The sequence below is a fragment of the Pelobates fuscus genome, chromosome 4 (assembly GCF_036172605.1).
Source record: "Pelobates fuscus isolate aPelFus1 chromosome 4, aPelFus1.pri, whole genome shotgun sequence".
In the NCBI taxonomy this organism is placed as follows: Eukaryota; Metazoa; Chordata; class Amphibia; order Anura; family Pelobatidae; genus Pelobates; species Pelobates fuscus.
In genome coordinates, this window is record NC_086320.1 from 7249476 (window position 1) to 7393654 (window position 144179).

The following is a 144179-nucleotide window of genomic DNA, read 5'->3' on the forward strand; positions in this document are numbered from 1 at the left end:
CCACGGCGGCGATCAGCTCTCCTCCCGGTCCAGGGGGGTTGCCTGTCTGCCCGGGCAGTCTCCCCTCGGCAGATCAAGAACCCACGGCCACGTGATCACTCGATCACATGACCGCAATAGGGGTCCATGTGTCTGCCTGCAGGGGGACTGTCTGTGCTGACAGGCAGTCTCCCTGCAAGTGAAAAATCATAAACTAAAGTGAAATAAATTCAATCAGTGTAAAAAAAATAATAATATGTGTATATATATATATATATATGATATATATACATGTATTATATCTATATATACCTATATATAATATATGTATATATATCATATATATAATGTCATACTAAGTGTATTTTTATATTTATATATACGTATATTAATATAAAAATACACTTATATTTAAATTACACACGAATATATACAATATATATAATAACTATATATATGGTATATATATATTATTATAAAATACAAATAATATGTTAATAAAAATAAATAACAAAAAATAAAAATAATTTTTAATAATTAAAAAAAATTATATATATACATGCAATTTTATTCTAACAGTATTTTGATATTGATATATATATATTTATATCAAAATACACTTAGAATGTAATGATATATATATCTATGTATAAATAAATAAATAAAAATAATACGAAATATACATATGTCCACAGACATAATTACATAAATAATTTCATAAATATACACGTAGACGTCAAATATATAAATATGTATATATATTAAAATTCTACGTGCGTATTTATGCAATATTTTTACCTAATTACCGTATATACTCGAGTATAAGCCGACCCGAATATAAGCCGAGGCCCCTAATTTTACCCCAAAAAACTGGGAAAACTTATTGACTCGAGTATAAGACTAGGGTGGGAAATGCAGCAGCTGCTGGTAAATTTCTAAATAAAATTAGATCCTTAAAAAATTATATTAATTGAATATTTATTTACAGTGTGTGTATATAATGAATGCACTGTGTGTATGAGAATGCAGTGTGTGTGTATGATAATGCAGTGTGTGTATGATAATGCAGTGTGTGTGTATGATAATGCAGTGTGTGTGTGTATGAGAATGCAGTGTGTGTGTGTGTGTATGAGAATGCAGTGTGTGTATGAGAGCAGTGTGTGTATATGAATGCAGTGTGTGTGTATGAGAATGCTGTGTGTATGAGTGCAGTGTGTGTGTATGAGAATGCTGTGTATGAGTGCAGTGTGTGCGTATGAGTGCAGTGTGTGCGTATGAGTGCAGTGTGTGCGTATGAGTGCAGTGTGTGTGTATGAGTGCAGTGTGTGTGTATGAGTGCAGTGTGTGTGTATGAGTGCAGTGTGTGTGTATGAGTGCAGTGTGTGTGTATGAGTGCAGTGTGTGTGCATGAATGCAGTGTGTGTGCATGAATGCAGTGTGTGTGCATGAATGCAGTGTGTGTGTATGAGTGCAGTGTGTGTGTATGAGTGCAGTGTGTGTGTATGAGTGCAGTGTGTGTGTATGAGTGCAGTGTGTGTGTATGAGTGCAGTGTGTGTGTATGAATGCTGTGTGTGTGTATGAATGATGTGTGTATGAGTGCAGTGTGCGTGTATGAATGCAGTGTGTGTGTATGAATGCAGTGTGTGTGCATGAATGCAGTGTGTGTGCATGAATGCAGTGTGTGTGCATGAATGCAGTGTGTGTGTATGAGTGCAGTGTGTGTGTGTATGAATGCAGTGTGTGTATGTGTGTGTGTAATGCAGAGCCTTGGTGGGGGGTGGGCATTTTTAATTTTTTTATTATTATTTTAATATTTTTTTTGTTTCATTACATTTTTTTTATTATTATTTTTTTATTTTATTATTACATTTAATTTTATTATTATTATTATTTTTTTTTTTTTATTAACATATATACATTTTTTCGTCCCCCCTCCCTGCTTGCTAGCTGGCCAGGGAGGGGGGCTCTCCTTCCCTGGTGGTCCAGTGGATGGGCACTGTGTAGGAGGGGGCTGTGGGGGCTGCAGAGAGATGTTACTTACCTTTCCTGCAGCTCCTGTCAGCTCTCTCCTCCTCCGCCGGTCCGTTCAGCACCTCGGTCAGCTCCCAGTGTAAATCTCGCGAGAGCCGCGGCGGTGTGGTAGCCCAGGAATGAGAATTACCCCCATAATGGCATACCATTTGAAAAAGTAGACAAGCCAAGGTATTGAAAGTGGGGTATGTTTAGTCTTTTTTAGTAGCCACTTAGTCACAAACACTGGCCAAAGTTAGCGTTCATATTTGTTTTTGTGTGAAAAAAGCAAAAAACAAATATTTGGCCAGTGTTTGTGACTAAGTGGCTACTAAGAAAGACTGGACATACCCCACTTGCAATACCTCGGGTAGTCTACTTTTGCAAATGGTATGCCATCATGGGGGTAATTCTCATTCCTGGGCTACCATACGCTCTCAAAGGCAACATAACCAATCTGGCAAATTTCAATGTGAAAAAAATGAAATGCAAGCCTTATATGTGACTCTCTAACGTTCCAAAACACCATAAAACCTGTACATGGGGGGTACTGTTATTCTCGGGAGACTTCACTAAACACAAATATTAGTGTTTTAAAACAGTAAAACATATTACAACAATAATATAGACCATAAAAGTGCAGTTCGCTTGTAAAAAATGCAAAAAACGTCACTTTTACTTAAAATATCATCGTTGTAATACAATTTACCAGTTTGAAACACGAATATTTGAGTTCAGCGAAGTCTCCCGGGTAAAACAGTACCCCCTATGTACAGGTTTTATGGTGTCTTGGAGAGTTACAGGGTCAAATATAGTGCTTGCAAATTAAATTCTCTGCACTTTCTCCCTGTGTTGTCATGCATGTCAATCAAATTTTAATTAATCAAATCACATAATTACATTAAAAGATTATTTAAATATACATGTAGAATTTTAATATATATGCATTTATAGGTATTTAAATTCTACGTGTATACTGATGTAATCTTTTATGTAATTATATGTATTTATCTATATATATATATTTGCGGTTATTTGCATTTTATATATAGATAGATATATATAGAATGTCATTCTAAGTGTATTTTGTTACCGATATATATATATTAATAACAAAATACAGTTAGAATGAAATTACATATGCATATATAATTTATATTAAATTTTGTTTCAATATTTTATTTATTTATTTTATTATTTAATTTATTTATTATTTTAATTATACGTATTTATATATAATATATATATGTACATCTATTATATATATAATATATATACATATTATATATATGTAATGTCATTCTAAGTGTATTTTAATATTAATATATATACTTATATTAATATTAAAATACACTTTGTATGACGTTACATATATATAATATGTATATATATTATATATATATAATATATATACATATTATATATATATAAAAATGCATTTATTTTATTTTTACACATGTCTAATTATTTGTTTTAATTCTTCCCACCAGCAGGGGGACTGTCTGATATTTCAAACAGTCCCCCTGCTGGCATATCCACAGCCAGCTATAGGGGGCCATGTGATCGCTCTTTGAGAGCGATCACATGGCCCCCGGGGGCCTCATTTGCCGTGGGAGGGCTGCCTGGGCTGTGAGGCAGTCCTCCCGAAGCGGATCGCGGCGGAGGTAAGTATAACTTACCTCCTGGGGCTGCAAGCCGTTACGGCGTGCTATGCCGTCATAACGGCGTTAAAGCCCACTTAACCCGTGACGGCATAGCACGCCGTAACGGCGTTAAGGGGTTAAATACAATATATGACATGATACAAATAATGGTATGTAAAGAAAGCCCTTCTTGTCGTGAAAAAAACAATATATAACTTGTATGGGAACCGTTACAGCTAAACACAGCGGAAAATTACAGCTAAACACAAACACCACAAAAGTGTTAAAACTGCTCTGGTCCTTAACGTACAAACATCGCAAAGACAGGCCGGTCCTTAAGGGGTTAAAGGAACAAAAAATATTGCTAAATAAATAATGTATTATATTTATAAGACATTATCAAAAGAAAATCAGAGGTAAACCTAAGGTTCAATATAACAGATTAGTGGACAATGATAGGCATAGGCACGTGCGTATCAATCCAGAATATCAAGTTATGCATTGCAGAGAAGAATGACTCTTTGTATGTGATCATAGAGCCCTCAGCCGCTCACAGAGACCTCAGCCGATCACAGAGACTGCTCAAAATAGTAAGCTGCTCACTAAGCGAGATACTTCTTGGTGCTAGGTCCTCATTTCTCATCTCTAATAGAGGGTCTAATATGCTATGATAATATTTAGAACTATTTAAGGATTTAGTAACAAATTTGGTTCATAGATGTTCATTAACAGAACAGAAGGCATGTTAAGGGTTCCCACCAGAATTGATATCGTAGACTCATTAGTTGGGCAGGAGCATAGTATGGTATTGTATATTTGTGGGACTTGAAATGGCATCTGTGAAGGAATACCCCATCACTTGTATTATTCCCTTCCCCATTTGTATCTGTTCCCCACGGTTTGTTTCTCGAATTGATATTAGTGTTTCCCTTTTTATACTCCTGAGACCTTGGCTCATTAGCTTGAAAGAAGGTCGTTAACTCAAGTGCTCTCCTTGGGAGGCTGCAATTCGTATGACCGAACACACGTGCTCTTCAAAGATGGAGAACACAGTCAGTGGTACTTGGTCGTCGAGTGCATGGAACTATATTCGGATGCTACAACTCATGAATCCTGGCCATCTTGTATTGCCGCTTACTCCGCTTACAGACAAGCCAGGAGAGTGCTCTTTTGGGATAAGACTTGGTAACCTGCGATGAACATTCGCTACCTAAGAGCCAAGGGGAACATTTGGTAGTTTTTGCACAGGAGTGTCAGGATTACAAGTTGATCCAGGACACAGAACTGTGTCACACCTAGGACTAAGGATAACGTATAACCGGACCTTAGAATGGCCAGACTTAACATATCCAAGAATAGTCAAAATACTTGCCGAGGTCAGGAACACAGAATCCGACACAGCGATGAGGGAAAGTCAAAAGTCAAGGATACCAGAATTCAGGGAAGTCAAAACTAAGCCAAAGTCAAATACAAGAAAATCAAGATCAGGAACGCACTCTCTGATTACCATCGAGATGAAACCACGACAGGGCAATGAGCAAAAGGAGAATTGGGATTAAATACTCCTCCTGTGGATCCGATTGGCTGTAACCGGCCTTTGATCTCAAAAACAATTAACAGGTTTCCATGTGCATGATTGCTGCTCGGCACAACTTTTCCTGTCAGGACGGTAATGTTGCTCGGCACAACTTTTCCTGTCAGGACGGTAAATGTGCGGATGAATACGTGACAAGGAACTCCTGAACATTGACCGGCCATAACCACTTTTTCCATGGAAGTGTTTTGGGCTATGACCTCATGGCTGGCTGGCCGGTCAAAACTTTACCTCGGTGGTGATTCCACTACACCTAACGGAACTGAGCGCTATTTGGACAACTTGGGCACTCAGATTTAGGCTATCCGGGGATGTAACATATGTGGGGTTCCTGTGTGGGATTAATGGGTTTTTGGGGTGTTTTATTAATTTTTTTTTCCTGTAACTGGGAGATAATGAATTACCACCAGGCTTTGGACTCCATTATCTCCCAGACACAGAAAGTGCCTGGGAGGAGTTTATGTTATTCTGTATGGAGACCCCATGCTGTGGGGTATGTGTTTAGATACTGTATGCTTTGGCCAAATAAACAGATCTACTCCCAACATTACATCTCGACTAATGTATGGGGGGAAAGCTATACCAGCTTCCCTTATCACTGATTACAGCCAATCATTTCTGCGGTTGGATAGAGCTAATTCACACTGGGAAAGGGAGTCCACCAGAAAATAAACATATGCACAACTTGAGGTCTACTGTTGCCGGGTGACAGTGTGTGAATGCCACACGACAGACACGTTCAGATCCCTTGGGGGGGTCAGTACACAAGGAGAGCAGAAATATCTTGGAACATGTAATAAAGTGAAGCACCAACTGTTATCATGTAAATTTTAAAGACCAATCAGAAACAATGGTAATACGGATATCCTGCCCTAGGCAAACCCCTTAGATCTGTTTTTGTTTCCATGTCAATATTTGTCTGTTTTTTTTTTGTTTTGTTTTTTAACCCCTTAAGACCGCAGCCAAATGTACAAGTTGTGATCCAAAAAAACGTAAACAAAACCTGGCATTTGCGCTATATGTCTGTCCAACCATAATTCACCTCTTTCATATTAAATGCACCCCCCATTATTATATATCATTTTATTCAGGGGAAACAGGGCTTTCGTTTAACATCAAATATTTAGGTATGGAACATAATTTAATATGAAAAAAATATTTAAAAAATGGGAGAAAATAAGAATTTTTTTAAATTTTTTTAGTTCTACGTGACATTCTAACTGTGAATGTCATAATACTGTTTGCTTTTACTGCAATACAATACACATATTTGTATTCAGCGATGTCTCGCGTGTAAAACAGTACCCCCTATGTACAGGTTTTATGGTGTTTTGGGAAGTTACAGGGTCAAATATAGCGTGTTACATATTTCAGTTTTTTTACATTGAAATTCGCCAGATTGGTTACGTTGCCTTTGAGACCATATGGTAGCCCAGAAATAAGAATTACCCCCATGATGGCATACCATTTGCAAAAGTAGACAACCTAAGGTATTGCAAATTGAGTATGTCCAGTCTTTTTTAGTAGCCACTTGGTCACAAACACTGGCCAAAGTTAGTGTTAATATTTGAAAATGCAAAAAACTAATTTGAACGCAAATTTTGGCCAGTGTTTGTGACTAAGTGGCTACAAAAAAAACTGAACATACCCTATTTGCAATACCCTGGGTTGTCTACTATTGCAAATGGTATGCCATCATGGGGATAATTTTCATTCCTGGGCTACCATACGGTCTCAAAGGCAACCTGGCGAATTTTAATGTGAAAAAACTGAAACGCAAACCTTATATTTGACTCTGTAACTTTTGAAAACACCATAAAACCTGTACATGAGGGGTACTGTTATACTCAGGAGACTTCGCTGAACACAAATATTAGTGTTTCAAAACAGTAAAAAGTATCTCAGCAATGATATCGTCCGTGTAAGTGCCATTTGTGTGTGAAAAATGCAAAAAATGTCACTGTCACTGACGATATCGTCGTTGTAATATATTTTACTGTTTTGAAACACTAATATTTGTGTTCAGCGAAGTCTTCCGAGTAAAACAGTACCCCCCATGTACAGGTTTCATGGTGTCTTGGAAAGTTACAGAGTTAAATATAGTGCTAGACAATGTAATTCCCTGAACTTTTGGCCTGGGTTGGCAGGCAGGTCCTGCAAATTGTAATTAATAAAATGACCTAATTATGTAAAATTATTACATAAATATATGCGTAGAATTATTATATATATATGTGTGTATATATATATGTGTGTATATATATGTATATAATTTTTTTTTGTTATTTTTATTTATATATAGGTATATACATAGTGATATATACGTATATACTTATGTATATATGTGGCGAAACCAGCTTCGCCACTGTGAACTGGAGAGGCCTGGCTGCTAGCCTCCTGCCCTGCGACTACGGCCCATGGACATATTGCTCTATAAACACTATATTTGGGCATGTAATAATTTATATTGCTGCTACTGGCCCTTTAAAATCAGCGATGGACATATTGGGACTTTTGGGACTAATGTCCCTTTAAGACTTTGTAACATATCACAGTAATACTGTCTTAAATATTATGTAGGTATTTATGTGTTCAGTTAAACTGGGGATATGTAGAAATGTGTGTTTTATGTGTTAAATGTATAAGTATGTAATTTTATGTCTTTTACTGTCTTTTTGCAACCATGTGGTTAATGGAGTCTGACTCTAGTCCTAGATAATTGGATTACTTCTCCAATTATCTCCATGGCAGAAGGGAGGAAGCCGGGATGCATTGTGGGGGATGTTTTACTTCTGTTTGGGCCAGATTGTGCCATGCTGCAAGCCAGGGCCCAAAAGATACTTTTAGTAACTTTTAAACCCCTGGTCGGATTCATGCCATTTTTTAATATGTTGTTCCCCTGAATGGATTGATTGTGGATATGTATTTTTATGTGAATGTGATGTATGGTTTTAAACTTATGAAAGTTGTGTAAAAGTATATTTTACTCTGTATGCATAATGGGATTATGTGTCACACTAAGGGGAGGGGATGTGTGGGAGGTAACATCTATGTCATTGGTTCTTTTATGCCTCCCCCTGGGTGTGGCCTGTATGTGTGAGTTGGAAATAAAAGCCAGACTGGGTGTCCCAGTCGAGAGTTCTTGCTTAACCCTCAAAGCGATGTGTCGTCTCGGTCTTTGGGGGAATGGGATTGTATGCTGACTGCCAAGAGTGTAAGCCGATGTCTGCTTTTCTTGTTCAGCTGTTCCAGTGTTCGTGTGGTTCCAGTCGGGAGAATGGTGTTTGCAGTAGCTGCCTGTGCATCTGGAAAGGGGATTATCGCCTAAACTGGGTTTTATCCTCTTGTAAGTGAAACGGTCCGTTACAATTGGTGGCAAGCGGCGGGATCGTTCCTACAAACAGAGGGACAGCTACAGACAACACCATTTCTGGATTACAAATTGAGGGCAACGCTAGTATCCGTACAGCGACCCTATCTACAAAGGAAATCAGGAAAATGGAAGGAAACAGAGTCGCAGCTGCTGCAGCACCTCCGAGGGAGAAGGAGGAATCCGAGTTTGCCAGGGAATATAGGAGCAGGATGGCTCTATTCTCACCAGCCCGAGCGGAGCGGATGGCAGACCGGGTCTACAACGATGTACAGGCGTACCTCATGCTGCGAACGACGCAGAGGAACCAACAAGCTGCGGGATTGTTCCCACAGCCAGAAGGACAGCTACAGAACACCAATTCCTTGGAGTTACAAATTGAGGGCAACGTTAGCATTCGTGCAGCGCCCCTGGCAGCAGAGGTATCCAGCGACTTGGAGCAGACAAGTATGGAAGGCTCTGACGCTGAAGATGATTTTATGGCCAAGGTGAGGCAGCAAGTGGCCCAGTATGGGGGTTATATATCCATGGACACATTCCAGGGGATCTGAAACCAGGTCATGGCTGAGCAAAACTCAAAGATGGACGAAGAGTATGATGAGCAGGAAGAGTGGTACAGCAGCAGAGTAGAGGCTGCATCCGAGGAGGTTAGCCGCCCCCCCCCCCGAGGCGGCAGGAAGAACCCGAAGTAGGGGTCCTCATAGATTGGTCCTGTGAGGAACCACAACAGGCAGGTGGAGATGGGACCGAGGTCTCTCTACCGGCCCTACAGGGATGCTGGGCAGTCGGCCCAGATCCCCAGCGGCAGTGTGTAACCCAGGGAGCTGATGGTGTCGTCCATCCTCCCCAGCGGCAGAGTAAGTCCCAGGGAGCTAAAGGTGTCGTCCTTCCTCCCCAGCGGCAGATTGTATCTCAGGGAGCTGAAGGTGCCGTCCTTCCTCCCCAGCGGCAGTGTGTGTCCCAGGGAGATGAAGGTGTCGTCCTTCCTCCCCAGCGGCAGGCTGAGTTACAGGGGGCAGAGGTTGTTGTTCCTGCCCCCCAGCAGAAAAGTGATATGCCAGGAAGGCAGTGTGAAGTAAAGGGAGAGGAGAGCAGCGTCCTCCCTCCCCAGCGGCAGTGTGTGTCTCCGGGAGCTGATGGTGTCGTCCATCCTCCCCAGCGGCAGGCTGAGTTACAGGGGGCAGAGGTTGTTGTTCCTGCCCCCCAGCAACAAAGTGATGTGCCAGGAAGGCAGTGTGAGGTGAAGGGAGAGGAGAGCAGCGTCCTCCCTCCCCAGCGGCAGTGTGTACCTCAGGGAGCAGAAGGTGCAATCCTTCCTCCCCAGCGGCAGTGTGTACCCCAGGGAGCAGAAGGTGCCATCCTTTCTCCCCAGCGGCAGTTTGCCATCCAGAGAGAGGAACTTGTTACACCCTCTCTCCCACGGCAACCTAACCCACCAAGGGGAGATGTTAAGCCCCACAACTGTGCAGATGGGACCGTAGTCTCTGCACTTACAGCACAAGGGATAGGGACGGTCGGTCCTGTTCCCCAGCCTCAGTGTGATGGATCCAAAGGGGAGACAGTCGGTCTCCCCCTCCGGCAGTCGAGCTGTGCACCTAAAGGGGAGACAGCCAGTCTCCAGCAACCAGGCGCCCACCAGACTACTCCCGTGGTAGTGCTGGCAGCAGGACAGAGTACCGCTGGTCTCTGCCCCCTCAGCAACCCACCAAGGCAGCCTACCCGTCTCCCACCCAGCAGTGGTGAAACACCAGAACTTGGACAAAATCCTTCCTCACCCAGATGTAGTAACCGGTTAGTGGGGGTGGGCTGCTCTGTTATTTCTGTTTCGTGGGTGGGTTGCTGGACTAACCAGGGCACTGACCGGCAGAAAGTCAGGTACCCTGTCAGTCTAATTGGCAAAGGGGAGAAATGTGGTGAAACCAGCTTCGCCACTGTGAACTGGAGAGGCCTGGCTGCTAGCCTCCTGCCCTGCGACTACGGCCCATGGACATATTGCTCTATAAACACTATATTTGGGCATGTAATAATTTATATTGCTGCTACTGGCCCTTTAAAATCAGCGATGGACATATTGGGACTTTTGGGACTAATGTCCCTTTAAGACTTTGTAACATATCACAGTAATACTGTCTTAAATATTATGTAGGTATTTATGTGTTCAGTTAAACTGGGGATATGTAGAAATGTGTGTTTTTTACGTGTTAAATGTATCAGTATGTAATTTTATGTCTTTTACTGTCTTTTTGCAACCATGTGGTTAATGGAGTCTGACTCTAGTCCTAGATAATTGGATTACTTCTCCAATTATCTCCAGGGCAGAAGGGAGGAAGCCGGGATGCATTGTGGGGGATGTTTTACTTCTGTTTGGGCCAGATTGTGCCATGCTGCAAGCCAGGGCCCAAAAGATACTTTTAGTAACTTTTAAACCCCTGGTCGGATTCATGCCATTTTTTAATATGTTGTTCCCCTGAATGGATTGATTGTGGATATGTATTTTTATGTGAATGTGATGTATGGTTTTAAACTTATGAAAGTTGTGTAAAAGTATATTTTACTCTGTATGCATAATGGGATTATGTGTCACACTAAGGGGAGGGGATGTGTGGGAGGTAACATCTATGTCATTGGTTCTTTTATGCCTCCCCCTGGGTGTGGCCTGTATGTGTGAGTTGGAAATAAAAGCCAGACTGGGTGTCCCAGTCCAGAGTTCTTGCTTAACCCTCAAAGCGATGTGTCGTCTCGGTCTTTGGGGGAATGGGATTGTATGCTGACTGCCAAGAGTGTAAGCCGATGTCTGCTTTTCTTGTTCAGCTGTTCCAGTGTTCGTGTGGTTCCAGTCGGGAGAATGGTGTTTGCAGTAGCTGCCTGTGCATCTGGAAAGGGGATTATCGCCTAAACTGGGTTTTATCCTCTTGTATGCTGAAACGGTCCGTTACAACCACAACGTTCTAATTGGGGCCAAGAGGTTAACCAGCAGCACACTCCTCTCCTGGGTGGCCGTCTGTTCGGTAGTTTCAATCGGTATTCCGGAACCACACGAACAGGGGCATACGGACAGGAAATCCAACTAAATAAAGGCAAACAGACGAACCAGCATTACTAGTCTGTACAGATGGATCTGTCACACTTCCTATCTTACTCTATCCTACTACCTACCCTACCTTCCCACTTGACCCTCTGTCCTATTATCTATGCTACCTTCCTATCTGACTCTCTGTCCTAGTATCTACCCTACCTTTCTATCTTACTCTGTCCTACTACCTACTCTACCTTCCTATCTTACTCTTTCCTATCATCTACCCTACCTTCCTATCTTACTCTGTCCTACTATCTGCCTGACCTTCCTATCTTAGTCTGTCCTACTACCTACCCTACCTTCCTATCTTACTCTGTCCTACTACCTACTCTACCTTCCTATCTGACTCTCTGTCCTAGTATCTACCCTACCTTCCTATCTGACTCTCTGTCCTAGTATCTATGCTACCTTCCTATCTTACTCTGTCCTACTATCTGCCTGACCTTCCAAACAAAAACTGTAAAAATCTCCTCCTGAATGATGTGTTTTGTATTGAACCTGGAATACATTCAAGAAGTATAAGTGTAAATAAATCTGTCTTTATGTTTTTCTCCAACTAGTAATTAATATGTGGAAGATGATGATTTTGAATGTCTTATTTTGCCATGCCTAGTCTGTATAGTAACTGGCTGTTAGTTACGTTTATACCTGCTTACAGAATACAAAGAATATTTAAAGGGTCCGTGAAAGTATTCGGGTAATCTCCACAAGGAGCTGTGGATTTTGTGAAGAGAACAATTCCTAGATTTTGATTAATAGTTTCAATGTGTCACGGAAACCGCACCCACAGAGAAAGTAATTAACATGAAATATAACTTGTGATTACACACAGGCAATTATAACTCATTCAAGAATGATATCTGGCAGACCGCCATGATATTCGTAAGGAATATTGAACTCACGTAAAACAGAGGCTACATTTTAGCTCTGGGGTTAATTTCAGTAATATATTTCCCAGGTAGTATTGCTCCTATAAATGTATAATCATTTTTTAATCAATACATTTTGTGTTTCAAAGTGTATATATAAGAGAAAAATTAGTAATGCAACATTGTGTCATGGTTCTCCCTGTGCCATCCAGACAGCTAGGCATGGCCACCCCACAGGTGCCTGGGTCCTTCTGTATCCTAAGCCTGCTCTCCTATCTCTGAACCACCAGTTCTAGCTTGATTGTTCCCTATAGTGCATACTCTGGTTTGTTTTTTGGTATTTGACTTGGTTCTGGTTTTGACTATTCTTTGTTCTCCTTCCCTTTGATTCAGCTTGTTTATTCACTTACCTGTTTTCTGGCTCCCTTGACCTTGGATACAAACTCACACGGATCTGAGCCCTGATTCTGGCTCAGAATTAGCAGGAGGTGAACCCCAACTTATTAATTTTCATATGACATTTTTCTATAAGGGAGAAAATACAAAAGTCTAGTTTATAAACACAGTCTAAGTTTGTGATGTGTTTGTTTGTTTGTAACTCCATTTATTTCCTTTCATAATTTTGTTGTGGTTTCCAGATGATTTCTTCTGGTGGCCCATTTTTTTCCAGCTTTTGAGAAAAATTTGCTATAAGATGGTCTAACTACCTGATGTACGCTCATATTGCCAGGGACTGAGGATCAGGTGTTCCCCCTGCAAAACCAGCATTTACCTTTGTTTAGTCGATTGACAAAGCATTTTGTAGATAAGTTCATACCCCAACGTGTGGATAAGGAGCTGTAAGCTCTGCTTTTTGGATTGTGCATTATGTTCAAACCAGCCATGAATACAAATAGTGAAAATGATTTCAAATAATGAGGGCACCATTACTGGGAGGTGTGAGCGCGAAGTCATTTCTAATTATTCTGGGCATTCTAAATAAAATAACCCGTACAGTTTGCTGCGCCGGGTTAGAGTGCGCCAGTTTCTCTATTTTACTATGAAACTGTTTAAGAATATTCGATTCAATCTGCCTTTTCTTGGTGCCCCAGACTGAGCCCATCTCTACTACATTGATAGATAAATACAGAATTAAAACATTCCTATTGCATTATCTCATTCCGAACCAATCACAGCTCTCCAAGAGGGAAGAAAAAGGTAAACTAACGATGCAGAAATGTAACTTCCACATTATGAACACAGCCTAGGAGAGGCATGGTCTCCGGGCTCCTGTAACACAGTAATGAGGGGAGACACTTCACACTCCGACACGTAGTGGTTATGTTTCATACTGTATCCCTGGCCCTTTGCAGATAACTAAAAATGAATGAAATTATAAATGAAATAAAGCAGGAGTTTCTGGGGCATACAAATAATATGACCCAATCCTATCCCCACCCCCCCACCCTCCCCTCCCCCCAGGGCCGGATTAATATAGGGGCTGATGGAGCTGCAGCTCCAGGCCCATTTTTACACACACTACTCTTAGGTTTGCCATCTGACTGGTATTTTACTGGTTTGCCACCTGACTAGTATTTGTGGCTGCCTGGCCGTGCCAGTATTGCAGTAATACCGGCAATACAAATGCAGGTATTTTTCTCAGAATAAATGGAGATTACTCTGCAATACCAGCACTGTGTGTGGAGAGAGGCAGGGATAGGAAGTTACAGCACAGAGTCCAGACAGCAGCTCTACAACTCAGGTAAGAGAGGGATGGGGGGGAAGGCAGCAGGGACACATGGGGACACTGAAACACTAGGGGACACACGGGGACACTGAGACACTAGGGGACATATGGGACACTAGGGGACACAGACACTAGAGGACAAATGGGGACACAGACACTAATGGACACTGAGACACTAGGACACATGGGGACACAGACACTGGGAGACCTGGAAACACTGAGACACTTGGGGACACTGGAAAACATGGGGATGCTGAGACACATGGGGATGCTGAGACACATGGGGATGCTGTGAGACAAAGAGACATTGGGACACGGAGACACTATGTCCCCATTTCTCCCAGTGTCCCCATGTCCCCCATCCAGTGTCGCTAGTGTCTGTGTCCCCAAGTCTCCCAGTGTCTGTGTCCCATGTCTCTCAGTGTGCCTAGTGTCCCCATGTGCCCCAGTGTCCTTATATGTCCCAGTGTCCCCATGTCTATGTCCACAACTGTCCCCATGTCTCCCAGTGTCCCCAAGTGTCCGTCTCCCAGCCAGTGTCCCTAGTCTCCCAGTGTCTGTGTTCCCATGTCTCTGTGTCCCTAGTGTCTTAGTGTCCCCAAATGTTTCAGTCTCCCCATGTCTCCCAGTGTCTGTGTCCCTAGTGTCTCTGTGTCCCCATTTCTCCCAGTTTCCCTAAATGTTTCAGTGTCCCCATGTCTCCCTGTGTCCCCATGTCTCTGTGTCCCCATGTCTCTGTGTCCCCAGTATCCTAGTGACATGGGGACACACTGAGACATTGGGACACTGGGAGAAATGGGGACACTGAGACACTGGGAGACTAGGGGACTGGGCGACATGGGGACACTGACACTGTGATACATAGGGACACTGAGACACTGGGTGGCTTGCGAGACTGAGACACTGGGAGCAATCCATCTATACAGCAGAATCAAACTGTGAGTAGTTTGTTGGTGATTTTACAGAATTTTCTCTGATGTCACTCCTTGTGATTATGCAAATGATTAAGGCTGGTATTTTTTTCAAAGAAAAGTGGCAACCCTAACTACTCTTCACATACTCTTGCTTAAAGGAGCACTATAGGGTCAGGAACACAATCATGTATTTCTGACCCTATTATGTTAAAACCACCACTCTGGCCCCTTCTTGCCTCCCTAAGTATAGTAAAATATAACTTGTATTCAAGTCTGCAGCTGCTGGTTCTGCCTCTGAACTGACTGTCTGCTGACATCATCAGAAGTGGTGGTCTGAGCAAATTACAATACTTAACCATTGGATTGGCTGAGACTGTCAACTAGGCAGATCAGGGGCAGAGCCAGCACAAGTCCAACATAGCCCTGGCCAATCAGCATCTCCTCATTGGCCCGTGCCAATCAGCATCTCCTTCAAAGATAAATTGAATCAATGCATCTGTATGAGGAAAGTTCAGTGTCTGCATGCAGAGGGTGGAGACACTGAATGTCAGTGCTGCACACTAGGCAGTACTGCCCCAGGAAGCACCTCTATCAGCCATCTAAGGAGTGGCCAGTGGAGTTATTTTCTCTGAAAAGACAGTGTTTACTGCAAAAGGCCTGAATGGAATGATTCTACTTACCAGAACAAATACAATAAGCTGTAGTTGTTATGGTGACTATAGTGTCCCTTTAAGTTTGGAAGCTTAAGAGAGATGTATGGGAACAAAACTTGTGTGGACTGGCTGACAATGAAATTAGTTTAGGTAATGCAGACGTTGGTCTCTCTAACATTGTGGCATGTTCCCTTTCTTCTACACTCACTACATACACCTTTTCTCTGTCTCAGACTATATACCAGGAACTTCTGCCTGCTAGTAAGAAGGTAAGGAGACAAGTGGACCAGCGAGTGCTAGGGGACAGTCCTTAGAAAGCATGGAGTGAGCGCATCATTAGACGCATTTATGTCAAACTCTGGGTGCTGCCTGCATAGTATGCCCTTAGTTGGACAGCCTGCAGGATGGGCGGGCAGCCTGACATACATTCATGCCAGGCTGATCTTCCAATTCTTTGGACAAATATGCCCCCTTTTTGGGCATGTTCTCCACTTTTGGCAGGTCTGGTAACGTGATTCGCACCAGTGGCCCACCCTTTTACCCCACCCATTGACTTCCTGCTTCACTGGACACTGCTGTTAGGGGTTATGGATTTACTTGAAAGATGAAAGCATAAATTAGAGAGAGATTAGCATAGAGTATGGGTTTTCTTATATCCTCATCCTATGAGTTTCCCTCCAGCACCATCTCCATCAGATACATGACGCTTGGGAGGTATGACTGTTTTAGTGTTTTTGGTCAATAAGATTCCGTAATTAGGCCCATCATAATTGTCAGCACCAGGCCCAGTGTGCTCTTAATCCCCCCCCCCCCCCCATCCCTCCCCCATGTGCAGCAATTTCAGGGTTAAAACGGCTATTCCAAACAGAATTCTGTTAGTATGTATCCTGTAGGTGTACTCACTAAACTACAAATTGTGGAAAACGGAGATTTAAGACAATTTAAGCTAAATCACTCAATCTGTGTCTATAGCAGAGCTGGAGAATAGCCCCCAATTAAGAGGCAAGTCAGTATCACATTCTGATTAAAGATTCCCAAATGGCAATCAGATGGAAATGCTTTAATGTGACATTGTGTCAGGTTACGGGATTGTCTGCAGATATTTTGGGATGTTAGTAGATAGCAGGATTGTCCACTGTCCTTGCATGCCTCATTAGGTTCCTGTTTATAGAGATCGCCAGGTATCTGAGTCATTCGATCCTCTCTGCTCGAGTGATGAACACGGGCGTGACAATAAGTGACAGTATTTTCATTTTCTCCCATTTAATGGTGCTCGGAGATACACACATTGCTCTATCTGGAATGTTAACAAATTCCTCACATACTTTAAGATTCAGGTTCTACCACAAACGCATGAATGTTTTCTCCTCGGGAAATGCCCCTCCTAGCCCGCAGGTAACTCTGCCCTCCTACATGACAATGAGGGACAGGCGTGACCATTGGCCAGAGCAGCTAGACCCCCATGGGGGGATCACCAACAGATAATCTCATGGTGACCGATCCCCCCATCCTGCAGGCTGGAACGTAAAAATTCAAAGTCAATTTCAAATTTAAGTACAAAGTATCAAAGTGGTAACATCCTGGGAGTCAGCATTGTTGATGTTAAATTTGTAATTTACTTTGAATTCTCACGTTAATGAATAATCCTGCTAGCCGCTGTCACATTCCCCGGAATAAATGACTAACACAGGACACGTTTTGCGTAATACTTTTCTATTGATATTTCTCTATTGCGTGAGGGTGGAATGGAAATAAATCATGGCCCATTCTATCTCCTGTAAAACAAACAAATTACCAAGCACAGACCCCGCCCCTGGCACTAAATATGACAGAGCTCGCCTGCCTGTGTCATTACCCGGAACAGTCTGTGAGGGGGACACCAGCGGCTCGGTAATATTACTGGGGACATTGATATGCCAATTCGAACCTGGCCACACAGGGAGTATTTTATGGCGTATTATGGGGGAGTATTTTATGGCGTATTATGAGGACACTGAACCTGGCCACGCAGGGAGTATTTTATGGCGTATTACAGGGACACTGAACCTGGCCACACAGGGAGTATTTTATGGCATTTTATGGGGGCACTGAACCTGTCCACGCTGGGAGTATTTTACGGCGTATTACGGGAACACTGAACCTGGCCACACAGGGAGTATTTTATGGCGTATTACAGGGACACTGAACCTGGCCACACTGGGAGTATTTTATGGCGTATTACGGGGACACTGAACCTGGCCATGATGGGAGTATTTTATGGCATATTACGGGGACGCTGAATGTGGCCACGCAGGGAGTATTTTATGGCGTATTACGGGGACACTGAACCTGGCCATGCAGGGAGAATTTGATGGCGTATTACGGGGACACGAAACCTGGCCACACAGGGAGTATTTTATGGCGTATTACGGGGACACTGAACCTGGCCACACAGGGAGTATTTTATGGCGTATTACGGGGACACTGAACCTGGCCACACAGGGAGTATTTTATGGCGTATTACGGGGACACTGAACCTGGCCACACAGGGAGTATTTTATGGCGTATTACGGGGACACTGAACCTGGCCACGCTGGGAGTATTTTATGGCATATTACGGGGACACTGAATGTGGCCACGCAGGGAGTATTTTATGGTGTATTACAGGGACACTGAACCTGGCCACGCAGGGAGTATTTTATGGCGTATTACAGGGACACTGAACCTGGCCACTCGGAGTATTTTATGGCGTATTACGGGGACACTGAACCTGGCCACACTGGGAGTATTTTATGGCGTATTATGGGGGAGTATTTTATGGCGTATTACAGGGACACTGAACCTGGCCACGCTGGGAGTATTTTATGGCGTATTACGGGGACACTGAACCTGGCCACACAGGGAGTATTTTATGGCGTATTACAGGGACACTGAACCTGGCCACTCGGAGTATTTTATGGCGTATTACAGGGACACTGAACCTGGCCACACTGGGAGTATTTTATGGCGTATTACGGGGACACTGAACCTGGCCACACTGGGAGTATTTTATGGCGTATTACGGGGACACTGAACCTGGCCACGCTGGGAGTATTTTATGACATATTATGAGGACACTGAACCTGGCCACACAGGGAGTATTTTATGGCGTATTACATGGACACTGAACCTGGCCACACTGGGAGTATTTTATGGCGTATTATGGGGACACTGAACCTGGCCACGCTGGGAGTATTTTATGGCGTATTACGGGGACACTGAACCTGGCCACGCTGGGAGTATTTTATGGCATATTACGGGGACACTGAATGTGGCCACGCAGGGAGTATTTTATGGCGTATTACGGGGACACTGAACCTGGCCACGCAGGGAGAATTTTATGGCGTATTACGGGGACACTGAACCTGGCCACACAGGGAGTATTTTATGGTGTATTACAGGGACACTGAACCTGGCCACACAGGGAGTATTTTATGTCGTATTACGGGGACACTGAACCTGGCCACGCAGGGAGTATTTTATGGCGTATTACAGGGACACTGAACCTGGCCACACAGGGAGTATTTTATGGCGTATTATGGGGAGTATTTTATGGCGTATTACAGGGACACTGAACCTGGCCACGCTGGGAGTATTTTATGGCGTATTACGGGGACACTGAACCTGGCCACACAGGGAGTATTTTATGGCGTATTACAGGGACACTGAACCTGGCCACTCGGAGTATTTTATGGCGTATTACGGGGACACTGAACCTGGCCACTCGGAGTATTTTATGGCGTATTACAGGGACACTGAACCTGGCCACACTGGGAGTATTTTATGGCGTATTACGGGGACACTGAACCTGGCCACACTGGGAGTATTTTATGTCGTATTACGGGGACACTGAACCTGGCCACGCTGGGAGTATTTTATGGCATATTATGAGGACACTGAACCTGGCCACACAGGGAGTATTTTATGGCGTATTACATGGACACTGAACCTGGCCACACTGGGAGTATTTTATGGCGTATTACGGGGACACTGAACCTGGCCACGCTGGGAGTATTTTATGGCGTATTACGGGGACACTGAACCTGGCCACGCTGGGAGTATTTTATGGCATATTACGGGGACACTGAATGTGGCCACGCAGGGAGTATTTTATGGCGTATTACGGGGACACTGAACCTGGCCACGCAGGGAAAATTTTATGGCGTATTACGGGGACACTGAACCTGGCCACACAGGGAGTATTTTATGGTGTATTACAGGGACACTGAACCTGGCCACACAGGGAGTATTTTATGTCGTATTACGGGGACACTGAACCTGGCCACGCAGGGAGTATTTTATGGCGTATTACAGGGACACTGAACCTGGCCACGCAGGGAGTATTTTATGGCGTATTATGGGGGAGTATTTTATGGCGTATTACAGGGACACTGAACCTGGCCACGCTGGGAGTATTTTATGGCGTATTACAGGGACACTGAACCTGGCCACGCTGGGAGTATTTTATGGCGTATTACGGGGACACTGAACCTAGCCACTCGGAGTATTTTATGGCGTATTACAGGGACACTGAACCTGGCCACACTGGGAGTATTTTATGGCGTATTACGGGGACACTGAACCTGGCCACACTGGGAGTATTTTATGGCGTATTACGAGGACACTGAACCTGGCCACGCTGGGAGTATTTTATGGCATATTATGAGGACACTGAACCTGGCCACACAGGGAGTATTTTATGGCGTATTACATGGACACTGAACCTGGCCACACTGGGAGTATTTTATGGCGTATTACGGGGACACTGAACCTGGCCACGCTGGGAGTATTTTATGGCGTATTACGGGGACACTGAACCTGGCCACGCAGGGAGAATTTTATGGCGTATTACGGGGACACTGAACCTGGCCACATAGGGAGTATTTTATGGTGTATTACAGGGACACTGAACCTGGCCACACAGGGAGTATTTTATGTCGTATTACGGGGACACTGAACCTGGCCACGCAGGGAGTATTTTATGGCGTATTACAGGGACACTGAACCTGGCCACGCAGGGAGTATTTTATGGCGTATTACGGGGACACTGAACCTGGCAACACAGGGAGTATTTTATGGCATATTATGGGGGCACTGAACCTGTCCACGCTGGGAGTATTTTACGGCGTATTACGGGGACACTGAACCAGGCCACATAGGGAGTATTTTATGGCGTATTACGGGGACACTGAACCTGGCCACACTGGGAGTATTTTATGGCGTATTACGGGGACACTGAACCTGGCCACACAGGGAGTATTTTATGGCATGTTATGGGGACACTGAAGCTGGCCACGCTGGGAGTATTTTACGGCGTATTACGGGGACAATGAACCTGGCCACACAGGGAGTATTTTATGGCGTATTACGGGGACACTGAACCTGGCCACGCTGGGAGTATTTTATGGCATATTACGGGGACACTGAATGTGGCCACGCAGGGAGTATGTTATGGCATATTACGGGGACACTGAACCTGGCCACACAGGGAGTATTTTATGGAGTATTACGGGGAAACTGAATGTGGCCACACAGGGAGTATTTTATGGTGTATTACAGGGACACTGAACCTGGCCACGCAGGGAGTATTTTATGGCGTATTACATGGACACTGAATGTGGCCATGCAGGGAGTATTTTATGGCGTATTACGGGGACACTGAACCTGGCCACACAGGGAGTATTTTATGGCGTATTACAGGGACACAGAATCTGGCCACGCAGGGAGTTTTTTATGGCGTATTACAGGGACACTGAACCTGGCCACACAGGGAGTATTTTTGGCGTATTACGGGGACACTGAACCTGGCCACGCAGGGAGTATTTTATGGCATATTATGAGGACACTGAACCTGGCCACGCAGGGAGTATTTTATGGCGTATTACAGGGACACTGAACCTGGCCACACAGGGAGTATTTTATGGCATATTATGGGGGCACTGAACCTGGCCACACTGGGAGTATTTTATGGCGTATTACGGGGACACTGAACCTGGCCATGCTGGGAGTATTTTATGGCATATTACGGGGACACTGAATCTGGCCACGCTGGGAGTATTTTATGGCATATTACGGGGACACTGAATGTGGCCACGCAGGGAGTATGTTATGGCATATTACGGGGAAACTGAATGTGACCACACAGGGAGTATTTTATGGTGTATTACAGGGACACTGAACCTGGCCACGCTGGGAGTATTTTATGGCATATTACGGGGACACTGAATGTGGCCACGCAGGGAGTATTTTATGGTGTATTACAGGGACACTGAACCTGGCCACACAGGGAGTATTTTATGGCATATTACAGGGACACTGAACCTGGCCACGCAGGGAGTATTTTTTGGCATATTACAGGGACATTGAACCTGGCCACGCAGGGAGTATTTTATGGCATATTATGAGGACACTGAACCTGGCCACACAGGGAGTATTTTATGGCGTATTACGGGGACACTGAACCTGGCCACGCAGGGAGTATTTTATGGCGTATTACGGGTACACTGAACCTGGCCACGCAGGGAGTATTTTATGGCGTATTACGGGGACACTGAACCTGGCCACGCAGGGAGTATTTTATGGCGTATTACGGGTACACTGAACCTGGCCACGCAGGGAGTATTTTATGGCGTATTACGGGGACACTGAACCTGGCCTCAAAGGGAGTATTTTATGGCGTATTACAGGAACACAGAATCTGGCCACGCAGGGAGTTTTTTATGGCGTATTACAGGGACACTGAACCTGGCCACACAGGGAGTATTTTATGGCATATTATGAGGACACTGAACCTGGCCACGCAGGGAGTATTTTATGGCGTATTACAGGGACACTGAACCTGGCCACACAGGGAGTATTTTATGGCATATTATGGGGGCACTGAACCTGTCCACGCTGGGAGTATTTTACGGCGTATTACGGGGACACTGAACCTGGCCACACAGGGAGTATTTTATGGCGTATTACATGGACACTGAACCTGGCCACACTGGGAGTATTTTATGGCGTATTACGGGGACACTGAACCTGGCCATGCTGGGAGTATTTTATGGCATATTACGGGGACGCTGAATGTGGCCACGCAGGGAGTATTTTATGGCGTATTACGGGGACACTGAACCTGGCCATGCAGGGAGAATTTGATGGCGTATTACGGGGACACTGAACCTGGCCACACAGGGAGTATTTTATGGCGTATTACGGGGACACTGAACCTGGCCACGCTGGGAGTATTTTATGGCATATTACGGGGACACTGAATGTGGCCACGCAGGGAGTATTTTATGGTGTATTACAGGGACACTGAACCTGGCCACACAGGGAGTATTTTATGGCATATTACAGGGACACTGAACCTGGCCACGCAGGGAGTATTTTATGGCATATTACAGGGACACTGAACCTGGCCACACTGGGAGTATTTTATGGCATATTATGAGGACACGGAACCTGGCCACACAGGGAGTATTTTATGGCGTATTACGGGGACACTGAACCTGGCCACGCAGGGAGTATTTTATGGCGTATTACGGGTACACTGAACCTGGCCACGCAGGGAGTATTTTATGGCGTATTACGGGGACACTGAACCTGGCCACGCAGGGAGTATTTTATGGCGTATTACGGGGACACTGAACCTGGCCACGCAGGGAATATTTTATGGCATATTACAGGGACACTGAACCTGGCCACGCAGGGAGTATTTTATGGCATATTATGAGGACACTGAAACTGGCCACACAGGGAGTATTTTATGGCGTATTACGGGGACACTGAACCTGGCCACGCAGGGAGTATTTTATGGCGTATTACGGGTACACTGAACCTGGCCACGCAGGGAGTATTTTATGGCGTATTACGGGGACACTGAACCTGGCCACACAGGGAGTATTTTATGGCGTATTACAGGAACACAGAATCTGGCCACGCAGGGAGTTTTTTATGGCGTATTACAGGGACACTGAACCTGGCCACACAGGGAGTATTTTTGGCGTATTACGGGGACACTGAACCTGGCCACGCAGGGAGTATTTTATGGCATATTATGAGGACACTGAACCTGGCCACGCAGGGAGTATTTTATGGCGTATTACAGGGACACTGAACCTGGCCACACAGGGAGTATTTTATGGCATATTATGGGGGCACTGAACCTGTCCACGCTGGGAGTATTTTACGGCGTATTACGGGGACACTGAACCTGGCCACACAGGGAGTATTTTATGGCGTATTACATGGACACTGAACCTGGCCACACTGGGAGTATTTTATGGCGTATTACGGGGACACTGAACCTGGCCATGCTGGGAGTATTTTATGGCATATTACGGGGACGCTGAATGTGGCCACGCAGGGAGTATTTTATGGCGTATTACGGGGACACTGAACCTGGCCATGCAGGGAGAATTTGATGGCGTATTACGGGGACACTGAACCTGGCCACACAGGGAGTATTTTATGGCGTATTACGGGGACACTGAACCTGGCCACGCTGGGAGTATTTTATGGCATATTACGGGGACACTGAATGTGGCCACGCAGGGAGTATTTTATGGTGTATTACAGGGACACTGAACCTGGCCACACAGGGAGTATTTTATGGCATATTACAGGGACACTTAACCTGGCCACGCAGGGAGTATTTTATGGCATATTACAGGGACACTGAACCTGGCCACGCAGGGAGTATTTTATGGCATATTATGAGGACACTGAACCTGGCCACACAGGGAGTATTTTATGGCGTATTACGGGGACACTGAACCTGGCCACGCAGGGAGTATTTTATGGCGTATTACGGGTACACTGAACCTGGCCACGCAGGGAGTATTTTATGGCGTATTACGGGGACACTGAACCTGGCCACGCAGGGAGTATTTTATGGCGTATTATGGGGACACTGAACCTGGCCACACAGGGAGTATTTTATGGCGTATTACAGGGACACAGAATCTGGCCACGCAGGGAGTTTTTTATGGCGTATTACAGGGACACTGAACCTGGCCACACAGGGAGTATTTTTGGCGTATTACGGGGACACTGAACCTGGCCACGCAGGGAGTATTTTATGGCATATTATGAGGACACTGAACCTGGCCACGCAGGGAGTATTTTATGGCGTATTACAGGGACACTGAACCTGGCCACACAGGGAGTATTTTATGGCATATTATAGGTGCACTGAACCTGTCCACGCTGGGAGTATTTTACGGCGTATTACGGGGACACTGAACCTGGCCACACAGGGAGTATTTTATGGCGTATTACATGGACACTGAACCTGGCCACACTGGGAGTATTTTATGGCGTATTACGGGGACACTGAACCTGGCCATGCTGGGAGTATTTTATGGCATATTACGGGGACGCTGAATGTGGCCACGCAGGGAGTATTTTATGGCGTATTACGGGGACACTGAACCTGGCCACACAGGGAGTATTTTATGGCATATTACAGGGACACTGAACCTGGCCACGCAGGGAGTATTTTATGGCATATTACAGGGACACTGAACCTGGCCACGCAGGGAGTTTTTTATGGCATATTATGAGGACACTGAACCTGGCCACACAGGGAGTATTTTATGGCATATTATGGGGGCACTGAACCTGTCCACGCTGGGAGTATTTTATGGCGTATTACGGGGACACTGAACCTGGCCACGCAGGGAGTATTTTATGGCGTATTACGGGGACACTGAACCTGGCCACGCAGGGAGTATTTTATGGCATGTTATGGGGACACTGAAGCTGGCCACGCTGGGAGTATTTTACGGCGTATTACGGGGACACTGAACCTGGCCACACAGGGAGTATTTTATGGCGTATTACGGGGACACTGAACCTGGCCACGCTGGGAGTATTTTATGGCATATTACGGGGACACTGAATGTGGCCACGCAGGGAGTATGTTATGGCATATTACGGGGACACTGAACCTGGCCACACAGGGAGTATTTTATGGAGTATTACGGGGAAACTGAATGTGGCCACACAGGGAGTATTTTATGGTGTATTACAGGGACACTGAACCTGGCCACGCAGGGAGTATTTTATGGCGTATTACAGGGACACTGAATGTGGCCATGCAGGGAGTATTTTATGGCGTATTACGGGGACACTGAACCTGGCCACTCAGGGAGTATTTTATGGCGTATTACAGGGACACTGAACCTGGTCACACAGGGAGTATTTTATGGCGTATTACGGGGACACTGAAGCTGGCCACGCTGGGACAATTTTATAGCATATTATGAGGACACTGAACCTGGCCACGCTGGGAGTATTTTATGGCGTATTACGGGGACACTGAACCTGGCCACGCTAGGAGTATTTTATGGCGTATTACGGGGACACTGAAACTGGCCACACAGGGAGTATTTTATGGCGTATTACATGGACACTGAATGTGGCCACGCAGGGAGTATTTTATGGCGTATTACGGGGACACTGAACCTGGCCACACAAGGCGTATTTGATGGCGTATTACTGGGACACTGAACCTGGCCACGCAGGGAGTTTTTTTATGGCGTATTACATGGACACTGAACCTGGCCACGCAGGGAGTATTTTATGGCGTATTATGGGGACACTGAACCTGGCCACGCAGGGAGTTTTTTATGGCGTATTATGGGGACACTGAACCTGGCCACGCAGGGAGTATTTTATGGCGTATTACGGGGACACTGAACATGGACACACAGGGAGTATTTTATGGCATGTTACGGGGACACTGAACCTGGCCATGCAGGGAGTATTTTATGGCGTATTACATGGACACTGAATGTGGCCACACAGGGAGTATTTTATGGCGTATTACGGGGACACTGAACCTGGCCACACAGGGAGTATTTTATGGTGTATTACGGGGACACTGAACCTGGCCACGCTGGGAGTATTTTATGGCATATTACGGGGACACTGAATGTGGCCACGCAGGGAGTATTTTATGGCGTATTACGGGGACACTGAGCCTGGCCACACAAGGAGTATTTGATGGCGTATTACTGGGACACTGAACCTGGCCACGCAGGGAGTTTTTTTATGGCGTATTACATGGACACTGAACCTGGCCACGCAGGGAGTATTTTATGGCGTATTACGGGGACACTGAACCTGGCCACGCAGGGAGTATTTTATGGCGTATTATGGGGACACTGAACCTGGCCACGCAGGGAGTATTTTATGGCGTATTACGGGGACACTGAACATGGCCACACAGGGAGTATTTTATGGCATGTTACGGGGACACTGAACCTGGCCACGCAGGGAGTATTTTATGGCGTATTACGGGGACACTGAACCTGGCCACGCAGGGAGTATTGTATGGCGTATTACAGGGACACTGAACCTGGCCACACAGGGAGTATTTTATGGCATGTTACGGGGACACTGAAGCTGGCCACGCAGGGAGTATTTTATGGCGTATTACGGGGGCACTGAACCTGCCCACACAGAAAGTATTTTATGGCGTATTACGGGGAAACTGAACCTGGCCACGCTGGGAGTATTTTATGGCGTATTACGAGGACACTGAACCTGGCCATGCTGGGAGTATTTTATGGCATATTACGGGGACACTGAATCTGGCCACGCTGGGAGTATTTTATGGCATATTACGGGGGCACTGAACCTGGCCACACGGGGAGTATTTTAGGGCGTATTTACGGGGACACTGAACCTGGCCACACAGGGAGTATTTTATGGCGTATTTACGGGGACACTGAACCTGGCCACACTTTATTATTGATGGATTTGATTTAATATTCTAGGTTTTAACTCCCTCCAGCCCAAATCAGTGTATATGCATTTATTTGCCATGAGCACAGGGTGAAAGAATACTCGCTGCAAGAATTCCCACCTGTTTGAATTATAATACATACACACCCTGCCGGTGAATTATAATATATACCCACCTGTCTGAATTATAATACATACCCACCCTGCTGGTTAATTATAATATATACCCACCCTGCCGGGGAATTATAATATATACCCACCCTGCCGGGGAATTATAATATATACCCACCCTGCCGGTTAATTATAATATATATACCCACCTGTCTGAATTATAATACATACCCACCCTGCCAGGGAATTATAATACATACCCACCCTGCCGGTGAATTATAATACATACTCACCCTACCGGTGAATTATAATACATACCCACCCTGCCGGTGAATTATAATATATACCCACCCTGCCGGTGAATTATAATACATACCCACCCTGCCGATGAATTATAATACCTAACCACCCTGACAGGCAGAAGTTATAAGAAATGCCCACTCCGGTAAAAAGTGTAATAGATGAAATGACCACCCTGGCTTGCAGGGATTATTAGAATTGCCCACCCTGGCTTGCAGGGATTATGCGAATTGCCCACCCTGGTTTACAATAATTATGAGAATTGCCCACCCTGGCATGCAGGAATTATAAGAATTGCCCACCCTGGCATGCAGGAATTATGAGAATTGCCCACCCTGGCATGCAGGGATTATGAGAATTGCCCACCATGGCTTGCAGGAATTATGAGAATTGCCTACCCTGGCATGCAGGGATTATTAGAATTGCCCACCCTAGTTTGCAGGAATTAGGAGAATTGCCTACCCTGGCATGCAGGGATTATTAGAATTGCCCACGCTGGCTTGCAGGGATTATAAGAATTGCCCACCCTGATTTGCAGGGATTATTACAATGGCCCACCCTAGCTTTCAGGGATTATAAGAATTGCCCACCCTGCCTTGGAGGGATTATTAGAATCGCCCACCCTGTCTTGCAAGGATTATTAGAATTGTCCACCCTGGTTTGCAGGGATTATTAGAATTGCCAACCCTGCCTTGCAGGGATTATTAGAATTGCCCATCCTGTTTTGCAGGGATTATTAGAATTGCCCACCCTGATTTGCAGGGATTATTAGAATTGCCCACCCTGATTTGCAGGGATTATTAGAATTGCCCACCTTGATTTGCAGGGATTATTAGAATTGCCCACCCTGCTTTAGAGGGATTATTAGAATTGCCTACCTTGCTTTGCAGGGATTATTAGAATTGCCCACCCTGGTTTGCAGGGATTATTAGAATTGCCCACCCTGGTTTGCAGGGATTATTAGAATTGCCCACCCTGCCTTGCAGGGATTATTAGAATTGCCCACCCTGATTTGCAGGGATTATTAGAATTGCCCACCCTGCCTTACAGGGATTATAAGAACTGCCCACCCTGCCTTGCAGGGATTATTAGAATTGCCCACCCTGATTTGCAGGGATTATTAGAATTGCCCACCCTGATTTGCAGGGATTATTAGAATTGCCCACCCTGCCTTGCAGGGATTATTAGAATTGCCCATCCTGATTTGCAGGGATTATTAGAATTGCCCACCGTGGTTTAGAGGGATTATTAGAATTGCCCACCCTGATTTGCAGGGATTATTAGAATTGCCCCCCCCCCTGATTTGCAGGGATTATTAGAATTGCCCACCCTGGTTTGCAGGGATTATAAGAATTGCCCACCCTGGTTTGCAGGGATTATTAGAATTGCCCACCTTGATTTGCAGGGATTATTAGAATTGCCCACCCTGATTTGCAGGGATTATTAGAATTGCCCCCCCCCCTGATTTGCAGGGATTATTAGAATTGCCCACCCTGGTTTGCAGGGATTATAAGAATTGCCCACCCTGGTTTGCAGGGATTATTAGAATTGCCCACCTTGATTTGCAGGGATTATTAGAATTGCCCACCCTGATTTGCAGGGATTATTAGAATTGCCCACCTTGATTTGCAGGGATTATTAGAATTGCCCACCCTGCCTTGTAGGGATTATTAGAACTGCCCACCCTGGTTTGCAGGGTTTATTAGAACTGCCCACCCTGCCTTGCAGGGATTATTAGAATTGCCCACCCTGCCTTGCAGGGATTATTAGAATTGCCCACCCTGGTTTGCAGGGATTATTAGAATTGCCCACCCTGCCTTGCAGGGATTATTAGAATTGCCCACCTTGATTTGCAGGGATTATTAGAATTGCCCACCCTGATTTGCAGGGATTATTAGAATTGCCCACCTTGATTTGCAGGGATTATTAGAATTGCCCACCCTGGTTTGCAGGGATTATTAGAATTGCCCACCCTGGTTTACAGGGATTATTAGAATTGCCCACCCTGCCTTACAGGGATTATAAGAACTGCCCACCCTGCCTTGCAGGGATTATTAGAATTGCCCACCCTGATTTGCAGGGATTATTAGAATTGCCCACCCTGATTTGCAGGGATTATTAGAATTGCCCATCCTGATTTGCAGGGATTATTAGAATTGCCCACCGTGGTTTAGAGGGATTATTAGAATTGCCCACCCTGATTTGCAGGGATTATTAGAATTGCCCCCCCCCCCCCTGATTTGCAGGGATTATTAGAATTGCCCACCCTGGTTTGCAGGGATTATAAGAATTGCCCACCCTGGTTTGCAGGGATTATTAGAATTGGCCACCTTGATTTGCAGGGATTATTAGAATTGCCCACCCTGGTTTACAGGGATTATTATAATTGCCCACCCTGGTTTGCAGGGGTTATTAGAATTGCCCACCCTGCCTTGCAGGGATTATTAGAATTGCCCACCCTGGTTTGCAGGGATTATTAGAATTGCCCACCCTGCCTTGCAGGGATTATTAGAATTGCCCACCTTGATTTGCAGGGATTATTAGAATTGCCCACCCTGATTTGCAGGGATTATTAGAATTGCCCACCTTGATTTGCAGGGATTATTAGAATTATCCACCCTGCCTTGTAGGGATTATTAGAACTGCCCACCCTGGTTTGCAGGGTTTATTAGAACTGCCCACCCTGCCTTGCAGGGATTATTAGAATTGACCACCCTGCCTTGCAGGGATTATTAGAATTGCCCACCCTGGTTTGCAGGGATTATTAGAATTGCCCACCCTGCCTTGCAGGGATTATTAGAATTGCCCACCTTGATTTGCAGGGATTATTAGAATTGCCCACCCTGATTTGCAGGGATTATTAGAATTGCCCACCTTGATTTGCAGGGATTATTAGAATTGCCCACCCTGGTTTGCAGGGATTATTAGAATTGCCCACCCTGGTTTGCAGGGATTATTAGAATTTCCCACCCTGGTTTGCAGGGATTATTAGAATTGCCCACCCTGCCTTGTAGGGATTATTAGAACTGCCCACCCTGGTTTGCAGGGTTTATTAGAACTGCCCACCCTGCCTTGCAGGGATTATTAGAATTGCCCACCCTGCCTTGCAGGGATTATTAGAATTGCCCACCCTGGTTTGCAGGGATTATTAGAATTGCCCACCCTGCCTTGCAGGGATTATTAGAATTGCCCACCTTGATTTGCAGGGATTATTAGAATTGCCCACCCTGATTTGCAGGGATTATTAGAATTGCCCACCTTGATTTGCAGGGATTATTAGAATTGCCCACCCTGGTTTGCAGGGATTATTAGAATTGCCCACCCTGGTTTGCAGGGATTATTAGAATTTCCCACCCTGGTTTGCAGGGTATTAGAATTGCCCACCCTGATTTGCAGGGATTATTAGAATTGCCCACCCTGATTTGCAGGGATTATTAGAATTGCCCACCCTGATTTGCAGGGATTATTAGAATTGCCCACCCTGATTTGCAGGGATTATTAGAATTGCCCACCCTGATTTGCAGGGATTATTAGAATTGCCCACCCTGGTTTGCAGGGATTATTAGAATTTCCCACCCTGATTTGCAGGGATTATTAGAATTGCCCACCCTGCCTTGTAGGGATTATTAGAACTGCCCACCCTGGTTTGCAGGGTTTATTAGAACTGCCCACCCTGCCTTGCAGGGATTATTAGAATTGCCCACCCTGCCTTGCAGGGATTATTAGAATTGCCCACCCTGGTTTGCAGGGATTATTAGAATTGCCCACCCTGCCTTGCAGGGATTATTAGAATTGCCCACCTTGATTTGCAGGGATTATTAGAATTGCCCACCCTGATTTGCAGGGATTATTAGAATTGCCCACCTTGATTTGCAGGGATTATTAGAATTGCCCACCCTGGTTTGCAGGGATTATTAGAATTGCCCACCCTGGTTTGCAGGGATTATTAGAATTTCCCACCCTGGTTTGCAGGGATTATTAGAATTGCCCACCCTGATTTGCAGGGATTATTAGAATTGCCCACCCTGATTTGCAGGGATTATTAGAATTGCCCACCCTGATTTGCAGGGATTATTAGAATTGCCCACCCTGCCTTGCAGGGATTATTAGAATTGCCCACCCTGATTTGCAGGGATTATTAGAATTGCCCACCCTGATTTGCAGGGATTATTAGAATTGCCCACCCTGATTTGCAGGGATTATTAGAATTGCCCACCCTGGTTTGCAGGGATTATTAGAATTTCCCACCCTGATTTGCAGGGATTATTAGAATTGCCCACCCTGATTTGCAGGGATTATTAGAATTGCCCATCCTGATTTGCAGGGATTATTAGAATTGCCCACCCTGCCTTGCAGGGATTATTAGAATTGCCCACCTTGATTTGCAGGGATTATTAGAATTGCCCACCCTGGTTTGCAGGGATTATTAGAATTGCCCACCCTGATTTGCAGGGATTATTAGAATTGCCCACCCTGATTTGCAGGGATTATTAGAATTGCCCACCCTGATTTGCAGGGATTATTAGAATTGCCCACCCTGGTTTGCAGGGATTATTAGAATTGCCCACCCTGATTTGCAGGGATTATTAGAATTGCCCACCCTGATTTGCAGGGATTATTAGAATTGCCCACCCTGGTTTGCAGGGATTATTAGAATTGCCCACCCTGATTTGCAGGGATTATTAGAATTGCCCACCCTGATTTGCAGGGATTATTAGAATTGCCCACCCTGATTTGCAGGGATTATTAGAATTGCCCACCCTGCCTTGCAGGGATTATTAGAACTGCCCACCCTGGTTTGCAGGGTTTATTAGAACTGCCCACCCTGCCTTGCAGGGATTATTAGAATTGCCCACCCTGCCTTGCAGGGATTATTAGAATTGCCCACCCTGGTTTGCAGGGATTATTAGAATTGCCCACCCTGCCTTGCAGGGATTATTAGAATTGCCCACCTTGATTTGCAGGGATTATTAGAATTGCCCACCCTGATTTGCAGGGATTATTAGAATTTCCCACCCTGATTTGCAGGGATTATTAGAATTGCCCACCCTGCCTTGTAGGGATTATTAGAACTGCCCACCCTGGTTTGCAGGGTTTATTAGAACTGCCCACCCTGCCTTGCAGGGATTATTAGAATTGCCCACCCTGCCTTGCAGGGATTATTAGAATTGCCCACCCTGGTTTGCAGGGATTATTAGAATTGCCCACCCTGCCTTGCAGGGATTATTAGAATTGCCCACCTTGATTTGCAGGGATTATTAGAATTGCCCACCTTGATTTGCAGGGATTATTAGAATTGCCCACCCTGGTTTGCAGGGATTATTAGAATTGCCCACCCTGGTTTGCAGGGATTATTAGAATTTCCCACCCTGGTTTGCAGGGATTATTAGAATTGCCCACCCTGATTTGCAGGGATTATTAGAATTGCCCACCCTGATTTGCAGGGATTATTAGAATTGCCCACCCTGATTTGCAGGGATTATTAGAATTGCCCACCCTGCCTTGCAGGGATTATTAGAATTGCCCACCCTGCCTTGCAGGGATTATTAGAATTGCCCACCCTGATTTGCAGGGATTATTAGAATTGCCCACCCTGATTTGCAGGGATTATTAGAATTGCCCACCCTGATTTGCAGGGATTATTAGAATTGCCCACCCTGATTTGCAGGGATTATTAGAATTGCCCACCCTGATTTGCAGGGATTATTAGAATTGCCCACCCTGGTTTGCAGGGATTATTAGAATTGCCCACCCTGATTTGCAGGGATTATTAGAATTGCCCACCCTGATTTGCAGGGATTATTAGAATTGCCCACCCTGGTTTGCAGGGATTATTAGAATTGCCCACCCTGATTTGCAGGGATTATTAGAATTGCCCACCCTGATTTGCAGGGATTATTAGAATTGCCCACCCTGATTTGCAGGGATTATTAGAATTGCCCACCCTGATTTGCAGGGATTATTAGAATTTCCCACCCTGGTTTGCAGGGATTATTAGAATTGCCCACCCTGATTTGCAGGGATTATTAGAATTGCCCACCCTGATTTGCAGGGATTACTAGAATTGCCCACCTTGATTTGCAGGGATTATTAGAATTGCTCACACTTGTAGGGTACAGGGTACAGGGTACTTATACATTATTTGTAGAATTTGGTAACATTTGGGATCTGGAACAGGACAGATAGCTGGGAGCCTGTAAAGAGTTAACCCCCACTGAGTGTCACTATACACAGACTGGCAAGGTATTTATACTCACCTGTGCAGTCCGGGCAGGGTGTGGCCCCTGGCAGGGATGGGGCTCCCGGCAGAGGGAGGGCTGAGCTATTGGCCCTTTAAATAATCACTGTCTCATTGTGTTTGTCAGTCTCAGCAGAGAGACCGGGGATCTGGGACACGAACTGAGTGCACTCACTGAGTGAAGACATCAACAGGTAAGTCAGAGGATACAATGTATATATGGGGAGTCTGAATGTGGGGGGCACAGATTATTAATGGGGGATTCTGAATGCGGGGGGCACAGATTATTAATGGGGGAGTCTGAATGTGGGGGGCACAGATTATTAATGGGGGATTTTGGATTTGGGGCAGCACAGATTATTAGTGGGGGATTTTGGATTTGGGGGAGCACAGATCATAAATGGGGGATTTTGGATTTGGGGGAGCACAGATTATTAGTGGGGGATTTTGGATTTGGGGGAGCATAGATTATAAATGGGGGATTTTGAATGTGGGGAGCACAGATTATTAGTGGGGGATTAGGGGGAGCACAGATTATTAGTGGGTGATTTGGGGGATCACAGATTATTAGTGGGGGATTTTGGATTTGGGGGAGCACGGGTTATTAGTGGGGGATTTTGGATTTGGGGGAGCACGGGTTATTAGTGGGGGATTTTGGATTTGGGGGAGCACGGGTTATTAGTGGGGGATTTTGGATTTGGGGGAGCACGGGTTATTAGTGGGGGATTTTGGATTTGGGGGAGCACGGGTTATTAGTGGGGGATTTTGGATTTGGGGGAGCACGGGTTATTAGTGGGGGATTTTGGATTTGGGGCAGCACGGGTTTTTAATGGGATGATTCTGTGTTATTAGGGTGTGACTGGTTGTGTTTATTATGGGAAGTGAGGTCTGAGTGGCAGTGCTGAGTGACTGCTAAACTGCTTCAGTTTCAAACAGATCTCTATTCGTGCGTATTATGGGCGCTAAGCGACCAGTTATATAACTCTGTGATTCGGAGTTCCATCAGTGGCTCCAAAAAAAAATAAAAAAGATGGTTTGGGGACAGTCACTAAATGTTGATTTTAATCACAGAATTAACCAATAAAAGATAAAAAGGAGGAAGTTTAAAAACTCTATATTCATATATCACATATTTAATAAATGTATAAATACTGGGTAGAAGATAGAAGATGCTCCTATCAGTGTTCTGCAAAGTATATACCGAATATTTATACTATTATTATTTATATTATGTATATATTAAGGAGTACCGAACAGCCGCATTGTCGCACCATTTCCATTTTTTAAAATAGTTTTTTTCCGGAATTGATCGCATGGATGGAACCAGACTCAATATTTTGGGGGTGAATCAGAATTTCCTGCAGTGTACGAGTCTAGTGATCGCTCACACTCAATGCATACAACACGGTGAGCGCTGCCCCAGTCAGTGTATCAGGGATTTATATATAAGACTCCCGCGCTTCGTGAAATCCCCGGTGCTGGTGGTTCTATTTCTGAGATCCATCAAACAGGAGAGATAAAGTTTGTACACCGCACTCCGGTAGGTGCATTCCTCGCTGTGCCAGATAATAGGAATAGTACAATGTAAATCCACCAGAGTACAATGTAAAAATTCCAACATTCCCGAGACTTAACATATCTTCACATTGGGAGGATGCCAGAGTGACCCCAAACGCGTTTCACGTCTATATTTTTATCAACATTGGTATAGGAAATCTACCTGTGATTAAATGTGCATTTTACTCACACGCTCTTCCCATACACTCATAATTACTTCCAAGTCACTCACAATCACGCCCCATACACTCACACTCTCTCCATCCCCATACACTCACACTCACTCCAACCTCACTCACACTCACTCGCAATACACTCATATTCTCTCCATCCCCATACACTCACAATCACTCCAACCTCACTCACACCTCATACACTCACACTCTCTCCATCCCCATTCCCCATACACTCACACTCACTCCAACCTCACTCACACTCACTCCCCATACACTCATATTCTCTCCAGCCCCACTCACCCCTATACACTCACCCTCACTCCCCATACATTATTATGTACCTCACTCACACTCACTCTCGCTCCCCACACATTAACCCTCACTCCCTCAAACCTCGCACCCTGGTTCCCCTCTCCCCAGTTGTCACATTACCTCATTGTTTGATTACTGTCTCAATTAGTCTTCCTCCCACATACACTCAATGTATATCACACTGGGCTGCTCTCCCTCCCTCCCTCTCTCCCTCTACCTGTCTGCCTGGGGGTATTCCTTCTGCCTGCCATTCTCTGTGTACACACACACCGGGTGGGGTTGGGGGTTATTAGAAAGTCAGGTTTAACTGGAATGGGGAGTGATGGGGGTAGGCAGCCACTATGTTTAGATTAACTCTCGAAGTGCCACTCAGTTCATACTCACTCTCTAAGCATCATGGGAAATGTAGTTTGTAAGAGCTGGAGTTTCAGTGTTAGCCAGTGTTGGGATATCTTCTGTACCCCCCATTCACTCACTGTACAATGTGAACCATTATCGCTTTATTCTATAAACCAACTGCATTATATAGTAGTATTGTGTATCACCTCCTGGAACATGGTTGGTAAATCCCTCTATATCGACGAGTTATTCGTTAAGGGTAAATATGGGAATTATTGAATGAAATCTGCTGTATCAGGTCTGGGAACAGAAATGATTTAATAAATAAATGGAGATCCAATCATCGGTCTAATAACAGTCCGATTCACAAAAAACGGCTTTCCCAAATTAGCTGGCGTTTCTGAGCCCAAAGAATGATCAATAATTAGTGAATTAAAAGAGACAGAAATACCAGTGTTGGATAAACAGAGCGCTTATCAAATTCAGCTTTTGTGGTTTAACCCCTTAAGGACCAAACTCCTGGAATAAAAGGGAATCATGACATGTCACACACGTCGTGTCCTTAAGGGGTTAAAATGTGCCATTGTCTTGTCTTTTCCCCGCAGTTCATAATTTAGTTGATATTTTGGGAGACCCCCAGTGTACACAGTTGTGTGTTTGTATTCTCTCCCCTCCAGATAAATATACTGACGGTCTTTATATCACACAGATTATTAAGGGTTAAAGCCGGCAGAATTCTATTCTGTGGACTGATGTACAAAGGTTAGCCAAATGGGGGAATACAGTCTGAACGGACAGATGAATCTATTCCAACTATTGCAGGCAGCACAGAATATATTGCGCAATGTTATGTGTTATGTTGTAATAACGTATGATGTTCTGTGAAGGTGAAAATATTTATAGTGTTCGCTGTGTAATTAGCGAGATGTAGACGGGAGGGAGGTTCCGTCATTTAACCAGAACAAGGACATTCCTGCAAATCCAATCTGACCCGAATCAGGGTTAGTCCTTAGTGAAGGAATTCCTGCCTTGTCCGGGTCATTTGGATGCAAATTAACGAAGTATTGCACGTTCTGCTATTGGACAGACAGAATTATTTTGTGTCCAATTTACACGTACAAACCTGTACCCAGCCCTACATAGAGAATACCCGCCACCCATGGGCACTATGAGGTTCTGTACAAAGAAGTCATTTGTGGCAAAGTTCTCAATTATTATTATTTTATTATTTATATAGCGCCAGCAAATTCCGTAGCGCTGTACAATGGCAGCCAATGGAATGTTCTGCTGATTGCCCCACTTGGTGACATTAATTTCGAGGCGAACAGCTAGGACTTTCCTGCTTGTTATCAGGTGGGAACGACCTTTGGTGGAGGAGCTTGGCAATCACTGTCAGTTTTGTTGCCTAGATTAAGATTAATGCTAAAAGGTTGCGAGGTGGAGATCCTGTTTGACTGTCTGCTGGCACGGATTACAGTAAATTAGGTGCGATTATCGGCTCTGTTGTGGTTACATATTAAGGAATACATACAGATGTCAGCGAATATTCATTAAACTCAATATGTCATCGTAAATCCTCCCCATTCATCCTCTCTAATCTCATCACTTCACAGCCGCAGCTGAACTCAGTGTGGTCCCGCTGAACTCTCCGCAGGGCCTCGGAAGTGGGGGTCATTGAGTGTTACTGTGTGAGCTCCTGGGCTTGTCACTGGCCTGTCTATAAGTGTGTGGTTAGAATGCGGACACCTAGCCCTTCTCACTGCGCAACCCCGGGTACGGTGCCGCAAGGTCCTCGCTCTTAGCAGAATAATAACCAGACCAAAAATCTCTACATCTCCAGGGCAGAGCTGTACAACTTTATTATTATTATTATGATATTTATATTTATAGCTTTATATTACACACACTATCCCCGGCATTATATTACACACAGTAACCCCGGAATTGTACAGCTTTATATTACACACAGTAACCCCGGAATTGTACAGCTTTATATTACACACAGTAACCCCGGCATTGTACAGCTTTATATTACACACAGTAACCCCGACATTGTACAGCTTTATATTACACACAGTAACCCTGGAATTGTACAGCTTTATATTACACACAGTAACCCCGGCATTGTACGGCTTTATATTACACACAGTAACCCCGGCATTGCACAGCTTTATATTACACACAGTAACCCCGACATTGTACAGCTTTATATTACACGCAGTAACCCGGCATTGTACAGCTTTATATTACACACAGTAACCCCGGCATTGTACAGCTTTATATTACACACAGTAACCCCGGCATTGTACAGCTTTATATTACACACAGTAACCCCGGCATTGTACAGCTTTATATTACACACAGTAACCCCGACATTGTACAGCTTTATATTACACACAGTAACCCCGACATTGCACCGCTTTATATTACACACAGTAACCCCGGCATTGCACAGCTTTATATTACACACAGTAACCCGGCATTGTACGGCTTTATATTACACACAGTAACCCCGGCATTGCACAGCTTTATATTACACACAGTAACCCCGGCATTGCACAGCTTTATATTACACACAGTAACCCCGGCATTGCACAGCTTTATATTACACACAGTAACCCCGACATTGCACAGCTTTATATTACACACAGTAACCCCGGCATTGTACGGCTTTATATTACACACAGTAACCCCGACATTGTACAGCTTTATATTACACACAGTAACCCCGGCATTGTACAGCTTTATATTACACACAGTAACCCCGACATTGCACAGCTTTATATTACACACAGTAACCCCGGCATTGTACGGCTTTATATTACACACAGTAACCCCGACATTGTACAGCTTTATATTACACACAGTAACCCCGGCATTGTACAGCTTTATATTACACACAGTAACCCCGACATTGTACAGCTTTATATTACACACAGTAACCCCGGCATTGCACAGCTTTATATTACACACAGTAACCCCGACATTGCACAGCTTTATATTACACACAGTAACCCCGACATTGCACAGCTTTATATTACACACAGTAACCCCGGCATTGTACGGCTTTATATTACACACAGTAACCCTGGCATTGCACAGCTTTATATTACACACAGTAACCCGGCATTGTACGGCTTTATATTACACACAGTAACCCCGGCATTGTACGGCTTTATATTACACACAGTAACCCCGGCATTGTACAGCTTTATATTACACACAGTAACCCGGCATTGTACAGCTTTATATTACACACAGTAACCCCGGCATTGTACGGCTTTATATTACACACAGTAACCCCGGCATTGTACAGCTTTATATTACACACAGTAACCCCGGCATTGTACGGCTTTATATTACACACAGTAACCCCGGCATTGTACAGCTTTATATTACACACAGTAACCCGGCATTGTACAGCTTTATATTACACACAGTAACCCCGGCATTGCACAGCTTTATATTACACACAGTAACCCCGACATTGTACAGCTTTATATTACACACAGTAACCCGGCATTGTACAGCTTTATATTACACACAATAACCCCGGCATTGTACAGCTTTATATTACACACAGTAACCCCGGCATTGTACGGCTTTATATTACACACAGTAACCCCGGCATTGTACAGCTTTATATTACACACAGTAACCCCGGCATTGTACAGCTTTATATTACACACAGTAACCCTGGCATTGCACAGCTTTATATTACACACAGTAACCCCGACATTGTACAGCTTTATATTACACACAGTAACCCCGACATTGCACCGCTTTATATTACACACAGTAACCCCGGCATTGCACAGCTTTATATTACACACAGTAACCCCGACATTGTACGGCTTTATATTACACACAGTAACCCCGACATTGCACAGCTTTATATTACACACAGTAACCCCGACATTGCACAGCTTTATATTACACACAGTAACCCCGACATTGCACAGCTTTATATTACACACAGTAACCCCGACATTGCACAGCTTTATATTACACACAGTAACCCCGGCATTGTACAGCTTTATATTACACACAGTAACCCCGGCATTGTACAGCTTTATATTACACACAGTAACCCGGCATTGTACAGCTTTATATTACACACAGTAACCCCGGCATTGTACAGCTTTATATTACACACAGTAACCCGGCATTGTACAGCTTTATATTACACACAGTAACCCCGGCATTATATTACACACAGTAACCCCGACATTGTACAGCTTTATATTACACACAGTAACCCCGGCATTGTACGGCTTTATATTACACACAGTAACCCCGGCATTATATTACACACAGTAACCCTGGAATTGTACAGCTTTATATTACACACAGTAACCCTGGAATTGTACAGCTTTATATTACACACAGTAACCCCGGCATTGTACGGCTTTATATTACACACAGTAACCCCGGCATTGTACGGCTTTATATTACACACAGTAACCCCGGCATTGTACAGCTTTATATTACACACAGTAACCCCGGCATTGTACAGCTTTATATTACACACAGTAACCCCGGCATTATATTACACACAGTAACCCCGGCATTGTACAGCTTTATATTACACACAGTAACCCCGGCATTGTACAGCTTTATATTACACACAGTAACCCCGGCATTGTACGGCTTTATATTACACACAGTAACCCCGGCATTGTACAGCTTTATATTACACACAGTAACCCCGGCATTGTACAGCTTTATATTACACACAGTAACCCCGGCATTGTACGGCTTTATATTACACACAGTAACCCCGGCATTGTACAGCTTTATATTACACACAGTAACCCCGGCATTGTACGGCTTTATATTACACACAGTAACCCCGGCATTGCACAGCTTTATATTACACACAGTAACCCCGGCATTGCACAGCTTTATATTACACACAGTAACCCCGGCATTGCACAGCTTTATATTACACACAGTAACCCCGGCATTGTACAGCTTTATATTACACACAGTAACCCCGGCATTGCACAGCTTTATATTACACACAGTAACCCCGACATTGTACAGCTTTATATTACACACAGTAACCCCGGCATTGTACGGCTTTATATTACACACAGTAACCCCGGCATTGCACAGCTTTATATTACACACAGTAACCCCGACATTGCACAGCTTTATATTACACACAGTAACCCCGGCATTGCACAGCTTTATATTACACACAGTAACCCCGGCATTGTACAGCTTTATATTACACACAGTAACCCGGCATTGTACGGCTTTATATTACACACAGTAACCCCGGCATTATATTACACACAGTAACCCCGGCATTGTACAGCTTTATATTACACACAGTAACCCCGGCATTGCACAGCTTTATATTACACACAGTAACCCCGACATTGTACAGCTTTATATTACACACAGTAACCCCGGCATTGTACGGCTTTATATTACACACAGTAACCCCGACATTGCACAGCTTTATATTACACACAGTAACCCCGGCATTGCACAGCTTTATATTACACACAGTAACCCCGGCATTGTACAGCTTTATATTACACACAGTAACCCGGCATTGTACGGCTTTATATTACACACAGTAACCCCGGCTTTATATTACACACAGTAACCCCGGCATTGTACAGCTTTATATTACACACAGTAACCCCGGCATTGTACGGCTTTATATTACACACAGTAACCCTGGCATTGCACAGCTTTATATTACACACAGTAACCCCGACATTGCACAGCTTTATATTACACACAGTAACCCCGGCATTGTACGGCTTTATATTACACACAGTAACCCCAGCATTGTATGGCTTTATATTACACACAGTAACCCCGACATTGTACAGCTTTATATTACACACAGTAACCCCGACATTGCACCGCTTTATATTACACACAGTAACCCCGGCATTGCACAGCTTTATATTACACACAGTAACCCCGGCATTATATTACACACAGTAACCCCGGCATTGTACAGCTTTATATTACACACAGTAACCCCGGCATTGCACAGCTTTATATTACACACAGTAACCCCGACATTGTACAGCTTTATATTACACACAGTAACCCCGGCATTATATTACACACAGTAACCCCGGCATTGTACAGCTTTATATTACACACAGTAACCCCGGCATTGCACAGCTTTATATTACACACAGTAACCCCGACATTGTACAGCTTTATATTACACACAGTAACCCCGGCATTGTACGGCTTTATATTACACACAGTAACCCCGGCATTGCACAGCTTTATATTACACACAGTAACCCCGACATTGCACAGCTTTATATTACACACAGTAACCCCGGCATTGCACAGCTTTATATTACACACAGTAACCCCGGCATTGTACAGCTTTATATTACACACAGTAACCCGGCATTGTACGGCTTTATATTACACACAGTAACCCCGGCTTTATATTACACACAGTAACCCCGGCATTGTACAGCTTTATATTACACACAGTAACCCCGGCATTGTACGGCTTTATATTACACACAGTAACCCTGGCATTGCACAGCTTTATATTACACACAGTAACCCCGACATTGCACAGCTTTATATTACACACAGTAACCCCGACATTGCACAGCTTTATATTACACACAGTAACCCCGGCATTGTACGGCTTTATATTACACACAGTAACCCCGACATTGCACAGCTTTATATTACACACAGTAACCCCGACATTGCACAGCTTTATATTACACACAGTAACCCCGGCATTGTACGGCTTTATATTACACACAGTAACCCCGACATTGTACAGCTTTATATTACACACAGTAACCCCGGCATTGCACAGCTTTATATTACACACAGTAACCCCGGCATTGTACGGCTTTATATTACACACAGTAACCCCGGCATTGTACAGCTTTATATTACACACAGTAACCCGGCATTGTACGGCTTTATATTACACACAGTAACCCCGACATTGTACAGCTTTATATTACACACAGTAACCCGGCATTGTACGGCTTTATATTACACACAGTAACCCCGGCTTTATATTACACACAGTAACCCCGGCATTGTACAGCTTTATATTACACACAGTAACCCCGGCATTGCACAGCTTTATATTACACACAGTAACCCCGGCATTGTACAGCTTTATATTACACACAGTAACCCCGGCATTGTATGGCTTTATATTACACACAGTAACCCCAGCATTGTATGGCTTTATATTACACACAGTAACCCCGGCATTGTACGGCTTTATATTACACACAGTAACCCCGGCATTGTACGGCTTTATATTACACACAGTAACCCTGGCATTGCACAGCTTTATATTACACACAGTAACCCCGGCATTGTACAGCTTTATATTACACACAGTAACCCCGGCATTGTACAGCTTTATATTACACACAGTAACCCCGACATTGCACAGCTTTATATTACACACAGTAACCCCGGCATTGTACGGCTTTATATTACACACAGTAACCCCGGCATTATATTACACACAGTAACCCCGGCATTGTACGGCTTTATATTACACACAGTAACACCGGCATTGTACAGCTTTATATTACACACAGTAACCCCGGCATTGCACAGCTTTATATTACACACAGTAACCCCGGCATTGCACAGCTTTATATTACACACAGTAACCCCGGCATTGTACAGCTTTATATTACACACAGTAACCCCGGCATTATATTACACACAGTAACCCCGGCATTGTACAGCTTTATATTACACACAGTAACCCCGGCATTGTATGGCTTTATATTACACACAGTAACCCCAGCATTGTATGGCTTTATATTACACACAGTAACCCCGGCATTGTACGGCTTTATATTACACACAGTAACCCCGGCATTGTACGGCTTTATATTACACACAGTAACCCCGACATTGTACAGCTTTATATTACACACAGTAACCCGGCATTGTACGGCTTTATATTACACACAGTAACCCCGGCTTTATATTACACACAGTAACCCCGGCATTGTACAGCTTTATATTACACACAGTAACCCCGGCATTGCACAGCTTTATATTACACACAGTAACCCCGGCATTGTACAGCTTTATATTACACACAGTAACCCCGGCATTGTATGGCTTTATATTACACACAGTAACCCCAGCATTGTATGGCTTTATATTACACACAGTAACCCCGGCATTGTACGGCTTTATATTACACACAGTAACCCCGGCATTGTACGGCTTTATATTACACACAGTAACCCTGGCATTGCACAGCTTTATATTACACACAGTAACCCCGGCATTGTACAGCTTTATATTACACACAGTAACCCCGACATTGCACAGCTTTATATTACACACAGTAACCCCGGCATTGTACGGCTTTATATTACACACAGTAACCCCGGCATTATATTACACACAGTAACCCCGGCATTGTACGGCTTTATATTACACACAGTAACCCCGGCATTGTACAGCTTTATATTACACACAGTAACCCCGGCATTGCACAGCTTTATATTACACACAGTAACCCCGGCATTGCACAGCTTTATATTACACACAGTAACCCCGGCATTGTACAGCTTTATATTACACACAGTAACCCCGGCATTATATTACACACAGTAACCCCGGCATTGTACGGCTTTATATTACACACAGTAACCCCGGCATTGTACGGCTTTATATTACACACAGTAACCCCGGCATTGCACAGCTTTATATTACACACAGTAACCCCGGCATTGTACAGCTTTATATTACACACAGTAACCCGGCATTGTACGGCTTTATATTACACACAGTAACCCCGGCATTGCACAGCTTTATATTACACACAGTAACCCTGGCATTGCACAGCTTTATATTACACACAGTAACCCTGGCATTGCACAGCTTTATATTACACACAGTAACCCCGGCTTTATATTACACACAGTAACCCTGGCATTGCACAGCTTTATATTACACACAGTAACCCTGGCATTGCACAGCTTTATATTACACACAGTAACCCCGGCTTTATATTACACACAGTAACCCCGGCATTGTACGGCTTTATATTACACACAGTAACCCCGGCATTGTACGGCTTTATATTACACACAGTAACCCCGGCATTGTACGGCTTTATATTACACACAGTAACCCCGGCATTGTACAGCTTTATATTACACACAGTAACCCTGGCATTGCACAGCTTTATATTACACACAGTAACCCCGGCATTGTACAGCTTTATATTACACACAGTAACCCCGGCATTGTACAGCTTTATATTACACACAGTAACCCCGGCATTGTACAGCTTTATATTACACACAGTAACCCCGGCATTATACGGCTTTATATTACACACAGTAACCCCGGCATTGTACGGCTTTATATTACACACAGTAACCCCGGCATTGTACAGCTTTATATTACACACAGTAACCCCAACATTGCACAGCTTTATATTACACACAGTAACCCCGGCATTGTACGGCTTTATATTACACACAGTAACCCCGGCATTGTACAGCTTTATATTACACACAGTAACCCTGGCATTGCACAGCTTTATATTACACACAGTAACCCCGGCATTGTACAGCTTTATATTACACACAGTAACCCCGGCATTGTACAGCTTTATATTACACACAGTAACCCCGGCATTGTACAGCTTTATATTACACACAGTAACCCCGGCATTATACGGCTTTATATTACACACAGTAACCCCGGCATTGTACGGCTTTATATTACACACAGTAACCCCGGCATTGTACAGCTTTATATTACACACAGTAACCCCAACATTGCACAGCTTTATATTACACACAGTAACCCCGGCATTGTACGGCTTTATATTACACACAGTAACCCCGGCATTGTACGGCTTTATATTACACACAGTAACCCCGGCATTGTACGGCTTTATATTACACACAGTAACCCCGGCATTGCACAGCTTTATATTACACACAGTAACCCCGGCATTGTACGGCTTTATATTACACACAGTAACCCCAGCATTGTATGGCTTTATATTACACACAGTAACCCCGGCATTGCACAGCTTTATATTACACACAGTAACCCCGGCATTGCACAGCTTTATATTACACACAGTAACCCCGACATTGTACGGCTTTATATTACACACAGTAACCCCGGCATTGTACAGCTTTATATTACACACAGTAACCCCGACATTGCACAGCTTTATATTACACACAGTAACCCCGGCATTGTACGGCTTTATATTACACACAGTAACCCCGGCATTGTACGGCTTTATATTACACACAGTAACCCCGGCATTGTGCAGCTTTATATTACACACAGTAACCCCGGCATTGTGCAGCTTTATATTACACACAGTAACCCCAACATTGCACAGCTTTATATTACACACAGTAACCCCGGCATTGTACAGCTTTATATTACACACAGTAACCCCGGCATTATATTACACACAGTAACCCCGGCATTGTACAGCTTTATATTACACACAGTAACCCCGGCATTATATTACACACAGTAACCCCGGCATTGTACAGCTTTATATTACACACAGTAACCCCGACATTGCACCGCTTTATATTACACACAGTAACCCCGGCATTGTACGGCTTTATATTACACACAGTAACCCCGGCATTGTACAGCTTTATATTACACACAGTAACCCTGGCATTGTACAGCTTTATATTACACACAGTAACCCCGGCATTGTACAGCTTTATATTACACACAGTAACCCGGCATTGCACAGCTTTATATTACACACAGTAACCCCGGCATTGCACAGCTTTATATTACACACAGTAACCCCGACATTGTACAGCTTTATATTACACACAGTAACCCCGGCATTGCACAGCTTTATATTACACACAGTAACCCCGGCATTGCACAGCTTTATATTACACACAGTAACCCGGCATTGTACAGCTTTATATTACACACAGTAACCCCGGCATTGCACAGCTTTATATTACACACAGTAACCCCGGCATTGTACGGCTTTATATTACACACAGTAACCCCGGCATTGTACGGCTTTATATTACACACAGTAACCCCGGCATTGTACGGCTTTATATTACACACAGTAACCCCGGCATTGCACAGCTTTATATTACACACAGTAACCCCGGCATTGCACAGCTTTATATTACACACAGTAACCCCGGCATTGCACAGCTTTATATTACACACAGTAACCCCGGCATTGCACAGCTTTATATTACACACAGTAACCCCGGCATTGTACGGCTTTATATTACACACAGTAACCCCGGCATTGTACGGCTTTATATTACACACAGTAACCCCGGCATTGTACGGCTATATATTACACACAGTAACCCCGGCATTGTACGGCTTTATATTACACACAGTAACCCCGGCATTGTACGGCTTTATATTACACACAGTAACCCCGGCATTGCACAGCTTTATATTAAACACAGTAACCCCGGCATTGTACGGCTTTATATTACACACAGTAACCCCGGCATTGTACGGCTTTATATTACACACAGTAACCCCGGCATTGTACAGCTTTATATTACACACAGTAACCCCGGCATTGCACAGCTTTATATTACACACAGTAACCCCGGCATTGTGCAGCTTTATATTACACACAGTAACCCCGGCATTGTGCAGCTTTATATTACACACAGTAACCCTGGCATTGTACAGCTTTATATTACACACAGTAACCCCGGCATTGCACAGCTTTATATTACACACAGTAACCCCGGCATTGTACGGCTTTATATTACACACAGTAACCCCGGCATTGCACAGCTTTATATTACACACAGTAACCCCAACATTGCACAGCTTTATATTACACACAGTAACCCCGGCATTGTACAGCTTTATATTACACACAGTAACCCCGGCATTGTACAGCTTTATATTACACACAGTAACCCCGGCATTGTACAGCTTTATATTACACACAGTAACCCCAACATTGCACAGCTTTATATTACACACAGTAACCCCGGCATTGTACAGCTTTATATTACACACAGTAACCCCGGCATTATATTACACACAGTAACCCCGGCATTGCACAGCTTTATATTACACACAGTAACCCCGGCATTGCACAGCTTTATATTACACACAGTAACCCCGGCATTGTACAGCTTTATATTACACACAGTAACCCCGGCATTGTACAGCTTTATATTACACACAGTAACCCCGGCATTATATTACACACAGTAACCCCGGCATTGTACAGCTTTATATTACACACAGTAACCCCGACATTGCACCGCTTTATATTACACACAGTAACCCCGGCATTGTACGGCTTTATATTACACACAGTAACCCCGGCATTGTACAGCTTTATATTACACACAGTAACCCTGGCATTGTACAGCTTTATATTACACACAGTAACCCCGGCATTGTACAGCTTTATATTACACACAGTAACCCGGCATTGCACAGCTTTATATTACACACAGTAACCCCGGCATTGCACAGCTTTATATTACACACAGTAACCCCGACATTGTACAGCTTTATATTACACACAGTAACCCCGGCATTGCACAGCTTTATATTACACACAGTAACCCCGGCATTGCACAGCTTTATATTACACACAGTAACCCGGCATTGTACAGCTTTATATTACACACAGTAACCCCGGCATTGCACAGCTTTATATTACACACAGTAACCCCGGCATTGTACGGCTTTATATTACACACAGTAACCCCGGCATTGTACGGCTTTATATTACACACAGTAACCCCGGCATTGTACGGCTTTATATTACACACAGTAACCCCGGCATTGCACAGCTTTATATTACACACAGTAACCCCGGCATTGCACAGCTTTATATTACACACAGTAACCCCGGCATTGCACAGCTTTATATTACACACAGTAACCCCGGCATTGCACAGCTTTATATTACACACAGTAACCCCGGCATTGTACGGCTTTATATTACACACAGTAACCCCGGCATTGTACGGCTTTATATTACACACAGTAACCCCGGCATTGTACGGCTTTATATTACACACAGTAACCCCGGCATTGTACGGCTTTATATTACACACAGTAACCCCGGCATTGTACGGCTTTATATTACACACAGTAACCCCGGCATTGCACAGCTTTATATTAAACACAGTAACCCCGGCATTGTACGGCTTTATATTACACACAGTAACCCCGGCATTGTACGGCTTTATATTACACACAGTAACCCCGGCATTGTACAGCTTTATATTACACACAGTAACCCCGGCATTGCACAGCTTTATATTACACACAGTAACCCCGGCATTGTGCAGCTTTATATTACACACAGTAACCCCGGCATTGTGCAGCTTTATATTACACACAGTAACCCTGGCATTGTACAGCTTTATATTACACACAGTAACCCCGGCATTGCACAGCTTTATATTACACACAGTAACCCCGGCATTGTACGGCTTTATATTACACACAGTAACCCCGGCATTGCACAGCTTTATATTACACACAGTAACCCCAACATTGCACAGCTTTATATTACACACAGTAACCCCGGCATTGTACAGCTTTATATTACACACAGTAACCCCGGCATTGTACAGCTTTATATTACACACAGTAACCCCGGCATTGTACAGCTTTATATTACACACAGTAACCCCAACATTGCACAGCTTTATATTACACACAGTAACCCCGGCATTGTACAGCTTTATATTACACACAGTAACCCCGGCATTATATTACACACAGTAACCCCGGCATTGCACAGCTTTATATTACACACAGTAACCCCGGCATTGCACAGCTTTATATTACACACAGTAACCCCGGCATTGTACAGCTTTATATTACACACAGTAACCCCGGCATTGTACAGCTTTATATTACACACAGTAACCCCAACATTGCACAGCTTTATATTACACACAGTAACCCCGGCATTGTACAGCTTTATATTACACACAGTAACCCCGGCATTGTACAGCTTTATATTACACACAGTAACCCCGGCATTGTACAGCTTTATATTACACACAGTAACCCCAACATTGCACAGCTTTATATTACACACAGTAACCCCGGCATTGTACAGCTTTATATTACACACAGTAACCCCGGCATTGTACAGCTTTATATTACACACAGTAACCCCGGCATTGTACAGCTTTTTATTACACACAGTAACCCGGCATTGTACGGCTTTATATTACACACAGTAACCCCGACATTGCACAGCTTTATATTACACACAGTAACCCCGGCATTGTACAGCTTTATATTACACACAGTAACCCCGGCATTGTACAGCTTTATATTACACACAGTAACCCCAACATTGCACAGCTTTATATTACACACAGTAACCCCGGCATTGTACAGCTTTATATTACACACAGTAACCCCGGCATTGTACAGCTTTATATTACACACAGTAACCCCGGCATTGTACAGCTTTATATTACACACAGTAACCCCAACATTGCACAGCTTTATATTACACACAGTAACCCCGGCATTGTACAGCTTTATATTACACACAGTAACCCCGGCATTATATTACACACAGTAACCCCGGCATTGCACAGCTTTATATTACATACAGTAACCCCGGCATTGCACAGCTTTATATTACACACAGTAACCCTGGCATTGTACGGCTTTATATTACACACAGTAACCCTGGCATTGCACAGCTTTATATTACACTCAGTAACCCCGGCATTGTACAGCTTTATATTACACACAGTAACCCCGGCATTGTACGGCTTTATATTACACACTGTAACCCGGCATTATACGGCTTTATATTACACACAGTAACCCCGGAATTGTACAGCTTTATATTACACACAGTAACCCCGGCATTGTACGGCTTTATATTACACACAGTAACCCCGGCATTGTACAGCTTTATATTACACACAGTAACCCCGGCATTGTACAGCTTTATATTACACACAGTAACCCCGGCATTGTACGGCTTTATATTACACACTGTAACCCGGCATTATACGGCTTTATATTACACACAGTAACCCCGGCATTGCACAGCTTTATATTACACACAGTAACCCCGGCATTGTACAGCTTTATATTACACACAGTAACCCCGACATTGTACAGCTTTATATTACACACAGTAACCCCGGCATTGTACGGCTTTATATTACACACAGTAACCCCGGCATTGCACAGCTTTATATTACACACAGTAACCCCGACATTGCACAGCTTTATATTACACACAGTAACCCTGGCATTGTACAGCTTTATATTACACACAGTAACCCCGGCATTGTACAGCTTTATATTACACACAGTAACCCCGACATTGTACGGCTTTATATTACACACTGTAACCCGGCATTATACGGCTTTATATTACACACAGTAACCCCGGCATTGTACGGCTTTATATTACACACAGTAACCCCGGCATTGTACAGCTTTATATTACACACAGTAACCCCGGCATTGCACAGCTTTATATTACACACAGTAACCCCGACATTGCACCGCTTTATATTACACACAGTAACCCCGGCATTGTACAGCTTTATATTAAACTACATTTATTGTAGTTTAACCCCTTAAGGACCAAACTTCTGGAATAAAAGGAAATTATGACGTGTCAGACATGTCATGTGTCCTTAAGGGGTTAAAGACACATTACTGTGAGTAGTATTGCCGTGGAGCTCTGTTATACACTCAGACACATTACTGGGAGTATTATTGCTGTGGAGCTCTGTTATACACTCAGACACATTACTGGGAGTATTATTGCTGTGGAGCTCTGTTATACACTCAGACACATTACTGGGAGTATTATTGCTGTGCAGGTCTGTTATACACTCCGACACATTACTGGGAGTATTATTACTGTGGAGCTCTGTTATACACAGGCATTACTGGGAGTATTATTGCTGTGGAGCTCTGTTATACACGCAGACACATTACTGGGAGTATTATTGCTGTGGAGCTCTGTTATACACTCAGACACATTACTGGGAGTATTATTGCCGTGGAGCTCTGTTATACACACAGACACATTACTGGGAGTTATTGCCGTGGAGCTCTGTTATACACACAGACATTACTGGGAGTATTATTGCTGTGGAGCTCTGTTATACACAAAGACACATTACTGGGAGTATTATTGCTGTGGAGCTCTGTTATACACTCAGACACATTACTGGTAGTATTATTGCTGTGGAGCTCTGTTATACACTCAGACACATTACTGGGAGTATTATTGCTGTGCAGGTCTGTTATACACTTCGACACATTACTGGGAGTATTATTATTGTGGAGCTCTGTTATACACAGGCATTACTGGGAGTATTATTGCTGTGGAGCTCTGTTATACACTCAGACACATTACTGGGAGTATTATCGCTGTGGAGCTCTGTTATACACTCAGACACATTACTGGGAGTATTATCGCTGTGGAGCTCTGTTATACACTCAGACACATTACTGGGAGTATTATTACTGTGGAGCTCTGTTATACACAGGCATTACTGGGAGTATTATTGCTGTGGAGGTCTGTTATACACTCAGACATTACTGGGAGTATTATCGCTGTGGAGCTCTGTTATACACTCAGACACATTACTGGGAGTATTATTACTGTGGAGCTCTGTTATACACCCAGACACATTACTGGGAGTATTATTGCTGTGGAGCTCTATTATACATTCAGACATTACTGGGAGTATTATTGCTGTGGAGCTCTGTTATACACTCAGACACATTACTGGGAGTATTATTGCTGCGGAGCTCTGTTATACACTCAGACACATTACTGGGAGTATTATCGCTGCGGAGCTCTGTTACACACTCAGACACACCAAAAATACGGAGCTCCTAGAAAATAAGTGCAGTAGGATATAAAAGATGGACAGAGGGATTTGAGCCCAAAATAGAGACTGTCATTCCTCAATAGGGACACTTGGGAGGTATGCAGCAGGCTAGTCTGGTTGATCTGATACCAAGTTCAGTAGCCTGATTGATCACCTCCCAGTGCTGTGCTCGATGCTGGGGTGCTCTGGGTGCTGGGGTGTTCTGGGTACTAGGGTGCTCTGGGTGCTCCGGGTGCTGGGGTGCTCCGGGTGCTGGGGTGGTCCGGGTGCTCCGGGTTCTGGGGTGTTCTGGGTACTAGGGTGCACTGGGTGCTCTGGGTGCTGGGGTGCTCCGGGTGCTGGGGTGGTCCGGGTGCTGGGGTGTTCTGGGTACTAGGGTGCACTGGGTGCTCTGGGTGCTGGGGTGGTCCGGGTGCTCCGGGTGCTGGGGTGTTCTGGGTACTAGGGTGCACTGGGTGCTCCGGGTGCTGGGGTGCTCCGGGTGCTGGGGTGGTCCGGGTGCTGCGGTGTTCTGGGTACTAGGGTGCACTGGGTGCTCTGGGTGCTGGGGTGCTCCGGGTGCTGGGGTGGTCCAGGTGCTCCGGGTGCTGGGGTGCTCCAGGTACTGGGATGCTCTGGGTGCACTGGGATGCTCTGGGTGCACTGGGTGCTCCGGGTGCTGGGATGCTCTGGGTGCTCCGGGTGCTGGGATGCTCCGGGTGCTGGGATGCTCCGGGTGCTGGGGTGCTCCGGGTGCTGGGATGCTCCGGGTGCTGGGATGCTCTGGGTGCTAGGTCACATATTTACTGAGCAGTCAGTTCAGTTTGTTTTTCTGGCGAATAAAGACATCGGACAGTGACCTCCAGGCCGTCAGATAAAGCCGCTTTCGGTTTCAGGGGATCAACATTTTAAAGATAACGATGAGGTCAGCTCAATCGGTGGGATTTATTCACTAAACACTAAATCAGAAAATGTCATCTCAAAATCTTATGCTGAAATAGTCCAGAAGTGACAATAGCAGAGCTGGGGCTATTTTAGACTTCATTTTCAGGTCACTACAATTCGCTGTTGAGTGCACGAGCTGCTGAGAGTGACTATTCCCGCAGGTGACGGGCATGGCACAGACAGTAGCAGTGGCAGAGTCCCAATGTAGGGAAAGACAGCCGTGTATTCATGTATGGCCGTTGTACACTCTGAAGCATCACACTACTGTTTCCTTGGTTCCCCCATTTCTGCTTCAAAATCCCATATTAGTCTGTGCACTGGTTTTGATTGAGTTATGAAATATCTAATTTGTTGTCATGGGATGATGGGTGTCGTAGTCAGATGATGGGATTTGTAATAAGTGGATTTATAGGATTTGTAGTTCCAGGATTTCTATTCAGGATTTGCAGTTATTGGATGATGGGATTTATAGTCGGATGATGGGATTTATAGTCGGATGATGGGATTTATAGTCGGATGATGGGATTGATTCTGGGGTTTTATTTATAGAATAATGTTATTTGTAGTTGAAGAAATAGGATTTGTTGTTGAATGATAAGGTTTGAAGTTATAGGATGATATGCTTTGCATTCAGTGGATGATGGGGTATGTAGTCCAGTTGGACGCCAGCAGGAGACGCACAATTTGTTGGATTTGGCGCACTATGAAATAGTTCAGTAACTCATTGTTTGTTCTTGTTAGCACAATGTGTTAATAAACAGAAGGACTGGCGTACAAAGCCAACTAACAGTAGGATGCTGGGTGGGGCACTGCCAGCGTTGGGCACAGATTCTCCTTTACCAGCTGACATGCCAGAGTGTCCACTGGGCATTGGGTGTCTACAATTCCCTGTTACACCCACCTTACTATACGACAGACTGCCGTACTATACAGAGAGAGACTGCCGTACTATACGGAGACTACCGTACTATACAGAGAGCACAGAGACTGCCGTACTATAGAGAGACTGCCGTACTATACAGAGAGCACAGACTGCCGTACTATACAGAGAGAGACTGCTGTACTATACAGAGAGAGACTGCCGTACTATACAGAGAGAGACTGCCGTACTATTCGGAGACTGACGTACTATACAGAGAGAGACTACTGTACTATACGGAGACTGCTAACTATACAGAGAGCACAGAGACTGCCGTATTATACAGAGACTGTCGTACTATGCAGAGACTGCCATACTATGCAGAGAGAGACTGCCGTACTATATGGAGACTGCCGTACTATACAGAGACTGCTAACTATACAGAGAGCACAGAGACTGCCGTACTATATGGAGACTGCTAACTATACAGAGAGCACAGAGACTGCCGTACTATACAGAGACTGCCGTACTATACAGAGAGCACAGAGACTGCCGTACTATGCAGAGACTGCCATACTATACAGAGAGCACAGAGACTGCCGTACTATACAGAGATTACAGAGACTGCCGTACTATGCAGAGACTGCCATACTATACAGAGACTGCCGTAGTATTCAGAGACTGCCGTACTATACAGAGATTACAGAGACTGCCATACTATACAGAGACTGCCGTACTATGCAGAGAGAGACTGTCGTACTATACGGAGACTGCCGTACTATACAGAGACTGCTAACTATATATGGGGCACAGAGACTGCCGTACTATACAGAGACTGCCGTATACAGAGGGCACAGACACTGCCGTACTATACAGAGACTGCCAACTATACAGGGGGCACAGAGACTGCCGTACTATACAGAGAGCACAGAGACTGCCGTACTATGCAGAGACTGCCGTACTATGCAGAGAGCACAGAGAATGCCGTACTATAGAGAGACTGCCGTACTATACAGAGACTGCCATACTATACAGAGAGCACAGAGACTGCCGTACTATACAGAGATTACAGAGACTGCCATACTATACAGAGAGCACAGAGACTGCCGTACTATACAGAGATTACAGAGACTGCCATACTATACAGAGACTGCCGTTCTATGCAGAGACTTCCGTACTATACCGAGAGCACAGAGACTGCCGTACTATACAGAGACTGCCGTACTATACAGAGACTGCCATACTATACAGAGACTGCCGTACTATGCAGAGACTGCTAACTATATATGGGGCACAGAGACTGCCAACTATACAGGGGGCACAGAGACTGCCGTACTATACAGAGACTGCCGTACTATACAGAGGGCACAGAGTATAACTTAGGTCGGGATTTTATATTGGTTTTAGTAGTGGAGTACAGGAAATGAATCCTATGGATCACCAAGTATGTGTCTATTCACATGTTTATGAAAGACACAGAAGGGGGTAAACTAGATTAAGAGAGACACAGAAGGGGGTAAACGGGATTAGGAGAGACACAGAAGGGGGTAAGCGAGATTAAGAGAGACACAGAAAGGGGTAAACGGGATTAGGAGAGAGACAGAAAGGGGTACGCAGGATTAGGAGAGACACAGAAGGGGGTAAGCGAGATTAGGAGAGACACAGAATGGGTAAGCGGGATTAGGAGAGACACAGAAGGGGTAAACGGGATTAGGAGAAACACAAAAGGGGGTAAGCAAGATTAGGAGAGACAGAAGGGGTAAATGGGATTATAAAAGACACAGAAGTGGTTAACAGGATTAGGAGAGACAAAGAAGGGGGTAAGCAGGATTAGGAGAGACAAAGAAGGTGGTAAACAGGATTAGGAGAGACACAGAAGGGGGTAAGCGGGATTAGAAGAGACACAGAAGGGGGTAAGCGGGATTAGGATAGACACAGAAGGGGGTAAGCGGGATTAGGAGAGACACAGAAGGGGGTAAGCGGGATTAGGAGAGACACAGAAGGGGTAAGCAGGATTAGGAGAGATACAGAAGGGGGTAAGCGGGATTAGGAGAGATACAGAAGGGGTTAACATGATTAGGAGAGACACAGAAGTGGGTAGGCGAGATTAGGAGAGACACAGAAGTGGGTAGGCCAGATTAGGAGAGACAGAAGGCATAAACGGGATTAGGAAAGACAAAGAAGGGGGTAAACAGGATTAGGAGAGACACAGAAGGGGGTAAGCGGGATTAGGAGAGACACGGAAGGGGGTAAGCGGGATTAGGAGAGACACAGAAGGGGTAAGCAGGATTAGGAGAGATACAGAAGGGGGTAAACAGGATTAGGAGAGACACAGAAGGGGGTAAGCGGGATTAGGAGAGACACGGAAGGGGGTAAGCGGGATTAGGAGAGACACAGAAGGGGTAAACAGGATTAGGAGAGACACAGAAGTGGGTAGGCCAGATTAGGAGAGACAGAAGGCATAAACAGGATTAGGAAAGACAAAGAAGGGGGTAAACAGGATTAGGAGAGACACAGAAGGGGTAAGCGGGCTTACATTCAAACGGTAGGTGCAGGCGATAGATATGTGGTGAGATGGCTGCGTGATAGGTGTCTGTGTGAGACCTAGAGAGACCGCTATGATACAAACACCTAGCACATGGCAGAGAGACACAACTATCACGTAGACAGTTACCAGGCAACTGAGACACAGAGTTATTAATGTCAAGCCGGAGATTGGCTGATAATAGGATCCATACATTCCTGCCCCAAACACTGACATTCACACGTGTCCCCTGCCTGTCAGATGGACCAGAACTACGTCATAACATGTAATTAGATATTAGGATAGACAGCACCTCCCATATTGTATGATGGCATTCCATGTTCGGATTATCATTAACTACTGACATTATTATAAAGTATCTCACCGCCAGCCGTGCGTAACCGATTGCGGTTATTAGTATCACCGCTTGCCCGAGCCTGTCTCCGCAACACCACTACACTCGGTACCCGAGCCTGTCTCCACAACACCACTACACTCGGTGCCCGAGCCTGTCTCCACAACAGCACTACACTGGGTGCCCGAGCCTGTCTCCACAACACCACTACACTCGGTGCCCGAGCCTGTCTCCACAACACCACTACACTCGGTGCCCAAGCCTGTCTGCACAACACCACTACACTCGGTGCCCGAGCCTGTCTCCACAACTCCACTACACTCGGTGCCCGAGCCTGTCTCCACAACACCACTACACTCGGTGCCCGAGCCTGTCTCCACAACACCACTACAATCTGTGCCCGAGCCTGTCTCCACAACACCACTACAATCTGTGCCCGAGCCTGTCTCCACAACACCACTACACTCGGTGCACGAGCCTGTCTCCACAACACCACTACACTGGGTGCCCGAGCCTGTCTCCACAACACCACTACACTCGGTGCCCGAGCCTGTCTCCACAACACCACTACACTCGGTGCCCAAGCCTGTCTGCACAACACCACTACACTCGGTGCCCGAGCCTGTCTCCACAACACCACTACACTCGGTGCCCGAGCCTGTCTCCACAACACCACTACAATCTGTGCCCGAGCCTGTCTCCACAACACCACTACACTCGGTGCACGAGCCTGTCTCCACAACACCACTACACTCGGTGCCCGAGCCTGTCTCCACAACACCACTACACTCGGTGCCCGAGCCTGTCTCCACAACACCACTACACTTGGTGCCCGAGCCTGTCTCCACAACTCCACTACACTCAGTGCCCAAGCCTGTCTCCACAACACCACTACACTCGGTGCCCGAGCCTGTCTCCACAACACCACTACACTCGGTGCCCGAGCCTGTCTCCACAACACCACTACACTTGGTGCCCGAGCCTGTCTCCACAACTCCACTACACTCAGTGCCCAAGCCTGTCTCCACAACACCACTACACTCGGTGCCCAAGCCTGTCTCCACAACACCACTACACTCGGTGCCCGAGCCTGTCTCCACAACACCACTACACTCGGTGCCCGAGCCTGTCTCCACAACACCACTACACTCGGTGCCCGAGCCTGTCTCCACAACACCACTACACTCTGTGCCCGAGCCTGTCTCCACAACACCACTACACTCTGTGCCCGAGCCTGTCTCCACAACACGCTGTGTCTGAGCCTGTCTCCACAACACGCTGTGTCTGAGCCTGTCTCCACAACACGCTGTGTCTGAGCCTGTCTCCACAACACGCTGTGTCTGAGCCTGTCTCCACAACACGCTGTGTCTGAGCCTGTCTCCACAACACGCTGTGTCTGAACCTGTCTCCACAACACGCTGTGTCTGAACCTGTCTCCACAACACCACAACACTCGGTGCTTGAGCCTGTCTCCACAACACCACTACACTTGTGTCTGAGCCTGTCTCCACAACACCACTACACTTGTGTCTGAGCCTGTCTCCACAACACCACTACACTCAGCGGATTAGCCTGTCTCCACAACACAACTACACGCTGTGTCTGAGCCTGTCTCCACAACACCACTACACTCAGTGCCTCAGGGAGCTCCGTCTATAGAGATTTATTCACACACTGTCTTATAAAGGATTCTCCCATGCAAGGGAGGGATTTACAATACACCGATCACACAATGGTTACATCCCACAGATTCCCTCCCCTTAGCCTGAGAGGTAATCCAATTATACATACAGTTTAAAACATACTTTTTAACCAATATTCATAACTCTAAAACCATACATCCAATTCACATAAAAATTACATATTCACAATCAATCCATTCAGGGGAACAACATATCAAAAATGGCATGAATCAGACCAGGGGTTCAGAAGTTAGTAAAAATATCTTTTGGGCCATGGCTGGCACATGGCTATCTGGCTCAAACTGGTTTCAGAGTCTTCCATCCTGGAGATAATGGAGAAGTAATCCAATTACCTCCCAGGACAGAGACCAGACTCCATTATGCACATGGGGACACAAAGACAGTAAAACACTTTAAAATACATAAAGTCACCTTTTACACATAACACACAGACATTTCACATATCCCCAGATAGCTGGGATCTGAGCGCACAAAACTACAGAATAGCGCTCAGATCCTATTCACACAGTTCAATTGCCATGGAGCCGAAGTCTTTAACTACACGAATGGGCTCCATGGCATATCTATCTGGGTTAACACATTCACATAAAGTCGGGTCCATAGTCCAAAGGCAAGAGGCGGGCAAGCAGCCCCCTCCAAGGACACGGTTTCGCCACAGGCGCTATATGCAGGGAGCTCCGTCTATAGAGGAAGGTCGGTTTCGCCACAGGCGCTATATGCAGGGAGCTCCGTCTATAGAGTTTGTAAATCTATTTATACCGGGCGCTATATGCGGAGCGCTCTGTCTATAGAGTTTATAAATCAGTTTATACCGGGCGCTATATGCGGAGAGCTCTGTCTAAAGAGTTTATAAATCTGTTTATACCGGGCACTATATGCGGAGCGCTCTGTCTATAGAGTTTATAAATCTGTTTATACCGGGCGCTATATGCGGAGAGCTCTGTCTATAGAGTTTATAAATCTGTTTATACCGGGCGCTATATGCGGAGAGCTCTGTCTAAAGAGTTTATAAATCTGTTTATACCGGGCACTATATGCGGAGCGCTCTGTCTATAGAGTTTATAAATCTGTTTATACCGGGCGCTATATGCGGAGAGCTCTGTCTATAGAGTTTATAAATCTGTTTATACCGGGCGCTATATGCGGAGAGCTCTGTCTAAAGAGTTTATAAATCTGTTTATACCGGGCACTATATGCGGAGCGCTCTGTCTATAGAGTTTATAAATCTGTTTATACCGGGCGCTATATGCGGAGCGCTCTGTCTATAGAGTTTATAAATCTGTTTATACCGGGCGCTATATGCGGAGCGCTCTGTCTATAGAGTTTATAAATCTGTTTATACCGGGCGCTATATGCGGAGCGCTCTGTCTATAGAGGTTATAAATCTATTTATACTGGGTGATTTAAAGCTTTTCTTCTTTATAATTCACTGTGAAATTTTTGAGGAAGAGGCTGTTAAATTCCTAAAACTACGTGCAGGGTGGGAGTGAGGAACAGGGCGGGAGTCTCAGCGCAGTGATACATTCCAGGCAACGGCTAGACAATGCCAGCAGGTTATGGGTGAAACTTTCGGATGTTTTAGAAGTCGACGTTCTTAGTGAATGTTTTCTTTACAAAGTTAATGGAGGTTGCTGCCATTTATAGCCAAACTAACTGGGTAACAAGGCAATGGGCCCCGTCTATAGTGTAGTATTCTGTGCCCAGTGTGGTGCATACAGGGTCTGCTTGCTTATCCTGGTGATTAAATCATAACTGGTGAGTTTTGTTTTGTTTGCCGTTGTGCTCAGTAAGTGAATTCCCTGGAATAGCTGATATATCAGTTCGGGCCCCTGATCACATCACACCCAGGGGCCGGACCCGGAGAGTCTTTGCACTCACATGTCCCAGCTTGCTCCATCCGTTACCGAAATATATCATTGGCATAGCTGAGCAGGGTGAGGCGTCTCAGAGGAAGATGACGGTGATTACCTTATTCCCACTGACAATCTACTATTGATATATCTGGGCAGCGATGGCGTACTGCACTGTTCGTGGAATTAATTAACCCACCCAATGCCATTATTTGCCTTTGGGTACGAGAGTGGAATATGACAGCGCTGTATAAAGATACTTCCTCGATTACACCATTACTGGGCACGGCAACGATTGTGCCGCTGTATATTGTATGGGGCGCAGCAAATACAAGCAACCGATAAACCTCTGTAAAAACAAAATTCTCAAATAACCGGCTGCAACGGTGGGTTAAAAGGGATGGAAATAAGGGTTATCTTCAGAGAATTCATCTGATTAGAGCTGGGTTCTAGCAGGTTGCTTTCTGCTCTCAAACCTGCTGTTAGTTCAATACAGAGAGATATTTACCAGCAGCAGCAGTGTGTGGGGGGGGGGGGGCAGCGTGTGTGGGGGGGGGGGCAGTGTGTGTGGGCGGGGGCAGTGTGAGTGGGGGGGGCGGTGTGTATATATGAGGGGGCAGTGTGTGTGGTGGGGGGCAGTGTGTGTATGGGGGGGCAGTGGGGGGCAGTGTGTATATGGGGGCAGTGTGTATATGGGGGGCAGTGTGTATATGGGGGGCAGTGTGTGTATATGGGGGGCAGTGTGTGTATATGGGGGGGCAGTGTGTGTGTATGGGGGGACAGTGTGTGTGGTGGGGGGGCAGTGTGTGTGGTGGGGGGGCAGTGTGTGTGTATGGGGGGGCAGTGTGTGTATGGATTTTCTATAGTGTATAAACAGATAAATAAAAATACACACAGATAGGCATTATTATACGTAGTATTTTATATGCAATGATAATACAGAATGGTGGCAGTTTCTCATTAAGACAATCCCGTCCTATTAGGAAGTATAGCTGAGGAGTTGTGAGAAGAGGTTCTCAGTGAAGTGGTTATGGTGTTTGTAGTCTGAATGTTAATGCAAATAATGAATATAAATGAATGTGCCTCCCAAGTCCTCCTCTGAGCTTCTCTTCTGGGATGTCCCCTCTACCTCCAGTAAGGGAGACTAACTTTACTGAAGGCAGCGTGGTGTTAGAGCTACGTTTTTGCTTTATGTCTTTATTGTTTTTCCTATGGCGGGGTGGGGCAATGCCAGCAAAGGTTACGTCAACCAAAAACATTTTTTTTTCTAAAACACAGTTTTTTTTGGTATGAGTAACCCTTTACTATAAAAGGGTCAAACCGCACTTGCTAATGGAGGGTTCTAACGTTCTAATAAGCTGTGCAGGTGGTCCTCGTTCGGTTACCGAAGGGCATTCCTTCACTTCATGGAAAATATCCACAGGTGGGGATCATACCGCCCAAGCACTAACATTTGGAGCTGATCAGAAGCTCCAAAAAACTAAGTGCATTTCTATATTTTCTTCACCAAGTAAAAGTACCTACTACACTATATTGTGTCTCCTGCTCTCCTACATGCACTGAGCACCATCTGGATCAGAAGACACTCACAAGGCTCTGCGACCCTCTTTCTTCATCTAGCAATGTAAACACTGCCTGTTCTAAAAAAGCAGTGTTTACATTGAGAAGCGTGCAGGGACAGCATTTAGACACCAGATCTGCATTAAGCAGTAGTAGTTCTAGTGACAATAGTGTCCCTTTAAGAATTTTATTTTTTCAGTTTAGTAAAAAAAACCTGGCTCCTGAATTTAAAACAAATTTGTCAAGCCCTGTATTAATATATTGCTGAGAGTTCTTGACGGGGAGCAATCAGCAGGGACATTCCATTAGTGTTATGGTGACTGCTACACTTTTCATTATTTTTAATATACTCCATTAACCACATTCAGATGTAACAGTGATTTTCTCTTCTGTTTGCAGGATTTGTTGATCCATTGATGAAGACGAGAGCTAAACAAACCAGCATATCAACTGAACTTCTATTCTTCTCCACCCACCCATCAAATAACCAAGACCATGGAGCACCACCGCCATCATGAAGACAAAAACAAAGATGTGCACAAAATGAACACAATGGAATCAAACGTTTTCCAAACCCATGAAACCTCACATGGAATTGCATCTGGAAACCATCACATGGTTTTACCAGGAATTGCATCTAGCAGTCATCACATGGCTTTACCAGGAATTGCATCTGGGAATCATCATGAAAACGTGCACGGAATCACATTTGGGAGCCATCATGAGACCTCACAGGTTATCAAACTCAGCAGCCACCATGATTCCAAACAGGTCATCAGAACCAGTAGCCACCATGAGACCTCGCACGTTCAACATTCTTCCAGCCACCAGTCCTCACATGGATTCAGAACTGAAACCCACCATGACTCCACAAAAGGTATCGAATGTGGAATCCATGCTGAGTCCTCAGAAATTGTTCAAGGTATCGAATGTGGAATCCATGCTGAGTCCTCACCCATTTTCCAAGCTACCAAAGTCTTGTCTAGTATTGCTGGATTTTTAGTGGAGCACACAAAAGAAAAAATTGGCATCTATCAAGCTCTGCTCAAGAAGCTGGTGTCAGAAGAAGTGGCCTGCGCACTGCTGGAAGCCCAAGCGGCCACTGGTAATATCATTAACCTATTGACTAATGAAAAGGTTTCTGTTGAAGCAGCAATTCAGCATGGAATTGTTGGTCCTGAGTTCCAAGAAAAACTAATCTCTGCAGGCAAAGCAGTAACTGGCTATGCACTAAAAAATGAGACTCTGTCTCTTTTCCAGGCATTCAAGAAGGGTCTCATTGGTAAAAATTATGCAATTCGCTTCTTGGAAGCTCAAATAGCAACCGGGGGTATTATTGACCATGCAAGTGGTAACCGGGTGCATTTGCAAGAGGCCACCAAGCTGAACCACATAGATGAAGATATGCTCGCAATTCTCTCAGGAAAAAGTAAATCTGCCAAGTGCTACCTTGACCCTAACACAGCAGAGGCCTCAACGTATCAAGATTTATTGTCTGGTTGCATCACAGATCAAGACACCGGATTACCACTGCTTCCTCTAGAAAACAGATTTCAGGGATTGAGGAAGCAGGTAACAGCAGCACAACTGTTCAAAGCCAAAATTATAAATCAAGCTCTATACAATGATATCAAACAAGGGAAGCAGACCTTAGAGATGGTGGGTGAACTGCAAGAAGTCAAACCATATCTGTGCAGTTTGGGAATTATCGGTGGGATTTATATAGAATGCACCAAGGAGAAGCTAAGTCTCTATGAAGCAATGAAAAAAAATCTTCTTGGGTCAGATTTAGTTGTTTCCCTCCTGGAAGCTCAAGCTGCTTCTGGTTTTATCATAGACCCAGTAAGAAATAAAACTTTCTCTGTCACAGAAGCCATTCAGGAAGGACTGGTAGGACTGGAACTCAAAGAGAAGTTACTGAGAGCTGAACGAGCAGTTACTGGGTTCAATGACCCCTACACTGGAAGGCTGATTCCCCTCTTTGAAGCTATGAATAAAGAGCTTATTGACAAGAGTCAAGGTACAAATCTTCTTGAAGTTCAGTTGGCTACCGGAGGCATAATTGATCCAATACACAGTTTCCATGTTCCAGTGGAGGTTGCTTATTCTCGAGGTTTGTTTGATGAGGAGATGGCTCAACTAATATCTGACACAGTGAACGGTCCAAAGGGGTTTGTGGATCCAAACACAAACGACAGAGTCAGTTATCAGGATCTCAGGACAAGATGCACCATTGATGCCGATACAAATCTCTACCTGCTCCCTTTAAAAGTCACTTTCCAAGGCCTAAGGGGTTCAGCTACAGGTAAAGACTTGCTTGAGTCATTAATCATTGATAAGGAAACTTATGAAAACTTACAACAGGGAAAGATTTCAGCACATGACGTCTCTCAACAGGAGACATTGAAAGGGTACCTTCAGGGGACTGGGTGTATTGCCGGAGTGGCTGTGGTTTCCACCAATGAGAGAAGAAGCATTTACGAAGCAATGAAAGAACACTTACTCATGCCAGGCACTGCCATTGCATTGCTAGAAGCCCAGGCCGCCACTGGATTTTTGCTGGATCCAGTGAAGAATTTGAAACTCTCCGTGACTGATGCCATAAAAAGTGGATTGGTTGGACCTGAGTTGCATGAAAAGCTACTTTCCGCTGAAAAAGCTGCTACAGGATTTTTGGATCCTTATACTGGGAATATTCTTCCACTCCTCCATGCTGTGCAAAAGGGTTTAATTTTGAAAGACCATGGTCTCCATCTTCTAGAAGCTCAGGTTGCAACTGGCGGTGTCATTGATCCTGTAAGGAAACATCGCATGCCATACAATGTGGCTCACGCCCGTGGATATCTTGATGATGATGTCATCAAGAGCTTAGGCACACCAACAAGTGATATTAAAGGATTCTTTGACCCCAATTCAAAAGAAAATGTTACCTATGAACAGTTGCTGGAGAGATGCCTTGTTGACATCCAAACAGGGCTCTACCTCATTCCATTATTTGATAATACTCAAGATGCACTTAAAACACCTCATTCGTTCATAGATTGCCAGACCAAAAAGGCTTTGAAATCTACCAAATTAACAGTAACCTTGGGGAAATACAAAGGACAAGAAATCTCTCTGTGGGATCTGCTTTTCTCTGATTATTTTACAATCGAGCAGAGGGAGTCTTTGATTAAGCTCTATAAATCAGGTGGCCATACGCTAGAAGAATTATCTACCAAGGTTAACAAGGCCATAACTGACCTAGTGTCTACTACTAAGGTCACATTCAAAGGACTAAGAGACTCTGTTACTCCTGGTCAACTGCTTGAATCTGAAATCATTGACAAGGATTTGTTTGAAAAGCTTGAGCATGGTGAAACATCAGCGAAAGAGGTGGTGAATATTGACACAATAAAGAAATATCTTGATGGAACAGGTGGCATCAGTGGATTGATTCTTACAGATACCCAAGAAAAAATAAGCATTTACCAAGCAAAACGGAAAGGCATTTTAAGGCCTGGGACCTCATTGATACTTCTGGAAGCCCAAGCAGCAACAGGTTTCATTATTGATCCCGTAGAGAACAAGAAATATTCAGTTGATGAGGCTCTGAAAGCCAATGTAATTGGGTCAGATTTCTATGAGAAGCTGCTATCTGCAGAAAAAGCAGTAACTGGTTACAACGATCCATACACAGGGGATGTTATCTCTCTGTTCCAGGCCATGAACAAGGGATTAATTGTGGAAGAACATGGAATTCGGCTTTTAGAAGCACAGATTGCTACAGGAGGTATCATTGACCCGAAAAATAGCCACAGAATCCCTGTAGAAGTTGCTTATAAACGGGGATATTTTGATAAAAAAATGAACATAATCCTTTCAGATCCAAGTGACGACACTAAAGGCTTCTTTGACCCAAACACCCATGAAAATCTCACTTACTTGCAGCTGAAAGAAAGGTGCATTCATGAGTCATCGACAAATCTCTGCCTCCTTCCACTGCAAAGCAAGAAGCTTCAGTTTACCATTAACGATTACATCAAAGAGTCCTTTGGAAACCTAGAGATTTTCGTGAAATATGGAAGACTCAGGGGACAAACCGTTTCAGCCTGGGTTCTAATTAACTCAGAGTATTTTGCTGAATGGAAAAGGAGAGAACTCATAGAAAAGTTCCGACTGAGGAAGGTTACACTGGAACAAATTACCACTTTAATTGAAGAGGAAATGCAGAAATGGACTGATATACGTTTCCCTGCGCTTAGAAAACAGGTCAGCTTGTACCAGCTTCTAGAGTATGAGATCATCGACAAAGAGCTGTTTGAACAGGTTTTGCATGGAAAATTATCAGCAGAGGATCTACTGAAAATGGAGAGAGTCCAGAAATACTTGCATGGATCTGGAGTCCTTGGTGGTGTAATAATTCAACCATCTAAACAGAGAATTGACTTTTATGAGGCAATGAAGAGGAACATCCTGCTCCCTAGCACAATCCTACCATTACTTGAAGCCCAGGCCGCCACAGGACATCTGATTAATCCAGCAAACAACCAGAAGCTTTCCGTAGATGAGTCCCTGAAAGTAGGCATCATTGAACCTAAGATTTATGATAGGCTTCTCTCTGCAGAAGAGGCTGTGACAGGATATAGAGACCCATACACAGGAAAGAAAATATCACTATTCCAAGCAATGCGAAAAGGTCTACTAGATGAAAAACGCACCATGCAGCTTTTAGAAGCACAGCTTGCCACTGGTGGAATAATTGATCCAATTAACAGCCTTCATCTCCCAGAGTCTGTAGCCAAAAAACATGGATACCTGAATGAAGAAGTACATAACAGTCTATCCAACCCCACTGGGGTCACAAAAGCCTACTATGATCCCACCATCAAACAAATGGTGACGTATGCAGAGTTGTTAAGCCGCGCAGTGAAGGATGAAGATACTGGCATTTATTTTTTCCCTTTGCCTCAAGATTTCATTGAAGTTCCAGAAGGCAGTTACTCTGATGATGAAGTAAAGCAGACATTCAGCAGCATCAGAATCGAGGAAAGAAATGCAACATTGTGGGATCTGATACACTATGGATATTTCACTGTAGAACAGATGTATGAAATCCTAGAAAAATACAAGTCTAAGAGAATAAGAATAGAAGAGCTAACTACAGAAATCCTGCAAATTGTCAAGGCTAACGAAATCAAGAAGACCACTCACATTAGTTTCCAGGGTCTACGGGGAAAGGTCCCTGCTGTGTTCCTGCTTGATTTAAATATTATTACTCAAAAAACATTTGATGAACTTGTACAAGGCGTGATATCAATTGAGACAGTATCACAGATTGAAAGTGTTAAGAAATGCTTACAGGGCTCAGGCTCCATATCTGGCGTTTTCCTGGAATCCACAAAAGAGAAAATAGACATTTATCAGGCAATGAAAAATAACATTATCCTACCCGCCAATGCACTGATGCTTCTGGAAGCTCAGGCTGCCACTGGATATCTAATTGATCCAGCAAAAAATCAGAAACACGCAGTGAATGATGCAGTAAAAGCCGGCTTGGTGGGACCCGAACTTCATGAAACACTCTTGGCTGCAGAAAGAGCAGTGACTGGGTACAACGATCCGTACACTGGAAATAAAATCTCCCTGGGACAAATGATCAGCAAGGGTCTCATTCCAGACAAAGAGAGCGTACCATTGCTGCAGGCTCAGTTATCAGCAGGTGGCATCATTGACCCAGTCCACTGCCTGTATGTCTCAGTGCAACAGTCTTACAAACTGGGTTTGCTGGATGAAGAAACATCTGTGTCTACAAATGATCTAAAAATGTACTTTGATCCAAACACTAAAGAAAAACTGAGTTACAGTCAACTGAAAGAAAGATGCTATAAAGATCCAGAGACTGGTCACCTACTCTTGTCTATTCCAGAAAGTGCTGCTTTATATACAGATGCCCACATTATCGAACTTCTGAAATCTGCAGAATTCACAGCCCAGACTGGAAGATTCAAAGGTCAAACAGTCTCACTCTGGGACCTTCTCAATTCCGAATACATCAGCATCAGCAAACTGAAAGAACTAATAGCTATGTACAAAAGCAGTAATTCTGAAGTTATTCAAGAGATTACAAAATCTATCACTAGCATAATAGAAGAGACAGACACAACAAGCAACAAGCTGAAGTTTAAAGGTCTCCGGAAACAGGTATCCGCTAGCGACTTGTTTCAGTCAGAGGTTATTGACAAGAAAACCCTTGATGAGCTTAACCTGGGTAAAAAAACCATCGATGAAGTGACAGAAATGGACAATGTAAAGCGCTATCTTCAAGGAACTAATTGCATTGCAGGAGTTCTTATACAATCTACCAATAAGAAAATTAGCATTTATGAAGCAATGCTAAAGCATATTTTGAGGCCAGGAACTGCCCTGGTCCTTTTAGAAGCTCAGGCGGCTACAGGTTTTATGGTCGATCCAGTGAAAAATGAAAGGCTTTCAGTAGACGAAGCTATGACCAGTGGACTAATAGGACATGATGTATATGCTAAGCTTCTCTCTGCTGAACAGGCTGTAACCGGGTACAAAGATCATTACACTGGAGAAAAAATATCCCTCTTTCAAGCCATGCAGAAAAAACTTATTGTAGAGTGCCACGGAATCCGGCTCCTGGAAGCCCAGATTGCCACTGGTGGCATTATTGACCCTGTGCACAGTCACAGAGTGCCTGTAGAGGTGGCCTATAAACGTGGTTATTTCAATGAGGACATGAACAAGATCCTGTCTGATCCAGATGATGATACAAAAGGGTTCTTTGATCCAAACACTCATGAGAACCTTACTTATCTACAGCTTGTAGAAAGATGCATCCAAGATCCAGAAACTGGATTATATCTTCTGCAGGTGGTGAAGAAGGGGGAGAACTACTTCTATTTCACAGACAGAATAAAAAAAGACTTAAGATCAATAACATTTGAAATTCACTTTGGAAAGTTCTCTAGTCAAGTAGTATCAGTCTGGGAAGTTCTGACCTCTGAGTATATCACAGACCTAAAGAGACGGGAATTAGTGAAACTTTACTCAGTGGGGGTCCTCAGCAAAGATGAGCTGATATCTCGTCTCACAGCTCTTGTACAGGAACATGAAAGTAAAAGCAGCAGTGTGAAATTTAAGGGAATCAGAGGTGAAGTCACTGCCACATCATTATTCACTGCAGGCATAATTGACAAAAAGACCCTTAATAATTTGACAGAAGGCCGGATCACAGCAGAAAGCGTTGCTGAAATGGACTCAGTGAAAAGATACCTGGAAGGAACAGGTGGCATAGCTGGTGTTACGGTGCTACCCAACAATGAGGTCATAAGCATCTCTAGTGCTATTAACAGAGGTATTCTGCAAAAAGACATTGGCCTGATACTTCTGGAAGCACAAGCAGCTTCTGGATTTCTCATTGATCCCACCAAGAATGAGAGGCTTTCCACCACAGAAGCACTCTCTGCCAGTCTTGTTACGTCTGATATTCAAGAAGAGCTGGAAACAGCTGAGAAAGCCGTTACTGGGTTTACTGATCCACTGACCGGAAACAAAATCTCTCTTTTCCAGGCTGTGGAAAAAGGCATATTACATAAAGAACAAGGACTTTACTTATTGGAAGCCCAAATTGCAACTGGTGGAGTGATCGATCCAATCCACAATCACAGAGTTCCTTTAGATGTGGCATTTAGGAGGAGATGTTTGGATGAAAACACCTATATATCAGTATCAAATGCTGTCAATAAAAAGAGATTTGTGGATCCTAATACACATGAAAGAATAAGCTATGCAAATTTGCTAGAGAGATGTATTAAAGACCCTGAAAGTGGACTTTATTTACTTCCATTGGCTGAGAAATGTGATGATTACTTTTATATTGATGAGCAAACAAAACATATTCTGACAGCCACCAGTGTCCACCTGAATGCAGGGATATTTAAAGGCCAAGATATTTCCCTGTGGGAACTGCTGTGCTCTTCTTACATCTCAGCAGACAAAAGAAAGGAACTTATAAAGATATACAAAACCAAGACATCATCCACCCTTAAAGACATCTTTAACACCATTGTTTCAATTATTGAAGACAAGGAACAGAGCCAGGGTGATATCTGGTTCCAGGGATTGAGGAAACAGGTGAAAGCATCTGAATTGTACAATGCTGGAATTATTAACCAAGAAACACTTGAAGGTTTAAAACAAGAAACACAGACAGCGACTGATGTTGCTAAATTAGATTCTGTTCGGAGATACCTAGAAGGAACAAGCAGCATTGCTGGGGTGTTGGTCACTGCCAAAAATGATCCAGAGAAAAAGGAAAAGATGAGTATTTATGATGCCATGTTAAAGCGTGTATTGAGGCCAGGGACAGCTCTCGTCCTTCTTGAAGCTCAGGCAGCTACTGGGTTTGTTATTGACCCAATAAAGAACAGAAAATTGGCTGTAGAAGAAGCTTTATCTGCTGGACTGATTGGTTATGAGATTTACAACAAGCTTCTATCTGCAGAGAGAGGAGTTACAGGCTACAATGACCCTTACACTGGAGAGAAAATCTCTCTCTTCCAGGCCATGAAAAAAGACCTGATTGTGAAGGACCATGGCATTCGTCTCCTGGAAGCTCAGATAGCCACTGGAGGTATCATTGATCCAGTTCACAGTCACCGTGTACCTGTAGAAGTGGCTTATAAACGTGGCTACTTTGATGAAGAGATGAACCAAATTCTGTCTGATCCTTCTGACGATACCAAGGGTTTCTTCGATCCAAGTACTCATGAGAATCTCACATACAAGCAGTTACTCGAGAGATGTATTCAAGATCCAGACACAGGCCTGTATTTACTGGATGTAAAGTACACCAAGACAGCTCCTGTCCAGAGCCAAACTCAGCTGCAGTCCAGAACTATTCAAGTAACAACTGGTTATCTCCAAGGCAAAAATGTCTCCATCTGGGAACTTCTATACTCAAAGTACATTTCAGTAGAAAAACGTGAAGAGCTTCTAAAGAAATTCACGTCTGGCAATTTGTCCGTGGAGGAACTTATAACTATCCTTCTCAGAATTATTACCGAGACAGAGGTAACATTTATACCAACAGACACAACAGACTCTGTGAGTCAAGATAAACAAATAAAAATGCTTCTCCAGTCAGAAAAGGTGAATGTATCGGTTGGTGACTTCAAAGGACAAAGTGTATCATTGTGGGAGCTTTTGAACTCGTATTACATCACAGAAGAAAGAAGAAAAGACATATTGGAAAAACTAAAGTCAAAAACATTGAGCATACAAGAAATTATTACCCTTATTATTACTATCATTACAGAAACAGAAGTCGGCAAGATAGAGAAGTTGCAGCAAAGTGTAGAATTATCTGTGCAACCCACAGTGAAATCTGAACCAATGGTGTCTGATGATGAAATCCAAACAGCTTTACAGAGTATTACTATTCAGGTCCAGAAAGGAGAGCTTCAAGGACAAGAGCTTTCAATATGGGACCTTCTTTACTCCAAACACATTCCTGATAGAATAAAACAAGAGCTGATTGATGATTACAAATTAACTATCAAGGATATAATTGAGATGGTACGTCAGACTGTTGAAGAGCTCGAACAAGAGAGTCGTAAATCTATATTGGCAAAATACAGCTTGAAGGAAGAAGTTTTCAATCTTATACAAACTGTGCAGTTTGAAGTTTTTGTAGGTGAACTCAGAGGTCAAACGCTATCAGTCTGGGATTTCCTGAACTCCAGATACTTTTCCGAAGAGAAAAGGAAGGAGTTGCTAATAAAGTTAAATTCTGGAGAGATACATATAGATGAACTCATCAAAATTATTATCAGAATTATAGAGGAGACAGAAGAGAAAAGTAAAAAAATTAAATTCAAAGGCCTCAGGAGACAAGTAACTGCTAATGAGCTACTCATTTCTGAAATCATTGATCAGAGCACGTTAACAGAGCTGGCTCAGGGAACAAAATCATTGGAAGAAGTGACCCAGATGGACTCAGTAAAGAGATATCTAGAAGGAAGAAGCTCTATTGCAGGAATATTGGTTCCATCGATTAAAGATCCTTCAAAAAAGGAGACAATGAGCATATATAATGCCATGTTAAGGAACATCTTGAGGCCAGGGACAGCACTAGTGCTTCTGGAGGCACAGGCAGCTACTGGTTTTATCATTGACCCCGTGAAAAATCTGAAACTTTCTGTAGATGAGGCCTCAGAGGCTGGCATCTTTGGACATGAACTTCATGCAAAGCTCCGTTCTGCAGAGAGGGCAGTAACTGGATATACCGACCCCTATACTGGCGATAAGATCTCCCTGTTTCAGGCCATGCAAAAAGACCTTATTGTTAAAGATCATGGCATCCGTCTTTTAGAAGCCCAGATTGCCACAGGTGGCATCATCGACCCTGTGCACAGTCACAGAGTACCAGTTGAAGTGGCTTATAAACGTGGCTACTTCAATGAAGACATGACCCAGATTCTGTCTGATCCCACGGATGACACAAAGGGATTCTTTGACCCAAATACACATGAGAACCTCACCTACCTGCAACTTCTCCAAAGATGTGTCCAAGATCCAGTTACCGGTCTGTGCATGCTAGAAATTAAAGAGAAAACTGCTCCCAGTATCCAGCAAAGGGAATCATCCTTAAGGTCACAAACTGTCCAAATTAAAATTGGCAAATACACAGGACAGAATATATCCATTTGGGAGCTTCTTAACTCTGTGTATTTCACAGAAACAGTGGAGAAAAAACAAGAACTTCTAAAGAAATACAGTTCTGGTACTATTACTATTGAGGAGCTAACCACAACTATCTTGACTATCATCGAAGAATGGGAAAACAAAAAAAGCAGCCAGTACGTAAATGGGTCCAGTGTTAGCCAGTTAGACCAACAAGTTATGAAACAAAATCAGCCATCTGACCTTCAATCTGCACTTGTTTCTATTACTACAGGCAAGTTCCACGGTCAACAGCCGTCAGTGTGGGACCTATTAAACTCTGAATATTTCACAGAAAGCAAGAGAGAGGAACTTCTCCATAAGTACACAACAGGAGTTTGGACTCTTGAAGAGATCATTAAACTTACAACAACCATAATTAATGAAACAGAAGAGACAAAAATTACAGAAAAAATCACTTCTCCCATTAAGGCTGATGAAACGGTTTTAACAGAAACAGATAAACAACTTTGCAAAGCATTAAGTGCTTTCACCATTATTGCTCCAATGGGAGAACTCAAAGGAGAGAAGGTGTCTCTCTGGGAAATTCTCCACTCCAAATACATTTCTGAAAGTGAACGAGTAGGCCAGTTGAATAAGCATCGCATTGCTGTGGAAAATCTGAAACAAGCTATTCTTAAGTTAATTGAAGGTGCTGAAGGAAAAACGGATGAAGAGATTCAGCAAGCTTTGGAATTGAGAATTACGGAGATAAATATTGGGGAATTCAAAGGACAAAAACTTTCTGTGTGGTTTCTGCTTCACTCCAAGTACATTAGTGAAGAGAAGAGGAAAGAACTGCTGGAATGGTACAACGCAGGGAAATTTACAGAGGATGAACTGTTACGGTTTATTATTACCATCATTGAGGAGACAGAAGAAAGGATTACTGGTTTGGAGTTCCAGGGTCTCAGGACAAAGGTCTCTGCTAAAGAGCTGCTTGAGTCTAACATAATTGATCAGACTACTATGAATGAGTTGAGCCAGGGGAGCAGAACTTTTGAGCAAGTCACTCAGATGGACTCTGTTAAGAGGTACCTTGAAGGAACCAACTGTATTGCTGGTGTATTTGTTACCTCTAAGAAAGACTCCTCAGAGCGAGAAAAGATGAGTATTTACGATGCCATGTTAAAGCGTGTATTGAGGCCAGGTACAGCTCTTGTTCTCCTTGAAGCTCAAGCAGCTACTGGGTTTGTAATTGACCCGATGAAGAATAAGAGACTTTCTGTGGATGAAGCTTTATCTGCTGGACTGATTGGTCATGAGATTTATGATAAACTTCTGTCTGCAGAGAGAGGAGTTACAGGCTACAAAGACCCTTACACTGGAGAGAAAATCTCCCTCTTCCAGGCCATGAAAAAAGATCTGATTGTGAAGGACCATGGCATCCGTCTCTTGGAAGCTCAGATTGCCACTGGAGGTATAATTGATCCAGTTCACAGTCATCGTGTACCTGTGGAAGTGGCTTATAAACGTGGCTACTTTGATGAGGAAATGAGCCAGATCCTCTCTGATCCTTCTGACGATACCGAGGGATTCTTCGATCCCAATACTCATGAGAACCTCACATATATTCAATTAATGGAGAGATGTATTCAAGATCCAGACACAGGCCTGTATTTGCTGGATATAAATGACAGTAAGGTATCGCCTCTCCGTAGCCAAACACAAACTCATCTGGAGTCCAGAACTCTTCAAACAAAAATCGGTTACTTCCATGACAAAAATGTTTCCATCTGGGAACTTCTCAACTCAAAGTACATTTCAGCTGTGAAAAGAGAAGAACTATTGAAGGTGTACACATCTGGCAGTCTGTCCATAGAAGAACTTATAGATATCCTTATCACAATCATTATTGAGACAGAGTTCAAGTCAGAAATGGTAGAGATATTTGATGGTGAATTCAAAGGGCAAAGCATTTCATTGTGGGAGATTCTCCACTCTTCTTACATCACAGAAGAAAAAAGGAAAGACCTGTTGGAAAAAGCTAAATCGGGAACTTTGACTGTACAAGAAATTATTACTCTTGTGACTATCATCATAAAACCAGAAGCCAGCAAGGTTGAGAAGTCGAAGCAAACTGTAGAATTATCTTCGGAGTTAACAGTGAAATCTGATCATTCTGTGCATGATGAGGTCATTCATAGAGAGACATTGCAGAAAACTCTACAATTATCTGTACAACAAACAGTGAAATCTGACCAATCTGTGCATGATGATGAAATTCAGAGAGCCTTAGAGAGTATTATCATCCAGGTGAACAAAGGACAATTTCAAGGCCAACAGGTTTCCGTGTGGGACATTCTTAATTCTAATTACGTTCCTGAGAGCAGAAGAAAGGAACTTCTTGGGAATTACAAATTAACTGTTCAAGACATTATGGAGATAGTTATTCAGTCTATTGAAGAAGTGGAATATGGGAGCAACAAATCTTTAAAGGCAAAATATAACCTGAAAGATGAGGTATTTAATATTATACAGACTGTCCAGGCTGAAGTTTCTATAGGAGACTTCAAGGGTCAGAGACTTTCTGTATGGGATCTCCTGAGTTCAAGATACTTTTCCGAGGAAAAAAAGAAGGAATTGCTAGAGAAGATAAATTCTGGGTCATTAAAAGTACATGAACTAATCAAAATAATTATTACGACCATTGAAGAGATAGAAGAGCGCAGTAAAAGTTTAAAGTTTAAAGGCCTCAGGAGACAAGTAACTGCTAATGAGCTGCTTAGTTCTGAAATAATTGATCAGGCAACTCTGACAGAACTAGCTCAGGGAAGAAAAACTGTAGAAGAAGTGACCCAAATGGACTCAGTAAAAAGATACCTAGAAGGGAGAAGCTCTATTGCAGGAATTCTAGTTACATCCAGTAAAGATCCTTTAAAAAAGGATACAATGAGCATATATAATGCCATGTTAAGGAACATCTTGAGGCCAGGGACAGCACTAGTGCTTCTGGAGGCACAGGCAGCTACTGGTTTTATCATTGACCCCGTGAAAAATCTGAAACTTTCTGTAGATGAGGCCTCAGAGGCTGGCATCTTTGGACATGAACTTCATGCAAAGCTCCTTTCTGCAGAGAGGGCAGTAACTGGATATACCGACCCCTATACTGGCGATAAGATCTCCCTGTTTCAGGCCATGCAAAAAGACCTTATTGTTAAAGATCATGGCATCCGTCTTTTAGAAGCCCAGATTGCCACAGGTGGCATCATCGACCCTGTGCACAGTCACAGAGTACCAGTTGAAGTGGCTTATAAACGTGGCTACTTCAATGAAGACATGAACCAGATTCTGTCTGATCCCACGGATGACACAAAGGGATTCTTTGACCCAAATACACACGAGAACCTCACCTACCTGCAACTTCTCCAAAGATGTGTCCAAGATCCAGTTACCGGTCTGTGCATGCTAGAAATTAAAGAGAAAACTGCTCTCAGTATGCAGCAAAGGGAATCATCCTTAAGGTCACAAACTGTCCAAATTAAAGTTGGCCAATACACAGGACAGAATATATCCATTTGGGAGCTTCTTAACTCTGTGTATTTCACAGAAACAGTGGAGAAAAAACAAGAACTTCTAAAGAAATACAGTTCTGGTATTCTCACTATTGAGGAGCTAACCTCTACGATCTTGACTATCATCGAAGAATGGGAAAACAAAAAAAGTAGCCAGTATGTAAATGGGTCCAGTGTTAGCCAGTCAGACCAACAAGCTATGAAACAAAATCAGCCATCTGACCTTCAATCTGCACTTGTTTCTATTACTACAGGCAAGTTCCACGGTCAGCAGCTGTCCGTGTGGGACCTACTAAACTCTGAATATTTCACAGAAAGCAAGAGAGAGGAATTTCTCCATAAGTACACAACAGGAGTTTGGACTCTTGAAGAGATTACTAAAATCGTCACAACCATAACTACTGAAACAGAAAGTGAAATTACAGTAACAAAAACTCTCAGTGTTGGCACTGAATCCTTTTCTCTTAGTCCCGTTGTTTACACACAGACAGATGAACAACTTCGTAAAGCTTTAAATGCTATTACAGTCCATGTTGCAGCAGGAAAGTTGGGGGAGCAGAAGGTGTCTCTCTGGGATATTCTCCACTCTAAATATCTTTCAGAAGATAAACGAGATGGTGAGCTGGACAAGCATCGGGCCACTGTGAACAAATTGAAAAAAGTTATTCTTAAAATTGTTGAAGGTGCAGAAGGAAAATCTGATGAAGAGATCCAGCAAGCATTGGAATTGAGAAATATAGAGATAAATATTGGGGAATTCAAAGGACAAAAACTTTCTGTGTGGTTTCTGCTTCACTCCAAGTACATTAGTGAAGAGAAGGGGAAAGAACTGCTGGAATGGTACAAAGCAGGGACATTTACAGAGGATGAACTGTTACGGTTCATTATTACCATCATTGAGGAGACAGAAGAAAGGATTACTGGTTTGGAGTTCCAGGGTCTCAGGACAAAGGTCTCTGCTAAAGAGCTGCTTGAGTCTAACATAATTGATCAGACTACTATGAATGAGTTGAGCCAGGGGAGCAGAACTTTTGAGCAAGTCACTCAGATGGAATCTGTTAAGAGGTACCTTGAAGGAACCAACTGTATTTCTGGTGTATTTGTTACCTCTAAGAAAGATTCCTCAGAGCGAGAAAAGATGAGTATTTACAATGCCATGTTAAAGCGTGTATTGAGGCCAGGGACTGCTCTTGTTCTCCTTGAAGCTCAAGCAGCTACTGGGTTTGTAATTGACCCGATGAAGAATAAGAGACTTTCTGTGGATGAAGCTTTATCTGCTGGACTGATTGGTCATGAGATTTATGATAAACTTCTGTCTGCAGAGAGAGGAGTTACAGGCTACAAAGACCCTTACACTGGAGAGAAAATCTCCCTCTTCCAGGCCATGAAAAAAGATCTGATTGTGAAGAACCATGGCATCCGTCTCTTGGAAGCTCAGATTGCCACTGGAGGTATTATCGATCCTATCCACAGCCACCGTGTACCTGTTGAAGTGGCTTATAAACGTGGCTACTTTGACGAAGAGATGAATCAAATACTTTCTGATCCCTCAGATGACACCAAAGGATTCTTTGACCCCAATACTCATGAGAACCTCACATATCTACAACTTCTTCAGAGGTGTGTTCAAGATCCAGAAACTGGTCTTTTTATGTTGGATGTGAATGACAGAAAAACTTCTTTCAAAATTGATCACCAACAAAAAAATGTATTGCAGTCGTATACTTTTCATATGACTGGTGATGAAGACAAGGAGATGTCTCTTTGGGATGTTTTGTATTCTCAGCACATTTCAGCAGAGAAAAGAGAAGAACTTCTTAAAAAATACCAGTCTGGCACTTTAACAATTGAGGAACTCAAAATTATTATCATTACCATCATTACAGAGACAAGGAAAGGACAAAGTCAAGATTTTGGTTCTACAAAGCAAGATGTGGAAATTCAGGAATCACTTCAGTCCGTTCATATAAATATCTCCAAAGAAGGCATTCAAGAAGAATCCATGTCAGTGTGGGACTTTTTAAACTCAAAATATATCTCTGAGAATGAAAGAATCGATTTGTTGACCAAGTTCAAATCAGGAAACTTGACGATTGAGGAACTAATTAAAATAATCATAACCATTATTCAAAAGACAAAGGTAGAAGCAATACAACATGTAACTACAAAGACACAGTTTATTACAGAGGAGACTAAGGGGTCATCAGTTTCCAGTGAAGCTAGTCAGTGGCCTACAGAAGACCAGCTTCAGAAAGCCTTGGAAATTATTCCATCCACAATTACAGAGCATCACAGCCAAACTCAAATTCAAGAAAGTAGTGTTTCTGTTTGGGATCTTCTGCATAGTGAGAGTGTGTCTGTTGAAAAGAGGAAGGAACTATTACAAACATACAAACATACAGTCAATGAGATTATGAGCGTTTGCACCAGCATCATTCAAGAAGGTGAAGGCACTATCAACTCACCCGAATCTGCTGCCAGCAGTTCATTTAAAGACACTGATCTCTTATCTGAAGACACAGAGTTAACATCAAACCGCATTCAAACTCAAAACTCCCTGATGGCAGTCGAGGTGGATGTGACAGTGGGTAGTAACCCAAGTCAGAAAAGTTCACTTTGGCAGCTGCTACATTCATCATATTTCACAAATGAGAAAAAGGATGAGCTCCTTGTAAAATTTGAAAGTGGAACTTTGACTCTTGAAGACCTCATGAAGTGTATTATTACCGTCATAGTGGAAGCAGAGAAAACTAATGTAAAAGTGTCAAGTCATCGTGCTATAACCATTAAATCAGGAAATGTTGAACATGATTTCCTTCCCAAACCAATTGAAAAGTCCCTGCAGTCATTATCTGTTTCCATCTCCAGCAGGGAGTTCCATAATAGGAACATATCTCTATGGGACATATTGCATTCTAAGAACATCAGTGATGACAATCGTCAAGCATTCCTAACGAAGTACTATGGAACAATTGTAGAAGTCAGTACAATCCTAACTAACGCATCACAAACAACAATTAAAACAGTTACTCAGGTACATGAGAGAACCACAGAAGACTTCTTAAAGTCTGTCACTGTGCAGGTCAGCATTGGAGAATTTAAATTAGCAGGAAAATCTCATTCACTCTGGGAACTCCTGCACTCTAGATATGTTACAGAAACCAAGAGAAAGGAGCTAATTGATAAGTTTGAGTCTAAAGTTCTAACATGGGAAGAGATCTTCAAAATTATAACCACCATTATTAAAGAGACTGAAGAGAGGAGCAGGAATCTGACATTTAAAGGACCACTATAGTGCCTGGAAAACAAACTTGTTTTCCTGGCACTATAGGGTCATTAGGTCTCCCCCTCCTGCTGAGCTGAAGGGGTTAAAACCCCTTCAGCCACTTACCTTTCTCCAGCGCTGGGATCCCTCGGCTCTGGTGACCTCTCCTCCCCCTGCCGACGTCAGATCCTAATGCACAAGCATGGCAAGAGCCTTCAAACCATAGGAAAGCATTACTCAATGCTTTCCTATGGACGTCCAGTGTCTTATCAATGTGATTTTCAGATTGATTCAGTGAAGAAATAATTAGAAGGTTCTGGCTCGATTGCAGGTGTATTTCTTCAATCCAAAAATAACCCCACTAAAAGAGAGATGATGAGTATTTACAAAGCAATGTCGAAGCAGCTCCCGAGACCAGGGACAGCTCTTGTTTTGCTGGAGGCTCAGGCAGCCACTGGCTTTGTCATTAATCCAGTTGCAAACACAAAACTCACTGTGGATGAAGCTGTGGCTGCTGGACTAAATGGGCAAGAACTTCCAGCCAAACTGCTGTCTGCAGAGAGAGCAGTCACCGGCTATAATGACCCTGCTACCAACACCAAGCTCTCATTCTTCCAAGCTATGCAGAAAGACTTGATTGTCAAGGACCATGGAATAAGTCTACTGGAAGCACAAATTGCCACTGGAGGTATTATTGATCCGTTGCACAGTCATCATGTGCCAGTGGAAGTAGCTTATCAACGAGGCTTTTTTGATGAAGCGATGAACCAAATACTTTCTGATCCCACCGATGACACCAAAGGATTCTTTGACCCGAACATGCACGTGAACCTCATCTATCTACAGCTTCTACAGAGGTGTATCCGAGATCCTGAAACAGGTCTTTATATGTTCGAGGTTACACAGAAATGAAGCCAGAAAACAAGACCATTCTGTAATATCACTCTAACCATCATAGAGCATGTAGGCTAATACTATTGCTGTTTGCAAATAATAATCTTGTCTTTGTGTCTTTGGAGATTAGAAGAACATTCCCGAGTTTTATTTGACAGAACAGGAACATTGGTCTAAATTTTCTCATTAAAGATTTTGGATCCTCTTAAAAGACTATTATGTATGAATGCTGATTATTTTCTACTTTGTATCAAAATATGTTTTGCATACAGATTTTATGTTAACTGACGACTTTAGTAACTAGACCATATTCTTCAACTAACCTGTGAAACTCTTATGTTATATAATTCTACTTACTATTCATGTGAATGGGCTCATCTTCGGTGAAACTGGCTGCATGTTCTGGGGTGAGGGTAGCATGTTCCAGAGCCAGACTGACAAACGTTGGGTTCAATAAAATTGTCAATGGAGTTGCAAATGTATCAAAATACCTAAAATACCCCAAGCTATTTTCTAGCCGCAATATGCGATTCCCTTCTCATTCTACACAATTTTTGGTCTATTGAATAACACCCAATCAGGCAGATGATCAACAAATATTAATGCCAAAGGGTAATATGTGGACTAAATGTGGTTTGGCTTCATAAAAATATCAAAAATGATCTTGCATATCAAGAAGCTTGAACAAAAAATTGCATTTTATTATTGTAACAATAAATAAAATAAATTCACAATTCCAATAGTGTATTGTTTGTCAATATGTCACAGATACTATCACAAGCTCACAATCTAGCAGGAAGGGAACCCAAGGTATAGAAAGAGCTCGGCTCACAATCTAGCAGGAAGGGAAACCCAAGGTGTAGAGAGAGCTCGACTCACAAGCTCACAATCTAGAGGAATGTGGGCAGTGAAACCCAGGATATAGAGAGAGCTCGTCTTACAAGCTCGCAATCTATAGAGAATGGAGGATACAAAGGTATAGAGAGAGCTCGGCTCACAAGCTTACATAGAAACATAGAATGTGATGGCAGATAAGAACCATTCGGCCCATCTAGTCTGCCCAATTTTCTAAATACTTTAATTAGTCCCTGGCCTTATCTTATAGTTAGGATAGCCTTATGCCTATCCCACGCATGCTTAAACTCCCTCACTGTGTTAACCTCTACCACTTCAGCTGGAAGGCTATTCCATGCATCCACTACCCTCTCTGTAAAGTAATACTTCCTGATATTTTTAAACCGTTGCCCCTCTAATTTAATGTCCTCTTACAATCTATAGAGAATACAAGGTATAGAGAGCTCAGAAGCTTACAATCAATAGAGTATGGGGGATGGTGGACACAAGGTATATAGAGAGCTCAGCTCACAAGCTTACAATCTATAAAGAATGGAGGATGGTGGAGAGAGGTATGGAGAGAGCTCGGCTACAGTAACAACTAGGACTTTTTCAGTCTTAAAGGGACACTATAGTCACCAGAACAACTGCAGCTTATTGAATTTGTTCTGGTGAGTAGACTCATTAGCTTCAGGCTTTTTGCTGTAAGCACTGTCTTTTCAGAGAAAATGCAGTGTTTACATTACAGCCTAGTGATAACTTCACTGGCCACTCCTCAGATGGCTACTAGAGGGGCTTCCTGGGCAGGGCCGGACAAAGCAGCCCTGGAAAAAAAATATTTCCAGCTCCATACTTCAAAGTGTGTGTGTGTGTGTGTGTGTATATATGGTATTATTGGTACTTTCCGAACATAAAAAATCCAAACATCTGCAGCCAAGGTGCAAACCAGCGAAAATATATAAGGGATTTTAAAGAATGGGTTCACTCATTCACTCCTGGTCTTAAATAGAAAAAGTAGTTTTGATGTGCAAAAAACAGCTACATTGCATCAATGTGGACGTTTCGACCCTTCGGGTCTTTTTCAAGATCACACTGTGCAAAGCATAAACGTAATAATATATAAGAAAATATATTAAAAAAATCAAGTTACCAATGTTACCAAGTGAAGTGTCGACCCATTGTCAGATTGGAAACTTGGAAGTGAGGGAGGACCGCGTGTGACGTCATCGCGTCAAAATTAATGTGGTAAACAATTTTGCATCCCAGCAACGGAGAAAAATGCAAAGTTATGCACTTCAGGGTTAAGAATGCACAAGCAATTTACACCCTAAATGGTAGTGAACTAGGGATAACCACACACGAGAAGGATTTGGGAATTGTTATAGACAACAAATTAGGTAGCAATATGCAATGTCAATCTGCCGTTGCTAAGGCCAGTAAGGTTTTGTCATGTATAAATAGGGGCATAAATTCTCGAGATGAAAATATAATTTTGCCTCTTTATAAATCGCTGGTAAGACCACACCTTGAATATGCTGTGCAATTTTGGGCACCTGTTCTAAAGAAGGATATCATGGCACTAGAAAAAGTGCAGAGACGAGCTACAAAATTGATAAAAGGAATGGAGCATTTTAGTTATGAAGAAAGGTTAAAAAATGTAAATCTCTTCAGTTTGGAAAAACGGCGCCTTAGAGGGGATATGATAACATTATACAAATATATTCGGGGCCAGTACAAACCATTATCTGGAAATCTATTCCTAAACAGGGCTATACATAGGACACGAAGTCACACATTTAGGCTGGAAGAAAGGAGATTTCATCTAAGGCAAAGAAAAGGTTTTTTTACAGTAAGAGCAATAAGGATATGGAATTCATTGCCGGAAGAGGTGGTTTTGTCTATACAGTCTATACAGATGTTTAAGTTGCAATTGGATAAATACTTGCAAAAACATAACATACAGGGATACAATTCCTAATTAGTGGGGTAATAGCTGCTTGATCCAGGGAGACATCTGACTGCTATTTTGGGGTCAAGAAGGAATTTTTTCCTAGTTTGTTGCAAAATTGGAAGCGCTTCAGACTGGGTTTTTTGCCTTCTTTTGGATCAACAGCAAAAGCATATGTGAGGAAGGCTGAACTTGATGGACGCAAGTCTCTTTTCAGCTATCTAACTATGTAACACTATGTAACTATGTAACTATGTGTGATAAAGGTGAAAAGTCCCATATAGAAAGGGGTGTGTAACACACTCACTGACAGACACATGCTCACTCACGGACACACACACACACACAGACACTTACTGACAAACATACACTCACTCACTGACAGACACACAAACACACACTCGCTGACAGACATACACTCACTGACACACACACACACTGACATACATACCGCCACTCACTGACAGACACACACTAACTCACTGAAAGACACACACTCACTGACAGACACACGCTCACTCACTGACACACACACACAGAAACTTACTGACAAACATACACTCACTCACTGACAGACACACAAACACACACTCGCTGACAGACATACACTCACTGACACACACACACTGACAGACACACAAACACACACACTGACATACATACCGCCACTCACTGACAGACACACAAACACACTCACTGACAGACATACACTCACTCACTGACACTTACTGACTGATAGACAGACATACACTCACTGACAGACATACACTCACTGACAGACACACATACACTCACTGACACACACACACAGATACTCACTGACAAACACACACACAGGCAGACACTCATTGACACTCAAACACTCACCACCCTGCTGGGGTCCAGTGTGGAGCAACTCCTGACTCCTCCAGCACGCTGTTTAGAATGCCGGGGCCGGAATGACGTCATATTCCGGCTCCCGGGATTACAGAGGGAATGCGAGGGAGGAGTGAGAGGCTGCAAGAACAGCGCCGCCTTCCTGCTCCGTTCCCCCTCTCCTCTGGGCACCGGCATTGGTGCCTGCTCTGCCTTAACTAATACAGGTTCTGGGGCACCCTGAGGTGGCCAGATGCAACCCCCCATCTGTGTCTCTCCTTCTCTGCAACCCCCCCATCTGTGTCTCTCCTTCTCTGCAACCCCCCCATCTGTGTCTCTCCTTCTCTGCAACCCCCCATCTGTGCCTTCCTTCTCTGCAAACCCCACCTGGGCCTCTCCTCTGCAAACCCTCACCCACCTTCTTCTCTGCAAACCCCCATCTGTGCCTCTCCTCTGCAAACCCTCACCCACCTTCTCCTTCTCTGCAACCCCCATCTGTGCCTCTCCTCTTGCACAAAACCCCCCATCTGTGCCTCTCCTTCTCTGCAAACCCTCACCCACCTGTGCCTCTCCTTCTGTGCAAACCCCCTCCTCTTGTGTCTTTGCCTCTCCTTCTGTGCCTCTCCTTCTCTGCAACCCCCCATGTGTGCCTCTTCTTCTCTGCAAGCCCCCCATCTGGGCCTCTCCTTCTCTGCAAGCCCCGCCATCTGTGCCTCTCCTTTTCTGCAAACCCTCCCATCTGTGTCTCCTTCTCTGCAAACCCCCATCTGTGTCTCCTTCTCTGCAAACCCCCGTCTGTGTCTCACCTCCAGGACGAACACCCCCATCTGTGTGTCTCCTTCTCTGCAAGCTTCCCCTCAATCTGTGTCTCTCCTCAGCAAACAACCCCCCTGTGCCTCTCCTTCTCTGCAACCCCCCACGTGTTCCTCTCCTTCTCTGCAACCCCCCCACCTGTGTCTCTCCTTCTTTGCAAACCCCCATCTGTGTCTCTCCTCTTGCACAAAATCCCATCTGTCTCTCCTCCTGTGCAAACCCCCATCTGTGACTCTCCTCCTGTGCAAACCCTCATATGTGTCTCTCCTTCTATGCAAACCCCCACCTGGCTGTGCCTCGCCTCCTGTGCAAACCCCATATGTGTGTCTCCTTCTATGCAAACCCCCCAACCTGTGCCCTACCACTAGTCTCCGCCCCCAGGGCCGCTATCAGGGAATAAGAACCATGACATTTGTCATGGGCCCGGCCATCCTGTGGGGCCTGTACTATACAGGGAGTCCCTGACCGCACATTACCTATGTGCATATGTATAGCAATTACAGCTATATACACCCTGTTCCAAATCATTATGCAAATTATATTTTTCTCATTTACCTAAATAATTGATATAAATAACAGTCAGCATAATTCTCATGTTATCAACTATTAAGAGAACAATTCAAATTTTATTGAACAAACCTCCTAATGATAACAATATATTTTTTTAAACATAAAAAAGTTACAATGCACTGTTCCAAATTATTACGCACAGTAAAACACTTTATAGGTTGTAAAGAACTGAAAATTGTCATTTGTTGTGTTTGCAGCATATTTACTGAAATCAAAAGCTATTTCAATCAAACTTATAACAACATTTTAACTTTTTAAACGTTTTAACAGGTCACGTTATATTTTAACATAGGACCCCTTATTTGATAGCAGCTTCACAAGTCTTGCATCCATTGAAGTTGTGAGTTTTTGGACAGTTTCTGCTTGAATTTGTTTGCAAGATGTCAGAATAGCCTCCCAGAGCTGCTGTTTGGATGTAAACTGCCTCCCACCCTCATAGATCTTTTGCTTGAGGATGCTCCAAAGGTTCTCAATAGGATTGAGGTCAGGGGAGGATGGAGGCCACACCATGACTTTCTCTTCTTTTATCCCCATAGCAGCGATTGATGCAGAGGTATTCTTTGTAGCATGAGATGGTGCATTGTCATGCATGAAGATGATTTTATTACGGAAAGCATAGTGCTTCCTTCTGTACCAGGGAAGAAAGTGGTCAGTCAGAAACTCCACATACTTTGCAGAGGTCATCTTTACACCTTCGGGGACCCTAAGGGGGCCGCCAGCTCTCTTCCCATGATTCCGGCCCAAAACATGTCTCCACCACCGCCTTGCTGACATCGCAGCCTTGTTGGAACAGGGTGGCCGTCCACCAACCATCCACTACTCCATCCATCTGGACCATCCAGGGTTGCACGGCACTCATCAGTGAACAGGACTGTTTGAAAATTAGTCTTCATGTATTTTTCTGCCCAATGTAGCCGTTTCTGCTAGTGGGCATTGATTAGTGGTGGCCAAATAGAAGGTTTATGCACAGTTGCAAGACTCTGGAGGACTCTACACCTTGATGTCCGTGGGACTCCAGAGACACCAGCAGCTTCAAATATCTGTTTGCTGCTATGTAATGGTATTTTAGCAGCTGCTCTCTTGATCCAATGCATGGATCTGGCAGAAATCTTCCTCAATGTGCCTTTATCTGCAGGAACCTGTCTGTGCTCTGAATCAGCCACAAATCTCTTAAAATATCTCGTGAAATATCTAATGTTTTCATACCTCGTCCAAGGCATTGAACTATTTCACTCTTTTCAGGAGCAGAGAGATCCTTTTTCTTCCCCATATTGCATGAAAATTGTGCTCTGCTTAATAATGTGGAACACCCTCCTTTAGTAGTTTTTCCTTAAATTGGGCTCACCTGGCAATCTAATTATCACAGGTGTCCGAGATTGTTTTCAGTGATCAAAAGAGCCCTGAGACACAATGCCATCCATGAGTTTAACTGAAAAACTAAATATTTAATCTTTGTGACACAAATAGAATTTGCATAATAATTTGGAACAGGGTGTATATGTGCATCTTTGGGCCCTCTACTACACAGCATATATACAAAATACCACCCAAATAATCAGAATTCACAGGAACCCCATTATTCATATATCCCCAAATAGGTCTGATCTGAGCGCCCAACTTATCCAAAAATCGCTCAGATCTGTTCAGTGTAACGGAATCGCCATTCGGGTAAAGTTCTGACCTTTCGTGGGTTCCTGTGCGAACACAGACAAATGCTCCCTTGGCTTTTAGGGAGTGAATCCTCCCCCTGAAGTTTATTCCTCTAGTTGGTCGTGAAGTAGAACAGGCAGCAGTACGAACTCCACCCGGGAGTATATATATATATATATATAATTCTAGGCTTTCAACGACTATGTACCGCTGCCTGTGTTCGGGAGACACCCAGGGAAAGCACTCGAATGTGTTAATTTGTAGTTAACTGCCAGGGGAGGTCAGTGTTTGAGGCGGTATAAAAGTGGGAGACCACACACCAACCATTCAGCAAACGAACAAGGGGGATACAGACAACCGAACAAAAGGGAATAAGTCTGCTACATACCACTTTTAGGTCTCTCCGCTCTGCTGGTGACCTTCTCCTGTCCGCTGCTCGCATCCTTACTGCCAACTCACACTTGCAGGACTTCTCACGGGCGGCTCCTTTCTATTAGAACACCCTGCCTAGCCCCATCAGACTCTCCCCTAGTCTTCAATCGTTTAAGTAATCCCTCCATGGCCTTCCAAACTAACTTCTATTTCAGAGTCTTTTGCTCTCTCTTAAATGGCCACTCTCACCTCCAGTTCTGCAACGTTCTCACCTTCTTGTTTGCTGTCCCCTTTGTTGCCCTTTCTTTTGTGTTTTTATACCCCACCTCCTATAGACTGTAAGCTCATTTGAGCATGGTCTCATCTACCTATTGTTCCTGTCACATTTTGTAATTGCCTCATTTATTGTTAAATTCCCCCTTCTTGTAATATTGTAAAGCTCTGCTGAATAAGTTGGCGCTATATAAATGCCAATAATAATGAGATGTGGCCAGACAAGTCCCGATTTTGGTGTGCACCACCAAAGGTATATCTAAGGATATGCTCGAGCAGTACATTATGGGGACCTTTCGCTGAACGCACTGAAACATAGAAAGATAGACTAACATGGGCAATGTACCACTATAGTATCTTCATTCATTATTTAAATATCAGTTCAGTCCGGATACGGTTTTATTAGCTTTACAAAACAACTTCCATCAGCAAACTCTGCTGGTATCCTGTAACTTCTTACTCATCGATTTAACCCACACCGATATTTAGGGGAGTGCAGGAGTGTTGTGAGTCAAACACATTTTTAAAAAATCTGTAATTCGCATTTCAGTGTAAATTAAAAAGACTGGAAGGAATGTGGGTTAACTAATTAGATCTGTCATTACTAGTCACTGCGTACAGTATAACATTCAAAACACACACATGAAAACAGGGAATGGAAAATCTCCCTGTCTATTTTGGGAATGGGCCTATTAGTTAATACACAAAACATTCAATATGTCTACAGACAGCTACAGACAGCTACTTCACAAATAGCAAAACATGACACAATGGAGATATTTATCAAGGCCATGTGCTAAAAACAAAACATTTTATTGGTTTCCAGGGTTATGTGTCTTGCCTGTGATTGGCACCCCATTTTTGCTAGATAAATTCCCTATATACATATTGTTTAAGCAATCACCATTGTGCACATATAACAGAGCTCTCTGTACCCCGACTGGATACCTCTGCCAAGGACCGCTTCCTAGCTGAAACAGGGGGCAAACCGCAGCACTTCTGCCCACAGTCGCCGTGGCTTGACTGGGGCCCTGGAACCGCTTTCTCCTGGAGCTGAATGGGGAATTCACTCTAGACACCCCCAGGCACTGGGCGACACTCAGTCCTGGGAGATCTAATCCTTACAAGGACTTTCCCCATTGAGTCCTATGGCGGAACCAGCCCGCCACTTGTGCCTGGAGAGGACTGCTTGCCAGCCTCTTGCCATGTGATTATGGTCCCTGGGAGGTTTGGCCCTTGAAATAACAGATTTGGGCATAATGGATTTCTGTTGTGCTGTTGCTGGCCCTTTAACTCCCAGAGAAAGGATTTGTACTTTTAAAATTGGCACTTCGAATGCCGTCGAAGTGCCGAAGTAGTTGAAGTGGCCGCCATTCGAAAATTGAACATGTGGCGGCGGCCATTTTAATTTAGTCGAACGCGGTCAGAGGTGCGTGCCCTTGAATCTATGGAACTAAACACGGCTACACATTTTCACGAACACTGCTGACCGTTACCTTCAGGAACTTCAACACTTCGACTGGAATCGAAGTGCGTTCGACAATTCGAACGCACTGTTAGACTGGGCTATTGGCACGAACAGTCCCGTTCGTGCATTCGAATGGGACTTAGACATTTTTCTGTGTGGAATTGACCGACCGCACAGCCCAAATCTATGGAACTCTTTTGGGGCATGAAAATGTGCGTGCGTTCGGTCAAATAAGACTTTCCCTTAACTTTTTAACCCCTGAACCGATTGCCCTGATTTTTGAGTATGTGTTTATTTCCCGCACGCTGATTATGAAAATGTATGTTTTATGTTTGTGGCATGTATATTTTAGAAGTTATAAATATTGTGTAAAAACTGTATTCCTCTGTCTGTGATAATGATATTACCCATTGTGTTCAGTAATCATATCACAGGCAGAGGGGAGGATTTTGTGTGGGAGTGTCTGTGTGTATTGTACGGATTGATTGGTTGTTCTGTAAAACCCTGTGGGCTGTACTGTGTTTGTGGATTGGGAATAATAGAGGCTGTATGTGCCAGTACAGTCAGATTCTGCTTAACCCTCAAAACGAAGTGTCGTCTCGTTATTGGGGGAATTGGATTGTATGCTGACTGCCAGGAGTGTAACCCTTTTCGTATAGTTTTCCTGTTTGGCTATTTCCAGTGTTCATGTGTTAGGGAGTTGGTGAATTCATGGGTTTGCAGTTCGGGAGATTGGTGTTTACAGTAGCTGTCGATGCATCTGGAAAGGGGAATATCGCCTAAACTGTTTTTAACCTCTGGTGAGCAAAACGGTCCGTTACAAGTCCTCAAACACTGGAACAGTGATTAAAGAATAGCTCTTTCCCCTCCCAGTAATCAGACGACACATAGTTTTGGGAGTACAAGCTGGAATACTTTTATTGGCAGCCACAACTGGCCTTATATGCAGGTCCCTATTCATGGGGCTCTTCCCCCTGGACCTGAGAGTAGACTACAGTAGAAACAAATACACAATTACATTGGCTCTCAGATCCAGGGCACTACCATACATAATAAGATAATCCCTCCCCTGTGCCTGGGAGATAATTGAGTATAAATCACCCAGGGGGGGCGGGAGCGGACTGCCGAACTGGATGGTCGCAGACATGAGCTGCTCCTGCAAAAAATTGAAAAATACGCTGAAAAATCATGACTTACTGCCCTCCAACTGACCACCAGCGACAGTGCCCAGAGCACAGAGACTGTTGGACCTTGGAAGAGGCTGGCTCACTGAGATGAAGTCCCCAGGAGGAGATATTCTCGTTGCCACGAGGCCTTCTCTGGCGGTGAGTGGGGTGGACGGCCGCTGCCCACTATCCTGCTCCACGGTACCCAGCTTGAGGCACAAACCCAGGTGGATCCGGACCCATTCCCCCCCCCCTTGGACCGGTGGGGGTGATCCCAGTCCTCACCCTGGGGCCATATTCAAGACTACACAAATGGAGCCGGGGGACACAAGAGCGGCCTTCAAGATGGCGGGCGCCATGTGCTCGAGAGATGCGGAGAAAACAGAGCCCACGGCACACAACGGGATTCCGCCACCCCGATCTGGCAACAGGGAGGGGCGGAAAAAACACCACCTACTCCCGCAGACACATAGGCCGAAGATAAGCGGCACAAGAGATCCTAATGAGCGGATCGCGGCGGAAGCACCTGAAGAACGGACCGTTGCACCACAAACACTCCCGCAGGGGATACTGGGGCCTGCCGCCAAATGAGCTACCCTCGCACGAGGACCCACCTCGCTCTCACCTGCCATCCAGCTTGCACCACCACTACCCAGACAAAAGCATAACCAAGCGGCGGATGCCGAGCCACCGGCGGGGTCTGACACCAACTCCCGGACGATCGGCAGTGGCAGGCTCCACAACGAGCGGCTGATACCCAAGAGACACCGGTCAGGACCCTACAGAACAATGCAGATAGACTATATCAGGATGCTCTGACGCACGTCCGCTCCTTACCATATAAAAGTAGCAGAGCAGGTATCGGTTAATTGTGGGACTCCCCCGGTCTATGTGGGCCTTTCCCATGGAGAAAGCCTGGTACACCCCCTTGACACACCAGGTTGAAAGAACTATCAAAGCAACCTAATTAGACCCCACCTATAATTTGTAATATATGTTGTTTAGCATAGCAACCCTGTGTACACAAAACCTGCATGGCACTCACTCACATAGGTATTGCTGACATACTAACATTACATTGCAACCACAATGCAGCATGTCATACGATGTTACATGTAAGTGAGAACCTGCATACTTGCCAAGGAGACCAAGTTGTACACACCTCACTGTAACATTAAGCGAGATCATTCTTGATGAGTACACATTTAGCCTAGCATGTATATTGCATACCACAAATGTCTTATAGCTTGATATCTTCATGAAGTAAAAAAAAAACTGTGCTGATTAACTTGCCACGATATGTAATCCTATGAAACTGCTTGCAGCGGCTGTCGTGGCCCTGCATGCTTGCTGTCATTTCAAGCACAAATAAAATAAAGAATTTAAAAATCACTCAGATCGGTTCAGGAATTTCCTGAAAGTCAGAATTTCGCCGACTGCACGCATAGTCCCATGCCCCAAACAGTTCCAGAGAATCAGGGCTTGCGGTCGGTGTAGTTCAGTAGTTTAAAACCAAGCAAACTACTGAACATAGTCAATGTTCTTACCATGGAGCCTGTTCACCTCGTTCGTTGGAACGTTTCCACCGGACAGTGTCTTTCTAAGTGTTGTAGAACCGAACGCAGGCGATCATTGAAGTCCAGCGTGTTCGGGAGGTTTGTGTCCGAAAATAGTTCCATGAACTCGATGACCAAACACCGCTGCCTGCGTTAGTGCAAACAAGATGGCCACCACCTTGTGGTCGTCCATAGGAATTGCTGCCACGCAGACTAACACTTAGAACACCGAGGTGGAAATTGTTCCAAAGTATCAATTAGGCTTAACAAGCTCCAGGGTGGTCTCCGGTACCCGGCCAGACTGACAGGAAGTGCTCACTGAGAGAGCACTTCCTGTCAGTCCAGCCAGGTACAGAAAACTGAAGCTCCTGTAGAGGATCTGCTCCGCAACGCTACAAGACAGGTAGGAGGCACACCAGGAAGGGGAGTGTGACCGCTAAGAGGGTGGGGGGTGCACCAAGGGACAGAGAGGAGAGGGGAGGGGAGAGAAACACCAAGGGACAGGGAAAAGAGGGGGGAGGGGAGAGGAACACTAAGGGACAGGGAAGAGGGAGAGGCTGGTTAGGAGGCACATAGGTGAAGATGTTAATTTTAGAGCGGGGAGAGGGGGGGCGGAAAAATGCATCTTCGCCTATGTACCCAAAAATCCTTGCACCGGCCCTGATTGTCATGCTTGAAAAAGGGCATTAATTCTCGGGATGAGAATATCATTTTGCCTCTTTATAAATCACTGGTAAGACAACATATTGAATATGCTGTGCAAGTTTGGGCACCTGTTCTAAAGAAGGATATTATAGCACTAAAAAATGTGCAGAGGCAGGCTACAAAATTAATAAAAGGAATGGTACATATCAGCTATGAAGAAAGGTTAACAAATTTAAACCTTTTTAGTTTAGAAAAACGTCACCTGAGAGGGGATATGATAACATCATACAAATATATCCAGGGCCAATACAAACCATTGTGTGGAAATCTATTCACAAACCGGATTTTACATAGGACACGAGGTCATGCGTTTAGACTGGAAGAAAGAAGATTTCGTCTAAGGCAAAGAAAATTATTATTTTACTGTAAGAACAATAAGGATGTGGAATTCTCTGCCTGAAAAAGTGGTTTTATCAGAGTCCAAACATATGTTCAAACAGCAACTAGATGCATACTTACAAAAACAGAATATTCAAGGATCTAATTTCTCAATGTAGGGTAATAGCTTCTTGAATCAAGGATTAATCTGACTGCCATTCTGGGGTCAAGAAGGATTTTTTTCCCCTAGTTTGTTGCAAAATTGGAAGTGCTTTAAACTGTTTTTATTTTTGTCTTCTTTTGGATCAACAGCAAAGAACAAATGTGAGGAAGGCTGAACTTGATGGACGCAAGTCTCTTTTCAGCTATGTAACATGTAGCTAGGACAGCCTTATGCCTATCCCACTCATGCTTAAACTCCCTCACGGTGTTTACCTCTACCACTTCAGCTGGAAGGCTATACCACGCATCCACTACCCTCTCAGTAAATAAATACTTCCTGATATTTTTATGGTATCAATATCCTTCTGGAGATACGGTCTCCAGTACTGGGTACAATACTCCAAGTGAGGTCTCACCAGTGTTCTGTACAATGGCATGAGCACTTCCCTCTTTCTACTGCTAATACCTCTCCCTATACAACCAAGCATTCTGCTAGCATTTCCTGCTGCTCTATTACATTGTCTGCCTACCTTTAAGTCATCAGAAATAATCACCCCTAAATCCCTTTTCTCAGATGTTGAGGTTAGGACTCTATCAAATATTCTGTACTCTACCCTTGGGTTTTTACATCCAAGATGCATTATCTTGCACTTATCCACATTAAATGTCAGTTGCCACAACTCTGACCATTTTTCTAGTTTACTTAAAACATTAGCCATTTGGCTTATCCCTCCTGGAACATCAACCCTGTTACATATCTTAGTATCATCAGCAAAAAGACATACCTTACCATCAAGACCTTCTGCAATATCACTAATAAAAATATTAAAGAGAATGGGTCCAAGTACAGATCCCTGAGGTACCCCACTGGTGACAAGCCCATGCTTCGAATATACTCCATTGACTACAACCCTCTGTTGCCTGTCACTCAGCCACTGCCTCACCCATTCAACAATATTGGAATCCAAACGTAAATATTGCTATTTATTGATAAGCCTTCTATGTGCAACAGTGTCAAAAGCCTTACTGAAATCTAGGTAAGCAATGTCTACTGCACCACCCTGATATATAATTTTAGTTACCCAATCAAAAAAATCAATAAGATTAGTTTGGCATGATCTCCCTGAAGTAAACCCATGTTGTCTCTGATCTTGAAATCCATGTGTTTTTAGATGTTCAACAATTGATACCGGAGAAACTGACGGAAGCGAAGCACAGAGAGATGGACACAGGTTTCTTCAGGAAGGAAGAGATTCTTTATTGGATCACCGATCGGGACTCAGAGGGACTAACGTCACCAAAATACAGCAAGTTCTGAGCCCCGGACAATAGTGCAGGCTCCTTATATAGGCACATAACTCCTCCCATATTAAGCTCCACCAGCTCATTCTCTTGACCAATCAATACAAATAAGAATTAACTTCCTGCTTGACCGCATGGCCTGTCCAGCACAATGGAGGAGGGGAATACTACATCCTGTATTCTTGCACATGCTCCGTACACTACTGATCGTATCTTGCCTCGTGCAACCAACTGATCGATACGTCAGCATATGCACGTACACATGCCACGTGGTAATCTCGGCCTACTAAATTTATTTTTACCGAGATTCCACCACATTCCCCCCTTTGATGCCTCTTGATATTTCACAATTACTTGAGGCATCACTTAACCTTAGTTTGCATACACCGCAAGTTACCTTGAACCAGACCAGACTTAACTTATGATGTGAATCTTCAACACTCATCTTCCTGCATTGGTTCTCCCTGATCTAGAGCCTCATATTTATAAATTGCCATTATCTGTGCAGCAGCCTTCCTCTCTGCTATATTTTCTATCAGGCTTTGCACAGACCTAACTACTAAGGGTATAAGACACGGCAGGAGTAGACACAACATTAAAATCAGTAGGACTCCACCTACCACTGCCTTAAGCCCTCCAAACCACTCATACCAGCTACCAAACCAACTACTTGGATTATACCCTTTCCATACCTGAGTAGGCACATGCGCTAGTTTAACCATATGGCTAGTAAGCTCAGCTATTGCTTGCCCTTCGTCATCTATTTGAAGACAGCAATTGCTCAGGTTAAACTTCCCACATACACCTCCCTCTACTGCCAAAAGGTAATCCAAGGCTAATCTATTTTGGTAGACTGCTGTCCTCATCCTAGTATTATGCTTCGCTAGAAGATTGAGCGCTTGTGATGTCTCGTTAGTAATAATCTCAACCACCGCCTGTAATCTTATAATACGGTTGAGCATATAAATAGTGGTTCTATAACCAAAGGTACCATCTTCTGCCCACGTGGCTGGCCCATAATAATCTATAATACGCTGGGGAGGCCATTCATTATCTTCCCAGGCGCCTATCTCTATGGGTCCCCTTTTCTTCCTATGATTCACATCATACACTTTAACACCTAAAGTCTCACCTGTTTCAATAGGTAACAAGAAGAAGGATGGTTTGAGCATACCCAACACACATGCCCCTTCCCAGTCCTGTGGCAACTCCGAATAGGCTTTCTTACCACAGATCCAGTACAAATTTGCTGGGGCTCTCCAGGTAGATGTGATGGATAGATCAAACCACACATCCTTTAAATTGGCGTATCTAGCAAACGGGTTAGATGGTTCTGAGACATTTGAAGCCGACCACCAAGTTGTATTCTTTGTATCATCATCATAAGCTTTTTGCCCTAGACAAGTTAATTCTCCTACAGAAGTATTATACATCATTCCTTTCCTTGCTATGCAAACATAACCTATGATGGAGGTCTTTAATCTCCACTCAGATTTACCTCTAACACTCATATGATAATCGGCTTGTGTAGATATTAATTGGTCAACTGCCTCAGAACCGGACATTACCTCCTTTGCTTCCCAAGGCCATTGGTCTCCCATGTTAGTACCTCCACACACATAGCAGTTGGTAACATTAAGACTACCGGCAATACTTTCGGCTAAATCAATGAACAGGTTTTTAGCATTATGGGGGATCTTATTATCTATGCTCATCTCTTCATAAAAGGAATGGTATACTTGGTGAGTTTGGGAGGATACCGTATCAGTCTCTATCCCTATAAACAATACTGTCCCAGGATCTAAACCCGTCCCATATATTTGAAACCCAAATAAATTACCATACTTGTCTAAGAACTTGTCGGGGTTATTTATAAGTATATGGACTGGATTGCATTCCATAGACTTACAATATGGGCTGGTAGGCAACTTAGTCACTATCATGTCCTTGTCTACTGTCTGTCCCCAAGTTGCCCACCCCACACAAGACCAATATGGGCAAAAGTTATAATCTCTATTTGGGCATCTAGGACTCACATATTTATTTTTACTACTGGGACAAATATATTTATCATTAGACCCATACGTCCTCTCCCATCTAAGATCCCCACATACATTCCACGGCTTTCTACCACTTGATATCGCCTTACACGCATCAAATAGCAGAACACCCGAAGAATGTACGGATTCTAATACTGTCTTGTTAATTAGGGTCCCCTGAGGATCTCCATTCCTGAGAGTCAACCAAATTGTACGAGGTTGATACTCCGGACTGAAGCACTTAGGTTCTCCTACTCCTAAATGGCACACACTATATTCTATATTTAGGTATCTACATCTTGATACATCTCCTTTACACTCGTATTGTGAATGCCAAATTAGGGTTTGGGAAATATGGTTACCTGTTCTTGTAGTCTTAATGCATACCTCACAGCTAGGAGTGTCGGTACCTCTACCTTCCTGAATATAAAAATACACATAAATAAACATTATCAAGAACACATCTTTCGTCGTCATCCTCAGTCTTCGTCCGTGCGAAGGCACCTCAGCTTCCAGGATGTAAGGGCTGCAGGGAATGGAGTTCTGCTCTTCTTCACAGGAGTCCCTTCGAGACTTTCCCTGGCTTATATACTATACGTCGGTGGGCGGACAGGCTTTATTATGGCCCTCTCACTCACGCACCAAATCCCTGAAACAATAAAATTTTGTAATCCACAAAGTTCCTCGTTACTCCGACTGAGTCGTGCGTTTTAACCGGATCTTGCAGGGATTCTCTGGGTCTGCTGTAACTTGCCAAGAATCGACTGCTGCTGGTTTAACCCTGGAGTGATGTATCCACGGAGTCACTTCGGCTACTTTTATCGCTGTAGGGGTAGACAAAAGAACAACATAAGGACCTCTCCACTTGGGCCCTAACGGTACATTATTCCACTCTTTAATCCACACTTGGTCTCCTGGATGGTAACTATGAACTGGGGGATAAATATTCACAGGTAATCTATCTTGTACCCATTTCTGTACCTCCTCCATAGTCTTACCCAACTCTACAACCTGCTGCCGGGTAATTCCTTCTCCCAACTGACTCAAATCCCCCCTTAAGTTACCAAGTACGGGAGGTGGTCGCCCATACATGATTTCAAAAGGAGAGAGGCCCATCCTTCTGGTAGGGGTACTGCGGATTCGCAATAGAGCTATGGGTAAGAGAACGTTCCACTTAAGTTGGGTTTCCTGACACATTTTAGCCAACTGATTCTTAATAGTTCTATTCATTCTCTCTACCTTACCAGAACTCTGGGGTCTATATGCCGTATGAAGCCTCCACTTTATACCAAGCATATGAGTCAGTTGTTGTAGGCACTGATGAACAAAAGCTGGACCATTGTCCGATCCTATAGAGCAGGGTAGTCCATATCGGGGTATTATTTCTCGTAACAGGAATCTCACAACTTCTCCTGCTTTCTCTGTACGAGTAGGACATGCTTCTACCCAGCCTGAATAGGTGCACACAATTACCAGCAGGTAACGATGTCCACCCGATTTAGGCATTACTGTATAGTCAATTTGTAAATCGGACATGGGGAGTCCCCCCCATAAACTGGACTCCTGGTAGCTTTACTGGTCCTTGCCTTGCATTATTTTTAGCACACGTTACACATCTTCGTACAATGGCCTGAGTCAAGTTGGACAATCTTGGTATGTAGAAATGTTTTCTGAGAGATTCTTCTGTGCTGTCTCTCCCAGAATGTGTCCCGTTGTGATAGTTTTGGACAATTTCTACCGCTAGTGATGCTGGAATGACTATTCTTCCATCTTCTAACTGATACCATTTGTTCTCCAAATACTTTCCAGGTTCAGTCTTTAACCACTCCTCTTCTTGAGCTGTATAAACTGGAGTCCATTGAGACAGTGGAGTTGGTATAAGGGCAGCTATATGCCCCACATATTCCTGTCTTCCCGATTCAGCGGCACGCTTAGCTGTACTGTCTGCCATCCGATTTCCTTTAGTTACATCACCATCTCCTCTCAGATGCGCTCGACAATGTATGATACCGACTTCTTTCGGCTCCCACACTGCTTCCAATAGTTGTAGGATTTCAGCTGCGTACTTGATTTCTTTGCCTTCTGAATTCAATAGTCCTCTTTCTTTATACAAAGCTCCGTGGGCATGAGTGGTTAAAAACGCATATTTGGAGTCCGTGTAGATGTTCACTCTTAAACCTTCAGCCAATTGTAACGCTCGTGTCAGTGCTATCAATTCTGCCTTTTGTGCTGATGTTCCTTTCGCCAGTGGCCGAGCTTCTATCACCTTGTCTATTGTTGTTACTGCATATCCTGCATAGCGGATCCCTTCTTTCACATAACTACTGCCGTCGGTGTAATATTGAACATCGGGGTTCTGGATGGGAAAATCACGAAGATCTGGTCTACTTGAAAATACTTCATCCATTACTTCCAAACAATCATGTTGACTTTCAGTAGGTTGTGGCAAAAGGGTAGCTGGATTTAAGGTGTTTACAGTCTCTAAATGCACTCTTGGGTTTTCACACAACATTGCTTGATACTTGGTCATACGGCTGTTACTAAACCAATGATTTCCTTTGTAATCCAACAACGTCTGTACTGCATGTGGGACTCGTACATAAAGTTCTTGACCCAGAGTGAGTTTATCGGCTTCAGCTACTAGCAGGGCGGCTGCAGCTACGGCTCTTAGACAAGGTGGAAGTCCGCTGGCCACTGCATCCAATTGCTTAGACATGTAGGCAACAGGTCTTTGCCATGATCCCAAGTACTGTGTCAATACTCCCACAGCCATTCTTCTTTGCTCATGTACATACAGGTAGAATGGTCGTGTGTGATCAGGTAGACCTAATGCTGGGGCACTCATCAAAGCCTTCTTCACATCTTCAAATGCCGTTTGCTGTTCTTGAGTCCATAAGAAGGGGTCGTGCTCTGTACCTTTGATAGCTGCATACAGAGGTTTTGCCGTATCGCGTAGCTGGGAATCCATATCCTACAGAAGCCTGCTGCCCCCAAGAATTCTCGCACTTGTCTTCTATTCTTGGGTATCGGTATTTGGCACACAGCTTCTTTTCTCTCTGGCCCCATAATTCTTTGACCTTCAGAGATATGGAATCCCAGATATTTGACAGTTGGCAAACACAACTGAGCCTTCTTTCTAGACACTTTGTATCCTGCCTTCCAGAGAATGTGTAGTAGATCGTGCGTTGCTTGCTGACATATTTCCTTTGTAACTGCTGCTATCAACAAGTCATCTACATACTGTAACAATACACACTCTCCTGGGATGGACTCGAAATCCAGTAGATCTTGACTTAGAGCTGAACCAAATAGGGTAGGTGAATTTTTAAACCCTTGGGGCAGTCTTGTCCAGGTCATTTGGCGTTTTGAGCCCGTTACAGCGTTCTCCCATTGGAAAGCGAAAATGCATTGACTTTCTGCGGCAATTCGGAGGCAAAAGAAGGCATCTTTGAGGTCTAAGACTGTAAAGTAAGTAGCCCCCGCCCGGAATTAAAGCAAGCAGGTTATATGGATTGGGTACAACTGGATGTATACTAACAACCGCATCATTGACTGCTCTCAAGTCCTGCACAGGTCGATACTCATCTGTACCGGGCTTTTGAACAGGCAGCAATGGGGTGTTCCAGGCGTAAGTACAGAATTTTAGGATACCATACCGTATGAACTTATCCAGATAAGATTGGATGTTCTTCTTAGCCTTCTGCGGGATGTGATATTGTCTTAGGCTCACTGGATAAACCCCAAGTTTTAGTTCGTTTTTAATAGGTGGAATAGTGCGGGCCAGTCCTGGTGGGTTGTTCTCTGCCCAAACTCCTGGTATGTTGAATAAGGACTCATCACTCCTAGGGTTTTGGCTAGTCAACGCTGTATAAAGTCGCCACTCTTCTTCCTTTGGTACGGATAATGTCATAATACCTGAAGGTCCATTAAACTTTAAGGATGTTGTTCCATTTGGTAGGAACGTAATCTGCGCTTGTAATTTAGATAGCATATCACGTCCCAGCAATTGGACTGGACATTCAGGCATATAAAGGAATTGATGTTTTACTACGTGGCCTCCCAATGTACAGAGTCGACTTTTAAGAACCGTTTTTTCAGCACTTCTTCCAGTTGCTCCTATTACAGTAATAGTCCTTCCAGATGGAGGAGCAACTAGATTAGTCACCACCGAATGTTCAGCACCAGTGTCGATCATGAACGCACTCCTTTTTCCCCCTATTGATACATCGACCATAGGCTCCGCTCGACCAAGGGGGATGGAGCCCGGTCGGTATCAATAGTCCTCCATGACCGTGTCAGCCAATCCTACAAAGTCCCTGCCTTCTCTATCGCGGGACCTTTGCGCTGCTGGGAAATACCTATCTTCCCTAACACTTCCTCTGTTCCCATTGCTCCCTCTATTACCATTACTCCCTCCGGGGCCTCCTCTACCTCTCGCTCTGCCTCTAAAGTTTCCATAACCTGCCCTGGGTTGGTCTCTCTCGTACTGCTCTCTTTGTGGACACTCGTTCCTCCAATGCCCTTCTTCCTTGCAATACGCGCACTGATTCCTACTCAAAGGCTCCCTATTCCATCTACTATCGCCTCTATCTGGGCCCCGTCTATCTACGCCTGCGATCGCTACCGCTAGCATATCTTCCTTTCTACGCATCTTGCGCTCTTCCTCTTTCTTACTTTCTGTTTCCCTGTTCATGTATACTTTATTCGCTACCTCCATTAGTTGGGTGATGGACATACCTGCAAACCCTTCTAACTTCTGTAGCTTGCGCTTAATATCTCCGTAAGCTTGGCTGACAAAGGCGGAGTTCACCATTCGGGAATTATCTGCGTCTTCCGGATTAAAGGGGGTATACAAGCGGTATGCCTCCAATAATCGGTCATAAAAGACACTGGGCGCTTCATCACTTTTCTGAATCACCTCAACTGTCTTCGACATATTAATGGCTTTCTTTCCTCCAGCTTTCATGCCAGCAATTATAGCGTCTCTATAGGCTTTAAGTTGGACCATATCTGCGCCATTAACATTCCAGTCGGGATCGGTGTTAGGATAATGTGTTGCGGCCCATGCTGATGGATTGGCTTGATTCAAAGCACGGGCTTTATCCTCTAGCGCTTTAATGGCCGCTTGGTTAATCCTTGTCCTTTCCTCATTGTTAAACAAAGTCATTAATAACTGCTGGCAATCAGCCCATGTCAGGTTATGTGTCTGAACTATCGAGGTGAACAGATCAGTCATAGCTTGTGGTTTCTCAGTATACGAGGAATTGTGGGTCTTCCAATTCAAGAGATCGGTTGTCGTGAACGGGACATATACGAAGACTGGGTCAGCATGTGCCATTTGACCTGCGGCATCAATATAGGCTGACCCGGGATTCAGACGAAGAGGCATCTGATAATGTTTTAATTGTTGGGTAGTTGCCGGTCAGTTGTCGGGTTAGTATGGGGCTACGTGGAGGGGCGTCAGTTAGAGGTTCCGGTCGGGGGGTAATAAAACATGAGGATGTGGGAGCTTGGTTTTGGGAAAAATTAGTAAATAAAACACTTCGAGCCGAGCTAGAAGAAGCTTGACCGGAAGTCTGAAGTGGCGCCAAATCAGGATATTCAGATCTAATGGGGGTTGGTTCTGGTTCCGGAAGGGGAGATTTAGTACGAGAGGGGGTGGATTCTGTACTGGAGGAGGAAGCGGAAGTGGATGAGGGCAATGAGGGAAGGGGTGCAGGACTTCCTGCATTTGCGTCACTTCCTCTTAAAGGAAAGTAAGGGGGCGGCAAAGGGATCTCGGACTCAGGGGGCGTGTCCAAAATGGGCCTAACACCAGTCCTAGTGGACAAACAAGTCCTAGCCACCATGAGGCGACATTGCTCCTCGTGGCATGTCTGAATCCATTTTGGCGAGTCATTTACGGCCTGTCTCCAACAATCAATATAAGGAAACTGCCCGTAAAGTTCAGGCCTACCCGATACAGCCACGTGTAAGCGCTGTACCAGAGTTGGATCCAAACTGCCACGTGGCGGCCATGCCGCAACCAAAGTAGGCCACTCCCTAGTACACAAAGTGACCAAACGTACAGGAGACATTTTAACCCCAAAATCACTTGTTTTGAATCCCTTTTTAAAATTCTTCACCATACAACCTAAGGGATCCGGAATCGTTGACTCCGACGCGCCCATACTTATCAATGGAACGTCGTTGACAACGAATATTATGCACGCGTACTATTCAACAGTCACACCCGTTTCCTCTGGCAACAGCACCACGTGGTACGGTTACCAAGTGAAACGTACACAATAACACAATAAACACTCAGGGAATTCCCGTACACACACAGCTGTTACACCAGTCACTAGATAATCAATATTATGCCCTTTGGCGAAACTATACAGTCACCCACGCTATAATTCTCTATATACGAATTACCCGTCTATAACACACCCCAGTAACATCGTCTTTTACAAACAGCGGTTACAGTACGGTTAGCATAGGTCAAAGCACAATTTAAGGTCACAATACAATTATTAGTGGTTATGGTGTTAAACATGCAATAGACAACAATGATTAGTACTTATATACAGTGTCAGTAAATATACAGGGTTATGGTACCGTGCACTATGATACAGCAACACACTATTAACACTCTCGCTAAACGGCTGAGCTCGCGCTATCTAACAAGATATACACTTTACTAACAATCTTTATCACATTTACAATTCCCAACTAAACTATTGGCCAGTACCTTGAATGGACTACCTAAAACTATGTACACCCGTTTTGGTTAGCCACACTGCCCAAGCACCACATATAGCGAGCTAGAGGACCGAATTTACACAGGCGCCTCTTAGTCGATTACTATCAAAAATCTAGTGGGTTCCAAATTTACACGCCTTCCCACTTAGCCAAGATAGGTTGAGAGCTAGCGAACCGAATTTACACAGGCGCCGCTTAGTCTTCCGGTCCCTCCGACCTAGCGAACGTAATATACACCCTAGAACGCTAGTCTAGACAAGACACCGGTGTCCGGCTAGGGCTATTTACACAGGACCCCGCCTGACTAACCAAATCAAACGGTCTGACTAAAGAGCGTTCGATTGAGCGGTGCGCCTTCGCTCCTTCCCTCCGACAGAGGGGGCAGATTCCATACACAAATAACCCCTTATGGGCCTACCGCACAATCGGTATACCCATAGTGGGTCTACAGTCTAACACAGCAGTTGTCTTACCTCCTCGTTCCTGAACCTGAGTTCACACTCATCGACGGGGACACCCCAGCACTTCTTACGTAGAGGCCGATGATCTCCTGGACAACAGACCAGTGGCGCCGAGACGAAGGGAGGTCCACGCAGAAGTTCAGGGGTGCAGCCGTAGAGAACGTGGGCAAAGATAGACCGTCTCACGCCTCTGCCTCTCAGCTACCGTTGAACGATGAGCTTCCCGGCCAATGCACCAAATGATACCGGAGAAACTGACGGAAGCGAAGCACAGAGAGATGGACACAGGTTTCTTCAGGAAGGAAGAGATTCTTTATTGGATCACCGATCGGGACTCAGAGGGACTAACGTCACCAAAATACAGCAAGTTCTGAGCCCCGGACAATAGTGCAGGCTCCTTATATAGGCACATAACTCCTCCCATATTAAGCTCCACCCGCACATTCTCTTGACCAATCAATACAAATAAGAATTAACTTCCTGCTTGACCGCATGGCCTGTCCAGCACAATGGAGGAGGGGAATACTACATCCTGTATTCTTGCACATGCTCCGTACACTACTGATCGTATCTTGCCTCGTGCAACCAACTGATCGATACGTCAGCATATGCACGTACACATGCCACGTGGTAATCTCGGCCTACTAAATTTATTTTTACCGAGATTCCACCACACAATCCTATCCTTTAACATGGTTTCCATCACTTTCCCTACTACTGAAGTTAGGCTTACTGGCCTATAGTTGCCCGACTCCTCCCTATTACCTTTCTTGTGAATGGGCACAACATTCGCTAACTTCCAATCTTCTGGGACTACTCCTGTTAACAATGATTGGTTAAATGGTTTTGCTAGAACACCACTAAGCTCTTTTAACCCCTTCAGGACCGGCCTGTTTTGGCCATGTTGTACGTTAAGGACCAGAGCGGTTTTAACACTTTTGTGGTGTTTGTGTTTAGCTGTAATTTTCCTCTCTCTCATTTACTGTTCCCATACAAATTATATGTTGTTTTTTTCAGGACAAAAAGGGCTTTCTTTACATATCATTATTTGTATCATTTCATATAATTTACTTAAAAAAAAAAAAACATGTTTTTTGACTTTTAATTGAAGAGTATGTTAATTTTATCACATGACAGGAGGCTTCATATTTTGCATAACTTTCTTTACTTTATGCCTCCAGCAGCACAAGTCAATCAGAAAACTTTAAACCAATCAGTAACCGGCATCACATCCATATATAAAGCCTTGACAGTCACATGATTTCCTCTTTCTTTGCTGCTTACCAGCCAAGGCACAGGTCAGAGTATTTTGCTCCAAACAGTTTTCATTTATATTTCATTTATCATTATATTTGAATGTTTATGGTGTGGTATTTGTCCCCTGCTACCCTCTCCCTTCTCTACCCTCTCCCTTCCCTACTCTGATTATCTGCTAAATTGCTTTTACATTTTGGTATTAGACTTGCTTTTCTTCCCTGATAATTTGCTAGTTGCCTTTTCAGTTGGTATTAGCTTTGTCTCTTTAATATCATAATTTGCTAATTCCCTTTTGCTTTGTGGGGATTACATTGGTCCTTCTATCCTGTTTTTTGCTGTTGATTTTACGTTTTTATATTGGACTTGTCTCGGCTGGCACTTTGTTGTTTCACTTTCTCTGATTTAATCTCGTGCGGATTGCTCTGGTGCCAGGTGCAGTGGATTCAGTACTGCACCGGCGGGCCACGATTGCTTTGGCGATCGCAGACCGCGCGGCGCATTTGCGCACGAACGGCGGCCATCTTGAATCTCGCGGCTCTTGCGAGATTCACGTCGGCCATTCGGTTTTAGCCAGTTCGTGATTCCCACGAACTGGCAGTCTGCTCTACATTGTCAAAAATAAAGTTCCTGTGAAATAAAGTTCTCCAAGTCTTTTTCTGGGAGATTATGTATTAAATATTCACTGCTAAAATCAATCCTGTTACACAACACTGGCAGGTGGAATAAAGTTGACAGGATTATGCACGGAGTGTCTACTTATGTAGGACTGATCCCTGCTGTGTGCATATACTGGATGCAGTACTCAGTTTGCTCTATAATGTTACATACAAATGTCATGTGGAATAAAAGTTTTCTTGTAAATCTGGAGGATTAAGACTGGACTTTTCCCTGCTGTGGGCACATAGTGGATGCTTTACTCTATCTACCAAAAAGAACGCGCTAAAATAATCTGTAAATATAAAGAAACAAATAATGGTGCAGACCATCTAGTAATAATAATATGGGGAAAAGGTGTTATATGTAATAAACTCACATGTCCCAGAGCCCTATCACCCCTGGCTCTGGGTTTGAAATGCTCCTTGGGAGAGGGGATATTCCCACACTGCAGGGTAGTCAGGAGGATATGTCCACTGATGATTCCGTTGTGCTGTATATAAAAGGAAAGAAGGGCAGGACCTCCAATTGAATAGTATCACAATTCGTTTTATTGTATAAAAAAGGTTAAAAACCCTTACTTTGGATGTGGTGGGTATAAACTCGCAGAGTCACCCACATAAAAGCATAAAACACATGTACTCGAAAAAAACGCTTCCTGGTTATGGTCCGGTCACGTGATCGCTTCCGGGTCCGCCCTCCAATGACGTCCGTGTGACGCGTTTCGCCCGCCTCCACAGGCTTCTTCCGACAACGTCATGGGGTTTCAGTCTTCCTTTTAAGTCCATAGTGCCGCCCTTCTCTCGCCTCATTGAGGCGAGAGAAGGGCGGCACTATGGACTTAAAAGGAAGACTGAAACCCCATGACGTTGTCGGAAGAAGCCTGTGGAGGCGGGCGAAACGCGTCACACGGACGTCATTGGAGGGCGGACCCGGAAGCGATCACGTGACCGGACCATAACCAGGAAGCGTTTTTTTCGAGTACATGTGTTTTATGCTTTTATGTGGGTGACTCTGCGAGTTTATACCCACCACATCCAAAGTAAGGGTTTTTAACCTTTTTTATACAATAAAACGAATTGTGATACTATTCAATTGGAGGTCCTGCCCTTCTTTCCTTTTATATACAGCACAACGGAATCATCAGTGGACATATCCTCCTGACTACCCTGCAGTGTGGGAATATCCCCTCTCCCAAGGAGCATTTCAAACCCAGAGCCAGGGGTGATAGGGCTCTGGGACATGTGAGTTTATTACATATAACACCTTTTCCCCATATTATTATTACTAGATGGTCTGCACCATTATTTGTTTCTTTATATTTACAGATTATTTTAGCGCGTTCTTTTTGGTAACTATTGTTTTGCTTTTCACAATCTCTTGTGCATTGTATTTGTGAACGCTACCATATTATCTGCATGGGATTTTAGCGCTCACACATTGGTTATTGTGCTTTACTCTATCTGCTGGCAGGGAAATTAAATAGAGCTGATACCTTACTCAGCTCCCTAATCCCACTGGACCTCACAACCACTGGATATACTCCATCCCCACAGGGATACAGGACACAGTAGTGGAGGCACATAACAGAGTGATTAACAGGGGTGACCCCCCTTATGCTGGGTGAACCCCAAGCATGGCAGACACCAGTGACATTGTGGTTCAGGGGTGACCCCCCTTACACTGGATGAATCTCAAGCGAATCTGGTCCCTGTCCTAATGACATACCTATACTGGGGTGAATCCCCTACGCTGGGTGACCCCCAAGCGAATCTGGTCCCTGTCCTAGTGACATACCTATACTGGGGTGAAACCCCTACGCTGGGTGACCCCCAAGCGAACCTGGTTCCTGTCCTAATGACATACCTATACTGGGGTGAAACCCCTACGCTGGGTGAACCCCAAGCGAATCTGGTTCCTGTCTGTGACGAGACCAATCTCGCCACATTGCATTGGAGGAGCCTGGTTGCCCGCCTGCTGCCTTTGGACTATGGCCCTGGGAGATTGGGCCCTTTAAAAACAGTGTTCGGCACCTAAACTATGGTACTATAAACGGACACTTATCTACACGAACACCGCTGAGCCGTCCGTCTCCTGGTTCCCATTCGTGAGGATGTAGCCGAACAGCCATACCTTCGGTATTTCTATGTGAACTGTGGGAACCCAGATAGCTATGCCATGGAGCCTATTCGTGTGATTAAAGACTTTGGCGCCATGGCGATTAAACTGTATTCGTGTGGTCTGGGTGCCATTCACCCAATGGAAAGTGCTCCCTCGCGCGCCCGCCAGCCCGGTGATACCACGGCCAGCCTCTGGGGGCCCTGAGGTGGCCGGCTCCTGGGCCCCCCAGGGGAAGAGGCTGGCCACAGTGGGTACATACCGGGTCGCAGGGCGGCCGGGCCCCCTGGTGGGCCGGGCCCGGTCGCAGCCGCGACCCCTACGACCCTGGTATGTACGCCACTGCCTCTATGAACGAACAAGATAGTCCTCACTAGGGAGCTCGGTGTCACTGCGGGGATATCTATGTCCCGATTTGAAGGACACTTACCTAAGGGTTCACATGGTGCCTCAAGAAGTTTCGGAAGCTGTTCATGGCGCACTGAAGAGCAAAGGGTATCCGCTGTAGCATACCTAGACGACTTGCTGACCTTTTGCAAGTCCAATTCCTGACTACGTTTACAAACGAGATTTATGTTACTGTTTCGGGAATTGTTGGGATTCATAGTGAACAGAGAGGAGTCGGTTCGATCCCAGTTCCGAGTAACTATGTACCTCTTCTTCGGAATAGATTCCACCTTGGGCGGATTACACCTTCCCACATCAGCGATAGCGATTTTTCGTGAGGAAATTCGACGGGTATGGCGGAAAGGCTCCATAATCCCTTGACTACTTCCCAGGACCACTTCACTACCGGGCCAGACATCGGCTGGAAGCTCACTGCCTGAGATCCGGGCACACCTATGAAATTGGGATCAGAATGGCAAGGAATTCGATAGTACTCATTACCAAGGTAAAGGAGTCAAGCGTGGCACCTAGAATGATTGTTTTTAATTGGGATCATCCTCTGCTTCTTCAGTTTTAACTTGCCTTCGGGCAGATCCAAAAGGAGAACATCATCTATTGATAATGCAGGAGCAGTTAGAGTTGGTGGATTGGTGTCTTCCAAGGGAGACTGGTATGTCAAGGGACTATCGCAACCAACTAGAGACCTATTATGGGACTCATGGACAACAGGTATTCCCCGAAATAACTTATCCGCATGGAACACTTGGAGTTCGCTGGGGTATGGAAAGGGACTGCGATCCTTTTATTACCCCTATCTACCTCGATGTTGAATCTTTATCATAATTTTCACTACGGGCCGATCGGAACGATCCGACTGTTCCATTAACGGGATACATTCCGCTATTTCGACGGCGCATAGTACGATTCATGACACTCCGGTCGATCAAGAGCCTTTGATAGGCCGCTTTCTGCGGGTTAGCAAACAGTCCAGAACCATGAGTCAAAGTATCACTGTTGTGGGACTTTGATTGGGGTCTTTTGGAACTAGTCAGATAACACGAACCTATCCCTCCGTCAGCCGTCAGCCATAGTCACGTTACTTTAGATTTTTTCGTCAGGTATCAGATATACTGGAGTTCGACGTAGATGGTCTTTTCGGTATCACCAGAAGGAAGGATCTCTACGGTGTCTCGTAGATCTAAATCCTATTCGCGTCCGTATTTTACACGGTTCCCGGCGGTTTCCCAGTCTTTGTGCAGTTATAGCGGTGTTTTGTTATATGGAGATCCCGACAACACTTAGATTGTCGCATTAAGGACATCTGCTGGGCTTATACCAACCATACAAGCCAGTTACCATGAACACTCCGTCTAGATGGGTTCATTGGTTGTTATCGCTAACGGGGGTGGAGACGTGCTTTGGGTACTCATTCGGTACGAGGCGCGGCTGCTTCTCAGGCCTTCACGGGGGGGCCTATATATTTTACAGGTGGCGAATTGGACACGGCGAGACAACTTCCGTATATTTATTTTCGTCAAACCACACACGCATCCTTCTCGCTAATACCACAGCTTTAAAAATGCAAAATATGAAGCCTCCTGTCATGTGATAAAATTGTAGATTATGCTAACGTAGTGTACCTATAATCTTAATTTTAATAATGACAGGAGGCGAGTATTTTCCCTCCCTGTTTCCCTCCCTATACTCTGGGAAATTCTAATTTTCTGGTTGTCATTTTCACAGTATAATAAGGTTTTGGGTATTTCAGTATATTTATGGGATGCTTATCTGGTTGACGGGTGTTACAGCCGTGGCGATTATTAAAGTATTCTACGGTTGTTTAATGTTTTAGTATATTAACGTAATATAAATATAGATACATATAATACTGGATTTAATGTGGACATCAGTTGGGTTCCATCACCTTTCACGTATTTCTGTTCTTTTCAGAGTAACCATCATAAAGATAAAGATCAAGATAAAGCTGGAAGGTTTCAAGTCGTGTTCCAAGTTATGTTCTACACGTTACTCAGGACTGTTATTTGAATTCCCTGACGTTATAATGGACTGTTTTCGCATCAAAGAAAGAGGAAATCATGTGACTGTCAGGGCTTTATATATGGATGGGATGCCTGTTACTGATTGGTTTAAAGTTTTCCGATTGACTTGTGCTGCTGGAGGCATAAAGTAAAGAAAGTTATGCAAAATACTCGCCTCCTGTCATTATTAAAATTAAGATTATAGGAACACTACGTTAGCATAATCTACAATTATCTACAAAAGCTAATGAAAAAAACTGCTAAATAGATTCAACATTTTAACCTGAGTTTAAAAACACCCAGTGTTTACATGCTTTTTTGCAAGTTATAGGGCTATAAGTACAAATAGGAAATTGCTGTTTCAAAATATATATTTTTAAAATTTATCAATGGTGACATTGTAACACTGTTATCTGTCATAAATCTCTGAATCACACCTCACGCATAGGCATGTGCAGCCTATTGCATTAGGGTGTGCACCCTAAAGCACAAGCACACGCCGCGTATATATATGTATGTATGTATGTATGTATGTGTATATATATATATGCACACACATTTATGCACGCACACATACACTGCTGTGTGTGTGCTGTGTGAGGGTGCTGTTAGTGTGATGTGTGTGTGTGAGGGTGCTGGTAGTGTGCTATGTGGGTGAGGGTGTTGTGCGTGTGTGTGTGCTGTGTGAGGGTGCTGTTAGTGTGATGTGTGCGTGAGGGTGCTGGTAGTGTGCTATGTGCGTGAGGGTGTTTGTGTGTGTGTGTGTGTGTGTGTGCCCGCTTGTGAGGGTGCTGTTTACGTACTGTGTGTGAGGGTGCTGTTTGTGTGTGTGTGTGCGCTTGTGAGGGTGCTGTTAATGTACTGTGTGTGAGAGTACTGGTAGTGTGCTGTGTGTGTGTTTGTTAGGGTCCTGTTTGTGTTTGTGAGGGTACTGTTAGTGTGCTGTGTGTGAGGGTGCTTTGTGTGTTTGTGAGGGTGCTGTGTGTGAGGGTGCTGTGTGTGTGGGTGCTGTGTATGTGTGTGGGTGCTGTATGTGTGTAGGTGCTGTGTATGTGTAGGTGCTGTGTATGTCTGTGGGTGCTGTGTGTGTCTATGGGTGCTGTGTATGTGTGTGGGTGCTGTATGTGTGTGCTGTGTATGTTTGTGGGTCCTGGATGTGTGTGGGTGCTGTATATGTGTGTGGGTGCTGTGTATGTGTGTGGGTGCTGTGTGTGTGTGGGTGCTGTCTGTGTGGGTGTGCTGTCTGTGTGTAGGTGCTGAGTGTGTGGGGGTGATTGTGGGGGGTGGAGGTGGGGGTACATTACTTACTATCCCCCCTCCCTTCTTACTTTATGTAGGGAGGGGGGATCCGTGTTTCTTGCTGCCTTCCCTGGTGGTCCAGTGGAGGTGGGGGAGATCAGTTAATATCCCCCCTCCCTTGTTACCTTATGTAGGGAGGGGGGATTCTTGTTCCTGCTGCTTTCCCTGGTGGTCCAGTGGTGAGTGAACTCTAGCCTGCGGGGCTAGAGTTCACTCTCGCGAGATCTGAGCGTTGCCGCGGCAACACACAGATCTCGCGAGAGGAACCCGGCGAAGCTGCTGGTTGAGCTCCCCGGGTCCTCTCCTGCCTCCCTCCCTGCATGTGGGCTGGTGGAGAGGGAGGCTGAGAGCGAGCCGGTGCTCGGATAGCGCCGGCTCTGCATGAGCCGACAGGGGAGATCCTGAGATCTCCCCTGCCGGTCTCACTCCATAGGCGTGCCGCAGGGATTAGGGTGTGCCCAGGCACACCCGGCACACCCCGTGCGCACGCCTATGACCTCACGTGTACATATTTTTAAAGTAGACAACCCAGGGTGTTCAATATGGGGTATGTCCAGTCTATTTTAGTAGCCACTTAGTCACAAACACTGGCCAAAATTGGCGTTTAAATTAGTTTTTGCATTTTTCACACACAAACAAATATTAAAACTAACTTTGGTCAGTGTTTGTGACCTACTTTAAAAAATATATATATCTTTTGATGGGGGTGAATTACATTGGCCAGCTTCAAAAATGTCCCAAATGACCGGCTGTGAAAATTCCAAGTTGGAAAACTGGAATGCACACCCTCCAAATAAGGTCTTTAAGCCCTCAGAGAACCCGACACACCTATACATTGGGGGTATTACTGTACTCAGGAGATGTTGCTGAACACATATTGGGGTGTTCTTTGGCAGTAACCCTTACAGTTCTCAGTACATGTGTTCTTAAACTGCTACTGTTGTCAAAAAAAATCATCAATTATTAAACATTTTTAAATTTGGCATAAATTGGTGGTAAAATGCTTGCATTAAAAGAGTCAGAATACCACAAGTTTAATACCTTAAGTTGTCTTTTAAAAAAATACATACATGTGAAGGTTTATTCAGAGATTCCTGACAGATATCAGTGTTGCAATGAAACTTGCGTTAATTTGGAGAATAAAAAGGGTTTGGAAATAGCAAAGTGCTACTTGTACTTATTGCCCTATAACTTGCAACAACAAAAAAGCTAAGAACATGTTAACATTGGGTATTTCTAAACTCAGTACATAATTTAGAAACTATATAGCACAGTTGTTTTTTGGCGGTTGTAGATGCGTAACAGATTTTGGGGGTCAAAGTTAAAAAAAACTTTACTTTTTTTATCATATTGTATGAAAAAAATTTATAGTAAATTATATGATATGATGAAAAGAAAATAATTGTATCTTTAGAAAGACCATTTATTGGCGAGAAAATCGGTATATAATATGTGTGGGTACAGTAAATGAGTAAGAGGAAAATTATAGCTAAACACAAAATGTAAAAACAGTCCTGGTCCCAAACGGTAAGAAAATTGAAAAGTGGTCTGGTCACTAAGAGGTTAAACTCACATGTAACAAATGACTAATTTGTCCTTTTTCCTAACTGAGGTCCCTTTCTTTCATTTTCATCTGTAAATGCTGAACAAAAATATTCATTGAGGCAGTCAGCTGGACCTTTATCCTCTTCTACATACCTTCCTTTTATTTTTAACCCCTTAAGGACCGAGCCAAATGTACACGTTGTGATCAAAACAAAACCTGGAATTTGCGCTATATGTCTGTTCACGCATAATTCTTTTTTTTTTGTTTATTCTTTATTTTATTCGTGCTCAGGATAACAACAGACGTGCAAGGCCACAACAGCCGTTGCAGGCATAGTATTAGCATTTCAAATTGTGGTATAGTGTACAGCACATTTTTATATATGAGGTTAGAGAATGACAAGCTATAAAACGTACGCAGTGAGTAATAGACACGCAGAGAAATAAGTCTAAAGAGCTATGAGACTTCAGTAAATTACAATAAGTATGCTATTACATGTAGTTGCCAGACTATGAAACTTCAGTGGTTAATCTTTAGAATAGTAGACAGCACATTTTTTATATATGAGGTTAGAGAATGACAAGCTATAAAACATACGCAGTGAGTAATAGACACGCAGAGAAGTATGCTATTACATGTAGTTAACAGGCTATGAAACTTCAGTGGTTAATCTTTAGATATGAGTATGCTAGGCTAGATATACAAGCTAATATAGTACGCTTAAACGTTATGCTCATATTTGGGTGCTTGGTAGATGTGCTCAGGTCGTATTGCATAGCGACAGGCTCAGGAAGCCATGGCCTCCGCCCCGCGGTGTACACTAGTGAGAGATGTGGGTCTGGCCCGGTGTCCCCCATACAGGCGTGCAGTGGGTGCGATGAGTGTGTGCGGATGTTTGTGGTCAGCTGGGTAAGTAGGTGGCTTTGCTCCGTTCATTTTGTATGCGTGTATCAGTTGCATGTCATGTATGTTCTGGTACTAAACATGTTGCTTATTGGTGAGTCGCTAGATAATTCACATGTACATAAAACATACAGCATCAATTGCCGTGTGTTCAGAGCAATTATACAATTTCAGGGTACTGGTGTCAGAGTTCGCTAGGAGCGTAGCCGTGTGCAGGGCTGGAGCAAAGGGAAGCCTGGCATTAGTGGGTATTTAGTCCCGTTTACTGTGGCTGTCTGCGCCTGTGTGCTGCAAAGTCTTGGTTCATCATATGCTCCGTGTCGGTATCCAGCTCAGAGGGTGATGGTAGGCCTGCACCTCTTGGCCTTGTACGCGTGTCCTCGGACGGGAGGTCGCGGTTTTCTCTCTCTCTTGTTCCCGGCGTTTAGTCGCCGCCGGCACAAATATTAGTGTTTCAAAACAGTAAAAAGTATCAACAATCATATAGTTCGTTTAAGTGCCATTTGTGTGTGAAAAATGCTTCACTTTCACGGACGATATCATCGTTATAATACATTTTACTGTTTTGAAACACTAATATTTTTGTTCAGTGAAGTCTTCCGAGTAAAACAGGTTTTATGGTGTCTTGGAAAGTTACAGGGTTAAATATAGTGCTAGCAAATTAAATTCCCTGGACTTTCGGCCTGGGTTGTCAGACAGGTCCCACAAATTGTAATTAATAAAATGACCTAATTATGTAAAATGATTTCATAAATATATGTGTGTGTGTGTGTGTGTATATACATATATATATATAAAAGTAAATAAATAGAGCATTCCTTGGGAAATTTTTCAAAGTGTATTAAAGTACAAAATCAAAGTTTCAACCCTCCTGGGTCTTTATCAAGATCAAATAACAGCACATACAGTGCATCAATATATATCATAACAGATTAGTGACTTACCGAAGGTGTGTGATCGCGCCCATCCGTGCACCTGGAAGTGATCCATCCTTGTGCGCATTGGCGTAATGCGTGCGTGAACGTGGTCGACGTGCTCAACGTGTGTGTGGGGGAGTGTTCTGCCGGCATGTAACCGTAACCATAGGAACCAGTGTAAATATCTCCTGTGTGAATTAGTGACAGGAGAGCGGAAGATTTGGAGGCTATAGGCGAGCATTGCTGAAATATGACATATATGTAAAAAACAGCGTGACTCATGAGAAAATTCTAAATAAAGAAGTATCCCAAGTACAGAAGGGGGTCTGAAAGCAAATAGTAAAGAATAATATATAATTTATAATTGATCAAACCAGATCTAACAGAGGTGGCTAAGAAAAGGCTGGAGAAATAGTTAGAAAGAAAGATACCCAAAGAAATAGGAAATAAAAAAAGGTGAAAAAAAATATATATATACTGAAGGTGTAAAAAAATGTGAATGTATATACACAATGATGGAAAAACACAACGTGAAAAAAGAGCACAATAAAGTCAGCAAGTCTAGTATGTGAGTAATGTGTGTAAGGTGCAATAAGGTGTCTAATCTATGGAAAGTGTGTGAAAGAAAAAGACCTAAAAGAAAAATAGATAAGAGTGCAGAGAAGAGCCCCCAGAAAAAAGAAAAGTAATAAGAAGCCATAAAACCTCCTGCCTCTATAACCGTGACCATATATATCCATATATACAATAAACCACCAATAAAGTAATACTATAGGCAATGAAAGCAAAACCATAACCAATAAGGTAATAAAGGAAAGACACAGGATACCCCCAAAATACTGCTATCCTCTTGTGTCAGGGAACCCCCTATCATTATTTGGAACCGGAATACAATCTTAAACCTTTAAATATTATTATGTGGAATAGTACTATATTACTATATATTCATTTAAACCTTTCGGTTGAACAGTATCTAATTGTCGCATCCAGAAGGTTTCTTTCCGCAGCAAAAGTTTGGAGCGGTCACCACCTCTGGGGAGTTCTGGTATTCTATTAATACCCATACATTTCAGCGTAGGTAATCTATGTTGGAGTTGGAGGAAATGTTTTGCTACCGGCTCGTCCGTTTTTCCATCCCTGTATGCTGTCATTGTGGCAGAAGTAGCCACAAGAGACTGTTACACTAAAGTATTACATTGTATTTAAAACTGTATGTTTAAGGTAATCTGTGCCTCACCTTAGGGGAAGGCAACAATGTTGAAAGTACGAGCAATTAGGTTCGTGTGTGGCCGCCGTTCGTATACCGAACACGTGGCGGTGGCCATCTTAAATTCCCGAACAGCGGTGTTTGGTCGTCGAGCGTCTGGAACTAAAATCGGACGCTCGACTACCCAGACACCGCTCAGACCTCCAGAACAACGGAAACCTGCGATTCAAACTGCCGAACGACTCGCCGTTCGGTAGGATGAATCCCCCAGACTAGGGGATTCATCCGAATGCAGAATTAGAGCCGGATGGCTAGGCTGTTCGGTACTTTGTGTTCATTGAAATAGACCGACCGCAGGGCCAGAAGTCATGGAGCTGTTTTCGGCTACCGAATTCCTGCGGTCGGTCAAAACTTTAAATGTCTGTAACTCCCGAACCCCTGGTCCGATCTGGGTGAATTTTGAGTATGTTGCTCACCCAGATCAGACCTACCAGGGAACCCCTCATTTGTCTCCGTACATTTGTCTCTGTTCCCACTAATGAGTTTAACTGTTAATCTAAGGGGAGGAGAGAGAGAGAGGAGGTGACCACGATAGGATTGGATATTGTAAGTTACCTCCCTTGCATGGGAAAAAGACATAAAAGCAAATGTATGAATAAAGCTGACAGTTGACCTCCAAGCTATGTGTCGTCTAGTTCTTGGAGGGAAGGGATTGTAACTACGCTACCTGTTTTGTACCTGTTCTGGATCGCTGTTCCTGTCTACCAGCGGAGATACCTTGGATCATACCTCTACTCCGCTACAATTGGTGGCAAGCGACGGGATTGTAACTACACAGCCGGTGAATGGAAACGGATTATACCCTTTTGAAATGGGACACGCTAAAAGAGTTACTAGAAGCGAGAGGGAGGACAGCAAGCAACAAAACAAAGGCCATCCTGATCGCAGAGCTCATGGAAGGAGACAGAGTCGCAGCTGCTGCAGCACCTCAGAGGGAGGAGGAGGAATCCGAGTTTGCCAGGGAATATAGGAGCAGGATGGCTCTATTCTCACCAGCACTAGCGGAGCAGATGGCAGACCGGGTTTACAACGATGTACAGGCGTACCTCATGCTGTGAACGACGCAGAGGAACCAACAAGCGGGGGAAGGAATCACAACGTCTGTCCCTACCCCGCCAGCAAAAGCAAAAATACCTTACCAGGCATTCAAAGCATTTGTTGATACAGAGGGGACATTGATGGCTATTTACAGGACTTTGAACGGTTGTGCCAGCTGCATGCCATCAGCACCGAAGACCAAGTACCCTTTCTGGCTGGTGACCTATCAGGCCGCGCAGCGGATGCCTACCGAGCCATGCCGGCGGAGGATATCCGGGACTATCAGAAGGTAAAGCAAACCCTTCTCGCACGGTATGCCATTACACCTGAGGCATACCGAATACAGTTCCGGGCACTACTCAAACCAGAAAAAGACTCGCATGCAGAATTCGCACACCGGCTATAGCGTGCAGCTACCGGGTGGATGGAGGCAGCGAAAGCCATCACGTCCCAAGAGATCATGCAGTTGGTGGTGCTGGAATAATTTTACACACGCTTGACCCCCGAACTACAGGACTGGGTAAGGGATCGTAAACCCTGCACCTTACAAGAGGCCGCTAAGCTAGCGGATGAGCATCAGGACACCCGGCGGGAACAACGCTCCTCCACTAAAGTACAATCCACGCCAACCGTTGCCCGACCTACCCCAGTAGATTTTCCCCGACCAGGGGGGACATACCAGTCACAACCCCCCCGGTACAACAACAGGGCACACATCCGGTGCCATACCTGTAACCAGCTTGGTCACGTACAACGTCCCCGAAACCGGGCCAGGCCAGCCTGGACCCCTCAACGCCCACCGCCTACCCCTCGAGCCGCAGTTCACTGCTATCAAACCAGAGCATTGGCTCAACCTTTCACCCCTACTCAAATGGAGGAACCCCCCGTTGAGGTAAACCCGGTGCAGGCGGCATCGGACAACCGCCAAGGCCACCGACAAGTGGTCCATGTAGAGGGAAAGCGGATGGAGGGATTAAGGGATTCCGGGGCCACCATCACTCTGGTACAGAACCATCTAGTGGCCCCAGGGCATCTCACGGGGGACTGTATTGCAGTTCGAGTGGCAGGGGGAGCCATCTACAAAGTACCCACTGCTAAACTACATTGTAACGGACCGTTTCAGCATAAAAGGGGAAAAATCCGTTTAGGCGATAATCCCCTTTCCAGATGCACAGGCAGCTACTGCAAACACCATTCTCCCGACTGGAACCACACGAACACTGGAACAGCTGAACAAGAAAAACAGACATCGGCTTACACTCTTGGCAGTCAGCATACAATCCCATTCCCCCAAAGACCGAGACGACACATCGCTTTGAGGGTTAAGCAAGAACTCTGGACTGGGACACCCAGTCTGGCTTTTATTACAAACAAGTACATACAGGACACTCCCAGGGGGAGGATGAATTTAACCAATCACATGGATGTACCTCCCACACATTTCCTCCCCTTAGATTAACACTTAACACAATTATACCGTACACCTTTTTCCCCAATTCCTGGATGTACCCCAAATACATAGGCTACACCTCTAAAACAGGTATCCCCTGATAGCCCTTATTCAGGGGGACAACATATGCAAGAATCAGCCCATTCGGATAAACGGTTCGGGAGTTATGGGACTTTAAAGTATTGACCGACCGCATGGGTAAAGTATCCGAAAACAGTTCCATGCATTTTGGCCCTGCGGTCGGTCACAAACAAGTGAATGAAACAGACGAATTGCCTGTGTTATAGAGCCTGGAGAGGGTTTGAATGAATTCCCTTGTTTGTGGGGTTCTTTCTACCGAACGGTGGGTCATTCGGTAGTTTCCATACGAATTTCTGGAAGTATGGAGGTCTCAGCGGTGTTTGCCTAGTCGAGTGTCCGATTTCAGTTCCAGACACTCGACGGCAAAACACCGCTGTTCGGCAGTTAAAGATGGCCGCCGCCACGTGGTTGTTTCCCGAATGGCGGCCACCCAGAGGACAAAGAATACATTACACTGATTGCCAATTACCTGTTTGCAACATTGTTGCAAACGGTAATTGGAGGCACACTTAGTCCTGGGTGGTCTGGTTGTTCGGTAGTTTCCTCCATACAATGAATGGAGTGATTCTACCGAACAATCAGATGAATGCTGTACATATATATAACCCAGGTTAACTGCATACAAAAATCCATACATGACATGAAAGTATTAAAGGCAGGATTACTGTACTACGCTCCACAGTCTTAAAGGTACAGTAGTCCCAAAAGTTCCAATATGTCCATTGCTGCTTTTAAAGGGCCAGCAGCAGCAATACAAATTATTACATGCCCAAATATAGTTTCTAAAGTGCAACACGTCCAGGGGCCATAGTCAGCGGGCAGGAGGCCAGCAGCCAGGCCTCTCCAGTTCACAGTGGCGAAGCTGGTTTCGCCACATACATTTGGACTGGGGAGCGGGGAAAGGACAAATCGAAGTGGGGATGATGCAGGACCTGCCTGCCAATGTTATTTTGGGGAATGATTTGGGGGAGCTAACCTCCGCTTTTGTTACACGACCACCTCCACAGGAGGCTTACCCGGTCGTCACCCGTCAACAGGCTCGCACCACGGCACCACACACCGACTCTGAGGCTCAGGTAAGCCCGACCCCCCCTGATCACACTGTGTTACCCTGGGATGCCCCATTAGAATTTGGTAGTGAGGTCGCCCTAGACCCGTCCCTACAGGTTTACAAGGACCGGATAGATAAAAACCAGAATGGCATAGAAGGGGAGAGGTATGCTTGGGATAAGGGGTTATTGTACCGGTATGCAGAAAAGGTAGTAGCTGGATCTATCCCCGTCCCCATCAAACAGTTAATTGTGCCTCGAAAGTATAGGCGAGAATTAATGCGAATTGCCCACGACATTCCCATGTCAGGCCACCTAGGGATCAGCCGAACCAAACATCGGCTGCTGCAGAATTTCTTCTGGCCAGGGATATCCCAGGATATTAAGCAGTACTGTAATACCTGTGATACCTGTCAGAGAGGGGGAAAAAGGGGGGACCGATACAAGGCCAAACTACACACCCTACCCATAATCGAAGAGCCCTTTAGCCGGGTAGCGGTAGACATAATCGGACCGCTGAAACGACCGAGCCCCTCTGGCAAGAAATACATATTGACCGTAGTAGACTACGTCACTAGATACCCCGAAGCAGTAGCCCTGACGAATGTACACGCCGAGACCATAGTAGACGCCCTTATGCGCATATTTACCCGTATGGGGATACCCCGGGAGATTATTTCGGATAGGGGTACCCAATTCACGGCCGAGGTCACTCACCAGCTTTGGAAAGTATGCGGGGTCCAAGCTATCCTTAACTCCCCATACCACCCCCAGTCCAATGGCCTCTGCGAACGTTTCAATGGAACGCTAAAACAAATGATCCGCACGTTCGTAGCAACCCAGAAAGACTGGGAGCGGTTCTTACCTCCTCTCCTCTTCGCCTACCGAGAGGTGCCCCAAGAGTCCACTGGGTTCTCCCCTTTCGAATTGTTGTTCGGAAGGAGAGTAAGGGGCCCCCTAGATCTAATCAGAGAACACTGGGAGGGGGGAACGACCATTAACGGCACCCCTATCGTTCCCTATGTGTTGGAGTTCCGGAACCGCTTGGAGGAATTGACCCAGGCTGTGCATAACAACCTCCAGGCGGCCCAGACACGCCAGTGCCGATGGTATGATAGGGGAGCCAGAAGGTGCTAGTCCTACGACCCGTCCCTACTGATAAGCTGCAGGCTTCCTGGCGGGGCCCATTCAAGGTGGTAGAGCAAGTCTGCGATACCACCTATATAATTGGCCCCTGCGCCGGGACCGGAGACAGACGCATGTTCCATGTGAACATGCTGAAACCCTACCGCGAGCGCACAGAGGAAGTATCCGCCATCTGCGCCTCGGCCGCTGAGGACGCAGATAACCTACCCCTCCCGGACATGCTAGCCCGAGAAACCCTGCAAGAGGATATAGCAGCTGTACAGTTAGGAGAACGCTTGAATCCCCAGGAAAGAGCCCAGGCCCAAAGTTTAATTAGGGAAAAAGGAGCCACTTTTTCCAACCTCCCGGGATATACCCCGTTAGCTACCCATCGAGTGGAAACCCTAGATCCGACCCCGCTCCGTCAACCGCCCTACCGCATTCCCGAAGCAGTGAGGGGGAACATGTACAAGGAGCTGAAAGAAATTTGCAGTTAGGGGTAATTGAACCTTCAGATAGCCCCTGGGCATCCCCAGTGGTACTCGTGCCGAAGCGGGATGGAACTACCCGCTTCTGCGTAGATTACCGGAGGCTCAATGATAAAACAGTGTCCGACGCCTATCCCATGCCCCGGATAGACGAGTTATTAGACAAAATGGCCAGGGGCAAATACTTAACCACCATTGATCAAGGGATATTGGCAAATCCCGTTGGCCGAGGACGCTATCCCCAAATCGGCTTTCGTCACCCCATTTGGCCTGTACCAATTCAGGGTCATGCCATTTGGGATGAAGAATGCCCCGGCCACCTTCCAGAGAATGGTGGATAGACTATTAGATGGGCTTCAGGAGTACGCTTGCGCCTATTTAGACGACATAGCCATTTTTAGTTATTCCTGGGCAGATCACCTACACCATATAGGGGCCGTACTAGACCGCATCAGAGAAGCCGGACTCACCCTAAAACCCAGTAAATGTCATATAGGGATGGCCGAGGTCCAATACCTAGGACACCGAGTAGGCAGTGGCCAACAAAAACCCGAGCCAGCCAAAATAGAGGCCGTATCTAAATGGCCAACCCCCCCGCACTAAAACCCAGGTACTAGCATTTTTGGGGACCGCAGGGTATTACCGAAAGTTTGTACCTAACTACAGCGCCCTGGCCAAGCCCCTTACCGACTTAACCCGCAAGAACCTCCCTAAGTTAGTAGTATGGGCCCCAGAGTGTGAACAGGCATTCCAACTCCTGAAAAATGCTCTGGTTAATGCTCCTGTGTTAGCTGCTCCTGATCCAACTAAACGCTTTCTCGTTCATACAGACGCTTCAATGTTTGGATTGGGAGCAGTACTGAGCCAGGTCGGAGCAGATGGCGGTGAGCATCCGGTAGCTTACCTCAGCAGAAAACTTTTACCCAGAGAAGTAAGCTACGCCGCCATCGAAAAGGAATGCCTTGCTGTGGTGTGGGCCCTCAAGAAGCTGCAGCCCTATTTCTATGGGCAAACTTTCTCACTGCTCACAGATCACAACCCGTTGGTCTGGCTGAACTGGGTGTCAGGGGACAATGCCAGGCTGCTGCGCTGGAGCTTAGCGCTGCAGCCGTTTGATTTCAACATCCAGTATCGCCCGGGGAAGCTCAATGGAAATGCCGACGGGTTATCTCGACAAACTGAACTGGACAAGTGATCTGTGGGTACTCCTCCAGACATCCCCAAGCCGATCCGTTGGGATCAGACTGTGTATGCTGGCTTGGTTCTGGGGGAGCATTGTGGCAGAAGTAGCCACAAGAGACTGTTACACTAAAGTATTACATTGTATTTAAAACTGTATGTTTAAGGTAATCTGTGCCTCACCTTAGGGGAAGGCAACAATGTTGAAAGTATGGGCAATTAGGTTCGTGTGTGGCCGCCGTTCGTATACCGAACACGTGGCGGCGGCCATCTTAAATTCCCGAACAGCGGTGTTTGGTCGTCGAGCGTCTGGAACTAAAATCGGACACTTGACTACCCAGACACCGCTCAGACCTCCAGAACAACGGAAACCTGCGATTCAAACTGCCGAACGACTCGCCGTTCGGTAGGATGAATCCCCCAGACTAGGGGATTCATCCGAATGCAGAATTAGAGCCGGATGGCTAGGCTGTTCGGTACTTTGTGTTCATTGAAATAGACCGACCGCAGGGCCAGAAGTCATGGAGCTGTTTTCGGCTACCGAATTCCTGCGGTCGGTCAAAACTTTAAATGTCTGTAACTCCCGAACCCCTGGTCCGATCTGGGTGAATTTTGAGTATGTTGCTCACCCAGATCAGACCTACCAGGGAACCCCTCATTTGTCTCCATACATTTGTCTCTGTTCCCACTAATGAGTTTAACTGTTAATCTAAGGGGAGGAGAGAGAGAGGAGGTGACCACGATAGGATTGGATATTGTAAGTTACCTCCCTTGCATGGGAAAAAGACATAAAAGCAAATGTATGAATAAAGCTGACAGTTGACCTCCAAGCTATGTGTCGTCTAGTTCTTGGAGGGAAGGGATTGTAACTACGCTACCTGTTTTGTACCTGTTCTGGATCGCTGTTCCTGTCTACCAGCGGAGATACCTTGGATCATACCTCTACTCCGCTACAGTCATGATGGCCGATCTATGTCCCCGCATCCTATCTCTTAATGTTAAATCCGTTTTGCCAACGTAAACAAGCCACAAGGGCAAGAGATGATGTATATAACATGATCTGTATGACATGCAATATAATGGGAGATCTTGTATCGTTTACCCGTATGCGGATGTGCAAATGTCGTACCAACCAGCATATGTCCGCAAGTCACACATCCCATACATTTGTAACATCCCTTCTTTCTTTTCTTGCTGGGGAAAAAAAATTCAGATGGTAGATCAGTATGCATAAGTCAATCTTTGAGATTCCTATTACGTTTATAGGCTATTCTAGGCGGTCTTCTGAATATATTGCTCAAAGATTGATCGGACGCCAATATATCCCAATGTTTTCTAATATTTGTAGAGATGTTGTAACTGGTGGAATGGAATGTCATGGGTATGGTAATTTGTGCTTCTTCATCATTGGACTTCTTGTCCCCTTTATGGTAAATATCCAATGCTTTGTTAAGCGCTTTTTGAAGTACTGTTTGACGATACCCCCTTTGCCGAAAGGATGTTCTCATGTCTTCTATTTGGTTTTGTTGATTCGAATTAAACCTAAGTACCCGGAGAAATTGAGAAATGGGAAGTGACTTCTTTAAAGATGGTGGATGAAAACTATTAGCATGTAATAATGTGTTTCAGTCCGCTGGTTTTTTGTATAGGGTATATCCAGTACCTGCTTCTGCTCTATACGCTTCCACATCCAGGAATTGAATCCTCTCCGTGCCATCACATCCAAATTACACCCCGCCTGGCTCCACTCTATACGTCAGGACAGGGGTTAAGGGGCTACAAGAATAATAATAACATGTATTTATGTGCACCTTTCCCCTAGTGGGACTCAGGACGTTCTTCAGTTCTCGGAGCTGACCAGGTCGGCAGCTGACTAGAAGTATATGTTAATGTTGCCCCATTGATGGAGCTTGTTTTGCCGACCTCGGACGGATGGGGTGTTGGGTTAGCCCTGCCGGGATTTGACCCTGCAGCCTTGCCTTTTTTAGCAGGCTTTGTGGTCAGGGATTTTGCCAGCTAAGCTATGTCATTGGCAGGGTGTGTCTTCACTATGTTTTTGAGATGTAGAATATGTGACGACACGCCACACCCCCGGTAGGTAGACTGCAGAATAGAGTTTAACTACTCTGCCCCTCACGAACTCCCACATTGAACAGCTGATGGCCAGCAATAGGTATTTAAATGGAACAACAAGCTGCTCATGTTCACAGGCTCCTGACGACGGCGTTTTGAACATGCCGAAACGCTTTTTTATTATTTTTGTTACCACTATGGTCATTGATTTTTAGGCATTTATTTATTTATTTATAACTTTAGTAGGGAGAGTTGGTTCAGGTAGACACTAGTGGTTAGACCACGGTGTCGAGGTAACTTTTAGGGTGAATTGAGAGATTTTTTTTATTTTTTTGTGTGAGGCTTTTCATCTGCGTTTAGACCTGATTACCCGGTCCCTTGTTCTCTGGGGACACTGTGCCTCTTCTCTCTCCCTAACCTCGTTTACACTACGTTCCTGTCAGTCGGACACTAGGGGAACTGGAACTTAGATGCTAGCTAGTACTCCAGACAATTGATCCCCTGGGCACCGTTTAGTAGATCTCCATTTTTTTCAAGCTATACTTTTTGTTTGCATATCCCTTTTTATCCTCAGATTGATTAAATGTAGGGCCTCCATTCCTCATTTTTTATACAGTGGAGCTCACCTGATGTTGGTTTCCCCTTGTGGGACTCTATACAACACCTACTCCTATTTGCTACATATTTTGGAGGGTTACCCCCTCATTGGCTACACCCTATTAGGTGGTTCCAGTGGTGCAGCTCATGAGCCCTTGACTTGTATCCGGACTCCTGACCTGCCCTCCGTTTACTTTATTTCTCCATTTTGTGTTAAATGAATATATATAATTTAATTCATTTTTGGAAACCAGATGAGTCATATATGATGTTTTGGGGTATTTAATTAGGCTACATTTGTTACTTTTTTTTTTTAAATTTGGTATCTGGTTCCCCTATAGCAGGGGTAGGCAACCTTCGGCTCTACAGATGTTGTGGACTACATCTCCCTTGATGCTTTGCCAGCAATATGGCTGTAAAAGCATTATGGGAGATGTAGTCCAAAACATCTGTAGAGCCGAAGGTTGCCTACCCCTGCCCTATAGTATAACTCTCTTTTTCTGTTGTTTTTTACATTTGTTTATTATGCTCATCTCATCTTGGAAATACTTGTACATGTGGGCTTGTTTGAAAGCGCCAATTCCACATAGTAATATTTAAAGGTTTAAGATTGTATTCCGGTTCCGAATAATGATAGGGGGTTCCCTGACACAAGAGGATAGCAGTATTTTGGGGGTACGGAGGACTCAGTCACGGGTGTTGGTGAGCGTTGCGGGCTCTCGGGCTCCTGGTATTGGAGCGGTTGATTCTGCCCCGTGTCTGGATGTTCGACGGGGATGGGCCTAGGTTGCGCCAGCCGCTGGAGCATAGCTCCTATATCTCTGCCCTCCGCTGGGGTGTGCGGTTTCTGGGAGCGCCTGCCCATGCTCGGAGTGTAAGTCGGCGAAGCAGGTGAGGCTAGGCTGTGGGGTGTCGCAGCGCTGGTAGTTGCGATGCCTCCCAGGAAACTCCCGAGGTCTTGCAACGTGTGGTAGGCCCCAGTTTTATATTTCCGTCGTGCCGTCTTCGGTGGTTGAAAGAAAGGCAACGATCGGTTCGCCCTGCCTGTCTGGCACCGGTTGTGCTATTTTGGTGTTTGGATTGGGCTCGGTTCGGTTGATATCCGCTGGATTCTGTTTTGTTTTTTGGGAGCTTAGAGAAATGGCGTCTGGTCAGATTGCTTGGTCTGTTATGATATATATTGATGCACTGCATGTGCGGTTATTTGATCTTGATAAAGACCCAGGAGGGTCAAAATGTTGATTTTGTACTTTAATACAGTTTGAAAAATTTCCCAAGGCGTGCTCTAATTTATTTACTTTCTACATAAGCGCTGGAAGCACCCGGGTAGTCCCTGTTACAGTGACATATTTTTTTTTGGGGTGAGTGCATTTTAATATATATTAAAATACATGCAGACAGTGTGTGTGTGTATATATATATATATATATATATATATATATATATATGATCTAAGTGTATATAATTGTATTTTACACAGTTTTAAACAGTTGTTATTTTTCCCAGGCACTCCCCCTGCTGTCATTGCTGTGGACTGCTATGCTGTCCATGTGATCGCGAGGTCATTTTCAATCTCTCCCTTTCCTCTGGCACATTTCACTCACCCATCAAACATGCAATTGTAACCCCAATTCTGAAAAAGCCCAGCCTCAACCCCAACTCCCCATCCACCTATCTCGCGATTGCCATTTGCCTCCAAGATCCTCGAGAGAGTTGTGTACACCAGACTGACTGACTTTCTCGAAACCAACTCTCTGCTTGACCCCCTTCAGTCTGGATTCCGCACTGGTCATTCTGTCGAAACAGCTGTAACAAAAGTATCCGATTTAATTGCTGCTAAATCTCGCGGCCATTACTCTATTCTAATTCTCCTTGATTTTCTGCTGCCTTTGACACTTGATCATCAACCGCTTGTTTGCATTCTCCATAATTTTGGTCTATGGCAGTGGTTCCCAAACCAGTCCTCTGGGAACCCCATACCAGTCCAGGATTTAGGGATCACTCTGTTGTGTCCAAGGTGTTGTTTTTTTTTTTCTTTCTAAAAACACCTTAGATACAACTGGGTAATCCCTGAATCCTGGACTGGTTGGGGTTCCACGAGGACTGGGTTGGGAACCACTGGTCTACAGGATACTGCTCTCTCCTGGTGCACCTCCTTCCCCCCAACCACTCTGTCGGCGTCCCCCAAGGTTCTGTCCTTGGTCCCCTACTGTTCTCTATCTACACTGCCTCCCTTGGTAAACTCATCAGCTCGTTTGGCTTCCATTATCATTTCTATGCTGATGACACGCAAATCTACCTGTCCTCTCCTGATCTCTCTCCGCCCATCTTGACTCATGTCTGACTGCCTCTCTTCGATTTCCAAATGGATGGCTGCTCAGTTCCTTAAACTCAACTGGTTCAAAACAGAACTTCTGATCTTTCCTCCCTCAAGTGTTACTACTCCCGTGTCTGTCTCCCTCCAAGTCAACAGCGCTACCATCACCTCTACCTCACAGGCTCGCTGCCTTGGTGTTCTTTTTTACTCCAACCTCTCCATCACCCCTCATGTCCAATCAATCACCAAATCCTGTCGCTTCCATCTCAAAAACATAGAGCGCATCCGCCCCTATTTAACCACGAATGCGGCTAAGGTGCTGGTCCATGCTGTTGTTCTCTCTCGCCTGGACTACTGCAATACTCTTCTCAGTGCTCAGTGGTCTTACGTGTTCCCAGATTGCACCGTTGCATTCTATAATAAATGCAGCGGCAAGGCTCATTTTCCTGTCCGCTCGCACCTCCCACGCCTCCCTGCTCTGTCAGTCCCTGCATTGGCTCCCAGTTAGATATAGGGCTCAATTTAAAATTTTGGAGCTTGCTTTCAAGTCCCTACATAATTCTGCTCCAACCTACCTATCCTCCCTAATACACGAGTATGACCTGTCGAGGCCCCTACGCTCTGCCAAAGACCTACGTTTATCCTCTGTCCGTACTCCCACCTCTAACGCTCGCCTCCAAGACTTTTCCAGGGCTGCACCTCTTCTGTGGAACTCCCTTTCCTCCTCTGTAAGAATTTCACCCAGTCTCCACTCATTCAAAAAATCATTGAAAACTCACTTCAAGAAAGCATATCAATTAAAACTGCAGTTTTTTTACCCCCCACCCTCCATGACTCCTCTCCTGCAACTGTCAAAATGACCTACTAAGCCCTCAGCGAATACTTTTCTAACAACTTACTTTGTACCCCTACTTTTACCCTTTGTGTCACTATACCCCACTACCTCTAAAATGTAAGCTCATTGAACAGGGCCCTCCACCTCTCTGTTCCTGTACGTCGAGTTGTCTGGTTACAATTAAATGTCTGTTAATCCACCCTTTGTACAGCGCTACGGAATCTGATGGCATTATATAAATAATAAAATAATAATTGCGATCACATGGCCCAGGGGGGCCGGAACGGACGGAGGGGGACTCCCTGGGCTGCCAGGTGAGTCCTCACACTGCGATCGCCGGTGTGTGGTGTGACTCAGTCACTGTTCTTATATTAAACCACACTGACTGATGATCACTGGATCCTAAACTTTCACATACAGTAATATCGGATACCAAATCTCCATTTGTTAACACTAAATCTAGTATGGCCTCTTTACGAGTTTGCTCAACGACTTGTTTTAGAGACAATCCCAGTAGGGAGTTTAGAATATGTGTGCTCCTGGCACAAACAGCTATTTTTGTTTTCCAATTCACATCAGGAAGATTAAAGTCACCCATGATGATAACTTCCCCCTTCATTGTCATTTTGTAAATCTTTCTTTTATTAAGGCACATATGAGGGATACAAAATAAAGAAAGGGAAATGCGTAGGTAGCACATATCTTTGGGGTTAAGACATCGAAAACATAGTTAGTTACATTTCCAGAAAAGTAATGCCTTGTTTTTATATTGTGTGAGCCGCTTAGTGGAAACGAGTTTTAATCAAGCTAGATTAAGATGCAATACAGCGAGTAAAAGCCTTCCATTAGAGATTATTATGTGGGGCATCTGCAGGTCAATTGAGCTAAGGCTAATCTGTGAGGGCTAAGATAGCAGCGAGTTAAACTAGCTCAGCAGTATTAAGCATCGTGGTTGTAATGATCGCCAGGCAGGTCAAGGAAGTCTTCTTGTTGGTCAAACTAGGCTTAATAAGCTATACAGCTATATTGTTTAGTAGTGCTAACAGATGACAGGTAGGTCAATACAGTGTACAGTGCACAATTTAGTGTCTCAAGTTGCTAAGTCATGGCATGTCATTCAACGGTAGCCTATGTCAGCCAGACTGGGATTGAGTGCAGGAATAGGTGTCAGCAGCAAATTAACAGGCTGGTTTGCCATCCCCAGACTTGGCTCTCACCTCAAGTGAAGCGTCAAGGTTGCAGCCCGATTAGCCTATGATTATGTTAACACATGATGGTACTTAGCATTAGGAGGCATTTGGGCCATGGGCCTAACAAATAACACAAATACAGTTACCCTAGTGAAAACAATGAGCAACATTAAGATACCGCTGCTTAGTATGGGCCAAGGGATATTCATGCATGACTGGACACATTGAGGAGACATATGTTGAGTCACTTAGACAGAAAACAGTATGCATGGTAACTACACAGATTAAAAATGTCCCGCCTGTTACTGTATGTTGCCCAGAGGAGTATGCCTGCCGTGCTCCGGTGTGTACAGGTTCTGCCCGCTGAACCCTGAATTGAGTGTGGACAGGCAATCAGGCAGTCCAAAGCAGTCTACAGACATGTACCTGTCGGCAGTGTCAAGGGTTTGTGGCCCAAGACTTGGGTAAACGTTTGGCAAGTCTGGTTGGTAGTGGCGAGTGTGTCCGGTTATACAATCATTGCTCGTCCACATCCCCCACCGGGTGTGCTGTTGCGTCTCGAGGGAGTACGTTGTGGGTCACCACATGTGTGTAGCCTTGTGCTCCATGCCAGGTCCTGTCTGCTGTCTGCCTCGGGGTCTGCGATTCTGTCCCCGTACACGTGGCCGTCGCCATCTTGACTGCGGGTCTCAGGCTTGCATAGTGGTCGAGTAGTACCTCTGAGTATAGTTGTGGGGCATGGACCGGGATCACCCCCCCGGCCCGGTGGGGGGGGGGGGGGGGGAGACAGGACCGGGTCAGCCGATGTGCCATGTGCATGTCAGGCACCGTCGGGCAGGATAGTGAAGCGGCAGCCGTCCACTTCACTCACCGCCAGGTCGGGTCCCGCTTGGTGCTGCAGGGATCCCACCTCCGGGGGACTGGAACTCCAGGAGCAAGCCTCTCCCTGGCTCCGGTAGCCCGCATACGTTGCGGGTCAGGGTTGTTGGTCGCTGGGTGCCTTTTAAATCACGGTTTATAGCGTAGATGGAGCTTGTTGTGCAGGAACAGTTCTTCCCTGCAACCGCTCGGCCCCCTTCATTGTCATTTTAGCTATTTCCTCAACTAGTAGATTATCTAACTTCTATTTGTCCTGGGGGCCTATAAATCACACCTACACGAGTTACTGTGTGATTACCAAATTCTAACGTAACCCAAACGGACTCTATGTTCGCCTCACTAACCTTTATTAGGTTAGATTTTATGCTATTCTTCACATACAGGGCCAACCCTCCCCCTTTCTTGCCTTCCCTGTCTTTTCTATATGAAGAGTACCCTGGTATTGCTATTGTGACAGACCCATCCATATGGACTAAGAATACTGTGTTCGTCTGTTTTGCCGTTTGCATGAATCTCCCCGTTCGTATGCCTGGATTAAGGGAATGCATTTGTTTGCCGACCGCCACTACCGAACGGACGGCCACCCAGGAGAGAAGTGTGCTGCTCGTTAACCTATTGATCCCAATTAGAACGTTGAGGTTAACCGCAGCCACTTCTCAATTAAGACCGAAGACAGGGTGGTCGTCGTTCGTATGTCGACCACGAGGCGGCGGCCATTTGAACTATGCGAAAGCCCAGCGGTGTTCGATTATTATTTCATGGAACTCAAAACGGACACTTTTGCAACCGAACACCGCTGAAGCCATCCACTTCCCCTTCTCCATCGACAGAGGTATACGAACACCAGCCGTTCGGGAGACTTAACGACACGAATGGACTTAACCCAGATAGCCGTCCCATGGAGTCGATCGCATACCGAAGGACTATAACCAACTTAGACTCCATGGCGATTGAACTATGCGTATGGGATCTGAGCGCTATTCGCCAATAATATGCACTCAGATCCAGGCTATCTGGGGAGATGTTACACGAATGTATTATGTTCGGCAGTTAGAAAGTTATATATTTTAATGTATTTTATAACTTTGAATTAAAATGGCGATGTGCCTCTGCTCGGGGAGATAATTGAATTACTTCCCAATTATCTCCCGAGCAGAGGGGAGGAAACTGTGATGCATGCTGGGAATATTGTGGGGATGTATGTCTGAAATGTCCCCATGTCCTTCTGTTATTCCAGTCTCCCATTTGGTCCCCTAGGGGAGTGTCCACCAAGTGGGAGACCTGCATAAATACGGGCAGGTAGCCCACAGTAAACGCAGTTCGTGTTTTACCCTCAAAGCGGAGCTTGGTCTCGTTATTGGGGGGATTTTATTACCGGCGACTAGAGACTGCTTATGGGAATTATAGGCCGCTTAGGATCTATGGCCGTTCGGCTGTAAGTGGCGATTCGTACGGTTGGAGCTCAAGAAGGGAGAAAGCCGTACAGGTACCGTTCGAGAGTTTGGAGGATTCCCTAAGTAGCGGTTCGTATGGTTATACTGCATACGCTACCCGACTACAGTATTGTGACCGGGGAACATCCACTAAACGGCGGTTTGGGCATTTATGACTGGAGGTACCGTAACAACTGGTGGCAAGCGACGGGATGACCCTCATCGCCCAGAGAGACCATTACAACCAGGATTAAATGGAGGTACAATACCAGAGGCTGAAAAAGGCTACCCTGAAAGATTTATTGGAGCAAAGAGGCGGACAAGCCAGTAACCTCAGGAAGAGGGAAATTATCGCACTATTGTTAGAAATGGACGGAGTACCAGATGCAGAGGGAACCAGTGGGCCCAGCACAGCTGATAGAACCCCCGAGGAGGCAAGCTTTGACCGGGCGGTAAAAATCAGGCTGGCCCATTATGGTCCCAATCCGTCTACAGAGATCATCACCCAGATCATAGCCGCTGTGGAGACCAACCTGCTACGCAGCAGCCCCAGTTACAGCAAACCCGGGGGAAAGAAAGAAAGTGCCATTTACAGCATTTAAGCCTTTTGTGGAGGCAGAAGGAGAGATTGACGGGTACCTTGCTGATTTTGAGCGGCAATGTGCCCTACACAAGGTACCCCTGGAAGACTGGGTTACTATATTGTCCGGCAAGTTGTCCGGCCGGGCCAGTGAGGCTTTTTGGGCCATTCCTGATGAGGAGATCGGGGATTATGGGGCCGTCAAGGAAGCTTTGCTCTCCAGGTATGCTGTTACACCGGAGGTGATTCAGAGATACAGTTAAATCAGCTGGAGATTCTTATGTTGAATGGGCATGCAAAGTGCACCGCACCGCTGCCCACTGGATGGCAGGGTGCCAAGCTGTATCCGGGGAAGAGGTGCTGCAAATGTTCCTGTTGGAACACTGCTTTGAAAAATTATCTACAGGCGTTAGAGAGTGGGTAAGGGACCGTAAACCCTCCACTCTACATGAAGCAGCTCGCCTGGCAGACGAGTACACGGATGCCCGTAAACTGGACAGTGCTATTGGAAAGGCTCCTATCAGAGTAGAGTACCGACCAGCAGCACCTCCAACAGCTACCGTCTACCAACCCCCGATGAACCGGCAGTCAGCACCTCCTCCACCTAATCAGTATCAGCAACCCCCCCGGTTCAATTCACGGGACTATTCTCAACCCATCAGGTGTTTTTTATGCAAGCAACTGGGGCACAAGCGACCAGAGTGCCCAACGAATAGTGCTAACCAGGCCCAGTCCTGGAGGAAACCAGTTGGCGGAAATCCATGACCACCTCTCCCGGCTGCTCACTGTGTAGAGGAGGAGGAATGCTGGGGCATCCTGCATGAGGCCGATCCTGTCCAAGCTGCCCACCGAGATAACAGACAGCACCACCGGCAATCTGTCAAGGTCAACGGGAAGGAGGTCAGTGGTCTACGGGACACCGGTGCAACCATGACATTGCTTCAGAAGCACCTGGTGTCCGAGGCCCAACATACTGGAGACACGGTAGCAGTGCGAGTAGCCGGAGGTGCCGTATTTCGCCTACCCGTTGCCCGGGTACATTTGGACTGGGGAGCGGGCGCTAGACACGTGAACGTGGGGGTCATTAAGGATTTACCAGCAGATGTCCTCCTTGGCAATGACTTAGCACCCCTTGTTTCAGCCTTCGCTCCCATGGGTCCCACTGAAGTGGACGCTGTCACGACCCGTGCCGCCGAGACCGGCCCACCTGCTGCTGAGACCCAGGTAAGACTCTCTACCCCGACTTGTACCTTAGACCAGGCCCCTTTAGACTGGGATACCCCAGAGATGTATGGGAAGGAGACCAAGACCGACCCGACTTTAGCCAAGTACAGAGCCAGGGCCGATTCTGGGGGTGAAGGGGTGGATGGAGAACATTACGAGTGGGTGGGGGATAGGCTGTACAGGATCCCTAAACCGTCCCAGAAACCGAATACCCCTCCGCAGAATCGGCAGCTAGTGGTGCCTGCGAAATACAGGCAAGAGATTCTGCGGATTGGGCACGATGTACCCTTAGCGGGCCACCTAGGCTCCCGCCGCACAGCTCATAGAATCACCCAAAACTTTTTCTGGCCTAATTTTAACCGAGATGTGCGGGTTTTTTGTAGCACGTGTGACACATGTCAACGGGTAGGTAAACGGGGGGGGGGGGGGGGATCACCCAAAGGCTAGGCTCCAATCGATAACTATCATTGGAGAACCCTTTTCCCGCATAGCCGTTGACATTGTGGGACCACTGGCCAGGGCTAGCCCCTCCGGTAAGAAATACATTCTTACCGTGGTGGACTATGCCACACGTTATCCAGAGGCAGTAGCGCTGTCTAATATAGAGGCAGAGACGGTTGCTGATGCCCTGGTTAAAATTTTCACTAGGGTCGGGTTCCCTCGAGAGATCCTCTCTGATCAGGGAACTCAGTTCACCGCTGTGCTTACCCAGCAGCTGTGGAAGGTGTGCGGCATCAAACCGTTGCTTAGCTCACCTTATCACCCACAGACCCACGGTCTCTGCGAGCGATTTAATGGCACCCTCAAACAGATGCTGAGGACCTTTACTGACACTTGCAGGGACTGGGAGCGATTCCTGCCTCATCTGCTATTTGCGTACAGAGAGGTGCCCCAGGAATCTACTGGGTTCTCCCCCTTTGAGCTGCGTTATGGGAGAAGGGTCCGCGGACCCCTAGATCTCTAAAGAGGACACTGGGAGGGGGAGACAGAGCAAGAAGGGACCCCCATAGTACCATATGTCCTGGAACTCCGGGACCGCATGGAGAAACTGTCCCTGATGGTAAGGGAGAATCTCCAGGCGGCCCAGGGGAGACAGAAGCGGTGGTACGATCGGGGTGCCCGACAGCGGGTCTTCCAGGTTGGGCAGAAGGTTCTAGTGCTCAAGCCTGTGAAGGCAAACAAGATGCAAGCATCTTGGCAGGGCCCGTATAAAGTGTTAGCTCAGATATGTGATACTACCTATCTTATAGCCAGCTGTTCAGATGAAAGGATTCAGCGATCCTTTCAAGTGAACATGCTGAAGGAGTATCAGGAGCGACCAGAGGATGTTGCGGCAGTCTGTGCCCCAGCTACTGACGACCCCGAGAACTTACCTTTACCTGACTTGTTAGAGAAGGATCCCCAGACTGACCTTACTAGTCTTGTGCAACTAGGAGACCGACTAAACCCGGCAGAGAAGGTACAGGCAAGACAGCTTCTGTGGGAGAAGCAGGCGACGTTCTCCCCAGAACCCGGGAACACCACCCTAGCTGTGCACAAGGTCGAGACACCCGGACAGAACCCCCTACGACAACCCCCATATCGTATCCCTGAAGCAGTCCGAGAAGGAATGCAGAAGGAGATACAAGAGATGACCCGGCTGGGGGTTATCGAGCACTCAGACAGCCCTTGGGCCTCGCCTGTAGTCCTGGTGCCTAAGAAAGATGGGACCACTCGGTTCTGTGTGGACTACAGGCGGCTCAACGAGCGGACCACCACTGACGCCTACCCGATGCCCCGGGTAGACGAGTTATTAGACCGCATTGCCAGGGGGCGCTATCTGACCACCATTGACCTATGCAAAGGTTATTGGCAGATCCCCCTGGCCGAGGATGCTATCCCTAAGTCGGCATTCGTCACCCCATTTGGCCTATACCAGTTTAAGGTTATGCCATTTGGGATGAAGAATGCTCCGGCTACCTTCCAGTGTATGGTGGATAGGCTCCTCGATTGCTTCCAGGAATTTGCATGTGCATACCTGGATGACATTGCGGTCTACAGTGAGTCCTGGGAAGACCACTTAGTACACGTGGGGGTGGGACTGGACAAGATTCGGGCCGCCGGCCTGACCTTGAAGCCGGACAAGTGCCATTTAGGCATGGCAGAAGTGCAGTACTTGGGTCACAGGGTAGAATGTGGGAGCCAGCAACCAGAGCCGGCCAAGGTAGAGGCGGTAGCTAACTGGCCTACACCTATTACCAAGACCCAAGTGCTGGCCTTCCTGGGGACGGCAGGGTATTACCGATGTTTTGTCCCCGACTACAGTACGGTTGCCAACCCCTTGACTGACCTGACTAAGAAGAACCTCCCTAAGCAGGTCCTATGGTCTCCAGCTTGTGAAGCTGCGTTTCAGGCACTGAAGCAAGCTCTTGTAAATGCCCCTGTCCTTGCTGCCCCAGTCCCTAACAAACGTTTTCTTGTACATACAGATGCTTCCATGTATGGACTGGAGGCTGCGCTGAGTCAGGTCGGGGAAGATGGAGGAGAGCACCCTGCGCATATCTCAGCAGAAAGTTACTAACCCGGGAAGTGAGTTATGCGGCAGTGGAAAAGGAGTGTGTGGCCCTGGTCTGGGCATTAAAGAAACTGAGCCCTTATCTGTATGGACAAGAATTTTCTCTTATAACAGACCACAATCCCCTTGTCTGGCTTAACCGGGTCTCAGGAGACAATGGCAGGCTGCTGAGGTGGAGTTTAGCCCTACAGCCTTACAACTTCACCATCAGCTACCGACCCGGTATTCAGAATGGGAATGCGGATGGGTTATCCCGGCAAACAGACGTCCCTATTTCTCCTAAGTCCGGTCATCCCCATGTTGACCCGCCAAAGGGTCAAGCCGGGTCTGCCGGAGTGTTCCACAAGGGGGGAGCCGTGTGACAGACCCATCCGTATGGACTAAGAATACTGTGTTCGTCTGTTTTACGGTTTGCATGAATCTCCCCGTTCGTATGCCTGGATTGAGGGAATGCATTTGTTTGCCGACCGCCACTACCGAACGGACGGCCACCCAGGAGAGAAGTGTGCTGCTCGTTAACCTATTGATCCCAATCAGAACGTTGAGGTTAACCGCAGCCACTTCTCAATTAAGACCGAAGACAGGGTGGTCGTCGTTCGTATGTCGACCACGAGGCGGCGGCCATTTGAACTATGCGAAAGCCCAGCGGTGTTCGATGATTATTTCATGGAACTTAAAACGGACACTTTTGCAACCGAACACCGCTGAAGCCATCCACTTCCCCTTCTCCATCGACAGAGGTATACGAACACCAGCCGTTCGGGAGACTTAACGACACGAATGGACTTAACCCAGATAGCCGTCCCATGGAGTCGATCGCATACCGAAGGACTATAACCAACTTAGACTCCATGGCGATTGAACTATGCGTATGGGATCTGAGCGCTATTCGCCAATAATATGCACTCAGATCCAGGCTATCTGGGGAGATGTTACACGAATGTATTATGTTCGGCAGTTAGAAAGTTATATATTTTAATGTATTTTATAACTTTGAATTAAAATGGCGATGTGCCTCTGCTCGGGGAGATAATTGAATTACTTCCCAATTATCTCCCGAGCAGAGGGGAGGAAACTGTGATGCATGCTGGGAATATTGTGGGGATGTATGTCTGAAATGTCCCCATGTCCTTCTGTTATTCCAGTCTCCCATTTGGTCCCCTAGGGGAGTGTCCACCAAGTGGGAGACCTGCATAAATACGGGCAGGTAGCCCACAGTAAACGCAGTTCGTGTTTTACCCTCAAAGCGGAGCTTGGTCTCGTTATTGGGGGGATTTTATTACCGGCGACTAGAGACTGCTTATGGGAATTATAGGCCGCTTAGGATCTATGGCCGTTCGGCTGTAAGTGGCGATTCGTACGGTTGGAGCTCAAGAAGGGAGAAAGCCGTACAGGTACCGTTCGAGAGTTTGGAGGATTCCCTAAGTAGCGGTTCGTATGGTTATACTGCATACGCTACCCGACTACAGTATTGTGACCGGGGAACATCCACTAAACGGCGGTTTGGGCATTTATGACTGGAGGTACCGTAACAGCTATGTCCCAGTCATTTTTCTCATTATACCATGTCTCAGTAACAGCGACTAAATCTACATTATCAGTTGCCATTGTTGCCACAAATTCATGGATCTTATTCCCTAAACTGCGAGCATTTGTAGGCATGACTAAGTCTATCATCATTCATTTATTATCGCCATTTATATAGCGCCAACAGATTCCGTAGCGCTTTACAATATTATTAGAGGAGGGATTTAACTATAAATAGGACAATTACAAGAAAACTTACAGAAGCGATAGGTTGAAGAGGGCCCTGCTCAAATGAGCTTACAGTCTATTAACACACTTGCTACAGGCACCTTCTGTCCTTGTTTTGGGGGGATATTGGATTGATATTTTATCAACCTTTTGCCCTCCCTGCCCCCCCCCAGTTTAAATACATCCTACCAAAACCTCTAAACTGCTCACTGAGAACATCTGTTCCCTTTTGAGAAAGATGCAAACCATCTTTTTTGTACAGTTTATTTCCATTCCAAACAGAGCTACCATGAGAAATAAAGCCAAATCCTTGCTCCCGACACCATTCACCAAGCCACAAGTTAAAGTCCCTAATACGCATCCGCCTGTCGTTCTGAGTGTTATGCACAGGCAGAACCTCATTGCAAGCCTCATTGCAAGCCAAGTTATTTGTCCCTAGATGGACAAGTACATTGCATTCCCCTTCCTGCTTTGCTCGCTTAACAATATTACGTCACCTGTAGCTCCAGGAAGACATCTCACAAGACCACTATTGTCCAGCTCCACACATCTTATGATAGAATCCCCCAACAACTGCTTTCTATTAGGCCTCACCACAGTCTCAAAGCCGGTCTCCACAACACCACTACACACTGTGCCTGAGCCTGTCTCCACAACACCACAACCCTCAGTGCCTGAGCCTGTCTCCACAACACCGCAACACCCAGTGCCTGAGTCAGTCTCCACAACACCGCTACACTCAGTGCCTGAGCCTGTCTCCACAACACCGCTACACTCTGTGCCTGCCTCCACAACACCACTACACTCTGTGCCTGAGCCTGCCTCCACAACACCACTACACTGTGCCTGAGCCTGTCTCCACAACACCACTACACTCTGTGCCTGAGCCTGTCTCCACAACACCACTACACTCTGTGCCTGAGCCTGTCTCCACAACACCACTACACTCTGTGCCTGAGCCTGTCTCCACAACACCACTACACTCTGTGCCTGAGCCTGTCTCCACAACACCACTACACTCTGTGCCTGAGCCTGTCTCCACAACACCACTACACTCTGTGCCTGAGCCTGTCTCCACAACACCACTACACTCAGTGTCTGAGTCTGTCTCCATAACACCACAAGACTGTGCCTCTGCGGCAGTGGCTTTTCAACAGTTTCACCGGATAATTTACAAATCTCAGACTTCAAAAATACAATCTCCTGCCGCAATATAGAGAACTGTCTACAGATTAGACAGCATCCAAATCTCCAAAAAGTGGAACGTGAAACAAATGCACAACAACTATTACACTGAACTAAGTCTGCCATTTTAATGGCGAGTAATTTAAGTCAAACAAATCTTACCTTTCTTACAAGAAGGAGATAAAGTGGAGGTAGTCACGGAGGAGAATTGGGCCCTGTGTTAGTGTGCTATTCACAAGTGGCATTCTCCTGCATATGTACATTTTTACACAATGTTTCTCACACTGTACACGTGTGGTGGGAACATGGAGTGTTCTTTCTGGTTGGTTACAAGAATCTCGCAGACTAAACAGTCCTTTCAATGTAGGAGGATTGCAGGGCATCAATGTTTTTCCAAGAATGTCCATACACAGACACCACACCGAATTCTAATTCCAAGGTTCCTGTACAGTAATATCAAAGTTACATAGCTGAAAAGACACCACGTGTCCGTCACGTTCAGCCTTCCTCACATTTGTTTTTGCTTTTGATCCAAAAGAAGGCAAAAAGTCCAGTCTGAAGCACTTCCAATTTTGCAACCAACTAGGAAAAACAAATTCCCTTGACCCCAGAATGGCAGTCAGATTTATCCTTGGACCAAGAAGCTATAACCCTATTCTGTTTTTTCAAAGTATGCATCTAGTTGCTGTTTAAAGGGACACTAGTCACCTGAACAACTTTAGCTTAATGAAGTAGTTTTGGTGTATAGAACATGCCCCTGCAGCCTCACTGCTCAATCCTCTGCGATTTAGGAGTTAAATCCCTTTGTTTATGAACCCTAGTCACACCTCCCTGCATGTGACTTGCACAGCCTTCCATAAACACTTCCTGTAAAGAGAGCCCTATTTAGGCTTTCTTTATTGCAAGTTCTGTTTAATTAAGATTTTCTTATCCCCTGCTATGTTAATAGCTTGCTAGACCCTGCAAGAGCCTCCTGTATGTGATTAAAGTTCAATTTAGAGATTGAGATACAATTATTTAAGGTAAATTACATATGTTTGAAAGTGAAACCAGTTTTTTTTTCATGCAGGCTCTGTCAATCATAGCCAGGGGAGGTGTGGCTAGGGCTGCATAAACAGAAACAAAGTGATTTAACTCCTAAATGACAGTGAATTGAGCAGTGAAATTGCAGGGGATTTATCTATACACTAAAACTGCTTTATTTAGCTAAAGTAATTTAGGTGACTATAGTGTTCCTTTAAACTGACTCAGACTGATATTGTCTGTTGCAGAGAGCATATAGAGGATAGACATGATATTGTTTAATTCGGTTTATTGATGTGCACCAGAATATAATCATTAAAACATAATGCTTTTATTTTTATATGAGATGGAATATATGGCTTGAATTGTGATTGTAAATAAGATTGTAATGTGTATTACAATGTTTGTATATTCTAAAACTGCCTATTTTATATACAATTTGGTATGTGAGCTATACGCCTATGAAATAGTTAACACTATTATGCCTGCCCCATTAACAGAGAACACTATGTTACATAGTTACATAGTTACATAGTTAGATAGCTGAAAAGAGACTTGCGTCCATCAAGTTCAGCCTTCCTCACACCTGTTTTTTGCTGTTGATCCAAAAGAGAAAAAAACAAAAAAACAAAAAAAAAAAAAAACAAAAAAAAAAAAACCCCCAGTTTGAAGCACAATTTTGCAACAAGCTAGGACAAAAAATTCCTTATTGACCCCAGAATGGCAGTCAGATTTATCCTTGAATCAAGCAGTTATTACCCTACATTGAAAGATTATATCCTTGAATATTCTGTCTTTGCAAGTATGCATCTAGTAGCTGTTTGAACATCTGTATGGACTCTGATAAAACCACTTCTTCAGGCAGAGAATTCCACATCCTGATTGTTCTTACAGTAAAAAAACCTTTCCTTTGCCTTAGACGAAATCTTCTTTCTTCCAGTCTAAACGCATGGCCTCGTGTCCTATGTAAAGTCCGGTTTGTGAATAGATTTCCACACAATGGTTTGTATTGGCCCCGAATATATTTGTATAATGTTATCATATCCCCTCTCAGGCGACGTTTTTCTAAACTAAATAGGTTTAAATTTGTTAACCTTTCTTCATAGCTGATATGTTCCATTCCTTTTATTAATTTTGTAGCCCGCCTCTGCACTTTTTCTAGTGCCATGATATCCTTCTTTAGAACAGGTGCCCAAAATTGCACAGCATATTCAATATGTGGTCTTACCAGTGATTTATAGAGAGGCAAAATGATATTCTCGTCCCGAGAATGAATGCCCTTTTTCATGCATGACAATACCTTACTGGCCTTGGCCACTGCTGATTGACATTGCACATTGTTGCATAGTTTGTTGTCTATAACAATTCCCAAGTCCTTTTCGTGTGTTGTTATCCCTAATTCGCTTCCATTAAGGGTATACGTTGCTTGTGTATTCTTTACGCCGAAGTGCATAACTTTGCATTTTTCAACATTAAATTTCATCTGCCATTTGAGTGCCCAGTCCTCCAGTCTATCTAAATCCTTCTGCAGCAAAGTAATATCTTGCTCACATTGTATTATTTTACAAAGTTTTGTGTCATCTGCAAACACTGAAACATGACTTTCAATGCTGTCTTCAAGATCATTTATAAAAATGTTAAATAGAAGGGGTCCCAGAACAGACCCCTGAGGGACACCACTTGCCACCTCTGTCCAGCTTGAAAATTTACCATTAACGACAACTCTTTGTATTCTGTTTTTAAGCCAATGTTCTACCCAAGAACAAGCATTTTCATCGAGACCGATTTCCTTGAGTTTGAACACTAATCGATTGTGTGGAACTGTATCAAATGCCTTGGCAAAATCCAAATAGATCACATCCACTGCAACACCCTGATCTATACTTCTACTTACTTCTTCGTAGAACGCAATCAAGTTAGTTTGACATGACCTGTGCTTCATAAAACCGTGCTGATTTTTGCTGATAACCATATTCTTCTCAAGGAATTCTTGAATATTATCCCTTAATAACCTTTCAAATATTTTACCAGCCACAGAAGTTAAGCTCACAGGTCTATAATTTCCAGGCAAGGATTTTGAACCCTTTTTGAATATAGGAACCACATCTGCCTTCCTCCAATCCTCCGGAACACTTCCTGAAAGAAAAGAATCTTGAAAGATTAAAAACAGAGGTTCACTTATTTCTACACTTAGTTCCTTAAGTACACGTGGATGGATACCGTCAGGCCCTGGAGCTTTGTTTATATTAACTTTCTTTAGTTGCTGCAGCACATTGTCTTGAGTTAACCAATTACAATTATTCTATGTGATCGCTTTTATGTTGTTAATACGGTTTTTTGTGATCACATAGATCTGTAACCAATTTAAATAATCCATGTCAGGATTTTAAGAATGTACTGATAATTGGACTAACCATGTGATCCATTAATTGATTAATGTATAAATACCCTGTGTATGTTTGTATCCACTATGCATGATTAAAGCTATACTGCCGAAACGTCGCATGTTTACGGGTCAGTCCCTCCCTTAATGAACCACGGCATGGTTTTTACATTTTATTTCCTGCTTAGACACTGGTCAGGAAACGCTGCAGAGTGTTTGCACTGAAAAAGCTTCTTCCAGTTTGAAAATAGCTGGCTTGTTTGAGGTTTTGGTTTTGCCAACACATGTACAGCCATAATACCTATAGGACAATGGGCCAATGTGGTCTAAACTTCCAATCTATGCGTTAACTGCAAACATTGGCAGAGTCGGATTGCGGAGGCAGAGAGACCCCCTTAACCCCTAGAACAGGTTACTTAGTCAGTGAAAGAGTTAATGG

At 44.8% G+C, this 144179-nt stretch overlaps 2 protein-coding genes across 2 annotated transcripts; both read left to right on the top strand.

The window, feature by feature from the left end:
- The first annotated feature begins 34384 nt into the window (after positions 1–34384).
- Positions 34385–80815, top strand: EPPK1 (epiplakin 1). The gene is made up of 2 exons (XM_063450941.1): positions 34385–34435; positions 63677–80815. Exon 2 carries the CDS (start codon positions 63773–63775, stop codon positions 80813–80815), a length of 17043 nt encoding a protein of 5680 aa, XP_063307011.1. The 5' UTR covers positions 34385–34435; positions 63677–63772.
- A 162-nt stretch (positions 80816–80977) lies between these two features.
- Positions 80978–81697, top strand: LOC134608261 (epiplakin-like). The gene is given in 1 exon segment (XM_063450949.1): positions 80978–81697. A coding segment is annotated over 1 exon segment (720 nt).
- Positions 81698–144179: the final 62482 nt, after the last annotated feature.

Bases quoted from the DNA above. Each gene is read 5' to 3' on its own strand.
- EPPK1 (XM_063450941.1), top strand. From the start codon at position 63,773: ATGGAGCACCACCGCCATCATGAAGACAAAAACAAAGATGTGCACAAA.